Source organism: Leptodactylus fuscus, chromosome 5 (assembly GCF_031893055.1).
Source record: "Leptodactylus fuscus isolate aLepFus1 chromosome 5, aLepFus1.hap2, whole genome shotgun sequence".
NCBI lineage: Eukaryota > Metazoa > Chordata > Amphibia > Anura > Leptodactylidae > Leptodactylus > Leptodactylus fuscus.
The window spans coordinates 88,948,124-89,092,302 of NC_134269.1; the positions used below are offsets into that span (position 1 = coordinate 88,948,124).

At 44.4% G+C, this 144,179-nt stretch overlaps 2 protein-coding genes and 1 non-coding gene across 3 annotated transcripts; 2 read left to right on the plus strand and 1 right to left on the minus strand.

Annotated features, from left to right (window-relative positions):
* Nucleotides 1-14,617: 14,617 nt before the first annotated feature.
* LOC142203162 (long-chain fatty acid transport protein 2-like) lies at nucleotides 14,618-62,587 on the minus strand. The gene is made up of 11 exons (XM_075273691.1): nucleotides 62,552-62,587; nucleotides 45,893-46,368; nucleotides 43,144-43,353; nucleotides 42,317-42,475; nucleotides 39,514-39,638; nucleotides 39,142-39,336; nucleotides 38,431-38,521; nucleotides 34,427-34,625; nucleotides 28,420-28,517; nucleotides 16,952-17,082; nucleotides 14,618-14,794 (listed from the first exon to the last, which is right to left on the minus strand). Exons 2-11 carry the CDS (start codon nucleotides 46,365-46,367, stop codon nucleotides 14,618-14,620), a joined length of 1,860 nt encoding a protein of 619 aa, XP_075129792.1. The 5' UTR covers nucleotide 46,368; nucleotides 62,552-62,587.
* On the plus strand, nucleotides 52,325-60,912 carry HYKK (hydroxylysine kinase). The gene is made up of 5 exons (XM_075273718.1): nucleotides 52,325-52,526; nucleotides 55,240-55,585; nucleotides 57,005-57,147; nucleotides 58,421-58,604; nucleotides 60,116-60,912. The coding sequence occupies exons 2-5, from the start codon at nucleotides 55,243-55,245 to the stop codon at nucleotides 60,583-60,585; spliced, it is 1,140 nt and encodes a 379-aa protein (XP_075129819.1). The 5' UTR covers nucleotides 52,325-52,526; nucleotides 55,240-55,242; the 3' UTR covers nucleotides 60,586-60,912.
* Nucleotides 62,588-131,370: 68,783 nt separating the features above from the next.
* On the plus strand, nucleotides 131,371-131,452 carry TRNAS-CGA (transfer RNA serine (anticodon CGA)). Its single transcript has one exon. It is a non-coding gene; the product is annotated as a tRNA-Ser (tRNA).
* Nucleotides 131,453-144,179: the final 12,727 nt, after the last annotated feature.

The following is a 144,179-nucleotide window of genomic DNA, read 5'->3' on the forward strand; positions in this document are numbered from 1 at the left end:
AGGCAAAACCCATTGGCTGCCGAAAACATGTGACCTCTAATTTAAAAGAACAGCGCCGCCCAGGTTCGCGTCATTCTGAGCTTGCAATTCACCGAGGACGGAGGTTTCCGTCCAGCTAGCTAGGGCTTAGATTCTGGGTAGGCAGGGACAGGCTAGGATAGGAAGGAGAAGACAACCAACAGCTCTTGTAAGAGCTAAATTCCAGGGAGAAGCTTGTCAGTGTAACGTGGCACTGACGGGCTCAATCGCCGCAACCCAGCTTTCCCAGGATCCTGAATGGAATACACTGTCAGTGTATTCCCGTATACCCGATATATACCCCGATACCCGTTCCAACGGTGTGCCCCCCCACCTTCACCCCAGAAATACCCTGCAAGTCCCCTAGCAATAGAATTGGGGCTATATACACCCACAATTTTTACTACTGGTATACAGTGCCATTGTCTGACTGGGAATTCAAAGAATATATTGGGAATACAAATACCCTCATTTCTTGCTACTGCCATATAGTGCCAGTGTCTGACTGGGAATTCAAAGAATATATTGGGGTTACGTGCACCCACAATTTTTACTACTGGTATACAGTGCCATTGTCTGACTGGGAATTCAAAGAATATATTGGGAATACAAATACCCTCATTTCTTGCTACTGCCATATAGTGCCAGTTTCTGACTGGTAATTCAAAGAATATATTGGGGTTACGTGCACCCACAATTTTTACTACTGGTATACAGTGCCATTGTCTGACTGGGAATTCAAAGAATATATTGGGAATACAAATACCCTCATTTCTTGCTACTGCCATATAGTGCCAGTGTCTGACTGGGAATTCAAAGAATATATTGGGGTTACGTGCACCCACAATTTTTACTACTGGTATACAGTGCCATTGTCTGACTGGGAATTCAAAGAATATATTGGGAATACAAATACCCTCATTTCTTGCTACTGCCATATAGTGCCAGTGTCTGACTGGGAATTCAAAGAATATATTGGGGTTACGTGCACCCACAATTTTTACTACTGGTATACAGTGCCATTGTCTGACTGGGAATTCAAAGAATATATTGGGAATACAAATACCCTCATTTCTTGCTACTGCCATATAGTGCCAGTGTCTGACTGGTAATTCAAAGAATATATTGGGGTTACGTGCACCCACAATTTTTACTACTGGTATACAGTGCCATTGTCTGACTGGGAATTCAAAGAATATATTGGGAATACAAATACCCTCATTTCTTGCTACTGCCATATAGTGCCAGTGTCTGACTGGGAATTCAAAGAATATATTGGGGTTACGTGCACCCACAATTTTTACTACTGGTATACAGTGCCATTGTCTGACTGGGAATTCAAAGAATATATTGGGGTTATAAATACCCTCATTTCTTGCTACTGCCATATAGTGCCAGTTTCTGACTGGTAATTCAAAGAATATATTGGGGTTACGTGCACCCACAATTTTTACTACTGGTATACAGTGCCATTGTCTGACTGGGAATTCAAAGAGTATATTGGGAATACAAATACCCTCATTTCTTGCTACTGCCATATAGTGCCAGTTTCTGACTGGTAATTCAAAGAATATATTGGGGTTATGTGCACCCACAATTTTTACTACTGGTATACAGTGCCATTGTCTGACTGGGAATTCAAAGAATATATTGGGGTTATAAATACCCTCATTTCTTGCTACTGCCATATAGTGCCAGTTTCTGACTGGTAATTCAAAGAATATATTGGGGTTACGTGCACCCACAATTTTTACTACTGGTATACAGTGCCATTGTTTGACTGGGAATTCAAAGAGTATATTGGGAATACAAATACCCTCATTTCTTGCTACTGCCATATAGTGCCAGTTTCTGACTGGGAATTCAAAGAATATATTGGGGTTACGTGCACCCACAATTTTTACTACTGGTATACAGTGCCATTGTCTGACTGGGAATTCAAAGAATATATTGGGGTTATAAATACCCTCATTTCTTGCTACTGCCATATAGTGCCAGTTTCTGACTGGTAATTCAAAGAATATATTGGGGTTACGTGCACCCACAATTTTTACTACTGGTATACAGTGCCATTGTCTAACTGGGAATTCAAAGAATATATTGGGAATACAAATACCCTCATTTCTTGCTACTGCCATATAGTGCCAGTGTCTGACTGGGAATTCAAAGAATATATTGGGGTTACGTGCACCCACAATTTTTACTACTGGTATACAGTGCCATTGTCTGACTGGGAATTCAAAGAATATATTGGGGTTATAAATACCCTCATTTCTTGCTACTGCCATATAGTGCCAGTTTCTGACTGGTAATTCAAAGAATATATTGGGGTTACGTGCACCCACAATTTTTACTACTGGTATACAGTGCCATTGTCTGACTGGGAATTCAAAGAGTATATTGGGAATACAAATACCCTCATTTCTTGCTACTGCCATATAGTGCCAGTTTCTGACTGGTAATTCAAAGAATATATTGGGGTTATGTGCACCCACAATTTTTACTACTGGTATACAGTGCCATTGTCTGACTGGGAATTCAAAGAATATATTGGGGTTATAAATACCCTCATTTCTTGCTACTGCCATATAGTGCCAGTTTCTGACTGGTAATTCAAAGAATATATTGGGGTTACGTGCACCCACAATTTTTACTACTGGTATACAGTGCCATTGTTTGACTGGGAATTCAAAGACTATATTGGGAATACAAATACCCTCATTTCTTGCTACTGCCATATAGTGCCAGTTTCTGACTGGGAATTCAAAGAATATATTGGGGTTACGTGCACCCACAATTTTTACTACTGGTATACAGTGCCATTGTCTGACTGGGAATTCAAAGAGTATATTGGGAATACAAATACCCTCATTTCTTGCTACTGCCATATAGTGCCAGTTTCTGACTGGTAATTCAAAGAATATATTGGGGTTACGTGCACCCACAATTTTTACTACTGGTATACAGTGCCATTGTCTGACTGGGAATTCAAAGAATATATTGGGGTTATAAATACCCTCATTTCTTGCTACTGCCATATAGTGCCAGTTTCTGACTGGTAATTCAAAGAATATATTGGGGTTACGTGCACCCACAATTTTTACTACTGGTATACAGTGCCATTGTCTGACTGGGAATTCAAAGAGTATATTGGGAATACAAATACCCTCATTTCTTGCTACTGCCATATAGTGCCAGTTTCTGACTGGTAATTCAAAGAATATATTGGGGTTACGTGCACCCACAATTTTTACTACTGGTATACAGTGCCATTGTCTGACTGGGAATTCAAAGAATATATTGGGAATACAAATACCCTCATTTCTTGCTACTGCCATATAGTGCCAGTGTCTGACTGGGAATTCAAAGAATATATTGGGGTTACGTGCACCCACAATTTTTACTACTGGTATACAGTGCCATTGTCTGACTGGGAATTCAAAGAATATATTGGGGTTATAAATACCCTCATTTCTTGCTACTGCCATATAGTGCCAGTTTCTGACTGGTAATTCAAAGAATATATTGGGGTTACGTGCACCCACAATTTTTACTACTGGTATACAGTGCCATTGTCTGACTGGGAATTCAAAGAGTATATTGGGAATACAAATACCCTCATTTCTTGCTACTGCCATATAGTGCCAGTTTCTGACTGGTAATTCAAAGAATATATTGGGGTTACGTGCACCCACAATTTTTACTACTGGTATACAGTGCCATTGTCTGACTGGGAATTCAAAGAATATATTGGGGTTATAAATACCCTCATTTCTTGCTACTGCCATATAGTGCCAGTTTCTGACTGGTAATTCAAAGAATATATTGGGGTTACGTGCACCCACAATTTTTACTACTGGTATACAGTGCCATTGTTTGACTGGGAATTCAAAGAGTATATTGGGAATACAAATACCCTCATTTCTTGCTACTGCCATATAGTGCCAGTTTCTGACTGGGAATTCAAAGAATATATTGGGGTTACGTGCACCCACAATTTTTACTACTGGTATACAGTGCCATTGTCTGACTGGGAATTCAAAGAATATATTGGGGTTATAAATACCCTCATTTCTTGCTACTGCCATATAGTGCCAGTTTCTGACTGGTAATTCAAAGAATATATTGGGGTTACGTGCACCCACAATTTTTACTACTGGTATACAGTGCCATTGTCTGACTGGGAATTCAAAGAGTATATTGGGAATACAAATACCCTCATTTCTTGCTACTGCCATATAGTGCCAGTTTCTGACTGGTAATTCAAAGAATATATTGGGGTTACGTGCACCCACAATTTTTACTACTGGTATACAGTGCCATTGTCTGACTGGGAATTCAAAGAATATATTGGGGTTATAAATACCCTCATTTCTTGCTACTGCCATATAGTGCCAGTTTCTGACTGGTAATTCAAAGAATATATTGGGGTTACGTGCACCCACAATTTTTACTACTGGTATACAGTGCCATTGTCTGACTGGGAATTCAAAGAGTATATTGGGAATACAAATACCCTCATTTCTTGCTACTGCCATATAGTGCCAGTTTCTGACTGGGAATTCAAAGAATATATTGGGGTTACGTGCACCCACAATTTTTACTACTGGTATACAGTGCCATTGTCTGACTGGGAAGTCAAAGAATATATTGGGGTTATAAATACCCTCATTTCTTGCTACTGCCATATAGTGCCAGTTTCTGACTGGTAATTCAAAGAATATATTGGGGTTACGTGCACCCACAATTTTTACTACTGGTATACAGTGCCATTGTCTGACTGGGAATTCAAAGAGTATATTGGGAATACAAATACCCTCATTTCTTGCTACTGCCATATAGTGCCAGTTTCTGACTGGGAATTCAAAGAATATATTGGGGTTACGTGCACCCACAATTTTTACTACTGGTATACAGTGCCATTGTCTGACTGGGAATTCAAAGAATATATTGGGGTTATAAATACCCTCATTTCTTGCTACTGCCATATAGTGCCAGTTTCTGACTGGTAATTCAAAGAATATATTGGGGTTACGTGCACCCACAATTTTTACTACTGGTATACAGTGCCATTGTCTGACTGGGAATTCAAAGAGTATATTGGGAATACAAATACCCTCATTTCTTGCTACTGCCATATAGTGCCAGTTTCTGACTGGTAATTCAAAGAATATATTGGGGTTACGTGCACCCACAATTTTTACTACTGGTATACAGTGCCATTGTCTGACTGGGAATTCAAAGAATATATTGGGGTTATAAATACCCTCATTTCTTGCTACTGCCATATAGTGCCAGTGTCTGACTGGGAATTCAAAGAATATATTGGGGTTACGTGCACCCACAATTTTTACTACTGGTATACAGTGCCAATTTCTAACTAGGAATTCAAAATGCGCAAGGCTCCCGGAAAGGGACGTGGACGAGGCCGTGGGCGAGGTCGGGGGAATGGTTCTGGGGAGCAAGGTAGCAGTGAAGCCACAGGGCGTCCCGTGCCTACTCCTGTGGGGCAGCAAGCATTGCGCCACTCCACAGTGCCAGGGTTGCTTGCCACATTAACTAAACTGCAGGGTACAAACCTTAGTAGGCCCGAGAACCAGGAACAGGTCTTGCAATGGCTGTCAGAGAACGCTTACAGCACATTGTCCAGCAGCCAGTCAGACTCTGCCTCCTCTCCTCCTATTACCCAACAGTCTTGTCTTCCTTCCTCCCAAAATTCCGAAGCTTTACAGAACAATAACCCAAACTGTCCCTGCTCCCCAGAGCTGTTCTCCGCTCCTTTCATTGTCCCTCAACCTGCCTCTCCACGTCACGATTCCACGAACCTAACAGAGGAGCATCTGTGTCCAGATGCTCAAACACTAGAGTCTCCTCCATCTCCGTTCGATTTGGTGGTGGATGACCAGCAACCCACCCTCATCGACGATGATGTGACGCAGTTGCCGTCAGGGCATCCAGTTGACCGGCGCATTGTGCGGGAGGAGGAGATGAGACAGGAGTTGGAAGAGGAAGTGGTGGATGATGAGGACACTGACCCGACCTGGACAGGGGGGATGTCAAGCGGGGAAAGTAGTGTGGATGTTGAGGCAGGTGCAGCACCAAAAAGGGTAGCTAGAGGCAGAGGCAGAGGTCAGCAGCTTAGGCGAAGCCAGGCCACACCCGGAATCTCCCAAGATGTTCCAGTTCGTACCCAGCCCCGAAAAACTCCCACCTCGAGGGCACGTTTCTCGAAGGTGTGGAGTTTTTTCAAGGAATGCGCCGAGGACAGATATAGTGTTGTCTGCACAATTTGCCTCTCGAAATTGATTAGGGGCTCTGAGAAGAGCAACCTGTCCACCACTTCAATGCGCCGTCATTTGGAATCCAAGCACTGGAATCAGTGGCAGGCAGCAACGGCAGGACAAAGGCCGCCTGCCGTTCACGCCACTGCCACTGCCTCTGCCACTGCCTCTGCCTCTGCCACTGCCACTGCTGACTGTGCTGGCGATGCACTCCAGAGGACGAGCCAGGACACCACTTCATCTGCCTCCGCCACTTTGTTGACTTCTACCTCATCCTCCCCTGGTCCTGTCTTATCTCCTTCTCCTGCACCATCAAAGGCACCATCAGGCGTTTCTTTACAACAACCCACCATCTCTCAGACATTGGAGCGGCGGCAGAAATACACTGCTAACCACCCACACGCGCAAGCCTTGAACGCCAACATCGCTAAACTGCTGGCCCAGGAGATGTTGGCGTTCCGGCTTGTTGAAACTCCCGCCTTCCTGGACCTGATGGCAACTGCGGCACCTCGCTATGCCGTCCCTAGCCGTCACTACTTCTCCCGGTGTGCCGTCCCCGCCTTGCACCAGCACGTGTCACTCAACATCAGGCGGGCCCTTAGTTCCGCGCTTTGCACAAAGGTCCACTTGACCACCGACGCGTGGACAAGTGCATGCGGACAGGGACGCTACATTTCACTGACGGCACACTGGGTGAATGTAGTTGAGGCTGGGACTGCTTCCCAAACTGGCCCGGTGTACCTCGTCTCCCCGCCTAACATTCCTGGCAGGGACACGAGAAGAACACCCCCCTCCTCGTCCTCCTCTACCGCCTCCTCCTCCGCCACCGCCTCCTCCTCCGCTGTTAGATTGACCCCAGCTACGAGTTGGAAACGTTGCAGCACTGGCGTTGGTAGACGTCAGCAGGCTGTGCTGAAGCTGATCAGCTTGGGGGACAGACAGCACACTGCCTCCGAGGTGAGGGATGCCCTCCTCGATGAGACGGCAATATGGTTTGAGCCGCTGCACCTGGGCCCAGGCATGGTCGTTTGTGATAACGGCCGGAACCTGGTAGCAGCTCTGGAGCTTGCCGGACTCCAACATGTTCCATGCCTGGCCCACGTCTTCAACCTAGTGGTGCAACGTTTCCTAAAGAGCTACCCCAATGTTCCAGAGCTACTGGTGAAAGTGCGGCGCATGTGCGCCCACTTTCGCAAGTCGACAGTAGCCGCTGCTAGCTTAAAATCTCTCCAGCAACGCCTGCATGTGCCACAACACCGGCTTTTGTGCGACGTCCCCACACGCTGGAACTCAACGTTTCAGATGTTGAATAGAGTGGTTGAGCAGCAGAGACCTTTGATGGAATACCAGCTACAAAACCCTAGGGTGCCACAAAGTCAGCTGCCTCAGTTTCACATCCATGAGTGGCCATGGATGAGAGACCTTTGTGACATCCTACGGGTCTTTGAGGAGTCCACAAGGAGGGTGAGCTCTGAGGATGCGATGGTGAGCCTTACAATCCCGCTCTTGTGTGTTCTGAGAGAATCCCTGATTGACATCAGGGATAACTCAGATCACACAGAGGAGTTAGGGATAGCATCCGATCCGTCACAGCTGGAGAGTAGGTCCACACATCTGTCCGCTTCACTGCGTTTAATGGAGGAGGAGGAGGAGGAGGAGGAGGAAGAAGAGTTGTCCGATGATGTGATGGTGATACAGGAGGCTTCCGGGCAACTTCGAATCGTCCCATTGTTGCAGCGCGGATGGGTAGACATGGAGGATGAGGAGGAAATGGAGATTGAACTTTCCGGTGGGGCCAGAGGAGTCATGCCAACTAACACTGTGGCAGACATGGCTGAGTTCATGTTGGGGTGCTTTACAACCGACAAGCGTATTGTCAAAATCATGGAGGACAACCAGTACTGGATCTTTGCTATCCTTGACCCCCGGTATAAAAACAACATCTCGTCTTTTATTCCGGTAGAGGGGAGGGCCAATCGCATCAATGCTTGCCACAGGCAATTGGTGCAGAATATGATGGAGATGTTTCCAGCATGTGACGTTGGCGGCAGGGAGGGCAGTTCCTCCAGTAGGCAACCAAGTTCTCACCGGTCCACACAAACGAGGGGCACACTGTCTAAGGTCTGGGACACCTTGATGGCACCCCCTCGCCAAAGTGCCGCCACGGAGGGTCCTAGTGTCACCAGGCGTGAGAAGTATAGGCGCATGTTGCGGGAATACCTTTCCGACCACAGCCCTGTCCTCTCCGACCCCTCTGCGCCCTACACGTATTGGGTGTCGAAGTTGGACCTGTGGCTTGAACTTGCCCTATATGCCTTGGAGGTGCTGTCCTGTCCTGCCGCCAGCGTCCTATCTGAGAGGGTGTTCAGTGCAGCCGGTGGCATCATCACTGACAAGCGCACCCGTCTGTCAGCTGAGAGTGCCGACCGGCTCACTTTGATAAAAATGAACCACCACTGGATAGAGCCTTCATTTTTGTGCCCACCTGTGTAAAGCACCCCAACATGAAACTCCATGTCTGTACTCAACCTCTCCAATTCCTCCGCATCCTCATACTCATCCACCATAAGCGTTGCACAATTCTGCTAATACTAGGCTCCCTCCAACATGATTTCCCCCAACTCTGCTGGTTAGAGGCTCCCTCCACCCTGATTTCCACCAACTCTGCTGGTTAGAGGCTCCCTCCACCCTGCTTTCCCACAACTCTGCTGGTTAGAGGCTCCTTCCACCATGAATTTGCCCAAACTGGGCTGTTTAGAGGCTCCCTCCACCATGAATTGGTCCAAACTGGGCTGGTTAGAGGCTCCCTCCACCATTAATTGGTCCAAACTGGGCTGGTTAGAGGCTCCCTCCACCATGAATTTGCCCAAACTGGGCTGTTTAGAGGCTCCCTCCACCATGAATTTGCCCAAACTGGGCTGTTTAGAGGCTCCCTCCACCATGAATTGGTCCAAACTGGGTTTTTTAGAGGCTCCCTCCACCATGAATTGGTCCAAACTGGGCTGGTTAGAGGCTCCCTCCACCATGAATTGGTCCAAACTGGGGTGGTTAGAGGCTCCCTCCACCATTAATTGGTCCAAACTGGGCTGGTTAGAGGCTCCCTCCACCATTAATTGGTCCAAACTGGGCTGGTTAGAGGCTCCCTCCACCATTAATTGGTGCAAACTGGGCTGGTTAGAGGCTCCCTCCACCATGAATTTGCCCAAACTGGGCTGTTTAGAGGCTCCCTCCACCATGAATTTGCCCAAACTGGGCTGGTTAGAGGCTCCCTCCACCATGAATTGGTCCAAACTGGGGTTTTTAGAGGCTCCCTCCACCATGAATTGGTCCAAACTTGGCTGTTTAGAGGCTCCCTCCACCATGAATTGGTCCAAACTGGGGTGGTTAGAGGCTCCCTCCACCATTAATTGGTCCAAACTGGGCTGGTTAGAGGCTCCCTCCACCATTAATTGGTCCAAACTGGGCTGGTTAGAGGCTCCCTCCACCATGAATTTGCCCAAACTGGGCTGTTTAGAGGCTCCCTCCACCATGAATTTGCCCAAACTGGGCTGGTTAGAGGCTCCCTCCACCATGAATTGGTCCAAACGGGTTTTTAGAGGCTCCCTTCACCATGAATTGGTCCAAACTTGGCTGTTTAGAGGCTCCTTCCACCATGAATTGGTCCAAACTGGGGTGGTTAGAGGCTCCCTCCACCATTAATTGGTCCAAACTGGGCTGGTTAGAGGCTCCCTCCACCATTAATTGGTCCAAACTGGGCTGGTTAGAGGCTCCCTCCACCATGAATTGGTCCAAACTGGGGTTTTTAGAGGCTCCCTCCACCATGAATTGGTCCAAACTTGGCTGTTTAGAGGCTCCCTCCACCATTAATTGGTCCAAACTGGGCTGGTTAGAGGCTCCCTCCACCATGAATTGGTCCAAACTGGGTTTTTTAGAGGCTCCCTCCACCATGAATTTGCCCAAACTGGGCTGTTTAGAGGCTCCCTCCACCATGAATTGGTCCAAACTGGGTTTTTTAGAGGCTCCCTCCACCATGAATTGGTCCAAACTGGGCTGGTTAGAGGCTCCCTCCACCATGAATTGGTCCAAACTGGGGTGGTTAGAGGCTCCCTCCACCATTAATTGGTCCAAACTGGGCTGGTTAGAGGCTCCCTCCACCATTAATTGGTCCAAACTGGGCTGGTTAGAGGCTCCCTCCACCATGAATTTGCCCAAACTGGGCTGTTTAGAGGCTCCCTCCACCATGAATTTGCCCAAACTGGGCTGGTTAGAGGCTCCCTCCACCATGAATTGGTCCAAACGGGTTTTTAGAGGCTCCCTTCACCATGAATTGGTCCAAACTTGGCTGTTTAGAGGCTCCCTCCACCATGAATTGGTCCAAACTGGGTTTTTTAGAGGCTCCCTCCACCATGAATTTGCCCAAACTGGGCTGTTTAGAGGCTCCCTCCACCATGAATTTGCCCAAACTGGGCTGTTTAGAGGCTCCCTCCACCATGAATTGGTCCAAACTGGGGTGGTTAGAGGCTCCCTCCACCATTAATTGGTCCAAACTGGGCTGGTTAGAGGCTCCCTCCACCATTAATTGGTCCAAACTGGGCTGGTTAGAGGCTCCCTCCACCATGAATTTGCCCAAACTGGGCTGGTTAGAGGCTCCCTCCACCATGAATTGGTCCAAACTGGGTTTTTTAGAGGCTCCCTCCACCATGAATTTGCCCAAACTGGGCTGGTTAGAGGCTCCCTCCACCATGAATTGGTCCAAACTGGGGTTTTTAGAGGCTCCCTCCACCATGAATTTGCCCAAACTCTGCTGGTTAGAGGCTCAATCCACCCTGATTTTCAAAACAAATGTTGGTGCCAACCTCAACTTACTACAAGGGCCAAATTCACTGCTGGTGACAAGCTCTCCTCACTGCAAGTGCCAAATACACATGTTTCAAGGTGTTTTCCTACTGTCAGAGAGGTGGTATTGAGTGTGTAAAGTGTGTAGTTGTTAGGCTGTGATGTTGGGGTAATAGAGGGTCTTTGGTGTGTTAGATGCCCCCAGACATGCTTCCCCTGCTGTCCCAGTGTCATTCCAGAGGTGTTGGTATCATTTCCTGGGGTGTCATAGTGGACTTGGTGACCCTCCAGACACGGATTTGGGTTTCCCCCTTAACGAGTATCTGTTCCCCATAGACTATAATGGGGTTCGAAACCCGTTCGAACACACGAACATTGAGCGGCTGTTCGAATCGAATTTCGAACCTCGAACATTTTAGTGTTCGCTCATCTCTATTCATAATCCTTCATTAGCCTCTTTCCCAGTATCTAGATCTGTTAAGCCAGAAAGGTCTGTTCTATCCAGAGTTGAGCAAACTCCATCTTTCAGCATGGTTTGTGAAGACTGAAGTATACAGGGTTATCTATATTAATAAATGATGATAACGAATAATATACATTTTATTTATATAGTGCCAACATATTCCGCAGCACTTTACAAAATGTAGGATTCAAGTACACACAAAAAAGATACATTACAAAGAAATAATCAATTCAAACAATGGGACTGTGGACCCTGCTCGGAAGAGCTTACAACCTATGAGAGAGCTAATACTCGTTTCAGGACCGCAGCCCCTTCCTCATGGCGAAGGCTGCGGCCCTGAAACGCGTAGGCGGTTTACGTACATGTGTCTTATGTCCTATGTGTAATCACGTCATGCTGTAAGTGCTCTAAGATTTTTTCACTGGTTTCTTGTTTTTTGATATTTTAAATGTTCTACATTAAAGACATGTTTTTATAATAAGGACACTATATGGAGTGCTGATTTTCCAACTACAATGATTTAGAAATTCTCAGTGTTCTACAATTCTTACAAGATGGCTTTCAAAAATGCCTTAAAATTAATACTCTAAACGTACATCTGACAGCCATTAATATCATGACTGATGGTAAATTCTCTGGTCATTCTTTAGTGTCAAGATTTGTCAAAGAAATTAGGAATCTGAGACTAGAAGTAAAATCTCCTGGGCCTGTTTTGGACTTTTCTGTTATTTTCAATGCTCTAACATCCTGTCCGTTCAAAACAATCCAGGAGATAGACCTAAAATGGCTATCCTGTAAACAGGTTTATTACAGGCCTTTTTCTCAAGAAGCCCGTATTTGAGGTTCTTGCCCAATGGAGTCTTCCAGAGATCTCTGCCACGTTTCATACCTAAAGTTCCTTCTCTGTAAAATATTACCATATATACTCGAGTATAAGCCGAATTTTTCAGCCCAGTTTTTGTGCTGAAAAAGCCCCCTTGGCTTATACTCGAGTCAGCAAAAAAAAAAAAAGAATTTTTTTTTTTTAGGGGCGGGGGGGGGGGGGGGGGGGGGTCTATGACCAGCCACAATAGTAAAGTATAGAATCTCCCATAAAATAGTGCAAAAGAAAGAAAAGAAGATTTAAAAAAAAAGAAATAATTAAAGTTCCAAATCATTCCTTTCCCTACATATAAAAGTAGAAAATTACTGTGAAACACATACACATTAGGTATCCCTGTGTCTGAAAGTGCCCGGTCTACTGAATATAGGGGATCTGCAGTGCTCCTGTTCCTTCGGGAAGGGGTTAATAGGAGCATTGCAGTTTCCCTATATTCAACCAGGCTGAATTCCAAGTGAGGGGAAGAAAAAAACAGTCCTCAAGCTCAGGGAAGGGGCAGACAGAAAACTCAACCATTTTAATTTTTGAAATTTTCCAGCTGCTGCATTTTTCCCCTAGGCGTATTCAAGTCAATAAGTTTTCCCAGTTTTTTGTGCTAAAATTAGGGGGGTCGGCTTATATTCGGGTCGGCTTATACTCGAGTATATACGGTAATAAAAAATCCTTCTTACCGATTCTCTATCCTCATTCTCAGACAGAAGAACAGATACGTTTCCACAAACCTTAGTTGTTAAAAGAGCTATTCTGACCTATCTGCATAGAACCAAAGATTTAAAAAAACAGAAAAAACTTATTTGTACTTTTTTCAGGTGCTAGGTGGATCAAATCTACCATTCTGGAGGTTAATAGAATAGCAGATCTCTTTTTACCAGCCACACCAAAAGCACATTCCACATGTTCCACGGCAACTTCATGGACTGAAAATGCATTCTGGATATCTACTGTATTCTGGATATTTGTAATGCTGCTTCCTGGAGCTCTTCCTCTCCCTACAAGCATTATCATCTGGACATCCACTCTGGGGTGCAGTCTTTGGCATAGAAGTACTTAATACGGTTTCCAAGTGATGATCTCCACCCCCTTCAGGTAGCCAACTAGGTCCCTTCTGTGCTGCCACAGGATGAATAGGAAAAACAAGATTGGGTTTACCTGGAATTTTACTTTCTTTGAGTCCAAAAGAAGCACAGTATGCCCACCCAATTTAAGTTAAGTAAAAAAGAAAAATCACCCACTAAAAACACAGAGGGACAGAGGAGAGGGGGGTCTTATGGGAGGAGGCCTGCTGGGGGAGTAGCATACCAGCCAGGGACAGAAATAGACTTGACAGGCTGATTAGAAGAGTCAGATCTGTCCTGGTGGTGGGTGAAAAAAGGATACTGTCCGTGGTGAGCTCCATGCTGGAGAACAACTTCCATCCCATGTATGACACCATGATAGCACTGGGCAGTACTGTCAGTGACCGACTGCTTCACCCCAAGTGTGAGAAGGAGCGCTATCAGAGATCCTTCCTCCCAACCACAGTCAGGCTGCATAATCTACATCAGGTTAAGCGAAGATCACTCCGCACAGAGAACTAAATGATCCTGAAGTCTTTTATTTATAGTTACCATGACTTCTAGTGTCTTTTTTCTATCTGCTATTCTGAGTTTGTATGTGTTCTTTCATGTAATATATTACTGTATTATCCATGCTGCTGTAACACACTGGATTTCCCCCATGGTGGGACTATTAAAGGATTATTTTATCTTATACCAACAGTATGTTAATTAACTGTCTCATTGCTACATAGGTGGGCCAGTCTTAGGAGGAAATAAAGACCCTTCTGTGCTGCCTTTGGACTCCAGGAAAGTAAAATTCCTTATAAAGCCAATTTTGTCGATATATAGACCCATGTGATTAAAACTTGCTCTTTAGGGTTAAAGCCTCATGTTGCAGATTTTTCTGCATTTTTTGGGGCCAAAGCCAGGAGGGGATTGAGCAGAAAGTAGAAATACTGTTTATTAGAGTGAAGTTATCACACTTGTATAGCATCTTGAGGAAAGGAGAATACATATGTCAAATGTCAGAAATGAATTACTGTAATAAAAACTAATTCTTTCTTTGCAGTTGATACAATTTTTTTAAATCCCTTAAAATATTCTAAAGTTTAATTCTGTTTTCCAAAATATCTTTGTAAATTTGATGATCCAATGGCCTGTAGGTTCTACAAATATCATCCAAGAAATATAGTGGATCTTTTATGCAGAACAGATTGAAGCCATCATTCACTAAATCCACTTTATATTGCTTGTAAGTGCCAGTAACTTGTATGGAGTCCTGTAGAGTTAATCAATGATACATAGTTAGGTAACTGGCCATAGTAACACATTCATAAATAGGCAAATTCTATATAATAAATGAATGTCATTTTTTTCTCAATACAAGTTTTTTTTATCTAAACACAGGGGTTTGTGATGGATATCTATAGAAGACCTATTCCAATGCAGAATGTTTTATGTGATATTTAATGGTCTTCTATGTGAGAACAGTAATGTACCGTATATACTCGAGTATAAGCCAAGTTTTTCAGCACAGTTTTTGTGCTGATAAAGTGCGCCTCGGCTTATACTCGCATCAATACGGTAATTGAAAATGTCACATGACTGGTCCGCAGTGAAAGACATCTGTGGGAGGCCGCTGGAGCAGCGCTGCTGCCGATAGGTGAGTGGTGAGGCAGCGCTGCCTCCAGGACCGCCCCAAGATGTTTCCAGAGCATCTTCTCTGCCTTGGAAACATCTTAAGGCAGCCCTGGAGACAGCGCTGCCTCACCGACCACCTATCGGCAGCAGCGCTGCTCCAGCGGCCTCCCACAGATGTCTTTCACTGCGGACCAGTTCAATTACCACTCGAGTCAATACGGTAATTGACTTGACCATATTGACTCAGCTGCAGCGGGCCTCCGCTCCAGTCCCGGCCCCCTCCGCCGGATAAATAACACGCCGGGTGACGTGGCCACGTTAGCTCAGACCCGCATCCGGCGTGTGTCAATGATGTCTTACTGCGTCTCAGCACAGGCAGCGTCGTCACGCCCCCTGCGCTGAGACGCAGGAGCAGCCGCAGGAGAAGATGAGCAGTGGTGGGAGCAGCAGCGCGAGGTCGGTAAGTATGAGAACTTAATGTTTGTTTTATAATAGCCCGCTACCTGCTGGAGTATTCCCAGCAGGTATCGGCCTATTTACCAACTTCCCCAGGCCTGCTCACTGCCGACCCCGCGTCACCTTATACTATAGGCCATGGAGGCCGGCAGTGAGTAGGCCCGAGCCCCAACTGCGATCCCACTGCCGCTATTATTATACTCAGGGGGTCTTTTCAGACCCTCAAGTATAATAATCGTTGCCCCAGGGGAGATGAGAGAAAATAATAAACAATTTTACTCACCTCTCCAGGATCCGATGTTAATCCTAGCTGGCTTCGGGCCTATATGGTATTATCCCAGACATCACATGGTCTGGGATATTACCATATAGGCCCAAAGCCTGTGGTAGTAGTAATAGCCTGTTACTGCTAGCACAGGCTTTGGGCCTGTATGATAATGCCCCAGCACAGACTTTGGGCCTGCATGGCAACAGGCTGCTACTGCTACCATAAGGCTTTGGGCGTATATGATAATGCCCCAGATGTCTGGGGCATTATCATACAGGCCCAAAGCCTTATGATAGCAGTAGCAGACTGTTGCCATACAGGCCAAAAGCCTGTGTTAGCAGTAACAGGCTATTACTACTACCACAGGCTTTGGGTCTATATGGTAATATCCCAGACCATGTGACGTCTGGGATATTACCATATAGGCCTGAAGCTGGCTAGGATTAACATGAGCACAAACAGAATGTCATGCATTTTTCCCCCTCGGCTTATACTCAAGTCAATAAGTTTTCCCCGTTTTTTTGTGGTAAAATTAGGGGGGTCGGCTTATATTCGGGTCGACTTATACTCGAGTATATATGGTACTGTGAAAGAGGGCTCAAATTTCAAGGCGCGAGGGGCTCATAGCAAAATCAAGACATTTTCATGCAACTTTATCTGTTTTATCGTTTTACAAAATCTCTACAATTAAGAGAGTGGTTAGTGGAGTGGTTTTCATATAAAACTTTGCCTTTATTCACACCATTAAAGTTACATCAGCAAGGAACCATACAATTGTATATTTCCTAATGAGCTGATAGGGATAATATAAAAACTATAAAATCAGCCACCTTTTCCTTAACAAATTAAATATATTAAATAACATCATGTCCAGAAATGTCCAATGTAACATAAAATGATTTATCCCACACAGGGAATGGGTTGGAATGATAAGATGAAATACGAATTTTGTTCTAAAACATTAAACACTAAACATTAAGATAAATAAAAAAAGCTATCATGTGGCTAAATGGAAAAGTAAAACAATTATGGCTGACAGAAAGAAGGGGCCTGCTTCTAAGATGATCTTACCTGTATTCTAACAAACCGTGGCCTGGCATAATTTGGTAAATATTCAGTGACATGTACAAACATTTTTTTGCCATCAAAGTGTCTTCTTTCTTTGAGCTTGATGGACACCATTCCAATTTTACCTTCATGATCTAGAACAGTAAAAATGTTAACACTTAACACATAAGGCATCTCTGAGTCTTGTAAGAATCTCAAAAAAAGATTTTAATGGGGCTTCTATAATTAGAAAAACGTGATTTAATTCTTCTAAAAACAGTGCCACGTTTGTCCACAGGCAATGCCTGTTGTTGCAATGTATTGCCATTCACTTTGGTGAAGCTAAAATGTAATACACTGCACAGTTCATGGACAGGTGTGGTACTGTTTCTTTAAAAAAGAAGTTAAGTTTTCTATTCATGTATAACGCCTTTAACCCCTTAGAGACACAGCCCAAAAGTGACTTAAGGACCAGGCCTCTTTTTTCAAAACTGACATGTGTCACTTTAAATGGCAATAGCTTTGAGACGCTTTAACTTACACAAGTGATTCTGAGAATGTTTTTTTGTGACATATTGTACTTCATGTCAGTAGAAAATTTTTGTCGATATTTTTTGCCTTTGATTATGAAAAAATAGGAAATTTGATGAAAATTTGGAAAAAAGTGCAGTTTTCAAACTTTGAAATTGCAAGCCTTTCAAATGGAAAGCCATACTACCCAAATTTTTTGATAAATATAATTAACCATGTCTCTGATTTATGTAGAAGTCAAATTTTAATCACCCTTTCATTTTTTTCAGATATTATAAGGCTTACAAGTCAAGCAGTGATTTTCCAAATTTTTAAGAAAATTTCCAAAACACATTTTTCAAGGGACCAGTTCAGTTTTGAAGGGAACTTGAGAGGCCTCTCTTGTAAAAACCCCCATAAGTCACCCCATTCTCAAAACTGCACTCCTGAAAGAATCCAAAACAGCAGTTAGAAAGTTTCTTAACCCTTTCAGCATTTCACAGCAATTAAAACAAAATGGAGGTCAAATTTACATTTTTCAATTTCTATCACTAATATATTCATTTAGCCCTAGAATTTACACATTTACTAAGGGTTAAAGGAGAAATTGCACCCCACATTTTGTTACGCAATTTCTCCCGAACACGGCAATACCCCATATGTGCTGGTACCCTAATGTACGGGCACACGGTCGCTCTCAGAACGGATGGAGCGCTAATTGGATTTTGTAGGCCAGATTTTGCTAAAATAGATTGCAGGCACCATGTTCCTTTTGCAGAGCCCCCAAGGTGCCAAAACAGTGGAAACCCCCAAAATGTGACCCCATTTTGGAAACTAGACCCCTCAAGGAATTTATCAAGGGGTATAGTGAGCACTTTGACCCTACAGGAGTGTAACAGAATTGGCCCAACAAAAGGAAAAGTGACATTTTTTGCTATAAAATGTAGCTTTAACCCCAAATTATGCATTTCCACAAGGGGTTAAAAGAGAAAATGCACCCCACAAGTTGTCAAGCATTTTCTCCCAAAAACAGGAATGCCCCACATGTGGATGTAAAGTGATCTATGGGCACGCTGTAAGGTCCAGAGCGGAAGGAGCGCTATTGGGATTTTGGAGGGCAAATTTAGCTTGAGTTTGTACAAGGCACCATGTTGCATTTGGAGACCCCCTGAAGTGCCAGAACAGTAGAAACCCCCCAAAATGACCCCATTTTGGAAACTAGACCCCTCAAGGAATTTATCAAGGGGTATAGTGAGCACTTGAACCCTACAGGTGCTTCACAGATTTTTTTACCATTGAGAAGTGAAAATGAAAAATTACTTTTTTTATAATAAAATGTCACTGTAGCCCCAAATTTTTCATCTTCACGAGGGGTTAAAGGAGAAATTGCACCCCACATTTTGTTACGCAATTTCTCCCGAACACGGAAATACCCCATATGTGCTGGTACCCTAATGTACGGGCACACGGTCGCTCTCAGAACGGATGGAGCGCTAATTGGATTTTGTAGGCCAGATTTTGCTAAAATAGATTGCAGGCACCATGTTCCTTTTGCAGAGCCCCCAAGGTGCCAAAACAGTGGAAACCCCCAAAATGTGACCCCATTTTGGAAACTAGACCCCTCAAGGAATTTATCAAGGGGTATAGTGAGCACTTTGACCCTACAGGAGTGTAACAGAATTGGCCCAACAAAAGGAAAAGTGACATTTTTTGCTATAAAATGTAGCTTTAACCCCAAATTATGCATTTCCACAAGGGGTTAAAAGAGAAAATGCACCCCACAAATTGTCAAGCATTTTCTCCCAACTACAGAAATGCCCCACATGTGGACGTAAAGTGATGTATGGTCACACAGTGGGATAGAACAATAGTTGGAGGGTAGATTTGGCTGAAATTGGTTTTAGTTACCATGTCACATTTGTAGAGGCCTTGAAGTGCCAAAACAGTGGAAACCCCCAAAATGTGACCCCATTTTGGAAACTAGACCCCTCAAGGAATTTATTAAGGGGTATAGTGAGCCCTTTGACCCTACAGGAGTGTAACAGAATTGGCCTAACAAAAGGAAAAGTTACATTTTTTTGCTATAAAATGTAGCTTTAACCCCAAATTATGCATTTCCACAAGGGGTTAAAAGAGAAAATGCACCCCACAAATTGTCAAGCATTTTCTCCCAACTACAGAAATGCCCCACATGTGGACATAAAGTGATGTATGGTCACACAGTGGGATAGAACAATAGTTGGAGGGTAGATTTGGCTGAAATTGGTTTTAGTTACCATGTCACATTTGTAGAGGCCTTGAAGTGCCAAAACAGTGGAAACCCCCAAAATGTGACTCCATTTTGGAAACTAGACCCCTCAAGGAATTTATCAAGGGGTATAGTGAGCCCTTTGACCCTACAGGAGTGTAACAGAATTGGCCTAACAAAAGGAAAAGTTACATTTTTTTGCTATAAAATGTAGCTTTAACCCCAAATTATGCATTTCCACAAGGGGTTAAAAGAGAAAATGCACCCCACAAATTGTCAAGCATTTTCTCCCAACTACAGAAATGCCCCACATGTGGACGTAAAGCGATGTATAGTCACACAGTGGGATAGAACAATAGTTGGAGGGTAGATTTGGCTGAAATTGGTTTTAGTTACCATGTCACATTTGTAGAGGCCTTGAAGTGCCAAAACAGTGGAAACCCCCAAAATGTGACCCCATTTTGGAAACTAGACCCCTTGACTTCAGTGACGTTAGTGTTAAATTACACCTCTTAAAAAATTTACCAAGAAGTATAGCAAACATTTGGATGCAGCTTGTATGGCAATAATTTATTATCCAGAAATTACTGCATAACCGGATGAAAGTAATTGTGTGCAGAGTACGTGATGGTATAAGGAGGCGATATTCCATGGAAAATAAATTCTAAAATTAATATTCCATGGAAGTGTGGTACAATCTAAAGCACTCCTTCATGCACAGGCCAGGTTTATCAGGGCAGGTGTCACACTGATAAATGGTGTCTCTCCTTATTCCTCTTTTGTAATACACTCTGCATCTTTTCTGAGTTTTCCCTTTTTTAGCAGTTTGGGGGACTTCACCGGGAAAATGTTGCCCTGGTACAATACGGGAACCATGAGTTTCAGAAGTACTGGGGCCTGGCACTTCTAGGTCCCCAAATATCAGGGACTTGATAATTGCCTCCTGAAACTCAAGGAAAGTTCCTGTGTGGCCTGCACATCGTGATAGCACGTAAGAGTTATACAATGCCATCTGAACCATGTGCACGACCAGCTTTTTGTACCACACTCTTGTTTTTCGCATGGCACTGTAGGGCTTTAGGACTTGATCAGATAGATCAACCCCTCCCATGTACTTATTGTATGCCAGGATGCAGTCTGGCTTGGAGACAGTGGTACTGGTGCCACGCAGAGGGACAGAGGTGCTGCCGCTGCCATTAGCTGTGGTCAGTACAAGGACATCCCTCTTGTCCCTATACTTGACCAGCAGCATATTCTCATTGCAGACGGCACTACTCTCACCCTTTCTGAGGCGCTGCTCAATATGTGCCCTAGGGAGGCCTCTTTGATTTCTGCGCACAGTCCCACAAGCTGCAGTTCCTCTAGAACTCAGGGACCTAAAGAGTGGGATGCTGGTGTAAAAGTTATCCACATAGAGGTGATAACCCTTGTCCAGCAGTGGGTGCATCAAATCCCACACAATTTTCCCACTAACTCCTAGGATTGGGGGGCAGTCTGGGGGCTCAATCCTTGTGTCCCTTCCTTCATACACCCTAAATTTATAAGTGTATCCTGAACTGCTCTCACATAGCTTATACATTTTAATGCCATACCGTGCCCGCTTACTGGGCAAGTATTGGCGGAATTTTAGCCTCCCTTTGAAACTGATCAGAGACTCATCAATTGCAATGTTCTGATCAGGGATGTAGGACTCTGCAAATTTGGAACTAAAGTGGTCAATGACTGGCCTAACTTTGTATAAGCGGTCAAAATTTGGGGCATCTTGGGGCGGGCACTGGGAATTATCATTATAATGAATGAACTTTAGGATACTTTCAAACCGCTTCCTGGACATAGCCATTGGATAGATTGGAGTGTTGTGCAAGACGTCTGTACTCCAATACTGACGAATTTTAGGTTTTTTTCACTATGCCCATATGCAGAATAAGACCCCAGAAAATCTTCATTTCTGCTGCATTTACTGGGGTCCAGTTCTGTGGCCTGGCATAGGAAGAGGTGGCATTTTGTTCCAAAAATTGTTCAGCGTACAAATTCGTTTGGGCCACCATAAGATCTACAAACTCATCAGAGAAAAAGATTTTGAAAAAGTCATTTGCTCTGAAGCCCTCAGTCTCAATTTGTATTCCTGACCGGGCAACAAAGTCAGGAAGCTGAGGCTCATAATTTTCTGGGGGTGGGGTCCACATGGGCTCTACAGGTGGGGCAACTAACTCAGCAATTGTTCTGGGGCGCCTCCTTTGGGGTTGCTCATCACTGGAGGAGGAGGAGGAGGAAGAAGAGGAAAAATAAAGGAATGGGGCATTTTCCTCTTCTCCCTCGCTGGCGGTATCAGTGTCAGAGGCCAGTATGGCGTACGCCTCTTCTACTGAAAACCTTCTTTGGGATGATTGGGACATTTTTGTGTGTGTGTGGTGTTTTACTTGAGTATATAAAACTTTATTTCTTGAAACTTTATTTCTTGAAACTTTATTTCTTTGAAACTTTATTTCTTTGAAACTTTTTCAGTGTGGGGTGTGTGTTGTGCTTTAACACGTGTATTTTATGTAAAAAAAAACAAAAAAAACCCCTTCCCTTCTATCAAAAATGGAGCTATATATAGATTGAAAAAAAACTGAGCCAAAAATCACAAATGTGACCAATAACGTATATTTTATTACTGGTCAATTTGCGGTGGCGAGTTTTAAAAAAAAAAAAGCTTGTGCACAAACAAAATTCTCTTTTCTACCTACTAGAAAAAAAAACTGAGCCAAAAATCACAAATGTGACCAATAACGTATATTTTATTACTGGTCAATTTGCGGTGGCGAGTTTTACAAAAAAAAAGCTTGTGCACAAACAAAATTCTCTTTTCTACCTACTAGAAAAAAAAACTGCCCCCAAAATCACAAATGTGACCAGTAACGTATATTTTATTACTGGTCAATTTGCAGTGGCGAGTTTTACAAAAAAAAAAGCTTGTGCACAAACAAAATTCTCTTTTCTACCTACTAGAAAAAAAAACTGAGCCAAAAATCACAAATGTGACCAATAACGTATATTTTATTACTGGTCAATTTGCGGTGGCGAGTTTTAAAAAAAAAAAAGCTTGTGCACAAACAAAATTCTCTTTTCTACCTACTAGAAAAAAAAACTGAGCCAAAAATCACAAATGTGACCAATAACGTATATTTTATTACTGGTCAATTTGCGGTGGCGAGTTTTACAAAAAAAAAAAGCTTGTGCACAAACAAAATTCTCTTTTCTACCTACTAGAAAAAAAAACTGAGCCAAAAATCACAAATGTGACCAATAATGTATATTTTATTACTGGTCAATTTGCGGTGGCGAGTTTTACAAAAAAAAAAGCTTGTGCACAAACAAAATTCTCTTTTCTACCTACTAGAAAAAAAAAACTGAGCCAAAAATCACAAATGTGACCAATAACTTATATTTTATTACTGGTCAATTTGCGGTGGCGAGTTTTACAAAAAAAAAGCTTGTGCACAAACAAAATTCTCTTTTCTACCTACTAGAAAAAAAAACTGAGCCAAAAATCACAAATGTGACCAATAACTAGAGATGAGCGAACAGTGTTCTATCGAACACATGTTCGATCGGATATCAGGGTGTTCGCCATGTTCGAATCGAATCGAACACCGCGTGGTAAAGTGCGCCAAAATTCGATTCCCCTCCCACCTTCCCTGGCGCCTTTTTTGCACCAATAACAGCGCAGGGGAGGTGGGACAGGAACTACGACACCGGGGGCATTGAAAAAAATTGGAAAAAGTCATTGGCTGCCGAAATCAGGTGACCTCCATTTTAGACGAATAGTGGATTTCAAATCCGGGTCATATGAGAATGTGAACTTTGTGACTATGAGACAGGGATAGCTGTACAGGCAGGGATAGCTAGGGATAACCTTTATTTAGGGGGGAATGTTATTAAAAATAACTTTTTGGGGCTCTATCGGGTGTGTAATTGTGATTTTTGTGAGATAAACTTTTTCCCATAGGGATGCATTGGCCAGCGCTGATTGGCCAGAGTACGGAACTCGACCAATCAGCGCTGGCTCTGCTGGAGGAGGCGGAGACTAAGATCGCTCCACACCAGTCTCCATTCAGGTCCGACCTTAGACTCCGCCTCCTCCAGCAGAGCCAGCGCTGATTGGCCGAATTCCGTACTCTGGCCAATCAGCACTGGCTAATGCATTGTATTGGCGTGATGAAGCAGTGCTGAATGTGTGTGCTTAGCACACACATTCAGCTCTACTTCATCGGGCTAATAGAATGCATTGGCCAATCAGCGCTGGCCAATGCATTCTATTAGCTTGATGAAGCAGAGTGTGCACAAGGGTTCAAGCGCACCCTCGGCTCTGATGTAGCAGAGCCGAGGCTGCACAAGGGTTCAAGCGCACCCTCGGCTCTGATGTAGCAGAGCCGAGGGTGCACTTGAACCCTTGTGCACCCTCGGCTCTGCTACATCAGAGCCGAGCGTGCGCTTGAACCCTTGTGCAGCCTCGGCTCTGCTACATCAGAGCCGAGGGTGCGCTTGAACCCTTGTGCACACTCTGCTTCATCAAGCTAATAGAATGCATTGGCCAGCGCTGATTGGCCAATGCATTCTATTAGCCCGATGAAGTAGAGCTGAATGTGTGTGCTAAGCACACACATTCAGCACTGCTTCATCACGCCAATACAATGCATTAGCCAGTGCTGATTGGCCAGAGTACGGAATTCGGCCAATCAGCGCTGGCTCTGCTGGAGGAGGCGGAGTCTAAGGTCGGACCTGAATGGAGACTGGTGTGGAGCGATCTTAGACTCCGCCTCCTCCAGCAGAGCCAGCGCTGATTGGTCGAGTTCCGTACTCTGGCCAATCAGCGCTGGCCAATGCATTCTATTAGCCCGATGAAGTAGAGCTGAATGTGTGTGCTTAGCACACACATTCAGCTCTACTTCATCGGGCTAATAGAATGCATTGGCCAATCAGCGCTGGCCAATGCATTCTATTAGCGTGAACTGAGTTTGCACAGGGGTTCTAGTGCACCCTCGGCTCTGCTACATCAGATTGCTACATCTGATGTAGCAGTGCCGAGTGTGCATCAGATGTGTAGTTGAGCAAAACTGACTCAGCACTGCTAAGTCTCTGCATTCGCATAGGAATGCATTGGCCAGCCTTCGGCCAATCAGCGCTGGCTCTGCCGGAGGCGGAGTCTAAGGTCGGACCTGAATGGAGACTGGTGTGGAGCGATCTTAGACTCCGCCTCCTCCAGCAGAGCCAGCGCTGATTGGTCGAGTTCCGTACTCTGACCAATCAGCACTGGCCAATGCATTTCTATGGGGAAAAGTTAGCTTGCGAAAATCGCAAACTGACAGGAATTTCCATGAAATAAAGTGACTTTTATGCCCCCAGACATGCTTCCCCTGCTGTCCCAGTGTCATTCCAGGGTGTTGGTATCATTTCCTGGGGTGTCATAGTGGACTTGGTGACCCTCCAGACACGAATTTGGGTTTCCCCCTTAACGAGTTTATGTTCCCCATAGACTATAATGGGGTTCGAAACCCATTCGAACACCCGAACAGTGAGCGGCTGTTCGAATCGAATTTCGAACCTCGAACATTTTAGTGTTCGCTCATCTCTACCAATAACGTATATTTTATTACTGGTCAATTTGCGGTGGCGAGTTTTACAAAAAAAAAAAAGCTTGTGCACAAACAAAAAAAAAGAAAAGGAAAAAAAAATGCAAAAATGCAAAAAAACCTAACAAAAAAAAATAATAAAATTTGGAGAAATGCCAAAAAGGGCTTTCTCAAAAAGGGGAGGGAAGTGAGTCTCTTTTCTGCACAGAATGCAGAGTTTAGGACCCAGAAGCTGGAGGAGCCAGACAGTCTCAGATGCCTCGGTCAGGAAAGGGTGGAGAGGAGATGGGAGGGGGGACGGGAGACGGCAGAGGGGAGAGATGGGCAGTAGAGGGCTGGCTGGGAGAGGACCTAGGACGTCTGGCAGAATCTGATCGAGGTATGACGCAGCAGTAACGCAGCAATCTCACGCACAGGGCTCACAGGGCAGCACGGGTTCTGCTCTGCTCGCAATTCCCAGAGGGAGTGATGTAAGCAGAGCAGTGCCCGAAGTTTACACTGCCCTGCACGCCATTGATTGGTCAATCTGCCATGATGCTGGCAGATTGACCAATTAAAACATCTGGAGGGGGTCGCACCACTGTACGCCCCCCAAACACTCGACAGGGATTGGTGCAAGGTGTAGCTCCAATCACTGTCACTTTTGTACCGATCTGTCGGCACAGATCATTGGATCTGTGCCGGCAAGCTGCAATTGGACATTGCGAAGCAATCGTCCAATTGCAGCGATCCACGTGGCAGGGAGGGGGTTAAATCTTCCGATTCATGTAAAGAAAGTTGTCTGCTGTCATGGACAGCAGCAACCTTCTTACAGTTTCCGTGTCTTGAGACACGGAGGCTGTTTATAACCATGACGTATTATTACTTCATGGTGCGCGAAGTACCTCGCGTCCATGACGTAATAGTACGTCAAAGGTCGCTAAGGGGTTAAAGGGAGTATGTGAGCAGCTAACTTCCTATTCCACCCCCCAGTATCTTGTAGTAGACACTTTGATGAATATCCCGGGGGAATGAAAACATAAAAAACTACTGTTTCTTAACTGTCCCCCAGCTCCTAAGCTGTCGGCCTCCGCTGCCGTCCTTCTTCAATTACGTCGGACGTCACATGACCTGGGACGCAGTCCGGATTTATGCGATGTCAGAGACATTAGACAACTAGGAAGGAAGCCTGGCAGGATCGTGAAGAGGTAAGTAACAGTGTTTTTTATGTTTCTTACCTCTCCCGGTCCGCCAATCATTATACTCGGGGGTCCGAAAAGACCCTGAGTATAATGATAGCAGCGGTAGCGGCTGTCACTGGGCCCCTAATATCCTGGGCCCTGTGGCAGCTGCCTCTACTGCTATGGCAATAGTTACGCCACTGCAGAGGACCCTAATATAGTCAATGCAGTCCGCCATGTCCATGTTTGCCCACTGTTTTAACAGTCCAGCTCTTTGTTGTTCAGACTCCCTGGTGGACCTGAACAAAAGAGACCATGGCACTAATGTGAACATAGCGTAAGTTTGTTGGTCACAGAGGGCTAGGAGTCATCCTCAGAGCCTGTAAAGTGAAGGATATGTCAATAAAGAGGTGTAGCAAGTTGACCCACACGAAGACAAAAATAGATGCTGACACCAATTGCCCCATCAGAGGAAGAAATTCCTTCCCAATTCCATATATGGCAATTGGACTAAGTATCTAGATCAACATCCTATCCCAAAAATTTCTAGGTCCCATAATCCATGATATTCTTACTTTCAAGAAAGACATCCAGGCCCCTTAACTATAACTATAATGGGGTCCGCCTGGCTCCTAATGTAATTGCTATTGTAATGTACCGCCTGTCCATTGTTCTGGTCTGCCGACAGATCAACAACAAACAGACGACGCTAGTGTGAACAAAATACACTTAGGGTTAAAAAAGACATTTTACTTAACCATCTAATTGTGGCTGCTAAACTGCTGATCCCACAATACTGGCTACAAACGACACCCCCCTCTACGCAAGAATGGGAAGCTAAAGTATCCCTAATCATGCGTTTCGAGGAGCTATTGAGCTGGACATCTCGCTCACATACCCAGTTTCTGAACATCTAGTCCCCCTGGATGAACTATTTGGAACAAAAAACCCCATCCACTGGAGCTCATTGATGTGCCTCTATAGCTTCTGGTTTCAACCACTGCCCTTTCCTTTCTCATACCCTACTAGTTTTTTCTATTTCCTTACTTCCCTTCTCTTTAACTACCCTTCTTTGTCAGATGCCTCCTTCCTCTCGCCCCTGTCATTATTCATTTACACCCTCCCCCTCCCCTTATGCCCCCCATTTTTGTGTCTTAATGCTTAAGATGATGCCTTTACTATACTTTTTTGATACCTGTCTTGAACGCTGTATCATTGTTATGTTACTTTCTGTTTATGTAATTTTTTCAACTATAAAAACTAATAAAAAATTTTGAATAAAAAAAAAAAAAAAAAAGAAATACACTTAGGGTTCGTTCACACGGGGCAAGAGGGGGCGGATTTTGATGCGGAATCAGCCTCAAAATCCACCCCCTCACAATAGAGGTCTATGTAGACCGCTAGCGTTCTTTTTCCTGCTAGCGGTTTGTTCCCACTCGCGGAAAAAAGAAGCCAACTGCCCTTTCTTCAGACGAATTCCGCAGCTGATTCACCCTCGGTGTCCACCTCGCGACACCACCCTCCGGACTAGGCCCATTCTTTTGGGCCTAATCCAGAGCGGAAAGCCGCGGCAGCCGTGACGGAATGTGTTCACGCGGAACCCCGTGTGAACTAGCCCTTAGGATCCAAACATATTCAAAAACTCACACACTTGTTTTTTCAGAAAGTTTCTAAAGTTGTTCCCACTCAGTTGCAAAAAAGCAGAGGAGTTTCTGACTAAATCTGAATTACTGATGTTTTTCCCACAAATCTGTTTTACTGTTATTGTATTCTTTTAATCCCTGCTGATTCTGTACTTTGGAGACATGTTGGCAGTTCCTCTCAGTGACTGACGGCTATCTCTGTATGTGCTTCTTATATTAAACCCATAAACATCCTGAATATTTAGCATGCTACTGCCCATATGGATGCTTAAATAAAAATAGATTTAGATAAAAAGACTTTTTTTTTTCTACTCACGAGGCACTGGAACACCAAAAACATTGGCTTCTTCAATGAAATCCAACATCAACACTAAGGTTACCACTTCTGTTGTTGCCACATTTTCACCTTTCCACCTGAAAACAGCGACACAGATTCACTATTGTGGTTATGACTAAAGATGAGCGAACAGTAAAATATTCGTTATTCGTTTTGAATAGCCGCTCAATATTCGACTATTCGAATGAATATAGTCTATGGGGAAAAATGCTTTGTTTCAGGGGAACCCACCATTCGACTCAGGAGGGTCACCAAGTCCACTATGACACCTCAGGAAATGATGACACCACCTGGGACAGCAGGGGAAGCATGCCTGGGGGCATCTAACAAGCCCAAGTCACAGTTTTACCCCACCATCACAGCCTATCAACTACACACTTTCCACACTCAAAAAAACCTCTATCAAAGTGGGAAAATACCTGGAAACTTTCTTTCTTCCCCAATTGGATAGACAGAAACCCAAATTTAAGCTAAAGAAATATTAACAAGCACCCCTTTAAATCACATTGCCATGACAACCACAGATGGAATAGGCAATGGGAAATCCTTCAGTCCCCACCCTCAACTGTCATTGTGAATGTGTGTGTGTGTGTGTGTGTGTGAGTGTGTGATGTGGTAAGACCTTCCAAAATTCACATTTCTGGCCCTTAACGAGAGCCCTTCCAAATTAAGTTAGAGTCCCTTAAGCTGAGCTACCAGCAGAGATTGAGGCACTTTAGGTGACTTCAGCCTTTTACCAGCAGAGTTTTAGGCCCTTTAACTTAGTTCAGCCTTGCACCAGCAGAGTTTTTTGCACATTTGGTGAGTTGAGCCTTGCACCAGCAGAGTGTTAGCCCCTTTAAAATTGTTAGCCCCTAAAACGGTGGTTCCAGAACCATCACTCATTGTGTGGGATTGATGTAGTGGATTGGACTGACGACCCAGACATTGACCTTGATTTTGACTGTCCAATTGATAACATTTTGGCATCAAGTCCTGGGGGTAACTTTTATTTAGAGGACCACAAAGGTGGAGAATTGGCTGCAACCACTACGGTAACCTTTAATATCAGACCCTACATTACCTCTAAAGGGTTCTGATCAGGTGTTAATAGTCCAAACAACATGCTCCACTACTTTAGATGTAGATCAGAAACCACATTCCCTTCCGACACCAGATTTAACCAAGCTTCACCATCATCATCCTGCTGAGATGGAGCCACTAAAGGAAACCTTGCCTTCAAAGGCATGTTCTGGAGCTGCGACTGAGCCAAATCTAAACACAGAGTCCTTTCGAATGGAACATAATTCACCAGCAGTGTTTTTGGCCCTTAGGGTGAGTTGAGCCTTGCACCAGCACGTGTCCTGTAACATCAGGCGGGCCCTAAGTTTTGCGCTTTGCACAAAGTTCCCCTTGACCACCGACACGTGGACAAGTGCATGCGGCCAGGGACGCTACATCTCAATCACGGCACACTGGCTGAATGTAGTTGAGGCTGGGAGCGGGTCGTAAACTGTGGTGGCCTGCCTTTCTCCCCGCCCAATATTCCTGGCAGGAGTGCTGAAACACTACCCTCCTCCTCCTCCTCCTCCTCTGCCGTTAAATCGACCCCAGCTACGAGCTGCAAACGCTGCAACACTGGCATGGGGAGACGTCAGCAGGCCGTGCTGAAGCTCATCAGCTTGGGGGACAGACAGCACACTGCCTCTGAGGTCAGGGATGCCATCCTGGATGAGATGGCAATGTTTTTTGCCCCACTGTACCTGGGCCCAGGCAGGTTGGTGTATGTGATAACGACCGGAACCTGGTCGCAGATCTGGAGCTTGCCAGACTCAAACACGGTCCACACATGGCCCGCGTTTTCAAATTATAGGTGCAACGGTTTCTAAAAACGAACCCCAATTTACACGAGCTACTGGTTAAAGTGCGGCGCTTGTGCACCCACTTTGGCAAGTCTACAGTAGCTGCTGCTAGCCTCAGTACACTCCAGCAACGCCTACATCTGCCCGAAGCGTGTATAGACTGACTGAATTGCTGTGTATCCCACTTAGCTTCGGGGGGTACAGCATTAAAAGCAGGTTTGACCATACATGGCCTGACTGAATGAACGGCTGTCTCCCACTTAGCTTCGGGGGTAAACCCTTAAAAATTGGATTGAGCTGATATAGCCTGATTGAATCGCTGTGTCTCCCACTTAGCTTTGGGGGGTAGACCCTTAAAAATTGGTAACTGCTCTGTATTCCTGCTATTTTGTGGGGGACACCCCTAAGAAAAGCTGGTTTGCACGTATATAGCAAGAAATAACTGCTCTGTATTCCTGCTATTTTGTGGGGGGACACCCTTGTAAAAGTTGGTTTGCACGTACAGTCATGGCCAAAAGTTCTGAGAATGATACAAATATTAATTTTTACAAAGTCTACTGCTTCAGTTTTCCTAATGGCAATTTGCATATACTCCAGAATGTTATAGAGAGTGATCAGCTTAACAGCAATTACTTGCAAAGTCAATATTTGCCTAGAAAATGAACTTTATCCCCCAAAACACATTTCAACATCATTGCAGCCCTGCCTTAAAAGGACCAGCTAACATCGTTTCAGTGATTGCTCCATTAACAGAGGTGTGGGTGTTGATGAGGACAGGGCTGGAGATCAATCTGTCATGATTGACACCACTGGACACTTTAAAAGGAGGCTGGTTCTTGGCATCATTGTTTCTTTTTTGTTAACCATAGTTATCTCTAAAGAAACACATGCAGTCATCATTGCACTGCACAAAAATGGCCTAACAGGGAAGAGTATCGCAGCTAGAAAGATTGCACCTCAGTCAACAATCTATTGCATCATCAAGAACTTCAAGGAGAGAGGTTCCATTGTTGGCAAAGAGGCTCCAGGGCGCCCAAGAAAGACCAGCAAATGCCAGGACCGTCTCTTAAAAGTGTTTCAGCTGTGGGATCGGGCTACCAGCAGTGCAGAGCTTGCTGAGGAATGGCAGCAGGCAGGTGTGAGTGCATCTGCACGCACTGTGAGGCGGAGACTCTTGGAGCAAGGCCTGGTCTCAAGGAAGGCAGCAAAGAAGCCACTTCTCTCCAGAAAAAACATCAGGGACAGACTGATATTCTGCAAAAGGTACAGGGAGTGGACTGCTAAGGACTGGGGTAAAGTCATTTTCTCTGATGAATCCCCTTTTCGATTGTTTGGGACATCTGAAAAACAGCTTATTCAGAGAAGACGAAGTGAGCGCTACCATCAGTCTTGTCTCATGCCAACTGTAAAGCATCCTGAAACCATTCATGTGTGGGGTTGCTTCTCAGCCAAGGGAATCGGCTCTCTCACAGTCTTGCCTAAAATCACAGCCATAAATAAAGAATGGTACCAGAATGTCCTCCAAGATCAACTTCTCCCAACCGTCCAAGAGCAGTTTGGCGATCAACAATGCCTTTTCCAGCATGATGGAGCACCTTGCCATAAAGCAAAGGTGATAACTAAATGGCTCAGGGAACAAAACATAGAAATTTTGGGTCCATGGCCTGGAAACTCCCGAGATCTAAATCCCATTGAGAACTTGGGGTCAATCATCAAGAGATGGGTGGACAAACAAAAACCTACAAATTCTGACAAAATGCAAGCATTGATTGTGCAAGAATGGACTGCTATCAGTCAGGATTTGGTCCAGAAATTGATTGAGAGCATGCCAGGGAGAACTGCAGAGGTCCTGAAGAAGAAGGGTCAACACTGCAAATATTGACTTGCTGCATTAACTCATTCTGTCAATATAAGCTTTTGTTACTCATAATATGATTGCAATTATATTTCTGTATGTGATAAAAACATCTGACAAACACACATAAAAACCAGAGGGCAGCAGATCATGTGAAAATATAAGATTTGTGTCATTCTCAAAACTTTTGGCCATGACTGTATATAGCTGGAACTAATAGCTCTGTACCCCTGTTTTGGGGGACACACCGCCCGTGGAAAGCTCGAATCCTCTCCCTGCGGTATATAGCTCTGAGAAGAGCTGTTGTTGTTCTTCCGTTTTTCCCTGCCTATCTGAAGCTAATCCCTATCTAGCCCTCAGCAGCACGTCTGTCCCTATGCCTGAAATCCGGAAAATGAAACGAATATGGCGGCCGCTGTTCTTATGAATGGGAGGTCACATGTTTCTGGCAGCCAATGGCATTTTCCAATTTTTTTTCAATGCCTACGTTGTCGTAGTTCCTGTCCCACCTCCCCTGCACAGTTGCTGGTGCAAAAAACGCGCCAGGGAAGGTGGGAGGGGATATGAATTTTTACTGCGTATGCCGCGTAGTATTCGATTGGAAACGAATACCTCGAACGGCCTGATATTCGGTTTGGTGAGGTATTCAACGAATACTATTCGCTCAACATTAGTGTTAAACCATTACCTGTAACTTCTGTTTTTCTGAAGATTTATAAGAATGTGGTCTGAAGTTTAGGTTGCCACCTCTTTGGTCTGGATCATGTTCTTTAAGTAGAGAAAGGGCTGATCTAGGCTGTGCCAGTTAAAGATTATATTCTATTATTCTAATATGATATGATTCCTTAATAGGGAACCATAATGCTATCACATTAAAGGAATCCTATCATTCAAACGCTTTTTTTTCTGACTAACACGTCGGAATAGTCTTAAGAAAGGCTATTTTCCTACCTTTTGTTGTCTTCTCTGCGCCGCCGTTTGCCTGAAATCCTGTTTTTTCTTGGTATGTAAATGAGTTCTCTCGCAGCACTGGGGGCGGGCTCCAGTGCTCAAACAGCACTGGGGGTGTCCCCAATGCTGCCAGAGAACCCTCTCCAGCGCCGCCTCCATCTTCGTCAGCATGGGTCTGTTCACCTTCTTCTTCCAGTGCGTGGTGGGTTAAAATTAAACGCATGCGCAAGTCGGCTCTGCCAGCGGGCCTCAGACAGAGCTGACTTCACATGCGGGCCATCTAGAATGCGGGTTTATCTAGAATACAGTTTATGTGCACTGAAATTGGTGATGTTTTTTGATTGTCTTAAATGTTTATTATAATTTGTATTAAAAGTTAAGTTGTATAGTTCTTTGGCTCCTCTGCTTGTGACAATAGATTGTTGGAACATGACGTTTATTTAATAACATTGTAATTGCATGCTTTGGAGATCTGTTACTACAGGAAACTGTACTGATTTTGCACATGGCTACTTTAATATAACTTGTATCCGGTGATTATTTGTGGTATAAAGATTTATGTTCTTGAGCAGAGTCATACCATGAAGCTCCTGGGTCCCAAAATCTGCAGAGAAAAGCTCTGCAAACACACAGTGCAAAAGGCTGCAGATAAAAACACAGGTGCATTTTTTCCAAAGCATTTTTTAGCTGCATTTCACTATGTGGAGCCTTAGCCTTAAAGTGTAAAAGTGAGTATAAAAAAATTATAATAATAATAATCATAAAAAAGCAAAAAAAAAAATTGATTATAAAAAATGCAGGGATAAATTACTGCAATTCTTTACCTGCTTTAAGCTGGCAGTCTCAGGAGTTTATTCCTGCCAGATTGTCTAAGAGTTTATATATTGGGCAAACTCATTTCTGTCCCTAAGGGCCATTCACACGGAAGAAAATGGTGAGTAATTTGGTGTGGAATTTCAGCGCTGAAATGGGTTCCTTTTTCTGCTAGCAGAACCCATTGAAGTCAATGGGAGACTTTTTTTAAGCACTGAAATTCCTCACCATTTTTCTCCGTGTGAATGGACCCTTAATCCTTACAGATCTAAACTGTGATCACATGAACAGTAGCTATTACATCATTTTGTAGCATTTTGGGCATCTCTAGTGTATTTTATCAAAACATAGCAAGTACTAGGTATGCTGCTTTTTCTGTGAATTCTCTGATAGGCTTCTCTAAGGGACTTCCAAAACACTAGGAAATTCTAATGTAAAAATGGTTCAAAATAATAATAAAAAAACACTATTAAATAAGCTTAAACTGTAGGTTTTGTGTTTGAGTATAATTTCTAAAAGTATTTACCGGAATGTGTCTCCTACACGATCCTGAAAGAAAATAAAGCCTTCTTTGTCAACCATGACCAAATCGCCAGTATTAAAATAGATATCTCCTTTTTTAAGTACATTGCGAAGTCTCTTCTTTTCTGTTTGGCTCTCATTGTCTGCATATCCAATAAATGGATTCCTGTCAGTATCTTTTGAAATCAGCAGCCCGGTCTCACCTAAGATAGTGAAAATAATTATTTAGAATACTTTTACTGTATTAAAAGGGCTTTTCCAGCTTCCCAAAAATATCTGCAGATACATCCACAGTACTAAATCCTCACTGTTCCCTTGTGCAGCCTTTTCTTGGCTTCATTTTACTTGAGAGTCCTTGTATCACTGTTATTTATACACAGTGAATCTGTGAACAAACATCACTCTCTGTGTTTTTGCTGCTGACTTGGGGGAGGGGGGATTGGGCAACCAAGGAAACATTGCAACATCATATGACTTCAGATGTGGAAGTGATTTATTACCTGTGATTTAATTGGATGGGAGAGCATGCACATAGAGCAGACAGTGTACACCAGGCATGTCAAACTCAGGGTACCCCGAGGGCCACATGAGTAACAAGAGGTTGTTGCGAGGGCCGCACACAGCAGCTAATGGCTAGAGCCTAGGGGACTGATCACTAATACCATGCATCAAAAAAATCCGGCATTTCTATTGCAGGCTACATAGAGTAGCCTACAATAGAAAGTATAGAATGACAGGCTGGAGCCTCACAAGGCTCCCGGCTGCCATAAAAATGCACGCAGGCCCCGATTCTTGCTCCGGGTGCCTGCGATTGCCGGTAAAATGGCACCTCAGTTAAAGCTGGCAGACACCATTATTTTGTTGGAGTGCTGGGGAAGGGTTGGAGTGCTGGGGGGGAGGTGCTGGAGAAGGGGGGGAATGGGGGCTTCTGGATGTCTGGCCCTTCCTTGGGCCTGAGGACTGTTTTTGCCCACCCACTTGCAATTCTTGCGCTTGGGGATTAATAGGAGCACTAAAGACTGTAATGCTCCAATTAACCCCCAAGTGAAAGAATTACAAGGTGGGTGGGAAAAAAAACCCAGTCCTCAAGCCCAAGGAAGGCCCAGACAGACATCAAAAAGCCCCCAGCACCCCAACCCTTCCCCAGCACTCCAACCCCCCATCATCATAAATCTAGTATTTATCCCCTATCCTTATCTTTAAAAATCACAATTTCTTCTGCAGAAGCTTACCTGCTTCTGCTCTTCAGCCTGTGCAGCGGTCTTGTGAGACCACATAGGACGCAGGCACACGTTGGGTGCGGGCCTGATTACGTGGCCATGTCACCTGGCGTGTGGGGAGGAGGGGGCGGAGTGGAGGGGGCGGAGAGGAGGGAGGAGGGGGCGGAGCAGGCAGAGAGCAGGCTGGGAGACCTGCTCTCTGCGAAGGGTGAGGGGCGGCCGCTGGAGCAGCGCTGCATCCAGCAGGGCCGCCCCAATCCACCGCTCACTTTCCAAGTGCTGATCGTGAGTTTTGTACATCTGCGGCCCGCACAAAAGTCTCAAACTTTGTCTCTAAAGTTTAGAGACAAAGTTTGAGACTTTTGTGCGGGCCGCAGATATGCCTGTAAAGGGCCGCATGTTTGACATGCCTGGTGTACACAGACACTTCCGATGCACGGTCTAAGCTTATTAGCATATGAATAAAGCTGACTTATTCAAAATCTACTGAGGCAAATTACATACTAAAGGTAGGTGTGAAATAGCCTTTCTAAAGGCTACGCAAGTATGTGCTTATCTAAAAATGACATTTCCCAATGATAGAGCCCCTTTAACTAAGAGATATTGAACTCTATTTGTTCAGCAGGAGTAATGGTAGTTCTGATTTTCAAAAGGACGATACTGTAAGCAGCATGCCAAATGGGTGGGGTTTATGCTAATTTATATAAACGGGCTAATTTTTTAGGTCAATCCTGGGAATAACAGGATTTGGAATATAAAGCTCTTAAGTATTTAAAAAGAGATAGTTTAACTGTCTATAGGATATCTCGGTCAGGGGACAATCGTACACATCAGGGAGAGTGTTTGCCTACATAGGCAGTACGGAGACTTACAAGTAATTCCTGCTCCGCTAGGGATTCTGGGTAAAAAATATGCAAATCTATTCTCCAGGATGGAATTAGGAGAACAGTGCACTCTGTACACCACCCTATAGAGGGCAGCATCCTTAACATCATGATCGACTCAGTTATAAAGTCTTTTAATCATAATGTGGATTTAATTGCCAAATCAGTATTTCTGTCCCAAAAGGAACAGATTCCCAGCTATGGACAGCGCTGTTTCGGCCTATTGGGCCATCCTCAGCATAGCGTAGGTATACTGATTTGGCAGAGTGAGAGACTATAGACCAGGATATCTCTGCAGGCAACAGACTGACCATTTGAGTATTAGGGCATGTCCATGACTATCACTGTTTCATAGTCTTTACAACAAAATACAAGGAATACGTCCTCCTTAAATGTAATTTAATAAGAGCAATGGGGTTCAGCAATGGGCGCATGTCCTTTACTGCCTAGAGGCCTAGATTACCTTTAGTCCACCACTAGTCTTTGTACTTTCAGTGTCACAAGCTGCCCAATTTAGGCAGAGATGGGAACCAAATATCTATTCATCACTCTCCACAATCTACACAGGCCCTAACTGTGCATATAAACCAGTGTATCTATAGACAATAACAGGACGTTGCTTTAGGAGGTGCAGTCATCTTGCACCCTGAGGGGGCCCAAAGGTCTCTGCATTACATCAAATATTCCACTATTCTAAATGGCAAGTAGGTAAGGTTCCCATTACAGGTTCTGCATTAGGGCCCTGGAGCTTTAAGTTACATCTGTTCCTAACAATCCTATCCTACTAATATTATAAATGTGAAAGTTTGGATGTTTGTGTGTTTGTTAGTCAATCACGCAAAAACCGCTGAACAGATTTGAAAGAAATTTGGCACATAGATAGATTGTAACCTCAATTAAAATATAGGCTACTTTTTATCCTGGTAAATGACATGGCTTCACAACTGTTATGAATTTATTTTCACATACTATATTACACTGTTCTTGCAGCAGCTTATCTCAGCCAGGTCTGTTATCTCTCTATGTAAAGACATGCTAACCCTCAGTCCATTGTGTACATACTTTTGCATATTATCTGATCTGCTCCAGGCAGTGCTTACTCGCTGGGTGGGAAAACACCTTTAATCCAAATAGGCAGTTTGCTACTTTTAAACATACCAGGAAAAAGAAAATCTAATATGTTGCTAAATAGAGATGAGCGAGTACTATTCGAAATTCCCGTTTCAAATAGCACGCACCCATAGGAATGAATGGATGCAGCCGGCACGCAGGGGGTTAAGCAGCCGGCCGCTGGCAAGGTCTGCATGCCAGCCGCTTCCATTCATTCCTATGGGTGCGTGCTATTCGAAACAGCCGTTTCGAATAGTACTCGCTCATCTCTATTGCTAAATTCTAAAACGACAGCTATGAATGTAGCCAGAAGTCGCAGAGTTCTCAAGCAGAGCTGCTGAGACGCCGCAACAATCACGGGCACAGTGTGAGGAATAAGTTTAGCGGCAGGCCAGCTTGACAGCTGCCGAAACACCCGAGCAGGTGAATCATCAACACCAACAACACGCTCATTATATGTTGTCCCAGCGAGCAACTGAGATGCTGGAACAATCATGGGCACAGTGTGAGGAACAAGTTCAGCAACAGGACAGCTTAAGAGCTGCCAAAAAGCAGGCAAACCATCGACGGCAGCAATTTGCTGAACATAGATGGATCATCGACGCCAATAATACGCAGACGAAGTCGCGGGCAGAAATTAGTCTAAATTAAATTATATGTCATAGATGCTCAGTCAATTGTAAAGCATGAAATCCTGCTTCATGAGCCCTGTAATAATTAAATATTAATATATTTAAAGTAAATGCATAATTTCATACCTCCAATAGGACCTTAGGTAATACAAATGTCCATACCTCTTGATACTCTGATACAGTGACCTGCAGAATCTCGAACTGGTTCATTTATTTTTACATCAAATTTTATAATCTCAAAAGGTTGAAAAAGCTGAAAAAAAATCACTGTGTTTTAATAACTTTACTAGATCTCACATACTCCTTACAATTATTGTATTTATTATGTATACTATTATAAGTCACACAATCCTTCATATTTCTACAAATTACTATTGTCGCCTTAGAAATAAAAAAACGAAAACTTGGTAATCTTCAGTAGTTGATACCTTTTTAATGGCTAACTCATAATGATGACAAATGGCTGACGTTTCGGAACGCTAGGCTCCTTTCTCAAAAAGGAGCCTAGCGTTCCGAAACGTCAGCCATTTGTCATCATTATGAGTTAGCCATTAAAAAGGTATCAACTACTGAAGATTACCAAGTTTTCGTTTTTTTATTTCCAACCCACTGGCTAACACGGTACAACAACGAACATTTTCCTATTGTCGCCTTGTTTTAGATTGTGCCCCAAATGTGAAATTTCAATGTCTTCTTCTATTCATACTGCTATCTACCCATTCCTATTTGCAAAGGGTCAACAATGCTTCTTTTATTATCTGATGGCATTTTCAGATTTGTTTATAGAAACTGGACAACCCCTTTAACTAAATATTATCCTATGCTTGTTTTGCCATTTTAAACCTGAAAAGATATGTGACTTTCTTGCCTTACCTTTAGAAAGTAGTTGTATCTGCCGATTGCACCTTCCTTCTGTGTATAGTTGAAAAAGAATGCATTTCCTTCTGTTGCACCATATAATTCATATAATTTGATTTTCCCAAAGCGATGAATGAACTCCCTCCAGACCTCAGATCTCACACCATTGCCTATGGCAAGTCGCACACAGTGATCAGTGTCATTGTCTTTCTATATACAGGAGAATGATAATGTAAAGTTAAAATCGTAAAGTTTTTCATTCACAGAAAACACAAAACCGGATATTATCAAATGGGTGTATGAGGTAAGAAATGAAGAATGTTGCAAAAATTGCATGTAATACAATAGTGAATACTGAGAAAATGTGATTAGTGATGTTTTACAAACCGTGCAAGTGTTACATAGGTAGCGAAGTATCTCCCCAATATACTGGAATGCTGTTACATTGTATTTTCTGCAGTCATCCCAGAATTGGCTAGCTGAGAATTTGTTCCGTAGGACACATGTAGCTCCTAGATCAAAAACAAGCATCAATATTATTTGTACATCAACAATTTTTCATCAGATACATTGTATCAACACTCGTATACCGAGTGTTGGACTGGCAAACCTAGGGACCACCAGTAAAATTCATTATGGGTGTTCACTACACAGATATATACAAATATTACCTGACACTCATTCACAAATCTCTAAAATGTTACAAACGGAAATGTATTTTTCAGTAGTAGCTGCTGCCTGGCCCTTACATCTGATTATTTCTGTACAGTGCTCCTGTCTGTAGACTGTTGCCTGTCTCTTGTCTTGAATTGGGGCCATTTCAGCTCTGTGAAATGGAGATATGTGTACACACAGCAGCAGACCTCAGGCAGCAGCAAGATGCTGTAGAATGACTGTTTGTAGGTGTGATTGAGAAGATGGAGCCCATGAAGGAAAAGATACTGGTTGACCTTTCTCAAATACTTTATTTGGTATATTATTTTGATACAGTCTGGTTGAGAAGCTGTATGATGAGTATCAATAGAAAGTACAGCGAGTACTCTGTGCCATGCCAGGGTGAGCTGGGGACATGCCTTGGTCAAGGGACCACCAGGACAGTTATGTGTTCACCAGTCCAAGCCTGCCTATACCAGTAAACTTTATATAGAAGACATGAGAAAGCTTTCTATTCACTGAGGGTATTTAGTGGCACTATTTGTCATTGGATTCCATCTGGTTGCTACGTAGATACTGTATATCTGGAACTTTCAGTTCTCTTGTACCTGAAGAAGAAGGCGAAAGCTGCAAAACGTAATCTGTCATCATTATGAGTTAGCCATTAAAAAAGGTATCAACTACTGAAGACTCGCAAGTTTTTTGTTTTTATATTCTCTTGTTTCAGTAAGCCATTTTCATTTTTACATTCAATGATCTTTCCTGTATTAATAATTTATAAGGAGACCTCACATCTGATCCAAATTATATTAACTTTATTAGAATTAGGCCTCATCTTTGTCACATTGTTGGTATATGGCTCATAGTGCATCTATTTTTGACTTTGATTTTTGATGTGTCAATGTATTCTGGCAATCCCATTGAAGTGATTGGGAGCAGGGGTATGCATTTACAACTGGGGTAAAACAAATTCAACATGAGCCAACAGTGCGGTGCTGCTGCAAAAAAGGCTAATAAAATTCTGGGCTGTATTAAGACAAGCATTGAATCTAGATCAAGAGAGGTCATTATTCCGCTGTACTCTTCCCTGGTCAGACCACACCTGGAATACTGTGTACAGTTCTGGGCGCCTCAATTCAAGAAAGACATCGATATATTGGAGCAAGTCCAGAGAAGAGCAACCAAAATGGTGGAAGGTCTGCAAACCATGTCCTATGAGGAGCGGCTAAAAGAACTGGGATTGTTTAGTTTGCAGAAGAGAAGGCTGAGGGGAGATTTAATAGCAGTCTACAAATATCTGCAAGGTAGTCATAGTGCAGAGGGATCTACCCTATTCTCATTAGCACAAGGAAGTACAAGAAGCAATGGGATGAAACCAGTGCCGCACCTCCCATGAGGCGACCTGAAGCGAGCGCTTCAGGCGGCACTATGCCAGGGCCTCAGGGAGGGCGGCATTTTTGCTAACCTAAGCCAGTCCAGGACAAGCTGTCCTGGACTGGCTTATCACCGAGCGGTGGTTTGGGGAGGCCACTGGAGCAGCGCTGCTCCGGCAGCCTCCCCTCACGCTCAGGCAGAGAGCAGGCAGTCTCCGGGCCTACTCTCTGCCGGCGAACGGGGCTAAGCCCCGCCCCTTCACTCGACCACGCCCTCGATCCACCTGGCCACGCCCCGATCCAACCGGTCACGGCCCCGATCCACCGGCCACGCCCCCGATCCGCCCCCTCCTCCCGGCGGGGGGGGGGGCGGCTTTCTGCAGTTAGCTCGGGCAGCGAAAGGGGAAGGTTCACCCCTGGATGAAACTAAAGGGAAAGAGATACAGATTAGACATTAGGTAAAACTTTCTGACAGTGAGGGTAGTGAGAGAGTGGAATAGGCTGCCACGGGAGGTGGTGGGCGCTCCATCAATGGAAATCTTCAAGCGGAATCTGGATAAACATATAGCTGGGATGATTTAGGAAAACCTGCACTCGCAGGGGGTTGGACCTGATGGCCCTTGAGGTCCCTTCCAACTCTACCATAAGAAAAAAAACAAAACACTCCCCTGTACTCAGGATTAGTGGGGGGGCCTCAGTGGTCAGATCATTGATGATTCGATCCTATAGATAGAGACTAAATATTGTCTGTAGCATAACCTCTTTAATTTGATCTGTGGGGGTCATAACTGACTGTGTCCATAGCCAGACCTCTGATGGCTGTCTGTAGGAAGACTACAGTTTTACGATGCCTTCACTAAAATGCAGTTATATTATTAAGTGTCATTGGTATTAGAACCATCATAAAATGAGTATGTATAGAATTAGCACTTTTTTTTCTCCTATCAGTATGTCTTTGGAATATGGGAGGAAATCCACACAAACACGGGGAGAACATACAAACTCCTTGCAGATGTTGTTCCTGGCAGGATTCAAACCCAGGGCTCCAGTGCTGCAGTGCTAACCACTGAGCCACCGTGTTGCCCCTAGAATTAACATATTACTTGACGCTGTAGAACTGATTGACAAAAGGAAGCCATAAGATATTCAATGAGTTTTTGTACCTATATGTATACACCCCTGTAGTCCGATGAGCAGTCCAGCACTGTGGTAAAGAGGCAATGGAATGTATAATACATCTTCACTTGTGAGTCCACATAGAATGGCCATTATACCGCTTCCGAAAACACGATTTTGTGTTACTACAGCAGCCTTTGGAAGTCCTGGAAGAAACAAACAGGATTGGACATTTATCTCATGAAACTGTCTATACTAAGAAACGAATGGGGGTTTGCTGCAGTTCCCTTCATTTCATTATTCCATAGTACTTCATACTGCCTCAATACAAAGATTTTATTGGGGAATGAATTTAAAGATGTTTATTTTTTTTTAATACAAATTGATATTTAATTCATATGCAAATTAGGGCACATGTGGTGAGAAATGAGGAGTTTTACAGTTTTGTATGTAATTACACATCAGTAATATCCAAGTCAGATCTTCAACAGAATACAAAACACTAGAAGCCTTGTCATCAGTGAAATTCAACATAGTGCAACCATTTTTTAGCTCTTTGGTGGACCGAGAGATGAGAGCCCAGGTGGACGCTTCGGCTAGAAGAGAATTGATCCCTGACTGTTTGGGGCCTTCTGTCTTGGAGGGTAGAGTAAATTTTGGGGGGAGGGGCTTCTCTCTTTTACGACATGACTTTTTGGACCGTACATTTTTCATTTTTTTTATACACCTGGGGTAGAGAATATGATCTCAGACTTTTTTTTTTTTTTTTTTAAAGTCTGATATGTAGTATAAAACTACTGAAATAGCAAAGTTGTGAAATTCCAGGTTTATCTCTGCATAGAAGAAATGTTCAAGTTTCAAAAAAATGAGTTACCTGTAGTTCCAGATGTGTAAATATATAGAGCTGGAGATTTTGGTGTAATGCCTGATCTATAGGATTCAGGAATAGGATCTTCTGAGGCAGCTTCTATTTTGTCAAGTAAACTTTGAACACCTTCTGTGGATGAGTCTCTGCTCAAATAAAAGACCAGCACCCCATCTCCTTTAAGAGCAGGCAACACTTGTTCCACAGCTTCCTTCAACTCTACATACAAAAACAAAAAAATTCATATTATGTTCCATGTTATGGCTATTTCCATTCTGAAGTAAGTTTTTTGGGTTAATGATTGTAAGTGCATGGATATTTATGTAATACAGCCAATATACAACAATAGTGCTCAAAGAAGCAGCAGTCTAGGATATATTATAACACCATCACAATTTAATTAATGAATAATAAACAATTAAACTTTACTATAGTTAGTCATCATTGTTTTAGTGCAATAAGTGCTCCGGGTTACAGATGTGTCCTGCACATTTGCACTTGAGAAAGGGCCTGTGGTGGCCTGAAACGCGTTGTGCTGTTGTATCTTCTTCAATAGATATATTCCACATTCAGGGGTGAACCTACCCCTTTCACCGCCCGAGGCAAACTACAGAAAGCTGCCCCCCCCCCCCCCGGAGGAGGGGGCGGAGCCTGGACTGGCTTAGATAATCAAAAATGCCGCCCTCCCTGGGGTCCTGACATAGCGCCGCCTGAAGCGCTCGCTTCAGGTCGCCTCATGGGAGGTGCGGCACTGTCCACATTGGATATTCCAGTTCCTACATCATTCTCCCACCAGTGAGCACAGATCTTCATTCCGTCACGAGCCTCTGGTTTGTAATCGCCACGCATTTTTCCTCCGGTCCTCCAGTGTATTACTAGATCTACTGCCGCTCTCACCCGGACTCTCCAATCCAAAAAGCCATCAAAGGAGTTGTGACTTCTCACAACCCTTTCATGTGAGAAGCCAACTGGTCATTTTACAAACTCATTACTATTTTTCTCACCATCTGTGACTTACATACTGCACTCAGAGCGCTCAGTGCTCTCTCTCTGTTTTTTCACTATACTGTGAGGGGTCGTTCCTCACCGCCCAGCCATGGTGCTGAGAGGTGAGGAATGCCCCCCTCCTGACAATACTAGTCTATAGACGAGCAGCTTTTCCACAATGTGGATCCTTAGTTTTTCATAGCCTGGCATGGTGGCATGGTTAGATCATTTGTCCAAACAATCTTGGCCTCATTCCAATGGATAATAATGCGTATGATTACCTTAAAGTTGACCATTCAAATTAGTCAAAAGTTGATCAAAATGCAAAATTTCTAATAAATTTGTGTCTGAATTAGTGCCAACTTCTTGTGGCCACTCACACGAGCATACTGTGTATGCAGTACCCTCTTGTAAGTTGCACAAGAAAATGGCAGTCGGCTCTGCCCAAAGCCCGATAGCAGAGCTGACTGCGCATGCCTAGGATTTAGAAGACTAGCGCTGGAAGAGGACACAGCGGAGAGGTGTTCCAGAAGAAGATGGGGATTTTTCAAGCAGCACAGGGGATGCCCCTAGTACTGTTTGCGTGCAGGGGACTGCCCCCAGTGTTGCGAGAAAAATCATTTGCATACCGAAGAAACCCAGGTATATCTAACGAATGGTGGCGAGAGAAGACTTCTAAAGGTAGGAGAAGAATAGCCTTTCTTAAGGCTATTCCTACAGGTTAGCATTAAAATACAGGATTCTAATGGTAGAATCCCTTTAAAGGGATCCTATCATTCAAACACTTTTTTTTCTGACTACCACGTCAGAATAGCCTCAAGAAAGGCTATTCTTCTCCTACCTTTCGTTGCCTTCTCCATTGCCATTGAACTACAGGAGCGTACTGCGCATTCTCACGTAAACGGCCACAAAACAATGGCCGCCAGCATCTGCAGTCGGCTCTGCCTGAGGCCCGATGGCAGAGCTGACTGCGCAGGCATGTGACCCCAGCTGGAAGAAGACGTGAAGAGGCAGTTGCTGAAGAAGATGGAGGCGTCGCTGGAGAGCGGTCTCTTGCAGCATTGGGGATGCTCCCAGTGCTGTTTGAGTGCTGGGGCCCGCCCCCAGTACTGCGAGATAACTCATTTGCATACCGACAAAAACCGGGATTACAGGAGAACGGCGGCGTGGAGAAGACAATGAAAGGTAGGAGAAGAATAGCTTTTCTTAAGGCTATTCCGACGTGGTAGTCAGAAAAAAAAGTGTTTGAATGATAGGATCCCTTTAATAATTATTCTAATGTGTATGGGCAGCTAGAATCCCTCTTGTGGACAACTTTTGAACTACATCACTCATTATTGCTGAGTAGTTACATAGCTAAAGAACTGAATATCACATAGATATATGCAAGCATATTCACAAAAACCTTGTCTTGTAGATGGTAAGAGTGTCATAGATATTCGAAAATGGAAAACCCCTTCAAAGGCAAACCTAGCTCAACAACAATTCTATTTGAGAGCCTGTGTTCAACCCCCCCCCCCAAAAAAAAACAAAAAAAAACAGTCAGATGGAAAATATGGAGCCATATGGAAGTACATTGAAAGGCTTATGCTCCTCTATATCGTAGCAATACATGCATATGCTTTTAGAAGCTAAAAGTATAAAATAATTTTTATATTAAAACTAAATGAATAAAAAATTCAGCAAAAACCTAGCTACCAAAGATAATAATTGTTCATCTGCACTGCTCAGTAGTGAGTAAAGGAAAGTATATGCAATATGTATTTCGTACCTGGAGCTACAATCAGAACTTTTGCCCCACTGCACTTAAAGCAATGAAGAAAAGATTGTGCACGTATGTTGTAGTTCAGACAAGCCATTGGACACCCAAGTTTGGCTAGTGCCAACCAAAGCCAGATATACGCAGGTTCATTACCCATGAAGACAGCAACACAACTGCCATTTTTTACATTTCCATAGTGGCTTAAAGCCCAGGCTGCTTGGTTGCTTTTTAGATCCATGTCCTTGTAAGAATAGGCCTGATCCTGATAAATAACAAATGTCTTGTGAGGTCTTGTAGACGCATTCTGTGAAAACACATCCAACGCGCCAGGGGAAGAACAACGTTGAATTGATTTTTCAATCTTCTGGGAATAAAGAACCATTTTTAAGAAAAACTTGAAGTCTTCCCACAGGTAGGATGAACATATCTTCTGAATTATCCATAGTATAGGGAGTATGCATAATATCACCGAGACAAAAGACATCCTGCAAAATAAGAAGACCAAGGATTATTGTTTCAGAAACCTGTGATTAAAATTTTAGGTAGGGAGTGTTTTAAGATCTTTGTACTTTGAACCAAAAATACGTCTTTGCCCTGTTGTTAAACCATTACCCAAATAATGCCAGTGTTTGAAAACATTTAAAGATTAACCAAGTATAAAGCCAAGCCAAAGACCAACATAAGAGTTCTAAAACATATAAGGCTAAGTTCACATGGAGTATTTTGGTCAGGCTTTTGAGGCCCTATCCACCTCAAAATCCTGACCAAAAAGACGACTCCCATTGAAAGCCATGGCAGACGCTAAGGAGTTTTTTCCGGGAGCCGGAACAAGCCGAGGTGCTCATTCTTCAGGCCGTTTTGCCTCGTGATTCGGCCTGAAGACACTCCCTCCTCCCGACTAGGCCAATTCATTGAGCCTAATCCAGAGTGGACTGCGTGGCTGGATGATGGTACACTGCACCGGGTTTCAGTCGCAGCTACCGGCTTTTGGTCTGGAACCTGAGGCGGACTTCTCTGTCTGAACTTATCCTAAAACACTGATGCTTATAGGCGTATATGTGCAAATGAACATCTCCACCATACATGACCCAACTCATAGTGTTTCTGCTTTCAATCAGACAACAGTAATAAAGCTTAAAGGGAGTATGTCAGGAGTAATAAATCTAATCTCAGTATATTGTAGAGGCGATTCTGTGGTTTTCAAACTAGTCTTTGTTCTTTAGTTTTGGGCCACCATTTTTATGTAAATCACAATTTACATAGACCTGAGCCCAAAGCCCAGACAAGCTAAAGTATGCGCCTCAAAGCACTTTTCATCTCAATTGCATATAAATAAAATGGTGACTTGCATGAAAATGAAGCTCCAAAGCTAAACGATAGTGGCATATTTGGAAAGTGTAGAATTACCTCTAAAAGGTATTGAGAAGTGCTTTAAGGGTGTTTCTTCTCTTATTGGAGTCACAACTTTAGATAACTGCTCCAGCCCTCCATTGTTTGAGTGACATATTCCCCGTTTGATCATTTGTGGCAAGTGCAGAACTGGAAGAGCAGGAGGCCGGTTTCAGATGGAGGCAACTGCAGACAAAGTATGACAAAGTGGGAGATGTCTCTCAAACAGTGGGGGCAGAGATGAACAACAGTTAGGGCCAGTCATCTACGGTGGAGCGCAAGCCCTAGTAGGAGAAAAAAAACGTTAAAGGGATTCTACCACTAAAACAACATTTTTTCTATTTACCATGTCGGAATAGCCTTAAGAAAGGATATTCATCTCCTACCTTGCTCAGTCGCCTCCGGCCCACCGTTCCGTAGAAATATCGGTTTTTACTGGTATGCAAAATGAGCTCTCTCGCAGCAATGGGGGCATCCCCACTGCTGTCAGAGAACTCTCTCCAACGACGCTTCCATCTTCAGCTGCATCCTCCCCTTCTCTTGTCGTCTTCCGTATGGGTCAACTCCGACGCCTGCGCAGTTGGCTCTACTTGTGTCTCACTGGCAGAGCTCTTTGGAAACCGGTAAAAAACGGTATTTCTATGGATCGGCAGCCCGGAGGCGACTGAGGAAGGTAGGAGATGAATAGCCTTTCTTAAGGTTATTCCGACGTGGTAAATAGAAAAAATGTTGTTTTAGTGGTAGAATCCCTTAAAAGCACTTTTCAACACTTATACAAGTAAAATGCTATTTTTTTAAAATGAAACTAGGGCTGTAATAGAGAATAAGAAAGACTTCTTTGGATAGTGTAGGAGCAGCCCTATAGGGTGCTGTCATTAGTTTGATACTGATTTTCCTGCTGACAGATTCCCTTTAAGGCTGAGTTCACATGGAGTTTTTTGGTCCAGATTTTGACATGGAACCTGCCTCAAAATCCGCCTCCCAATTGATTTCTATAGGATCTGCTAGCTTTTTTTTTCCGCTAGCGTTTTTTTTCCCCAAGCAGAAAAAAAGAAGCGAGCTGACCTTTTTTCAGGTGAATTCTGCCAGAAAAAAACAACGGAAGTAAATGGGAGGCGGAGAAACCACTAGCTGTTTTTTCAAGGTCCATACACTATGCTGGAGAAAAAAAAAAAACAAAACTAAAAACGCCTCAAAAAATGCTACAAAAATGCTATAAAAAACGCCTTGTAAAAAAAACCGCATCAAAAAACCAATTCCTAATTCCCGAAGTGGATTTTTTCCTCTCCATAATCCTTGCCAAAAAACTCTGTCTGAACTTACCCTGAGCATGGTGTAAGGGTCAGTGCACACAGAGTTTTTTGGTGCTGATTTTGACGCTGAATCCGCCTCAAAATCAGCCTCCATTAAAAGCCTCTCAATAGAGTTCTATTGGGAGGCTTGAGCACACAGGCTTGAGCTTGGGAGACCATATACCATGATGCTGCAACAGCTGTATCCAGTCCTTAGGCTACAAATAATTTCTATTTTTTATTGATCTATATGTCTATTTAGTATTTTATGTCCTACTCTTAGCCATTTTTTTACATTAGGACATGTAGGTTTTTGCTGTCCGCTTGAAAAGTCGGACATCTTTGGGAACGGACACTTAAGGACACCCACAGACAGTAAAAGAACGCACCCAATGTCCATTTAAATCAATGCAAAATGTCACGGACACAGCTACTGTCTGCTGCTAGTGTCCGCAAAATATTTTGCACGGACATTAGCAGCGGATACTAGCCGTCGGACATCGACGGTAGTGTGAACGCCCACTTAGAACCCTTACATCCATTCTTAAACATCTGTGTTACATCAGGGTGTGTGTCTGTTTTTAATGTAAAAAAAATGGCTAAGAGTAGGACATAAAGCCAAGCGGCTTTTTTTTTTTTTTTTTTTGCTGACTCGAGTATAAGCCGAGGGGGGCTTTTTCAGCACAAAAACTGTGCTGAAAAATTCGCCTTATACTCGAGTATATACGGTAACATTCACAATCAGCCATGACCGCAGGCCCCAGAGAATACGTGGTTTACATCAGTGAATACCAGATCAACTTTTATTTTCATTAATTTCATATACTTTACAATGTCTTTGAGTCTGTGAAAAACAGCACCCAAATGGCATCTGTGTGCTGTCTGTGATTTTCATGCAGCCATAGACTTTAATGGTGCTCTGTGGTCCTCAAATCAAGATAGAGTGCGTCTCTGCTTTTTTTTTCAGATCACAATGGTTTGTGGAAAACAAACTCTTTAAAAGAAGTCTGTGCCTGCAATCTGTGATGGTCATGGACCTCACATATCCACAAAAAGACATGTGAATATGGCTTTACACCTACCTTTTTCTGTATTTGTACAGCTTCTGGACTTAGAGAATACTATAATATTTTTTAGCACTATGAGACACACAAGGAGAAACCATACTAAAAACTCCCTCCATCTCATAGTTCAAAGACGCTTCCTTTATGAACGTATAGTGCTCCATTAGTGCCCAGCACACAGTATTATGCTCTGTTAGTGCCCTGCACACAGTATAGTGCTCCATTAATGCCCGACACACAGTATTATACTCAGTTAGGGCCTCCCATACAGTAAAATGTCCCAATAGTGCCTGCCACCATTATTTCCCTCCTACAGTATAATACCCCATTAGTGCCTGCCACACAGCATAATAATCCATTAGTGCCCCACACACAGAATAATGCTTCATTAGATAGTTACATAGTAGACGAGGTTGGATCAAGACATCAGTCCATCTGGTCCAACCTATAACCCTACAATCCCCTACAGTGTTGATATAGAGGAAGGAAAAAAAAACCATGAGGCTTATGCCAATTGCCACATTTCAGGAGGAAAAACTCCAATCTGGCAGTCAGTATAAAACCCTGGATCAACGTATCCTTAAAATCTAGAATCCATAACCTGTTATATTTTTCTCTTCTAGAAAAGCATCCAGGCCTCTTTGAACTTGTTTAATGAATCCACCATCACCACTTCCTGGGGCAGAGACTTCCATAGCCTCGCTGTTCTTACTGTAAAGAATCCCCTTCTATGTTCCTGGTGAAACTTTCTCTCCTCCAGACATAGAGGATGTCCTCTTGTCACATTAGTGCTTGCCATACAGTATAATGTGCCATAAGAGCACACCACACAGTATAATACCATTTGTTCTCCAGGGGAGGTAAATACTAAATATTTTTTCCTAATTTTTCTTGCTTAACCCCTTATAGTCTGAAACAGAAATATATTATTGAAGATGATGTTCATATGACAAGATTCTGCCATTCCCTTTAAATATAACCATGTCCCTTGACCTAACCTGCTCTCCTCTATTTGTGACCTGCCCACTCTAAAGAACATGTGTGAATTGTTACAGCTGCCATAACATCATCAATGACATGAAAATCTTGATCTTAAAAGGGAACTTTAAATCAAGGAAACAGCGACTGATTTATGAGTACAAGGCCACGACCCTATTCCAGACGCTGGACAATGGAATGAACATCTCACGTGGGTTTATGTCTTTTTATACAAATCATGAAGACAGCCATTAAGATAAGAACCTGGGATCTGGCAATTGATTGTTTGTTTTTATAAGTATATAGTAATAAGCCTCTTCCCCCCTCCCTCCTGTAATCCTACCCCTGTGTCCAGTTATAAATATGCAGCCTCTAGAAGGTGTTTTTAGTTATATCTGAAGAAGAAGCTCAGAGGAAGCTTCGAAACGTCATATTCTGTCATCATTATGAGTTAGCCATTAAAAAAGGTATCACCTACTGAAGACTTGCAAAGTTTTTTTGTTTTTTATATTTTACAGCTGCCATAGGCATTCTAGTCCAACAAACAGCTGCATGCCTCATTGCAGGAGCTCGTGAGACACTTGTGATTAAGGATCACTGAACTGGACCGAACTCAGGCTTTGGTGAGAATAATCGATTATCTATTATTTATTTATTCTTACAGATATGTGTAGAACTACAGAGAAACAAGAACTATCTATTAGTATTGAACTAATAGTATTCGTCGAATACCTCGCACCCATAGGAATGCGTGTAAGTGGCCGAACACTAAGGGGTTAAGTGCATCAAATATTCACTGCTCTTAACCCCTTGGTGTTCGTCCGACCGCTTACACACATTCCTATGGGAGCGAGGTATTTGATGAATACTATTTCTATCTATCTATCTATCTATCTATCTATCTATCTATCCATCTATCTATACTTATCTTCAATTTCAGATTATTATATATTATTAACTCCATTGTAGTCACAATATGTACAGCGCTCCAAATATTTGAATATAAGACGTAGACTTTTTATTCCCTGTGCAGCAGTTCGATTTCTCGATCTGGAATCTCTCTTCCAGATACAGGAATTAAAATTTCACACATGGAATAAAAGTCCACGTCTTGACATGACAAAATTTTCTCATTTTATCTAAAAGAGAATAGTAACGCAGATCAGGAGATTTGCACCATATTTTTTCCATTCCATACCCACTACTTTGGATTTTCTTCTGATTATCTGCGGTTCTTGTATCACATTAGAAATCTGTCTTTTAGAGGGGAGGTCCTCTTACAGAATAAGTCCTGATAACTTGCTGGATAATCGGCCTCTGTAATAGGGTTTTAAGGCCAGTGTGCACAATGTATGACAGAGATAAAAATCTATTAAGGAAATCTGGTTTAGATAAAGGGGTGGTCTTTTCAAAGAGGTGGTCTTTTGGAGAGGCTTCACTTTATCTATCTCATATCTATAATAACAAAACAGTCGTATTTCCTATTTTTCGAAAGATTCCTGCCACTAGTTCATTTGTTTTGCAGTACATTATATCATGCAATTGTATTGGCAGAATGCCTGAGAGCTTAGCGTGTTTATGGGAGGCAGAAGAATGTGCAGAATGGTGGAATATGTAACGGTCTCTCCCAGGAGATTGCCATAAGGTTAAAGTTGAGGAAACGTACTAGTTTATTCACTATACAAAGTTCAGTTCTGTCTAGTTGCGCATAAGGAAATCTGCAGCTGCTCTGGTTAAAGCCTTTTCTGGCCAAGAACACTCTTTTGTTACTGGATGCATGTAAGGCCCAGGCTTCTCACTTCCAGCCACAGACTCCTCCACTGCAGACCCAGCAAATATTTTCTTGAGACACTCAGAAAACTGTTTTCAATGAAAAGCTTATCTACTCGGAGCAACTGACATCAAGCACTGGAATTCCAGGTACCGTGGCTTACTAATGTTCTAGAACTTTAATATAAGAATTATCTGGTTTAATATGTTGTAATTCACTGAACCGACTGCTCTCAGACTTTGTTATTCAGTGCCGTCCTTAACACATGTGGTGGGCCCCTGCACGGCCTAGTATTTATGTTAGAGTCTAAACAGGACAGGATTCCATAGCATGCTACCTATATTTAGGATTTTAGGCAGAAATACACAAATGTATTTGCTACATTTAGTGTTAATGTTAATGTCCATGTCATGCTGGGCGCACGGCCACATGTTACTAAGTTGTTGGACTTTGACTACTTGTTACAGTATTACAGCAACGCAAGCAGTGCAGAAAGAAAGGAATACTCTGTGCCTTTCCAGTGAGGCTGGTATGATATATCAGGCAGAGAAGGCAACTAGTGGGTGGTATCCATGTAATAACCTCCTGTCTAGTTTTGCGTAGATAAATAGAGATGAGTGAGTACGATTCAAAACTCCCGTTTCGAATACCACGCACCCATAGGAATGAATGGACGCAGCCGACACGCACAAGGTTAAGCGGCCGGCTGCCGGCAAAGTTTGCATGCCGGCCGCTTCCATTCATTCCTAGGGGTGCTTGCTATTTGAAACAGCCGTTTCAAATAGTACTCGCTCATCTCTTCAGATTTTGAATTTATGGCTGAAGTAAATACTGCTGGCACCCAACTCTTATGCCTTATGTGTACTTTAACCCTTTAATGTTCTAATCCATTTTAGCCTTACAATGCAGTTGGGCAGTATTAAATTAATGAGCACTTGGGCTTTATTATAGAGGTTGTAGGGAGGGTAGCTCGGTAGCAGCAGTGGTGTTAACCCAACCAGACAGAGACAGGGACACAAAATATGCAGGAAACAGGTTTATTTAGAAAAAACAGGAAAATAATCTTTCACATCAGGCATAAAACAAGGAAGATAAAATACAGCTTTAACTTCAGCAAAACAATTAGAAACAAAATCCTGCTTGTCTGAGCAACTAACTAAACAGTGAAATAAACTAACCATACATGTGGCTTACTAACAGTCACATAATCAAACCAATAAGCACGATGCAGTCTCACTGTCACCTTCTCACAAGGTTTGCCAGCTTATTTTTATTGATGATCAGTTCTCAGAATAAATCAAAAGGGTTAACACTTGGGACCCCCACTGATTAGTCTTTTAAAGGAGACATGGTGCACATGCAGGCATGGTGACCCCTTCACTTCACTTTTATTGCACACTATCTGTTTTATAGTGACTATGTAATGTTATTACAGCATTGTCCTGTAGAAGTGTATAATACAAAGCTTTAGTTAATTTACATGGCCACACTAAAATGAACAATACAATGTAAATAGAGAAGGGGACATGTCACTTGCAGAAGTGCTGTGGTCCCCTTCAAACAGCTGATTGGGGGGTCCTGGATATTGGACTGCCCATTTTTTATTGGAAAACCCTTTAGTTAGGAGGCACACAGGGGACATTATTAATAAAGGGCACTCAGGGGTATTATTCATCGCCAGGAGTAGTTGTATGATATATTTTATAATTGGGGTAGCAGCAGGATGGAGACTTTTGTGTAGGTGAGGACAATGTTGGTCAGGTGTCTGGAAAAGTGAGGAGCCAAAGATGCCTGCAAACTTTTTACAGAGACAAGTAGTTCAATGTTTCTAAATGCAAGATAGTGCACTTGGAAAGAATGAGATCTGTGTACCATATTGGCAGTTCTGTGATAGCTAGATCTGGAATATTGCGCCCGGTTTTGGAGACTCCATCTATGAAAAGACATAGATAAAATAGAATAGGAGCCAAGGCAGGCTACAAAAATGCTGGAGAGTCTAAAGAATAAAATGTATCAGGAGAGGCTGAAATGACTTTTTCTATATAGCCGTGAGAAAAGAAGAGAAAGGAGGGACATGATGGAAACCTTTAAATATTTTAGAGGAATAAATATGTTTCATAATGGAAGTTGTTTTCAAAAACTAAACACAAGAATAAAGAGACACAATCTGAAACTACTTAGGGGAGATTATAAGCAATGTCATGATATTAATATGTCAATATATATATATATATATATATATATATATATATATATATATGTGTTAAATATTATTACACTGAGAATGTAGTTGAGGCTTGAAACAAGTTTCCAGTAGATGTACGGTAGAGGGAAAATTCTCAGTAAGTGAATGTAAACATATCTGGGATAAACACATTTATCGTAAGATAACATGGTAATAATATAAAGGGCAGACAACATGGACCATGTGGTCTTTTTCTGTCATCAATTTTCTCTGTTTCTAAAAGTGAATGTTAAATACTTATGTTACACAAGTTACAGTCTGAAGGTTCGAATCAGATCATAAGAAAAAACCCAGAGCTCATAATGCAGACCCTTACAATCCTCATACTCTTCATCATGGCACTTCTTGTCTGTAAATCATGCAGAAATGCCAAGTCTCTTAAAATGTGTACAAAATGTGTACAATGTCATGACACTATCTTTTATCACTAGTATCCCTTTATACTGTATATGCCACCTAGAGAGTGAAAGGAGGCGGCACAACAAAGGTACTCACAAATTCTAGTAGGGTTTGAATGTAATGCTGGTTAAACAAGATTTTGATGCCTTGATATCTTACTTACGGAGTATACCTTTAGTCACACATTCCCTATAATACTCTATATTTTGTTTCTCCAGAAAATGACTTCTGAAAATGAGAAAGAGAACTCACAAATCACCATCAAACCAGCCATAAATGAAGCACAAGCTACAAAATTGGCAAAGACACTTTATGGCTTGCAAGTATTAAAAGTAAAGTCTCTGCCAAGCTATGATGATCAAAATTTCTACATCCAGATCTGGGATGATGAGGATAATGCACATAGAGAGTATGTTATGAAGATCACAAATTCTAAAGACAGTAATAACACTGAGCTAATTGAAGTGCAGACACATGCTATGAAGTTCTTGTATGATGAAGGTCTTCCGACACCAAATGTTCTGCTCACAAAAACTGGTGAAATCATGTCTCTAGAGGATATTGGTAAGAACGTCCATCATTAAGTGGTCAATGTACTAAAGATGTGGGAACAATAGTCAGGCAATTTTACTTAAAGGGATTCTGTCATCAGAACAGTCTTGATTGAACAATATGCATAGTTCATGTGAAACACTTTTTTCTGCCTCCAAATCACTGCCTAAATTATTGAGATATTAGCTTTTTTTCCCTTATATGCTAACAAGCTTTTGGAAGGGTGTCACCAATGCTCTAAACACACCAAAGAGCTACCATTGTGAAATTGAGAGGACCAGGTAGTGTAAAAATCAATCATAGCAAGGAGGGATGGAGGGGATGGGCACTGGATAATGTAGCTCTTCTAGTGATAACTCTAAGTCGTCTTGGCCTAATACATGATTGACTATGAAGAATACCACCCAACACTGCTCCAATATCTATTTCTCACAATGGAACTATAGCTAATGACCGATTAAAGTTTTTTTTTTTACTAAAGCATTGCAATACATTTGTACAGTGATTACTGACAATGTGCACCAATGACTTTATACAGTAATACAAATTCAAAAGCTGTCCTACTCTCTTCTACATGGATCACACAGAACTACTGTCCCGTACTGAAATCATGTTTTTAATATAGGACAGTGGTATTATGGGGAGGCAGGGACTCCCAGTATCATAGTCATCTATGATGCTGTGTAAGTGGCCATTTTCTTGTGGCCACTTACACAGCAAACTGGTGTAAGCGGCCATTTTCTTGTAGCCTGTGGGCATGCGCAGTCTGCTCTGCCCGAGGCCTAGAAGTTTGAACCCAGCTCCAGAAGATGACGTGCAGAGAGGCCGTTCCTGAAGAAGATGGAGGCGGTGCTGGAGATTTCTCTCGCAGGATTGGGGGCACCCAGTACTGTTTGAGGACTGCCCCCAGTGCTGCGAGAGAACTCATTTGCATACAGACGAAAATCAGGATTTCTACCAAACGGCGGCGCGGAGAAGACATCTAAAGGTAGGAAAAGAATAGCCTTTCTTAAGGCTATTCCTGTGTGTGATTGAGAAAAAATGTCATTTTAATGATAGAATCTCTTTAATATTAACATGAATTACAATGTGAATTAGAAAAGTTAAATTCAAAGTTGTTACTACATAAAGTGGCACGTCAGTTTTGAAAAATGGGGCAGTGTCAAAGGTGTTTAAGGGGTTAATAAATACAAGACATAACTGGAAGCTAATTTAAATTTTTCTTGCAAATGTGAATTTACGTTTATATAATATAAAACATAAGGTACTGAATAGCTATGACAAAGCAAGGTTGTGCCTTCAAGAGGATGATAAAATATGAAATCATAATCCACTTGTCTTTATTGCTTTCTATAAAGTTTAAACATTATAATATGGTAACATAGAATATATAATAAGACATTTATCTATAAAATGATACTTCTTTTTTAGATTATGGAGATGTCAAACAGAAGCATATTGTGAGACTTCTGACCTACCTTCCAGGGACACTGGTAGCTGAAATTAAAGCCACTCCTGAAATCTTATTTGACATTGGAAAAATGGCAGCTATTCTTGATAAAACTTTAACAAAGGTATTTTATGCATGAAATATTGTGACCTGAAATCTAATCCTTTAGGACTTTTCTTTACCCCCACCAAAGAATGTATCACTGTTAGGGTGAGTTCACACGGAGTAAAGTGCCGCGTGATGTGACACGTATACGCCACGTGAGATTTTGCGGGCTGTATACGCTCCCATTGATTTCAATGGGAGCCGGGATCGTATACGCGGCGCTATTTTGCGGCCGTGAGTTTGCGGCCGCAAAATCACGGCTGCAAAATAGCGCCGCATATACGATCCCGACTCCAGTTTAAAATCAATGGGAGCGTATACAGCCCGCAAAATCTCACGCGGCATATACGTGCCACATCATGCGGCACTTTACTCCGTGTGAACTCACCCTTAGCCTGCAAAATAAAAAGTCTTTCATTTTAACGTGTGTTTGGTTGTTTAGCCTATTCTGATGATCATTAGAGGTTCTTGGTTCATTTCCCAAATATTGGTTGCATTTTTATACGGACTATTCTAGTAACCATTGACAAGAACATTTTCAGGTCTGAATTGTCAGTGTTTTTTCTCCAATCTTTCCCTTGTACACATGCAAGCATGATCAATAGGGTTGAGTGTACATATATTCCGAAAAGGAAAATGGGGAAAAAGACAGACACATCTGGTAGAAACTTTTCTCCCCTGAGAACAAAAGCATCAGGCATTGAAATCCAGTCACCAGATTTTTTTTTCCTCAGCATCTGCCATCAATGGAGACTTTGGAGCCTCATATACACATTCAATGATTGGCTGGTCTTGCAAAATCAGCAAGTGCAACTGACCTACATTTAATGTGAATGACCTGCTTAAGGTCAGATTCACATGACCGCCTTTTGATCAGCAGTTTGTGTTAATGTTTGTACATCAAACTAGGAGTGAAACGTATAGAAAAAAATATACAAGAAAAGGTTTACACCTCCATATCTTGGACACATTCCTGTTTTTGGAATGGAATTCCTAAATGCAAATATAAAAACAAAGTATTAACTAAAATTACTGCCATGCAGGACTGCCACAAGAATTTCATTGGACTAGTGCGAGCTAACTATGTGAGTGGATGGGTGGAAGGACTTGGAGTGGACTCAATCATCATGTAGGTTTTCCCGCCCCTTACAGACTCAGGTGCCACTGTAAAAAAAAAAAAAATTTGTAAAGATCCCCCTACCTAATTATATAGACTAATATTTCATTACAATTATTTTGTTATCTTGTGGTCAGAATAGTCACTGATGCTACTTTATTTTTTTACATTACAGAAATTTCAGCATTCATATAAAAAAAGCTTTGATCGTGGAGAGTTTATCTGGAACTTATCCAACACCCCATTGCTGAGAAAGTATACATATGTTATTAAAGATGAGAATTTACGCCAGAAAATAGAAGGTGTCATCAATGAATTTGAGAGCTCTGTCAAGCAAAATTTAAAAAAGTTTTGCCAATGTAAGTAAAATCCAACTATTGCGAAAACTGAAATCCACTTTCATTTTTTTTTTAAATAGGGATTCTATACAGCTCATGCACCACAATACTGACCAAAAGCTGCAAATGACAAGCAAAGCCTAAATCTGTGACTGTAAAGGAGTTCCCCACTTTGAGCAATGACATTCTTTTTTTTTTTTTTTTTTTGGTTATTACGTGCTCCATAGTGGCCTCCACACAGTGTCATATGCTCACAGTGGCCTCCACATAGTATTATATGCTCACAGTGGCTCCCACACAGTATTATATGCTCACAATGTCCCCCACACAGTACTATACGCTCACATTGACCCTCACACAATATTATATACTCACAGTAGCCCCCACACAGTACTATATACTCAACAGTGGCCCTCACACAGTATTGTAAGCTCCCAAGAGCCCCCCCAGAGCCAGTGCTATTATTATACTCGGGGGGGGGGGTCTCCTCAGAACCCCTGATTATAATAAGTAGAGCCCTAGAAGAAGTGATTCAAAATAGCAAACACTTAGGGTGCAATGACATCATTATGCTGGCACGCCCCATATAACCACTCTTGTCACCTCAATTACCTGAAGGAAGAGCACTGGAACGGAAGCTCAGCCCAGCACAGGTAAGAATAAGTTTTTAAAAAATTTTTCTTATACACCTCCCCTGGGCTGGCATTTAATGTAAGGGTGCCCAGCCGTCCCCTTTCCATTAACAATATGAGTAGCAGTTGGGGAACAAGGCTTTCCCAAACCACTAGTGATCCGGGGTCCCAACCATTTCTAGCTGGCCAGGGGCCCCATACCCCTCTGGGCCCGGTCACGGTCGCACCCCTTGTGACCACAATCGTTACACCACTGTATGTGATGTCCTCCACTGACCCAGACAGGAGTAACACCTGTCCTGATTTTTCTCCTATGGGCTTACTGCACCCTACACGGATCTGTGATAAATACTCGGTCGTGTGTATGAGGCCTTAAAAATGGATCAATGTGCTAGCTGTTAGGGGGAGTTCACGCGGAGTAACATGGCGCGTGATGTGGCACGTATACGGCGTGTGAGACTTTGCGGGCCGTATACGCTCCCATTCATTTCAATGGGAGCCTGGATCGTATACGCCGCGTTATTTTGTGGTCGTGATTTTGCGGCCGCAAAATAACGCGGAGCATGCAAGACTAACTCCCATTGAAATGAATGGGAGCGTATACGGCCCGCAAAGTCTCACACGCCGTATACGTGCCACATCACGCGGCACGTTACTCCGTGTGAACTCCCCCTTAAAGGTATAGCCCACTGACAAAGCACAATTCCCTGCATGGTGCCCAACCAACAGTTGAATAATGACTGTAGGTGTTCGACTTTTTGTTGCCTTTTACCAAATGTTCACCTTGTTACTTCAGTAATATTTTATTACTGATTCAAGAAGATGAAATGATAAAATGTACCTTGGCCTATTAAATCTAGATTTACACTGAGCTATATTATTTCTTCTTCCTCTTGATAGGCATAAACCATGGAGACTTGAATGACCATAATTTACTTTTGGAAGAGGTCAACCTTTCTGATGAGAATGGCAGAAACCAGTACAGACTCTCTGGAATTCTGGATTTTGGAGACATGAGCTATGGTTATAATGTTTTTGAAGTAGCAATCACAATCATGTACATGATGATTGAAAGTACTGACCCTATCCCTGTAGGTGGATATGTTCTAGCAGGGTATGAGAGTGTAGTTCCCCTGATGAAAGAGGAAAAGGAGGTCCTGTATACTCTAGTGTGCTGTAGGTTTGCCCAGTCTCTGGTAATGGCAAGATACAATGTCCTACTTTACCCAGAAAATGAAGAATATCTCATGATCACTGCAAAAAATGGATGGAAGCATCTGATGACTCTGCTTGATATGGGAAAAGAGAGGGTTGAAAAGATTTGGGAAGACACTGCAAGATCCTACTCTAATACACTATATGATAAGTAATGTGTTACTACAGGGATCAGGAGGTGAATGGAGGGAAAATGAGAGATCTAAAGCAGATGTGTCATCATACTATGCTTCACGGTGAAATATGGACATATAGGAAAGAGGTGAGGATAGCATACCTCCCAACTTTTGAAGAACCGAAAGAGGGACAAAATGTGTGGCGCGCTACGCGCGCCGCGGCAAATTTAGCCCCGCCCACTTTGTGTTGACTCCGCCCACTCGTTAATTTTTCATGTGCTCGCACACAGTATAATCCTCCTACAGTCACCCGCAAATTATATGTCCCCCCTCTATCTCTCCCCCAGTTTCATATACACCCTTCATCTGCCCCCAGTTTCATGTCCCCCTTCCATCTCTGCCCCCAGATTCATGTCCCCACATCTCTGCCCCCAGTTTCATGTCCCCCTTCCATCTCTGCCCCCAGATTCATGTCCCCACATCTCTGCCCCCAGTTTCATGTCCCCTCCATCTCTGCCCCCAGATTCATGTCCCTCCATCTCTGCCCCCAGATTCAGGTCCCCCCTCCATCTCTGCCCCCAGATTCATGTCCCCCATCTCTGCCCCCAGATTCATGTCCCCCATCTCTGCCCCCAGATTCATGTCCCCCCATCTCTGCCCCCAGATTCATGTCCCCCCTCCATCTCTGCCCCCAGATTCATGTCCCCCATCTCTGCCCCCAGATTCATGGCCCCCCTCCATCTCTGCCCTCAGATTCATGTCCCCCCATCTCTGCCCCCAGATTCATGTCCCCCCATCTCTGCCCCCAGATTCATGTCCCCCCTCCATCTCTGCCCCCAGATTCATGTCCCCCATCTCTGCCCCCAGATTCATGGCCCCCCTCCATCTCTGCCCTCAGATTCATGTCCCCCATCTCTGCCCCCAGATTCATGTCCCCCCTCCATCTCTGCCCTCAGATTCATGTCCCCCCATCTCTGCCCCCTCTGCTTCTCTTGCTGACACATGCGGCTGAAGGAAGGAGCTGACACAGGTCAGCTCCTCGCTTCGCCGCTGCGTGTCTCTCTCGCTGACACATGCGGCTGAAGGAAGGAGCTGACACAGGTCAGCTCCTCGCTTCAGCCGCATATGTGTCAGCGAGAGAGACACGCAGCGGCGAAGCGAGGAGCTGACCTGTGTCAGCTCCTTGCTTCAGCCGCATATGTGTTCAACTCAGATCTGCGTCCTCTGGACGCAGATCTGAGTTGAAATCGGGACATACCTCCCTCCAACCGGGACCACGGGACATGTCACCCAAATCGTGACTGTCCCACGGAAATCGGGACGGTTGGGAGGTATGGGATAGTTCAGTCAAAAGAGAATTTGAAAGAAAGAAAGGAAAGAGGTGAGGAAAGTGGTCCCTTCAAGAATAACGGAGTCTGCTGTATTCTTTAAAGAGGACCTTTCATCAGATTGGGCACAGGCAATTCTAGATACTGCTGGAAAGGGAGGGGCTGTTCCTCCCTGCTCACACTGTACAGCACGATAGGCGCTGCTGTGGAGAAGGACGTACCTGACAGACTGTCAGAAACGCCCTTCTGACTGTAAAGCGCTACGGTACCGGGACCGATAGCGCTTTACCCGAGGCACAGATAGGGAAAGCCGATGAATTCAGCACACTGTCGGCTTTCCAGCAGTATATAGAACTGCCTGTGTCCAATCTGATGAAAGGTCCTCTTTAAGCTGAATATATATATATAATAATGGTCAAAATCTGACTCTCCCAATCTTCCCATATACACAAATGCACAGCAAGGCATGCAGGTGTTCTGAATGGAGAGAGAGGAAGAAGTCACTTCAGGACAAATCTTTTTCATCTACCATTAGGGAAAAGTCAGATGGTCCCATTATACATTACAGCCAGTACTGCAAAACTTAGTAAGTTAAAGGGGTTTTCCAGGCAAAAAAAATAATTTATCAAAAAAGATCTGTTAGAGCTATTAATAGGTTAATAAGTGCACCCAAATACCTTTACTCTTCTTTATTATTCTATGGCTTCTTCTGCATTTCTTTACATGCTCCACTTCCTGTTTTCCTACCATGATTCCTTGGGCTTCACTCAGAGCTGACTCACACTACCTCCCTCTCTCAAGCCCTCCCCGCCTTGCTCACACATTCATCCTCCCTGTCAGCAGAAAGTCAAAAAATGTAACATATGTAGGTCACATTACCTACACATAGTATAGTAAAACTAATTAGTTAGGGAGTGTTCACACTACCGTCGGTGTCCGACAGGTAGTGTCCGCTCCTAGTGTCCGCTCAAAATCTGTCACGGACATTAGGAGCTACACTAGCTGTGTCCGTGACACCTGTCATTCATTTCAATGGGCATCGGGTGCGTTGTTTTGCACTCCGTGCCCGTCCTTACCTGTCCGCAAGTGAAGATGTCCGACTTCTCAAGCGGACAGAAAAACCCTGCATGCACCTAATGTCCGTGACAGATTTTGAGCGGACATGAGGGGGGCGGAGCCTAACCGTCAACACAGATGGACGTCTGAGCCTGCAGCTCCGTCTGTGAATCGGCTTTAACCACTCCAAACACAGCGAACAGCAGCGCAAATGGGGAAGAACGGGCGAGACAAGAGCCAGGAGATTTTGAGCGGACACTAGGAGCGGACACTACCTGTCGGACACCGACGGTAGTGTGAACACTCCCTTAGACATTAGTTGAAGGGAGGTACATGGGGCCTTATAGTTAAAATATAAATTTATCCTGGACAACCCCTTTAAGTAGGCTGTCATTTAATGGATATGGAAAGATTTAGGCTGTATTAGCCACATTACTGTATGTGTCTCATTTGGATTAATAATAAGAGAAGATCTGTCCTAGTATTTAGTTCCATTATTAGTTCCATTTTAAGAAACAGACATTTTTTTGGAAATTGAGTTACTGTCACTGGAATTTGATTCTATGTCCTTCTGGGAAAAGAAAAATAGTTTAGTGTTGATCCATATTACACTAACTATAATAGTGGTTAATAAACATCAGGCTGTGCAAGGTTGCATTATGCGTGCTACAATACTAAATGCTGAAAATAAGTTGTTTCTATGCATGTATATATCACTATATCTATGACTATCATTTATACCACCTTTAAAGACTAGCTCGCCAGCTGGCTCTTACACTTGCTTTCAATTGACATCCCCACCATCATCATGGGTGACCTCAACATCCCCACTGACACACACTGACACACACTATCCAGCGGCCTCCAAGCTCCTATCACTTACCTGCTAATTTGGCCTCCCATGGTGTGCCTTCACTTCCACTCACAGCGAGACACACAGTTGACGTGATCTTCATCAGCCTCTGTTCCTTATCCAACCTCACCAGCCTATCCAACCAACTCAAATTCTCATCACTTTCCCCTTCAACTTTTCTTTTTCGGTACCAGCAGTTTGAATAGAAGATATATGGTAGGTATAGAATCTATAGATTTCTTGAATATAATTAAAATAATATTACTTTTGAATGTTCTGTGAGTGGAATGAATTAATATTTTACACCAGTGGGGGATTTTGCGTGTGCGTGTAAAATAGCTTCAAATTTGCTCTCTTTTATTTATTTTTTTTACTGAAGCTCTGCTGTTTTTGTACAGGCTTTGCCACTTTTAAGAAGATAGGCAAGGCCATTGTTCACATCAGATACATAATTTAAATTAAGCTAAAAATCTATGCCAACAAGGAGCCTTGGTGCAAAGACTCCTGGAGGTTTTGGCTAACTTCTCACGAGACGCAACCTCATCTTGAATTAATTGCATCCTGTGCTGGCATACAGTACACCAGTTTTTATGAATCCCCCTTGTATGTACAAAGATTAAAACATTGGGGGAATTCATTACTCTTTTACACCAGTTTCTTGGAGTAAAACCATTGCAAATTGGTGATTTGCAAGTGGTGTTGCAAGCTGACCTTGTTACTTTTCAGAAAGTGGGTGTGGTCAGGGTGTGGATCCTCCTACTTAAGTTTATAATGGCTAATTATTAGTAAATCTAGGCCTTAGTGTTGTCTTGCCTTCTCTTTGTTGCTTTCTCTCAAGGCTTTGTCCTGGGCAGAGTCTGAAGAGTACGATGGACCACAGCCTGTTCAGAACGCGCACCATCCCCATGCAAAGATTCTTGTGAAGGCTTAATCATATTAAGTTATTAGGATTACAAAAAAGCCAAAACTATTTTATCCAGTGATGTTTCCTTAGATTGTAGATACTCTCTTTCATCATCTTCTCGGCAGGCTACCATGACATTTCTTGTGTGCACCCACAACAGAATCCAGGAGAGGTAAGTAAAACTATTTGCTATGTGTACTCACCTCCCCTGAGCCACTACATATTATGCTCTGGGGTCCGAAGAGACCCCAGAGTATAATAAACAGTTATCGATTGGAAAAACCTCACAATTCTTTGCAAGATTCATCATGTGAGGTTCGCCCAACAAACACCTCATTTTGGTTCCTCACCTTCAGCAGACTCCCGTGCAATGGCAATACATTTGATTATTTATTTGATTATAAGGTCAGGTTGTAATGGGGAAAATAGGCAATTACTAGCCTTTGGGCCCTCTTGCAGCCTCTGACTGTAGCCTATTTTACTCTCATTATAATCTGCTCCTGAAACCTGTACTGTTCTCCATCTATAATTTTGGACTGGAAGAGCATATTGAGTCCTAATGGTTCAGCACCACTTTTATGTTGATTTACCACTTTGGTTCAGATGCCACGTCTGTTCTATAGCGGCATCCTGTTATCTCTATCCTCTATCTCCTCCTGCTTTTGTAAAACTGAGTTTAGAGAAAATATAATTCATCGACTTTCTCCAACCTTGCTGAGCCCCTGACCTGACCTATCAATTACAGATAATGGCTCCAGATTTTCCTCTATCTCACAAGCCTGCTGCCTTAGTGTAACCATGGTTTTCATCCTATATTTTTCAAAGACTTTTTTTTTCACCACCTGAGAAACAACAAAAACAGTAGACCATTCCATCATTACCTCAGGCAACATCATTCTCTGTAGCTTTCCATGTAACACTCTTGCTTCCTTCCAATCCACCATAATCTATGCTGTCTGATTAAGCCATCATTCATCTCCTTTCTCACCTAGCTCTCCCTTCTAATAGTCCCTTCAACTACTACTGATGACCAAGCATATCCAGTGTAAGGACGAAGCTCTATGTGGCACAAACGCTCCGGTTTGGCCGCGGCAGAAACACTGCGGCAAAAATCACTATGTTCCAGACATTGCAGGAAAATGACCATAGTGGAAATGCTGCGATTTCCAAAACCATTGCGTTTTTCACAATTGCAGCATGTCAATTATGGAGATGCCAGCGGTTTCCCTATAGGTATAATTGAAGCAGAATATCTGCAGAGGAAAACTCTGCGGACTTTCTGTTAAAAGTGCTACTGGAAAAAACTCAATGAGTTTTTGCCACGTTTTTTCCTGCAGCACTTTTTGGCTGCGGTGGGCTACGTGGGACCTTAGCCTAAACGTTTAAGGAGTAAATTCCTTATAAACCTAATTGCAGTACTTTGTAGAGATGATTCTAAAGTTTCCAAATATACCTCTGTAATTCAACTTTGGAGCTCAGTTTTCATATACAATTATGTGTTATCTATATGCAAAATACGGGAAAGTGCTTTGGAGGCGTGCCATAATTTGTCTGGGCCTCAAGCTCACATCTTGATACCTAGACAAAGCAATTTTCCCTAATTTGCTTAAAATAGTGTTCACATGAAACTGAGGCTCCAAGGTTGAATAAAAGAGGCATAATTGTAAATTGTAAAATAACCTCTATAAGGCACTGTGATTAGATAGATAACAAATTTACTGCTGACAGACTCCTTTTAACATTCACATACCAGGTTATCCACAATCTGTCCCCTCCATACCTCTTTCACTTATAGTCTTTCCACATGTCATCTCCTATCCTCACAAATCCCTTTCTTCGCTCTCCTCTTATCTACTTATCACACAAGGGTCTCCAAAATTTCTCCTATGCAATCTCCATACTCCCGGAACTCGCTACTCTGATATATACTACTCTAATATATAAATACTATTCGCCATACCTGGAAAACTTCTTTCTTTAAGAGCAACTTGAAAATCCACTTCAGAAAAGCCTATAACCTGCAATAACCCTGCTGCCACCATACTACCATTTGCAAATTCTAACCCCTGTGGGCTCAGTCTCCCCCCTCTGTATTAGTCAGTCACTAAGTAAGTCTGCTTACTGTACTTGTTTTTGCTTACGTAATAAATAATAATGATAATACAGTATGTTACGTTTTTTCCAGTTTTATGCAAAGGTATTTAAGTCATTGTATACTGTAGTTTAGACTACATGAATATTAGAGTCCATACAATTACAATGCACATAACAGTACAAATAAAACAGACTGTTAACGTATACTCAATCCCGAGAAAACTATCTTAACGCTGACATACAGAAATAAAACAAAGAAGGGGGAAAAGAACACAAAATACAAATGCACAGTCCTAAAACCATACGAAAGGATTTAGGCAGAGGGAAGGGAGTTTAAGGGTAAGTTCACACAGGGTTTTTATACGGGTAGCCCAAATGAATTAGGCCAAAATGAATGGGCCTAGTCGGAAAGGAGTGTTTTCAGGCGGATGTCACGACACGAATCCACCTGAAAGAAAGAGCATCTCGCTTCTATTTCTGGGAGTCGGAACAAACCGGCTCCCGGAAAAAAGAACTGACCGGCTCCCTTTGATTTCAATGGGAGCCATCTTTTTGGTCAGGATTTTGAGGCGGATACAGTCTCAAAATCCTGACCAAAAAACCCTGTGTGAACTTACCCTAAGAAGCGAGATGCTCATTCTTTCAGGTGGATTCGCCTCGCGGCATCCGCCTGAAGACACTCACTCCTGACTAGGCCCATTCATCACGGCGCGATCGAAAGGGATCCGCCGCAGATTGAAGCTGATCGGCACCCCCCGCGGCGAGATCAGGGGGTGCCGATGTCAGTAGAAGGTAGTCTGGGGTCTGGCCAGTGACCCCAGACTACCGGAGCCCCCACATACCTGGTTGATCCTGCTGACCGATGGAGGAAGTGAGCGATGTGTCTCACTTCCTCTGCTGCTTGCAGGACACGAGCAGGCTCATGTCCTGCTCGTGTCTTGCAAGCTACTATACAGAATCAGTTGGTGCTTTCATCAAAGCATCAACTGATTCAAGTGTCCTAAATGGACACATGAAAAAGTTAAAAAAAAAAAAAGTTAAAAAAAAATAAAGTGTATGAAAAAAGTAATAAAGTTATAAAGCCCAAAAATCCCTTTTTCTCTATACAAAATGAATTATATAAAAAAAGGTACTAAAAATTAATAAAAACAATGCATATTTGGTATCGCCGCGTCCGTAACAACCTGTACAATAAAACTGAAATAATATTTAATGTATACGGTGTACATCTGAAAAAAAAACGGAAAAAACCCGCCGGAAGTAATGATTTTTCACCGTATCACCTTACAAAATATGCTATAAAAAGTGATCAAAAAATCATATGCACCCCACAACAGTACCAATAAAAAGCGCAGGTTGTCCCGCAAAAAATAAGCCCTCAACCAACACTGTCAACAGAAAAATAAAAATGTTACGCCTCTCAGAAGATGGCGATGCAAAAATCACTGATTTATGTCCCCAAATGTGTTTTTGTTCTGCAGAATTAGTATCGCATAAAAAAATACTATAAATGAGGTATCGCCGTAACCGTACTGACCCGCAGAATAAAGGCTACATGTTACTTATACTGTACGCTACATGGCGCAAAATTTAAAGGGTACAACTCAATGCCAGGATTTTTTTTTTTTTTTTTAAATCCAGCAAGAAAGAGTTAATAAAATGTATTCAGTATGTTGTAGGCACCCAAAAATGGTGTCATTACAAAATACATCACATCCCGCAAACAACAAGCCCTTATATGGCCACGTCACCAAAAGAATAAAGAAAATATATCATCTACCAATGTGAAGACAAAAAACCCCAAAATCGCCAAATTATAGAATTTAGAATACAACTGGCGGCGTCAGGAAGGGAATGTATAAGCTGTGCAAGCGAATATCAGGGGACACCCCGGATTTACAGCTTATGAGGGAACAGACACCAGAAGTGACCCCCAGAGTGACTCCCCCAATCATAGGAGCTACTGGGACATAGTAGGGAATTTGGTGTCTGCAATGTTTTCCGCACAGCTTATATATTCCCTCTTCACCATCCACTGTGCAGTCACGTCTGGGATACTAATACTCACTACACCCCCTGAGAAATTCTTTGAGGGGTGCAGTTTTCAAAATGGGGTCACTCCTTTGGGGAATCCAATTTTCTGGTACCTTACAGGCTCTACAAACATGACATGGCGTCCAGATACCAAACATCTGAATCTGTACTCCAAAAGCCTCATCGCGCTCCTTCCCTTCTGCGCCCTGCTGTGCGCCCAAACTGCAGTTTATGCCACATGTATGCCACTGGTGTACCCCGGATAACGGACGTAATGTTATATGTGGTAATAAACTGATATTAGGGCACAGCCAGACACAGAAGGGTTATTGGGTTTTTGGAGAGCAGACGGTTTGGTTTTTGGATGCCATGACACTTTTGCACAGCTGAAACGCCAGTAAAGTGGAATCCCCTGATATGAGACCCTATTTTGGAAACTACACCCCTGAAGGATTTATCCAGGGGTACAGACAGCATTTTTAACCCCCAAGTTTTGCTATAACTTATTATCCATAAATGAATACGAAGCTGATTGTGAGAGGTGAAAATGACCATTTTTCCAGGAACCCGTCATTTCAGTGCGTAATATGTTGTGTCCGACTTGTATCAGAGATGAACGCTCTGAAAGCTGTTGTGCCCGGGATACCCGCTTACCAGTTTTTGGAGTGTCTCTGCTGACATAAGTTGGGCACAACATATCGGGTACTGAAATGGCGAATCTCTGGAAATTTTTCATTTTTAACTTCTCATTATCAGTTGCGATTTCATTTCTGGAAACTAAATAAATGCAACACTCAAGGGTTAAAAATTCTCGCTACTCCATTTGATAAATCCCATCAGTGGGCTAGTGTCCAAAATAGGGTGACATGTCTGCGGATTCCACTTTATTGACAATTCAGGGGCTTTGCAAAAGTGACGTCCAAAAACCAAACTGTGCTCCAGAAACCAAAATAGCGCTCCTTCCCTTCTGCGCCCTGCTGTGTGCCCAAACTACAGTTTATGACACATGTATGACACTGGTGTACCCGGGATAACGGACGTAATGTCATATGTGGGTATAAACTGATATTAGGGCTGTTATGTCAGTCCAGATAGCTGCAACGGGGCTAAGGAATACCAGTAGGAAATCTCGCCCTGCACTACTCCCACTAGCTAACCCGGTCCCTGCCTCACGGGTGTAGGTCGGCTGTACTTAGGCTAAGCCTGACCCCGACAGCTCCTCTCTCACTGACACCATAGGCCTAGAGGGAAGTGGGAGAAGGAATGCCCTATAAGATCTCTAGGGACTGGAGACTAAAGGGGGTCACCCCTAACGAACAAGTGAAGCTGCTACTGACAGGGACTGACAAGGGTGTGCGCTGACTAACACAAGCAGCACACAGGAAACATGTAGGAAAGAATTCCCCAAACCAATATGGGAAGGAACCTTACACTAGGAAACAAACACAGGGAAACTGAGTAGAAATCAAAGGATAAGGCAATTCACTCACACAGTCAATTATACACAGAGGGAGGATTGGTGAACACAGAAGGGAAAACACAAACCAACTCGTTCACCCAAAACCTCCCAAAAACCAACCACGGAACTTCCTCTATCCAAGATAACCACCTACTCCTCCTGCTAAGGCCTAGCTCTGTAAAAGCGACACTCAGCACAGAACCATGGGAGGCATGGGTTTAAATACAGAGTAGAGACCACTCCTCCCAGGTGCAAATGGGAGGACAGACTAATCAACCAGGAAAGAAAGCAATGAACCTAAATACTCCTAACAGGATCCTCCCCTCAAGGAGAAGACTCCGGATTCTCTAGGAGCATCCTTCTTCGGGAACTCCTTGTGGAATTTCTCCACAAGTCTGGGGGCTGACATATCCGACTCCAGAACCCAAGAATTATCCTCAGGACCGTATCCCTTCCATGCCACCAGATACCATAGCTTCCCCCGAACATATTTGCTATCCAGAACTCGGGATATCTCATACTCCCCGGACTCAGAAACTGGTGGAACCTTAACAGGAGACGTTCCCTTCTTGGCTTTCTTTAACAAGGAGACATGGAACACCCGGTTTATCTTCCACCTTTTAGGTAGTTGCAGCTGCGCCGCCACTTCATTTACCATCTTGATGATCTTAAAAGGACCCACAAACCTGGGACCCAGCTTCTTGCAAGGAACCTTCAACCTGATATTCTTGGTGGACAACCAAACCATCTCACCAGGGAAGAACTGCAACTCTCCTCTCTTCCGATCCGCCTGGACCTTAGCCTGGTGCGACGCCCGCACCAGATTCTCTCGGATACGGGACCATACCCCTTGCAGCTTTTTAGAAAATAGCTCCTCCTCCGGAACTGGGGAAGAAATGGAAGAAAATACTCCGAAAACAGGATGTCTACCACCGGAGCAAAAAAAAGGTGTGGTACCTGTGGCATTGGAATCATGGTTGTTTAGGGAAAATTCTGCCAGGGGGAGAAAGGCAGCCCAATTATTCTGGTTCTCTCAAACAAAACACCTCAAAAACTGTTCCACATCCTGATTCTTCCTCTCTGTTTGTCCGTTAGACTCTGGGTGAAACCCGGAGGAAAACGACAGTGTAACTCCCAACCTGCTGCAAAAAGCCCGCCAGAATTTAGCCACAAATTGCGGTCCCCTGTCCGAAACGATATCCTCAGGAAGACCATGCAACCTTACAATTTCTTTAATAAACGCCTCAGATAGTGTCTTGGCACATGGCAGCCTGGAAAACGGGATCAAATGGCACATTTTCGTGAAGCGGTCAACGACTACCCAAATGACCGTGAAACCCTTAGACACCGGAAGGCCCGTGATGAAATCCATAGACAGATGAGTCCAAGGTGCCTTAGGAGGTTCCAATGGATGTAGAAGACCGTGGGGACGGGTATGCGACGCCTTGGCTCTTGCACAGACCGAACAATTTTGAACAAACTGCAAGACATCCTTACTCCACCCTGGCCACCAAAAATTCCTAGACACCAATCTCATGGTCTCTGAAACCCCCGGGTGACCAGCAAGAACCGACTCGTGACACTCCCTCAGGAGACTTTGTCGGAGAGTAGCTGGGACAAAAAGCTTGTTTCTAGGTATCTTGGAAGGTGCAGCGTGTTGCGCTTCGATCAAGGCCTTCTCCAATTTCGCGCCCAATACTGCTACCACCACTCCATCCCCAAGAATAGTGGCAGGCGCCTCTCGTTCCTCCTCAGTCGACATATACCGGGATAAAGCATCAGCCTTGACATTCTTTGAACCCGGCACATAAGTCACGGTAAAATGGAACCGCGCAAAAAATAGAGCCCATCTGGCCTGCCGTGCATTTAATCTCTTCGCCGACCCAAGATAAACCAAATTCTTGTGGTCAGTAAATACCTGGACTGGCCTTCTGGCCCCCTCCAGGAAATGACGCCAATGTTCGAACGCTAGTTTTATTGCTAGTAGTTCCCTATCTCCGATGTCATAATTCCGTTCAGAGGCAGAGAATTTCTTAGAAAAGAAGGCACAGGGATGCGTACCCTCCTCGAACTCCTGAGAAAGTACTGCTCCCACCCCCACCGAGGAGGCATCCACCTCCACTCGGAAGGCCAACCTCTCATCCGGCTGTCTCAAAATGGGAGCGGACGAGAATCGCTTCTTCAGTTCTTCAAACGCAGCTAGCGCCTCTGGCGACCACTTAGCACAGTCAGCCCCCTTCTTAGTCAAGTCCGAGATAGGTTTCACAACCTCAGAAAATCCCTTGATAAACTGGCGATAATAGTTGGAGAACCCCAAGAACCGTTGGACCGCCTTTAGGTTCTCGGGTCGCGGCCACTCCAAGACTGCCCTGACCTTCTCAGGGTCCATCTCAAACCCCTTGTCCGATAGGATATAGCCAAGGAAACATAACTTATTGACCGCGAACACACATTTCTCCAGCTTAGCACTTAATTGGTTAACCCTCAGGAGATCTAAAACCTCTCTCACTCTCTCCCAATGAGTCTCCAAATCCGGGGTGTAAATGAGTATATCGTCCAGATAGACCACAACCCCCCTCCCTATGACGGCACTTAGTACATCATTAATAAAATTCTGAAAAAACGCAGGCGCATTGGTTAGACCGAAAGGCATCACAAGATTCTCAAAGTGTCCTAGGGGTGTGTTAAACGCTGTTTTCCACTCATCCCCCTTCTTGATTCTCAGCAAGTTATATGCCCCACGTAAATCTATTTTACTAAACCAGCGGGCTCCCGTAATCTGGCTGAATAGATCCGAGATCAACGGAATGGGATAGGGATTCCGCACCGTGATTTTGTTAATCTCCCTAAAATCCAAACAAGGGCGCAACCCTCCATCTTTCTTCTTTACAAAGAAAAACCCCACTGCTACTGGGGACTTAGATGGGCGAATATGCCCCACCTCTAGACTCCCCTCAATATACTCTTTGAGCGCCTCCCTCTCCGGAATAGTGAGATTGTACAATCGTGTCTTGGGTAGCACTGCATTTGGTATAAATTCAATCGAGCAATCATAGGTGCGATGTGGTGGTAATGTCTTGGCTGCCCTTTCCTCAAAGACCTCCCTGAACTCACATATTTCTTGAGGCAAATTGTCTATAGACAAAGACATAACGGATATGGGCAGACATCGACCATTACACCCCTGCCCCCAAGAAACTACTGACTCGGTCTCCCAGTTGATAATAGGGTTATGCTGCTTCAGCCAGGGCCACCCCAACACTACTTGTGCTGGTAATTTAGACAACAAGAACAAGTCAATCTCTTCCCGGTGGCCACCCACAACAAACTCCAGACCCTCCACCTGTTTGGAGATGACAGCTTGCTGTAGAGGGGTCTTATCAATAGCCCACACCGGTATCTGAGACTTCAAGACCAAAGGACTCACCCTTAATTGCTCACAAAACTCTGAGTCAATAAGGTTGACTGCCGAACCACAATCAACCAAAATCCGGCACTTCTGCCCATTTACCCATCCTTCAAGGGTCAACCCAGCAGTCTGAGTACAGGAAATATGCACACCTCCCTCCTTAGTAGGTTTTCTCCCTTTACCCTCAATAGACCTGGGGTTATTACTCTCCTTGGCGAACCATTCTCTGGAGGGGCATACCCTTGCTACATGTCCCATCCCTCCACACACAAAACAGCGTACTGTGCGGGACCCTTCACTCTTGGGTCTTGCACTTCGCACAGTGGCCCCAATCTGCATGGGTTGGTCCCCCGGGTCCTCTCTAAAAACGGAGAATTGAGGAGGGTTAAGCCCCCCAGGACTCTTGTCTCCACGCTCCCGGAGGCGCCGTCCAACTCTAATTGCCAGCTGCATGGCCTCATCTAGATCTCCCGGAACAGGGTGAGAAACTAGATGGTCTTTAACCTGGTCCGAGAGCCCTGTCTCAAACTGACTAAGTAGAGCGGGGTCATTCCAATGTACTTCTGCTGCCCACCTACGAAACTCTGTGCAATATTTCTCTATAGCGTGATCCCCTTGCACCACACGTCGTAGGTTATACTCAGCCGTGCGTACCCTGTCTGGGTCGTCATACAGTAACCCCATTGTGGAGAAAAACGCCTCTACAGTTAGTAAGCAAGCTGAGTCGGCTGGTAACGAATGTGCCCAGATGAGGGGATCATCTCTCAATAAAGTAATAATAATTCCAACTCTCTGTACCTCAGAACCGGAGGAAAACGGCCGTAGCCGGAAATACAAAAGACAGTCCTTTTGAAATCGGAAAAAATCTGACCTCTTACCTCGGAAGGGTTCAGGTAAGCTGACTTTTGGCTCCAGAGGCCGACCCACAGGGGCGCTACTCACCTGCCTCTGTATGCCCTCCACCTGAGAGGCTGTGTGTTGAGCCAACTGCTGTACTTGAGATACGCCAGAAGCTTGGATGGCATCCATTCGTAGCTTGATCCCCTCCATCTCAGTGGAGATCTGCTGCACCGCCTGGTACAACTGTTTCAGGTCCGTCATAATACAAACAAACCTTTTTTTTTTTTTTTTTTTTTACCGGCTGAGTGTACTGTTATGTCAGTCCAGATAGCTGCAACGGGGCTAAGGAATACCAGTAGGAAATCTCGCCCTGCACTACTCCCACTAGCTATCCCGGTCCCTGCCTCACGGGTGTGGGTCGGCTGTACTCAGGCTAAGCCTGACCCCGACAGCTCCTCTCTCACTGACACCGTAGGCCTAGAGGGAAGTGGGAGAAGGAATGCCCTATAAGATCTCTAGGGACTGGAGACTAAAGGGGGTCACCCCTAACGAACAAGTGAAGCTGCTACTGACAGGGACTGACAAGGGTGTGCGCTGACTAACAACACAAGCAGCACACAGGAAACATGTAGGAAAGAATTCCCCAAACCAATATGGGAAGGAACCATACACTAGGAAACAAACACAGGGAAACTGAGTAGAAATCAAAGGATAAGGCAATTCACTCACACAGTCAATTATACACAGAGGGAGGATTGGTGAACACAGAAGGGAAAACACAAACCAACTCGTTCACCCAAAACCTCCCAAAAACCAACCACGGAACTTCCTCTATCCAAGATAACCACCTACTCCTCCTGCTAAGGCCTAGCTCTGTAAAAGCGACACTCAGCACAGAACCATGGGAGGCATGGGTTTAAATACAGAGTAGAGACCACTCCTCCCAGGTGCAAATGGGAGGACAGACTAATCAACCAGGAAAGAAAGCAATGAACCTAAATACTCCTAACAAGGGCACATGTATGACACTGGTGTACCCAGGATAACGTACGTAATGTCATAAGTGGTTATAAACTGATATTAGGGCACAGACGGACACAGAAGGGTTATTGGGTTTTTGGAGCACAGATGGTTTGGTTTTTGGATGCCATGACACTTTTGCAGAGACGCTAAACTTACCCTTACAAAATGGGGTTTACAGTTACCTCCAGGTCTCTCCAAAAGGAACATGGCCCCCAGAAAGTCCCTCTAAATCTGTACCCCAAAAGCTAAAAAGCGCAGTGCTCCTTCCCTTCTGAGCCCTGCTGTGTACCCAAGCAGCAGTTTACACCCACATATATATTTTTTTGCCCCTCGGGATCGCCCACTTAATAGTTTTAGGAGTGCAGGTCTCTGACAACACAAAGTAGGTGCAACGTATTGGGCACCGAAATGGCATATTTCTTTCAAAATTTCAATTTTCATTTTGGACATTCATTTTTTGGAAGCATTTTAGGCACAAAATGATAATACCCCTTGATTCATTCCATGACAGGTGTAGTTTATAAAATGGGGTCACTTTTGAGGGGTTTCCATTGTATTGGTACTTTAGGGGCTCAGCAAATGTGACATGGCCCCTCAAAACTATTCCAGCCACATCTGCCCTCCAAAATCCAAATACCTCTCTTTCCATTCTGAGCCTCACCATGTACCCATACAGCAGATTATGGCCACATATGGGGTATTGCCGTGTTCAGGAGAAAATTTGTAACAAACTGTGGGGGGCTTTTAATTCTTTAACTACTTGCAAAATTAAAAATATGGCGCTAAATGGACGATACATTGTGAAAAAAAAGTAATTTTTCATTTTTACGTCCCAATGTTAATAAAATCTGTGAAACAGCTGTGAGGCCAAAATGCTCACCAAACCCCTAGATAAATTCTATGAGGGGTGTAGTTTCCAAAATGGGGTCACTTTTAGGGGGTTTCCACTATATTGATATTTTAGGGGCTCTGCAAATGCGACATGGGACTTGAAAAATATTCCAGCAAAATCTGTCCTTCAAAAGCCAAATAGCGCTCTTTCCATTCTGAGCCCCGCCATGTTCCCATACAGCAGATTATTACCACATATGGGGCATTTCCGTGTTCAGGAGAAATTGTTTAACAAACTTTATGGAGCTTTTTCCCCTTTATCCTCTTGTGAAAATGAAAAATTTGGGGCTAAATTGACAGTTTATTGGAAAAAAAGTAATTTTTCATTTTCATGCCCCAATGTTAATAAAATCTGTGAAACAGCTGTAGGGTCAAAATGCTCACTATACCCTTTCATATGTTCTGTGGGGGGGTGTAGTTTCCAAAATGGGGTCACTTTTAGGGGGTTTCCACTGTATTGGTACTCTAGGGGCTCTGCTAATGCGACATGGCACCTAAAATTATTCCAGCAAAATCTGCCATCCAAAAGCCAAATAGCGCTCCTTCCATTCTGAGCCCCGCCATGTTCCCATACAGCAGAATATGGCCACATATGGGGTATTGCCGTGTTCAGGAGAAATTGTTTAACAAACTGTGGGGGGCTTTTACTCCTTTATCCCCTTGTGAAAATTAAAACTTTGGGGATAAAGTGACATTTTAGTAATTTTTCATTTACACATCCCAATGTTAGTAAAATCTGTGGAACAACTGTAGGGTCAAAATGCTGACTATACCCCTTGATGAATTCTGTGAGGGGTGTAGATTCTAAAATGGGGTCACTTTTGGAGGGTTTCCATTGTTTTGGTACTCTAGGGGCTCTGCAAATGAGGCATGGTGCCTGAAAATTATTCCAGCAAAATCTGCTGTTCACACACCAGTGTCGCTCCTTCCCTTCCATGCACTGCTGTGTACCCAAAAATCAGTTTACGCCCACATGTGGGGTATTTCTGTGTACGGGAGAAATTGCATAACAAAATGTGAGATGCATTTTCTCCTTTAACCCTTTGTGAATGTGTTAATTTTAGGTCTAAATGAATGTATTAATGAAAAAAAATGAAATGTCTAAATTTCACTTCCATATTATGTTTATTCTTATGAAAAACTTAAAGGGTTAACAAACATCCCAAATGCTGTTTTGAATAATTTGAGGGGTGTAGTTTTGAAAATGGGGTGATTTATGGGGGTTTCTATTATATAGGCCTTTATAATTCCTTACAGAACTGAAGCGGTCCCTAAAAAATTGGTTTGGAGAATTTTCTTGCAAATCTAGAAAATCGCTGTTACACTTGTAAGCCTTGTAACGTCCAAAATAAATTAAAAGACAATCAAAAGATGATGCCGATATAAAGCAGAGATATGGGAGATAATATTTATTCATGTATTTGGGTTGTATGACTATCTGCCTGAAAAGCAGAGAATTTCACATTTTGAAAATTGCAATTTTTTCCAAATTTCCATCAAATTTCCTAGTTTTTTTATAAATAAATACAAAAATATTGATTAATATTTACCACTAACATGAAGTATAATGTGTTACGAAAAAAACAATCTCAAAATCATTTGTGTAAGTTAAACCGTCTCAAAGTTATTGCCATTTAAAGTGACACATGTCAGTTTTGAAAAAAAAGGCCTGGTCTTTAACATACTTTTGGGCCTGGTCCTTAACCGGTTAATTCAAGCAAACTCTCCAAATGGAATACTGAGTGTAGATGTGAACCAGGCCTAAATCTTATGTTCTGGTATTTATTCCAAGTTATGGTTGTTAGCAGTCTATAAGAGTGGCTGCTTGTGATACCATGTCATTATATGAGGTGTTACTTAAAACTGGAGGTAACATCTATTATATTATCTCTACTATGTAATACCACAGATAACACCATAACTCATAGAGCTGACAATGTAACATGTTACAGCTATATCTCGGGCAAAATAAATCATAGAAACATCATCTTTCTAATATGACACCAAAAGTAAACTTCTACGTTTTCTTTTGCCCTTGAAACAGCCATTTGAAGTTATCCTCCACTACCCTTTTTTAGTCCTGTACCGAAGGAGGAGTAGGGAACAACTCTCAATAGAGAAGAAAGGGAAAGGGTGAAAAAAATGCAGGATTTCACAGAAAGCAGCCAAAATTTGCTAATATAGTATTTTATAAAATTTATTAATAACACAAATACTGACAAATAAAAGGTTGCCTGAAAGTTTAGATATTGGTATTGTGTTATCTGAGTGGGTACATAGGACTGCAAGTAACATTTACTACATTGTGTCCTATGTAACAACATAATAATACCTGTGAGTACAGATAATGTAGCTGATGTTACTTGTAGTCCTATGTAACCCCTAATAACTGTCTCCAGACGCAGATCTGAGTTGAATACATACATGACTAAAGCAAAGAGCTGTCACAGCTCAGCTCGTTGCTTTGCCATGGTGCTCCGGCTAGTGGACGTGTAGTCGCGATGTGATGACGTCACATCGCACCAACAACTCTGTTAGTGAGATTATGGAGAGAGCATTGGAAGGTGAGTATAAGTGGTTTTTTGTATTAAACATTGAGGTGGAACATAATGAAGGGGGGCGGCATGAAACTGGGGGCAGATGAAGGGGGGGAGAACGGCATGAGACTGTGCAGAGATGGGGACATGAATCTGGGGGCAGAGATGTGGGGACATGATTCTGGGGGCAGAGATGGGGGAACATAATTCTGAGGGCAGAGATGGGGGGACATGATTCTGGGGGCAGAGATGGGGGACATGAAACTAGGGGCAGAGATGGAGGAAGGACATGAAACTGGGGGCAGATGAAGGGTGTATATGAAACTGTAGTAGAGATGGAGGGGACATATAACTTACGGGTGACTGTAGGAGGATTATACTGTGTGGGGCACATGAAAAATGAATGAGAATGGGCGGAGTCAACATAAAAGTGGGTGGGGCAAAACTTGCCACGGCACGCTACGCACACCGCACATTTTGTCCCTCTTCCGGTTCTTCAAAAGTTGGGAGGTATGCTCTCTGGTTATCACTTCTTATTATGTGGTATAAGATAGGATTGCACGTAACATCAACTATGGTATAAGTACTCAGAAATATGAGGAAAGAGGCAAAATGTGGGAATACAATGGACACAAGGCGAGGAAAAAGTAATGTATTGTGGGTGGTCCCTACAAGTTCTGCTCAATCACTAAATAATAATGGTGCCGTCCACTCTGCCAGTGAGTCTGTGGAATTTCAACTCCTTAAAGGGAACAGTAGAGAGATACCAATAAGTAGCAGTTTCCTCTCCCAGCAGCTTCCCCATTAGCTCAGATTGACAGAACATAAAATAATGTATTACCCTCAATAGTTAAATGTTCACTACCTCTCACCTCCACTGTGTTAGCCACACTCTTCAACAGAAAAATATGTTCTTGTATAGTGCTGCGCCTCTGTGTCTCCTCTGTCTTGTCTCCTCCGAGATCTGGTCTGTCGTGTTGCTTGCCTAAGACTTTCACTCCCTGATTGCTTCAATAATAAAATGTTCTTTGTGTCTCCTCACCTTTCCATGTGTTAACCCATACGTCTACGTCCAGCCTGTGTGTTTATTCTGTTTTGTTTGTCCTATGCAGAAGGAGAGGTAAGGGTTAAATCTATGAACCTGTTCCTCTGTAGCCCCTTAAAATATAAGTAGAATAAGCACACTAAAAATTATTTTTTATTAATATGCAATAGAATAAATAAATACACTCTTGAAACTAATCACCTCCAAGGGTCATTCTAGGTATGAGTTAAAAACAGGGGGAGTGGGATACTGCACTGTTTCTTGGGCTCTATTCACACTTGGGAAGCAATATAGCATCTGTCAGTAACTCTGAAACAATGATTCCGTTAAGGAGGTTTCCGGCATATGGTACGCTCTGACATGGGAAAATATGTCACCCCTACTGGCAAAGAGCTAGGGTGTCAAGCTGAGTATAAAAACAACAATGATATTGGTAAAACCTCATATGAGCTTCCCACCTGGATATGAATCTGATAGCCAGGTATGGTGGATTAGCACACAGCCCCAAAGCTGTCCACTGAGCACAACCAGACCCATAACTGCACTGTTGCTTGGGCTCTATTCACACTTAGAAACCAAGGGAGAATCTATCAGTAACACTGGAACAAGTATCCCAGAGCAACCTACAATATTATCTGGATGATTGCATTGGCAAAGACTCCAGTACAATAGATAGACTTGGTACAATAGAGGTCTCATGAGCAATCAGCAGCCAAAACGTCCATGGTTTCATGTACAATGGATATTCTGATAGAGAGGTTCCAGAATATTATTCGCTCTGGCATGGGAAAAATGTCATCCCTACTTTCAAAGAGCTAGGGTGTCAAACTGAGACCCCCGTCAGTATAGGAACACCAGTTCTGCTGGTAAAACATGGTAGCCAGGTGGGGTGGATAAGCACACAACCGCAACCTCTAAGCTGTCCACTGAGCACAATCAGATCCACAACTGCAGTGTTGCCAGTACACAAATACCCCCAGAGGCCCAGGAAGAGCTCTACACTCTGCCCCTCCAATAAAATATAAAGTGACCCCTCCACCTGACGCTTTTCTACTGCTAAAATAAAAACCAGCTCATCTGAGGCTTTTTAATGCCATGATATCTGTAGCCCCTTGACCACTTTTATCTACTCTGCAGTGGCCGGGATCGGTAAGTGACACTGCGGGACCCACAAACAGTATTATTATACTCAAGGATCTGAAAAGACCCCCTCATATAATGACCGGAGGCCCAGGAAAGTTAAGGGAACATAAAAAACTGTGTTACTTACCTCTCCGGGCAGGCTTCGGGCCTACTTGTGTGACGTCCCTGATTTCACATGACCGGGGCCTGCGTCCGATATACGCGCGCTACCCATTGAAATCATGGTATCATAGGCCCCAATTTTTCTTGCTCAAACCAATACCATCATAATAAAATTAATTTAAATTGTTACTTAAATCAAATATAAATAAATAAATAAATACACAACACAACCAATTTCTTTAGTGGATAATGATTGGCCACGGTGTTTATTAAGGTAACTTTATAACAAGAATTCAACCATAAATCAATCAATCAATCAATAAATTAATTAAATAAATAAATAATTAAAAACCAATATAAATAATTTTAATAAATAACCAAATAAATAATCATATTAATCAATAAAATCAAAGTCTAATCAGCATAAACTGATCGACTAACCACCTTCAATAAACACCATGACGATGAGTTTCCAAATATATTTTCCTATAGGGTGGGAGGGCGGGGGCTTGATTGAAGATCTTGACGCGAATGGCCCGAACAGCTGATTTGCCGGCTTTTTATTTTCAAAATTCGCACCACAACTCCACAGACATCCAATCAGCTGACAGGATTTCCGAACAGCTGATTGCAGGCCACGCCCACTTCAAAAATTCTCGAAGACCCCATCAGCTGAGGTGGATGACCTGAACTTGAACCCTGATACTTTGTGGTGAGTGAGACCAGGCGGAATGTGGTGTAATTACCCAAGGACCACCTCCTCCCACGGCTGTTAGACCTCAACATAGAAGAAAACACTGACACACTCTTGGATGGTAAAAATTGTGGGGGTCGGCCACAGCTTTATTAAAACTATACACATATCGGCAGAACCCTGCTATCCCCCTCCCCTTTTCTTAGACCAAGCGCGTCACCGGAATGCCCCGCCACCGCCTGCGGTGTGCATGTGTATGATGTTCAACGGGTGACGCGCTCCATCTTCTACAACCGATGACCAGGAGGGGGATGGGAAGGGGAAGGCGCAAGGTCCCGCCACCGCAACCCGACGTAAACCTACAAAGGGGTCCGACCCCCCTCCAAGAGCATAAAAAGCGCACGCTCGATACCATCCTGAAGCCCAGACAAGAAAATGTCTAGACCGATGTCAGACAGATGGACACCATCCCTCCAGAGCAGCGCCCTATTATCACCCTCAAGCTGCCTGTGCTGAACCACGACTCCCGATCGGGAGCGTACGTGGCGTGACACACGCAAATTGAGCAGGTGCCTTGCACGCTCCAAAGCTGCTGGGTCTCGAGCATCTCGCCACCTCGCCCGAGGAACAATTTCGGACCATACAATAACGACATCCTGACAAAAGGCAGGAAAGCGATCCACATCAGATCTGATCAGGGAAATCAATTCGGACAAGCGTATCACACCCAAATCGTTACCACCGGCATGAAACACCAGCACCACTGGGGCCTGGGAGGTTCTTCCAATTTCGACAACTTGTGGCAACATCTGCGACCAGCTCATCCCTCTGACTCCGTGCCATCTCAGCTCCGCTTCCTGAAAACCAAGCTGCAAGCCACCAGGCCGGATAGCGGCATGCCGCACTGCCCAATAAATATACGAGTGGCCTAGAATCCAAACCACTGGATAATGACCTAGAAAATAGAGAACAATGTTAATGAAAATCTTTTTTTTTTTTTTTTTTATAACAAAAGGGAAATGAACCACAAAACAAAAAGCGCAAGAAAGAAAATAAAAAACTAAGCCGTGAGAAGACCTGGGCGGACATAACGTCTGTAACAACTAGACCGCCAGCGGCTAGTACGCTTAATCTCTTCCTCAGTAAGGCCCGCCGCATCGGCCGCAGTAGCTGCCCCGATGCGGAAAGATTGAGTACCAAAATCATCCGACGGGACTCCTAAAGCGGCAAGACAACGCTTAAACAACGATTCAAACTGGAATCTAGTAAAAAATGAGCCATCAGCATGAACTAAAAACTGGCTATCCAAGGGGCGGACCGCCACAAAACGACGCACTCGATCAACGGGGCATAAGGGGCCTTCTAAACGCGAGATATTCAACCAAGTACCCTGACCGTAGGGATCCGTCTTAGACCGTTTAACCCGGACACGGATGGAATCCTGCAAAAGCACCACATCGTCCGCAGCCAACCCACCCGCTGCCCGCCGAGACGGGGCGACTAATTCACCCACGCGCAAAGCCCCGAAAAATGCCAAAACAAACGCACAACTCAATAATTCTGCCTCAAACGGGGAAGAACAGACCGACTCAGTTATCCCTACCAAGCGATGCAAAAGAAAAAACGAAACCGGGCAACGCTTATCAACTGGGCGTGCAGACTTCTTCCAACCCTGCAAAATCAACTGAAAAGCAAAGTCCTTCGTTACATCTGGAACGCCCAACAATTTAAGCCCAAAAGCTACACCCGACAACCTCCTGGCCGCGGTAGCAGCCGACACGCCCTCTGACTTCAAACGGGCTAGATAAGCAAACGTCAAATCCCTACAACAGTCGGGATCCAACAGTCTCTCCGGTGAACCAAAGGACAGCCACTCATTCCACGCCTTACCATGTGCTGACCATGTCGCCGCCGTGACGGAATCTTGCAACAGCGGGCTCAAGACTGCAGAACCAGGTCCCACAGCAAAGGAGGGCACGGGCAGCCCACCAAATCCGCTCTCGGGTGCATGTCTCTGAAGCGCTCCCACTGAAAACGAGAAAGAGCATCAGCAACAATGTTATCAACACCCGGGACATGGCGAGCCCTGAAAACCAAATTAAACTGTAAACATTTCAAAACCAAACACCGTAACAAAGATAAAACAGGTAAAGAGCTGGACGAGAGACTATTAATTACAGAAACCACGCTCTCATTGTCACACCAAAACAAAACACGCTGGTTTGCCATGTCCGAGCCCCACAACTCCAAGGCAACAACAATTGGAAACAATTCCAATAAAGTAAGGTTACGAGTAAAACCAGCAGACAACCAGCTTTGGGGCCATGGAGCAGCGGACCAGCGGGGACCGAAAACGGCCCCATAACCAGACGAACCAGCAGCGTCAGTGAAAAGCTGGAGGTCGGAATTGCACAACTCCTTCTCAGGGAAACACGAAACACCGGAATAATCTAACAAAAAGGACTTCCAAACCTTCAGATCCTCCCGCAGAACACTCGTTATCCGCACATAATGATGCGGCATGCGGACTCCAGCCGTGGCCATAGACAGGCGGCGAGAAAAAACACGCCCCATAGGAAAAATCCTACACGCAAAGGCCAGCTGACCCAGCAATGACTGCAAACGGGACAGCTGGACCTTGCGGGCCGACAGGCAAAAATCCACATCTGCCCTGAGGCGAGACAACTTGTCCTGCGGGAGCTGAAGGATCATATGGTCCGAATCTATGAGTATACCCAAGAAGGAGAGTGACGAAACCGGACCTTCCGTCTTGTCACGAGCAAGGGGAACCCCAAAGTAACCTGCAAAGAAACGAAAAGTGTTAAGTAAATATTCACACAAACAAGAAGAAGCAGGACCAACAAAAAGAAAGTCATCTAAGTAGTGAATTACCGACTGGGACCCCGTCTCTTGCCGAACAACCCACTCTAAAAACGTGCTAAACAACTCAAAGTAACGGCAAGAGATGGAGCACCCCATGGGCAAACACATGTCATAGTAAAAAGAACCCCCAAACTGGCAACCCAATAAGTAATAACAATCGGGATGTACTGGCAACAGACGAAACGCCGATTCGATATCAGATTTCGCCATGAGGGCACCCCTGCCGGCATTGACCACCAAGGAGACCGCTCTATCAAAAGAGACATACGACACCATCGTCTCTTCCTTCGGGATACCATCATTCACGGATTCACCCGGAGGGAAAGACAAATGATGGATCAATCTGAATTTACCGGCCTCTTTCTTCGGGACCAAACCCAGTGGGGACACCCTGAAATTTGGAAAAGGGGGTTGTGCAAACGGGCCAGCCAAACGGCCCAACTCAACTTCTTTATCAATCTTAGCCTGAGCCACAACTAAATCTTTCTGAACAGAACGTAAATTATCCGAAAACGTAACGGAAAAACTGTGAACATGAGGTATATAAAAACCAGACATAAAACCGTTAAGAAGCAGGTCTGCTTCCTGGGGTACCTGTCGAGCCAGGGGCGCATCCTTACTGCGCTCACTGGTGTCCTTGGGTTTACCCGTACCGGACTTAGTGGCTCTACCGCGCTTGGCACAGCGCAAGGCGGAATGAGCTCCTCCGCAAATTGAACATTCATGCTTGAAACGGCATGACGTGAAGAAACGACAGTGTCCCTCATTAAACATCCAGCAGGCGCCTGGCCTGCGAACGGCCGCGGAGGGAGAACCGGCTCCCCCAGCGGCCGCGGATGGAAAGGGAGAAGAAATCGGCTTTGGCGAGAGCATCAGCTGGATCCAAATGTCGGTAGCCTTAGAGGCCCAACCAACTTCCGGCTGAAGCGCCAACCTACGCCGGAACTCCTCGTCGTACCTCCAGCATGCCGTTCCACCATAAAGCTTGTGAGCTGTAAAAATAGTCTCCAAATAAACAAAAAGATCAGCCGCCAAAGAGGGTGCTGACTGACACAGTATACAGGAATAAATAGCAAAGGCTTGTAACCAATTTGAAAACGTCTTAGCTACTTTGGGCTTCTTATCGTCACCCCGACCGAACCCTCTCTCTTTATCTACTGTCATCTGATCAGGGGAGAACAAGAGCCAAATGTCAACATACTCATTAGATGTGATCTTATGAGGAAGCTCCGCCGAGACATGAGTACCCAACGGAGCCACAGCACAGAAATAAGAATCACGAAATCTTAAACCAGAAGGAGGGGGAACCGGCTCAGGCTGCGTACCAGCCGCCCCTGGAGAAGCAAGTGACTGCCCCCTACCTTCCAACTGACTAACCATAGCTTTTAAAACGTTCAACACATCACCACCAGCAGGTGGCGTTGGAGAAGACCAAACCTGTGAACATGACAACTCACCAGCCAGAATCACTGGAATCTACGACGAAGCGACCAGGGGTGGAGGCAACGGAGCCACTACGGGAGGAGGTTCAGGAACCACAACAGCAGGCACGACTGGGACGCCCTGGGCGGAACCATATTCACTCCTCCCACTCCGCCTTCTGGAACTCCTGCTATAATGCGAGCGCCGCTACCTACATGAATCACGTGACGAAGAAGATGAACGGGACTGACCTGCGCCTACTATAACGAGACCCACGACGCCTGCGGCGACTCCGCGACCTAGAGCGACTACGGTAACGCCGAGACCGACCTGAACGCAGAGACACATCATCATCAGGCCCAAAGCTCCTGTAGGAGCGAGCCCCAGACCCCGGCGCGTGGCTAGAAAAGGAACGGGAGTGAGTACGTGGCAAAACATGAGGAGTTCCAGGCACGTAATCTACATCAAAGAACTCCTCCTCACTTTCCTGGAACAAAACTGGGGAAGCTGCAGCCGGTATGGAGCCAGAGCAGAAGCCTGGGCAGACACGCCGGCCGCCATATTCTGGGCTGTCGCGGCACTGTCTGCCCCTGCAGGGGTGGTAGGTGCCCTCCCAAACCACCGCGTCAATCTACCCGGCTGCGGTGGGGGTGCCACAGGAGCAACGGAAGCTGGGGGGTCACTAGGCCCAACAGGGGGCACAACAACTAGTGCCTGCTGGGAGGCCACCATAGGGGGAGCACTCCCTGGTATATGCTGGGGGGGGGGCGGAGGGACCGCCACAGGCAGAGCAACTACTGGGCCACTTTCAATTAGGGCCGGAGGAGGGGGGGGGCTTCACCCCCCGCACTTGAGCCGTCCACATGTACCGGGCCTGCACCACCCGACAGCAAAGTCGCGCGCTGCCCGGTACGCGCAGGAGCCCGGGCAGCACGCGACACTGAGCGCACAGCCCCCCGCGCCGGAGCCCTGCTCCGGCTACTGGGGGCCGCATCGGGAGACAGCCGCACGGGAGGCCTCGCCGTCCTGCTAGGCCGGGTAGAGGCCTCCCGCTGCGGCTCCGGTGGAGCGGGAGGCAGGCTGGACCCACCGCTCGAAGTGAGCAGCGTCTCCAGCCAAGCCGTCCCCTCGTCCCTTACCCGTCGCTGCAGCAGCTCCATGAGCTGCTGTTGCCAGGCGCTCGGATCCATCACGACGCTTCCTTGCTTCTTGCTTCTTCCTGCTCCGACGCTGGCGGGGATCCAAGAGGAAGTCCCCGCCCAGCGCCGGAGATTACATAGGGTGGGTAAGCCCCGCCTCCTCCAAAACCCCGCCCCGGCCAGCAACAGCCGCCGGGAGGGGGGAGCGGAGGAGGAAGGGAGAGGCCACACGCCAGGTCAAGACCCGGACGACTTAGGCAGCCGCCCGGGCCGCAAAATAGGCGGGAAAATACCTGACAGAAAATTAAAAGGGGAAATATTAACTGAGGGGAACTTCTAATTTAGTTAAAACTTTACTTTAATAAACTAGTTATATGGTGCCATGATACCATGTGTCCCTGCTCTGGGGGGCCCTGTCAATAGGTAAAAAAGCCTCTGATTGATTTCAATGGGTAGCGCGCGTATATTGGCAACCATTGAAATCAATGGGCTCTGTTTTGAAGCGCCGCGCTTGGACACGTGTATATGTGTCTAAAGGAGTGGCGCGCTATGCCGTGTGAAGGCACCCTAAAATTGGTTTACAGTTACACAACTATCTATTGTCGGGCTTCAGTGATGAAAGCTCCCTGTATAATAAGCAATAATGACAATCTTACTATGAGGCAGTTTTTGCCTGACCAATATTGCTGCTCAGTAAGGCTGCTTCCACACTACAGCAACACTACAGTCTCCGGGCCGTGGATTCTACATCTCCATAGACTTCTATGGAGTCTGCAAAATTCACAGCTTTGTGCACAGCCTTTCTCACTAATGAGTTTAATTGGTGGTTCTATAAGAAGAAATCAGAATGAGGCTAGAGTCAGGCTATGACTAAGGTTTTTTAACCGAAACGAGTAAGCCTGACTGTGGCTTGACCGTATGTGTTTGTTTGTAGGATTTTTTACATGAATTGCCAGAATAAAGGTTAACTTTTATTCATATCTATATGGCTGGATCTTGAACTCTTTTGGATATTTGAGCATACATGGACTGACTGAATTGCTGTTTATCCCACTTAGCTTTGGGGGGTACAGCATTAGAAAGCTGGATTTCGCGTATATAGCCTGACTGAATTGCTGTGTATCCCACTTAGCTTTGGGGGGTACAGCATTAAAAACTGGTTTGAGCATACATGGACTGACTGAATTGCTCTGTATCCCTGTTAGGTGTTTGGGGGGACACCCCGTGGAAAGCTGGGTTCAGTGTATCTAGCTGGAATGAATGGCTCTGTATCCCTATTAGTTGGAAAGCTCAACTCCTCTCCCTGCAGTATAGCTCTGAAAAGAGCTGTTGTTTTTCTTCAGTTTTTTCCTGCCTACTAGAAGCTAATTCTCTCTAGCCCTCAGCAGCACATCTGTCCCTACGTCTACAAGCCGCAAAATGACACAAAGATGGCGGGCGGTATTCTTATAAATCGGAGGTCATATGTATTCGGCAGACAATGGGTTTTTTCAATTTATTTCAATGCCTACGTTGTCGTAGTTCCTGTCCCACCTCCCCTGCACTGTTATTGGTGCAAAAAACGCGCCAGGGAAGGTGGGAGGGGATATGAATTTTTACTGCATTTGCCTTGTGGTATTCGATTGGAATCAAATACCTCGAACAGCCTGATATTTGATCGAATACCTATTCGATCGAACGGCGTTCGCTGATCTCTAGAGCAGACTACTACAGATTTTGAGTTTTATATATATAGATAGGATAGAACCCCTTGGTATGATAAAGTCAAATAAAATGTTTACAAAATCTAGCAATATTTGATACTATGTACTTGTAGGTATGATACCTTTATTGGCTAACTAGAAAAATTACATTTGAAAATCTTTCAAAGTACAGAGACTCCTTCAGGCATTTGCAAGTGTATGACTGAGAACACAGCACAACACTGGCAAGATGCTACACAAAGGTAGTTAGATCATGAGCTGATAAGTCAGTAACATAAGTGGTAAGAAGACTGAGCTTGGGGGTAGATACGTCTGGAGAAGTCTATGTACTTTGAAATGTAATTTTTCTGGTTAGTCAATAAAGGTATCATACCAACAATACTTTTACCTTTTTGACACAAAAGTATGAAATATTGCATGATTATATCTGGCTAACACAGCACTAAACTATGTTCCTCATACTTTCAAAAAAAATAAAACATAAGGAAACAAACAAAATCCTTTTCAAATTATACATTATAATATTCTGCTAATAAAAATTGAAAAAACAACTGAATTGAGACATTTCTAATAACACACTGTGTGGTGAATCTCATATATTTTTTTTCAATTGGCCTTCAGTAAAAATGAATAAAAAAGTACTCAATGTATAGATGTAGCCGAGATAATCTAAACTACTGCAATTGTTTAAAGGGAGTCTATCGTTCAAAAAAAGTTTTTAAACTAAAACCATGTAGGAATAGTCTTTAGAAAGGCTATTCATCTCTTACCTTTATTTTGCAGGTCCGTGCCGCCATTTTTTATTTTTTTTTCATTATGCTAATTCTGCTCAGAATGCAAAGGGGACTTTCCTCCTGTGCTCAGAGCACAGCGTTGTTATCCATTCCAGCCTCTGTTTTCTATTCCTGACGCGTCTTCTCTTCTTTGCTCCTCTTCTTACATGAGACCAACACAAAATGACCAACAAACAGCCGGTTGCGCATGTTCCTTCGCCATGTTGTGGTGATCTCATGATGGGATCCCTTTAAACTGCTGTAGTGCTATATCTGCTCACAGAAGGGGAAAAGAAAAACCAATGGAAAGCCCCACATAGCGTCCTGCAGCAAAAAAATTGTGATAGCAATGCATCGTGGTTTTTATGCACATCTTTTTACAGAAAGTCCGTAGAGATTTCCATGCCAGCTATGGATCATCAGGGGACAATAGGTTAAACACAATATGGGGCCACACGGTGGCTCAGTGGCTAGCACTGCAGCCTTGCAGCGCTGGAGTCCTGGTGTTCAAATCCCGCCAAGGGCATAAAACCATCTGCAAGGAGTTTGTATGTTCTCCCCGTGTTTGCGTGGATTTCCATCCCATATTCCAAAAAAGACATACTGATAGGGGAAAATGTACATTGTGAGCTCCATGTGGGGCTCACAATCTACATTTAAAAAAAAATAAAAAAAAAAATAGGTTAAACACAATATATATTGTAAATAGGCTAAACAACACCAGAATTATCTGAATTCTAAAGCCCATATATACAGAAATATTCACTGATAGGTATCGACATTTACTGGATATGTAATATGAATAGTCAGTTCAAGCCTGGAGGTTGAAGTCAGAAATAGTTTTGACCAAAGTTGATATATATATTTCATGCCCCAGAGAATAAGATACATTGTAGATGGTGTGTATATATATAGCAGCACTGCAATAGTATCAAACAAAATAGGTGACATTTCTTCCATCTGTAAGGACAATTGGAATCACTGTTCTTAACAATATTTCTAGTCTCTATGGATAAAACAATAATTTATAAGGTTTGGGTTTTTTTTGCTTTGTGTTACTATGTGTAATTATATGGTTAATGTTTTGGCCTACTTTTATAAGATAGTTAAGAACTATATTTTATTAGTGGTTAACCTTACATTTGGATCTCTTCTGTGATTTCATTTTGGATTTTTGAGATCAGTTTTCTAGGTCCTCTCTGAATTAGTTTTTAGGTTTTGTTGGAGACCTCATTTTCAGTGTGTATAGCATTTACAGGAATTAAAGGAAACCTATCAGGTGGATTTTCCACCATATATCTGTTGATATGCAGAAGCCAGCTTTGTATTTGTTTTTTGGATTGATTGCAGTTCACATTTATGACACTAGATGTAGCTGTTACCAAATGTTTATCTGTAGTCACTGTATACTCTGGTGTTATTTGCACTTCCTGTAAATGCTGCTGTACTAGATGTAATTCCCCATGTGAGGTGACCTTCACTTACTACACTCATGTTCCAGTAAAGTCTGTTCCTGTTATATCACAAATGTCTATCTGCATTTGCATCCAGCACTCTGCAACAGGTTATGGGCCCAGTGATCAAATGAAACCCCAGTAACCGGATAAAACCCAGCAACCAGTCAGAGCGAAGTCTAGAATGGAAGACAGTGCGGCTGATGTGGAGATCAGCATAGGGAAGCTTCTACAGAGACCTCTCCCATTCCTATATATAAAGGAGGGAGAATGGCCTGTAGTTCAGAACCTAAACTATCAGTGGCCAAGCTGAACAATGACAATTATCAGCTATGGAAATTTAAGGGCTACTTCACACAGAGTTTTTTGCAGGCGGGTTTTGACGCGGAATCAGCCTCAAAAACCGACTGCAAAAAAGGCTCCCATTCATTTGCATGTGAGCAGCTCACTTTTTTTTCGCACTAGCGGTTCTTTTCCGGTAGCAGGAAAAAGAAGCGAGACGCCTCTTCTTCTCGTGGATTCCGCGGCTGAGACAGCTGTGGCGTACGCGGGCCGAGACTCACTCCTGATTAGGCCCATTCATTCGGACCTAATCAGGAGCAGGATGCCACTAGCCGCACGGTAAGTTCATAAGGCAGAAAAGGTTTCCGCCACCTTTTCCGCCGTGTGAACATATCCTAAAGAGGAAATGCTAATGACTTGTGGGAGGTTATCACTACAGAGTGACCTCAGGATGATTATTAGGACTGGGACCAGAAAAACAGACGGGTTGCGGCTACCATAAGCTTACTAGTAGGAGATGATCAGCTTATTCACATACACAGTGAGAATAGGCCAGAAGAGAATAGGGGGTTACAGTACAATGGAGGTAAAGGTGAAATTGGGCTTTGCAAGCCATATTGAAAACAAATCCACAATTGCAACATGTAATCAGTTACTTTGGCATCAGCCAGAACATTGCCTGAGGCTACCGGTGTTAATTCCAATGTTACCATTAATGACATTCGGTCTCACAATAGATTGTACTAAATTAAGAAAGTCGAGCAGCAACATAATGCTTATAAAGATGAGAATACCAGTTTACTGTGTAAGCAGCCACAAGAAAATGGCCGCGGGCAACGGCAGTCGGCTCTGCCTGTGGCACAATGGCAGAACCGACTTGCCCATGCCTAGAAGGTTGAAGACCAGCGCTGGAAGAAGACACGGAGAGAGGCATTACAGACGAAGATGGAGGTGGCACTGGAGATTTTTCTCACAGCATTGGGGACGCCCCCAGTGCTGTTTGAGCACTGGGGACCGCCCCCAGTGCTACAAGAGAACTCATTTGCATACAGAAGAAAACCGCAGAGAAGACATCTAAAGGTAGGAGAATAGCCTTTCTTAAGGCTATTCCTACATGTTAGGGAGAAAAAAAATGGGATTCCAATGATTGGATGCCTTTAAAAATAACTTTTCCCAATGATAGAACCCCTTTAAAATAAAAAGCTCTTTCTGAAGGGAAGCATAGGTCCCCGGGGTTTGAAGGGTGCGTAAAAAATATAGTATACGGGGACGCTCAATGCCACACCTTCTATTCTGTACTCTACCAACTGCCCATACAGCACTTTACATGCACATGTGGGGCATTTCTGTAGTTGGGAGAAATTGCTTAACAAATTGTGAGAGCATTTTCTCATTTAACCCCTTTAAAAAATTGGGGTTAGAGCAACATTTTATAGAATTTTTTTTTTTTTCATTTATCACACCCTAATTCTTTGAAACACGTGTTAGGCCACAGTACTGACTATATCCCTTGATAATTCCTTGAGGCATGTAGTTTCTAAAATGGGGTCACTGTTTTGGGGTTTCCATTGTTCTGGTACCTCAGGGGCTCTGCAAATGGGACATGGACATGTCTGCCCTTCAAAATCCCAATGGTGCTCCTTCCCTTCTGTGTCTTGCTGTGTGCTCATGCTCAGAAGAAATTGCAGAACAAATTGTAGGGTATATTTTCTCCTTTAACCCCTTGTTAATGTGTACATTCTATGGCTAAATTAATTGACATTTTTGTAAATTTCAACTCCAATTTGTTTAAATTCATGTGAAACACTAAATTCTGTTTTGAATAAGCCCAGTTTTGGGGTGATTTATGTTTTTTTTTTTTTTTTTTAAATGTTCTTTAAAATTTGGAAAATTGCTGTTTGACTTATAAGCCTAATAATGTCTGAAAAAAATAAAGTTTGAATTGAAATTTGAACCCAACATAAAGCAGAGATATAGCAAATTATATTTATGAAGTAATTCGGGTAGTATCATTATCTAGATGTTAAGCAGATAACTTCACAGTTTGGGATTCCGCTTTTCTTGTATGGCCTATGGAGTGGGTAGGGGAAGGGGGCTACATAGTCAAGGCTCTCTTCCTCCTTCTTTTTATTAGCCCAACAGTAACCCCATCACTTCCTCCAGCACATTCCCACAATCTACCTAACTATATAATCTATTGTGTGTTTGCTGTTTGTAAGTTATAAAGATATCACTGAATTGCACTTAATTGTTCCTTTTTTTTGTATGAAATATTGAACTATGCAATATGTTCTTCATCCATTATAACTGAATAATACCAAATGCTTATATGCTTCACTTATTGACATTGGATAATCCACCCACTATTACCGTATTATAGAGTCTCAGGGTTCAAGATAAAGCTGATGTCATTACTTGGAAAACCAACAGGATAATTTAGTGGAAAATTACAGCAACTTACCCAGAGACATTACATAGATATCATCAGATTCTAGCGTCATCTGCCGAATCTACAAACTGCTGGTAATCCAGTATATACTGTATTATGGTTAAAAATTGTTTTAGTCTCTGTTCGTTGCAGTAATTCCAAATGCATGCTAGATACTTTAAAGGGGTATTCCCACGTTGCATACTCAGCAGTCTTCACTGCTGTAAAATCTTCTTTCTTCCTGGTTTCTTGCATCATTTGGTGGGCAGGGTTTCACATGCAACCTGCCGTTTAGCTCCACCCCCAAATTCACGTGTAGCTCCGCCCACCCATATTGGACTATGATGTACAGGCTGCATTCTGTGTTACATACAGACACTGCCTGTCTCTGCCATAATGAACACAAATGAGTTAGCTAGCCTGATAACTGGGAGAACAGAAGACAGTTCAGAAATGAATGCATCTCCTCTATCTGATAGCAGGGAACTAGGTCACATGGTGTAGACACAGGAATAGCTAGAAACGCAGGCTCGCTCCCCTGCACTTAGCCCCTACTCCCTCCCCCTGAGAGCAGATAAGTCAAGGGCTGTGTCAACAAAGAATTGAATAAAGTAAGATAATGGACAAACAAAGCAGCTTTGCTGAAGCAGTGTATTTAGGAAAAGTCTTAAATCCACTTTAACAAGCAGTATAGATAGGATCCTTGTGATGGGACAACCCCTTTAAGCTGATTTACACTTTTCCAAGAAAATGAAGGCATGCTATAGTACCTTCTGGCTGACCTACCAAAAGGCATATCTATCTATCTATCTATCTATCTATCTATCTATCTATCTATCTATCTATCTATCTATCTATCTATCTAGCTATCTATCTGAATTTTCTTTATTTATGCATACATTTACCTAGAACTATATTATATTTTCAGTAGTACAAGTAAAGAGCACCAAATCAAACAAATGAATCAAAAAAATATTATATGTGATCAATTACACTCCTCAATAATGAAATGTCCTCAACAGGTAAATGTCCTATTGCAGGCTCTATGCAGCCTGCAATAGAATCAGCGATAATTTGCAATGCAAACACCCAGGCTACAAATCTATAAAAAAAAATACTTTGCCTGTACAGTAAACACCGTAGCGAGGAAAAAAAAATCAAAAGTGCAAACCATTGTTTTTTCACTGTTTCGCCTCTTATAAAAATTGGAATTAAAAATGATCAAAGCAATAGCAAATCCCCAAAATGGTAAAACTAAAAAGTACACCTGGTCCCACAAAAAAAAGATGCTCTATGCATCCCCATTTACGGAAGTATAAAAAAGTTATGGGAATCAGAATATTGCAACTTTTTTTTTTTAATTATTTGCACAGTTTTAGAATTTTAATAGGTTAAAATGTAAATAAAACTATATAAATTTGGTATCCCTGGAATCGTACAGTAACGTAGAATACAGATGACATGTCATTTTGGCTGCAGAATGAATGCCGAAAAAACAAAGCCTGTAAGGAATTTGCTCAAATTTTTTTCCAGCTTCCAAGTACATTGTACAGAATAATAAATGGCAACATCATGAAGAAAAATTTGTCCTGTAAACATTAAGAGCTCATATGGGTCTGAGATTGGAAAATTAACAAAGTTATAGGGTTTGGAAGGGAGTAAAGTCAAAAATGAAAAACAAAAATAAAAAAATTCCTCTGGGGGGAAAGACATTAAAAACACTTTAAGGGTAAGCTCACACAAGGTTTTTTGGACCGGAACCTGAGGCGGCCTCCGGTCCAAAATATGGGTAGCTGTGACTGGATGCCGTTGCAGTGCACCGGCATCCAATCACACACTCTGCTCCGGATTAGGCCCAAATGAATGGGCCTAGTTGGGAGGGAGTGTCTTCAGACAGATGTTGCGAGGCCAATCAGCCTGAAAGAATGAGCATCTCGACTCCAATTGATTTCAATGGGAGCTGTCTTTTTGGTCAGGATTTTGAGGTGGATACGGCCTCAAAATCCTGACCAAAAAACTCTGTGTGAACTCAGCCTAATATTCTTCACCAGTGCGCCCTCTGAGTATTCCTTCAAAGAGCTTGAGCTTACTTTGTGTCTCAGTAGATGCGAGCGTCAGATGTATGTAATTGTCATCAACCTATCAGGTCTTTCCAGGGTCTGTAAAAGACTGACTGCTGGCTTCAGTCCTCTCCGGTTTTCTTGGTTTCCAGCTAGGATTCTTGGCCCAGTCTTAAAGGAGAGTTTAGTTGGAGTTGTATTGTTTCTTGAGCTGATTTGGAAGTGGTGTGAGTTTTGTTCTGTGTGAAAGTCTGCTTTACCCTCATACATTCCTACTCAACCCCTGTTCTGCATTTCTTGCTGCCTGTCACTGTTTGGTATGACGCTAGGTTCAGACCTGCGTTCGGCACTCTGTTCTGTGGTTTCCGTCTTCTGCATGCAAGAAGACGGAAACCACAGACCGGGTCCGGCGGTGAGCGTTTTATGCTCTCCGCCGCAAAACCAGTTTTTTTTTAATCCGGACACAGAGTACTGCATGTCCGACTCTGTGTCCGGATTAAAAAACCCAGTTTCACGTCGGAGAGCATAAAACGCTCACCGCCGCACAGCTTTCTCACCCATTCAAATGAATGGGTGAGAAAGAGTCCTGCAGGTTTCCGTCTCATGCCTGTTTTGTGCAGGAAACGGAAACCGGGCGCAGATGTGAACAAGCCCTTAATGAGTTTCTGTTTTGGGTTTCAGGTTTGTTTTGCCCCCGTCCTGTGATACTTTTCCTCACTACTCCCCTCTTCCTCTCCTCAATTCCTGTTGTGTGTGTTTAGTGGTTGTGCTGCGCCTGTTAGTTCTCCAGCACATCCCATCCTAGTTAGTACTGTTTGCAGCTGCACTTATCCTTTCGCTAGGTGTGACCGCTTCTGGCTTCCCAGTCTTTAGCCTCTTTCAGCTCTCATCCTATCTGTCTGTTAGGTCTTCCTGTTTAGAGAGCCAGTAGTTGTCGGGGCCAAGCTTAGCTTGGGAAAAGCTGACCTACACCCTCAGGCAGGGCCTAGTCAGCCGTCATAGTGCTAGGGACAGTTTACCTACCCCGTTTCCCTAGTAGTGCTAGCAGCATTCAGTACCACGGTTGGCGGTCATTGACACAACCGTGATAACACCTTAGGGCTAGTTCACACGAGGGCAATGAGGCAGATTTTGACAGCGGATTTCACCTCAAAATCTGCCTCCAAACAATGGTGGTCTATGGAGACCGCTAGCTTTCGTTTTGCTGATAGCAGTTTTTTGCTGCTAGCAGAAAAAAAGAAGTGACATGACCTTTCTTCAGGCCAATTCCGCCTGAGGAAAGCAATAGAAGTGAATAGGAGGCGAGAAATGCATCACGTTTTTTTGCAAAAAAAGCGTCACGTTTCTTTATGGTCCATTCACTTAAGGGGAGGGGAAAACCGCCTGGGTTTTCTGAAGCGGTTTTTACCAAAAACTGCTCTAGAAAACGCTCTAAAAAACGCCTCAAGGTAAAAAAAAACGCTGCCTAATTAGGAAGTGTTTTTTTTCTGGACCAAAATAAGCCAGTCGGTTTTTACATGTGAACTAGCTCTTAGTCATAGTAAATGACTATGACTATGCTGTGACGTTTCCTGATTGCATGGATTTTACTTTGTGCTGTGAATTTTTATATGAAGCATTAAAAGTTAATTATTGATTATTATTATAATTTTTTTTATGTAGATTGTGAGCCCCATATAGGAATCACAATGTACTTATTTTTTTTCCCCTATCAGTATGTCTTCGTAGAATGGGAGGAAATCCACGCAAATACAGGGAGAACATACAAACTCCTTGCAGATGTTGTTCCTAGTGGGATTCAAACCCAGGACTACAGTGCTGCAGTGCTAACCACTGAGCCAAAGTGTTGCCCCTTATTATTATTATTATAATTTGTGGAATTTTATTTTCTGTGAGGCAAAATATTTTATCCTCTGTGCAAAATGTAGAAATCATACCAATGTAATGAAAAGTATGTGCCTGGAGTTAACAATCATGTGCTGAAGTTTTATTGCACAAATACCTGCAGAAATATGTAGCTCAAGATATTCATCAAAAGATATGGAGATAATATAGGCATCATCAGAGGTTATCAAAGATTTATTATATAAGTTTATATTAGCATATTCTTTACTTACAACTGACAGAATTTGGAGCTACAATCGTACTCTGAAAAAATATTGACAAGCTCGCATTGGACAAATTGGAATTTTACAGTAAATCCCAAAAATTTTTACTGAATATGACTTATATAGTTGGTGAACCAATGCCCGGGACATAATAGTACAACAGTAACAGGTTCACTGTTTAATTATATTCTAATCTAAATCTCTCACTAAAACAGTTCACTGTATTAAAAAGGGACTAATTATAAAACTTAACCCCTAGGTGACGAGCGCCACACTATTACAGCGACAGCTGGAGTTGGTGTTAGCTTTAAATTAAGGTTTTAATCCAACGGAATAAAGGTAATCTGCTACTTATGCTCTACACTTTTTCAAAGAATTTAAAAGGTAAAATGCAATGCAATCATTTTTCATTTTTTAAAATCCACCAAATGAAGTATTAACATTTATTTAATAAGTTTTAGGCACCCCAAAATGGTGTCACTTCAATATACATCTCATAGCACAAAAAACAGCCCTCATGTAGCTATATCAAAAGGAAAGTTAAATAAATATAACTTGTACAATGTGAAGACAAAAAAACCCAAAATCGTCAAATCATTAGGATATAACTGGCTGTGACAGGTGGGGAATATATAAGATGTGCAAGCGTATATGAGGATACACCCCAGATTTAGGGAAAAGAAACCAGAAGTGACCCCAGGGTGACCCGCAATGACAGGAGCTACTGGAAAATGGTAGGGAATTTGGCATTCCTAATGTATTCCGCACAGCCTACATATTCACTTTTTACCATCCGCTGTGCATTCACGTCTAGGGTACTAATGCTCACTACACCCCTTGATAAATTCTTTGAGGGGTGCAGTTTTTAAAATGGGGTCACTCCCTAGGGGATTCCACTTTATTGCCAACTCAGGGGCTCTGCAAATATGACATGGTGTCCATATACCAAACGTCTAAATCTGCTTCACATCTGTGCCCTGCTGTGCGCCCAAACTGAACTTTATGCCCGCATGTATGACACTGGTGTACCCAGGATGATGTACTTAATGTCATATGTAAGTATAAATTGCTATTTGAGTACACAGCCGGGCACAGAAGGGAAGGAACACCAAGCGGTTTTTGGAGCACAGATTTAGACGGTTTGATTTTGGACGTCATGCCACTTTTACAGAGCACTGAAATGCCAGTTAAGTGGAATCCCCTGACGTGGCAAAATTTTGGAAACGACACTCCTGAAGGAATTTATCCAGAGGTACAGTAACACTTTTAAGTCTTGACATGTGACCCCATTTTGGAAACTACACCACTAAAGGGATTTATCAAGTAGTGTAGCAGGCATTTTTAACCCTAGAGCGTTGCATTAATTTACTTTACTTTGCATGGGTAACCACTTGGCGCTCACTGACCAAACCGACTGATCTGTTCTTAACAGACATAAAATGGAAGTCTATCTGCTTTACATCCATTAATGGATAACAAGGAATCAAAGCTGGGTTTCTGACAAATGCTAGAACATAGAAAGATCCTGAAGTTGTGGTCATATTTGTAAACTATCAAGATAAAAGACTGGCACAACTGCAATAGTTAATGAAAATCTTTAGAACTCTGAACTCATTTTGTTTATATTTGCATATGTTCATGGGAAAACCTCTGATAATTGCGTATACAGTATACTATGCTGGATATTGTGGTAAAAGTAGTATACACTATTTCAATTGCTTATCTTGTACACTGCAAAGAATTTTAGACTAAATATAGTCCTGTGTAATCTCACAAATCTAGTTTCTAAATAAAGCAGCAGGTTTTTCCACTGTAAATACGTCTTTCCCTGCATAAAAACTGTAATTCTTTTCTGCAATTTTCTTTTAAAGTTTACTTTACAGAGTGCCTTTTTAGAATGCATTACTTAGTTCACTCATGTTGTAGGTTCAACATCTGACGTTATTGAGGTGACTAAGGCTAGGTTCACATTAGCGTTTGTTATTTCAATTACTCTGTAATGTAACAACTATGCAATGGCTCCCTCGGTGCCGCCACACTTAGTAGAATGTCTCGCTCAGTGCCTCCACATGTAGCATAATGTTCCTTATATTCAGTGGAATGGCCCAGTCATTACACCCACATGCAGTATAATGGCCCTCACACGCAATGGCCCCTTCAGTGACTCACATGCAATGGAATGGCCCCCTCAGCATCAATACATGTAATAAAATGAACCACACAGTTCCTCAGCGTGTAATGTAACAGCCCCCAAAGTGCTCCACATGTAATTAAATGGACCTCACAGTGTCGCCACATGTAATATAATACATCCCACAGTGCCCCACATTTGATATAATAGCCACCACTGTGCCGCTACACATCTTAAAATGGCCACCACAGTTCCCCCACATATAATATAGTGCCATACTCAGTAATGTTTAAGGAGCAAGTGGTAAACTGCATTCATTGCTTAACAATAGGGGGGGTTAGGGGTACCATGGGCCTCTGGCTGTTCATAAAGTGTCTACTCCCCATTCATGCCAAAAATACCTGTGACAGAATAATGTCCCATAGTGCCCCTCCCTCAGTATAATGTCCAAAATGGCCGCTCCACACAGTATGTCCCACAGTCCCACTATCCAGGATAATGTAGTGACCCCATGGTAATAAATAAATAATTCCACATACATAGGGATGACAGATAGTTTCCAACAATTTCATATGCAAATTTATTGAGTTCAGCTGAACCCATAATTTTAGGAGCTTCAACATTACTGTTATACTTTGGGGTCTCTTCAGACCATGAGGGTATTATTAGCAGAGGGCTAAGGGTGGTGAAAAATAACAAACAATGCTACTCACTCGCTCACTTAGGCTCTGATGCAGCCCCTTGTCCTCTTTGGGCTTTTTCTGGCCTTCTGAGTGATGTCAGGCACATATAGAATAGGATGATTACATCACCCATATGACCCATTTGACTACTGAGAATCAATCACAGGATGGAGAGGTGAGTAACACAATTTAAGTTTACTCACCTTCCCTGGCGCTCCTGTTAATTAGTCCCTTTCTAAAAATTGACATGGTAATACTTTCTAAAATTCATCAAATTAATGTAGGTAAAAATTAATTAATGTAAGGTAAAAATAAATAAATGCATTGCACAGTTCGAATATTACCTCTGACTGTCTCTTACCTGGTACTAAACCAGTTCATCATGATAAGATGCTGGTACAAAACAAGAAAAGTGAACAAGTGATTTAACCCTTTCCCGTTGATGGCATTTTTTGATTTTCGTTTTTCATTTTTGACTCCCCTTCTTCTAAACCCCATAACTTTTTTATTTCTCTGCTCCCAGAGCCATATGAGGTCTTAATTTTATTTTATTTTTTTAAATGTAGATTGTGAGCCCCACATAGAGCTCACAATGTACATTTTTCCCTATCAGTATGTCTTTGGAATATGGGATGGAAATCCATGCAGACACGGGGAGAACATACAAACTCCTTGCAGATGGTTTTATGCCCTTGGCGGGATTTGAACACAGGACTCCAACGCTGCAAGGCTGCAGTGCTGACCACTGAGCCACCGTGTGGCCCCTTGAGGTCTTTATTTTTGCGGGACAAATTTTTCTTCATGATGGCACCATTAGTTATTCTGTATAATGTACTGGGAAGCTGGAAAAAAATTCAGAATGGGGTGGATTTGAAGAAAAAATGCATGTCTGCGACTTTCTTACGGGCTTTGGTTTTACGGCGTTCACTGTGCAGCCAAAATGACATGTCCACTGTATTCTGTGTTTCGGTACAATTCCAGGGATACCAAATTTATATGGTTTTATTTACATTTTGACCCCTTAAAAAAAATCCAAAACTGTGTTAAAAATCTTTTTTTCTAAAAGTCGCCATATTCCGACAGCTGTAACGTTTTTATACGTCAGTGTACGGGGATGCATAGGGCGTTTTTTTTTTGAGGGGCCAGGTGTACTTTTTAGTTCTACCATTTTTGGGAAATGTTATTGGTTTGATCACTTTTTATTCAAATTTGTATCAGAATCAAAACAGTGAAAAAAACGGCGGTTTGGCACTTTTGACTATTTTTCCCGCTACGGCGTTTACCGAAAAGGAAAAATATTTTTATAGATTTGTAGAGCGGGCAATTTTGGACATGGGGATTAGAGATGAGCGAACAGTGTTCTATTGAACTCATGTTCGATCGGATATTAGGCTGTTCGGCATGTTCGAATCGAATCGAACACCGCGTGGTAAAGTGCGCCATTACTCGATTCCCCTCCCACCTTCCCTGGCGCCTTTTTTGCTCCAATAACTGCGCAGGGTAGGTGGGACAGGAACTACGACACCGGTGACGTTGAAAAAAGTAGGCAAAACCCATTGGCTGCCGAAAACATGTGACCTCTAATTTAAAAGAACAGCGACGCCCAGCTTCGCGTCATTCTGAGCTTGCAATTCACTGGGGACGGAGGTTTCCGTCCAGTTAGCTAGGGCTTAGATTCTGGGTAGGCAGGGACAGGCTAGGATAGGAAGGAGAAGACAACCAACAGTTCTTATAAGAGCTAAATTCCAGGGAGAAGCTTGTCAGTGTAACGTGGCACTGACGGGCTCAATCGCCGCAACCCAGCTTTCCCAGCATCCTGAATGGAATACACTGACAGTGTATTCCCGTATACCCTATATATACCCCCGATACCCGTTCCAACGGTGTGCCCCCCCACCTTCACCCCAGAAATACACTGCAAGTCCCCTAGCAATAGAATTGGGGCTATATACACCCACTATTTTTGCTACTGCCATATAGTGCCATTGTCTGACTGGGAATTCAAAGAATATATTGGGGTTACATATCACTTCAATTCCAGGGAGAAGCTTGTCAGTGTAACGTGGCACTGACGGGCTCAATCGCCGCAACCCAGCTTTCCCAGGATCCTGAATGGAATACACTGACAGTGTATTCCCGTATACCCCATATATACACCCCAAATCCCCGTTCCAACGGTGTGCCCCCCCACCTTCACCCCAGAAATACCCTGCAAGTCCCCTAGCAATAGAATTGGGGCTATATACACCCACAATTTTTGCTACTGGTATATAGTGCCATTGTCTGACTGGGAATTCAAAGAATATATTGGGGTTACGTGCACCCACAATTTTTGCTACTGGTATATAGTGCCAGTTTCTGACTGGGATTTCAAAGAATATATTGGGGTTACGTGCACCCACAATTTTTGCTACTGGTATATAGTGCCAGTTTCTGACTGGGAATTCAAAGAATATATTGGGGTTATGTGCACCCACAATTTTTGCTACTGGTATATAGTGCCAGTTTCTGACTGGGAATTCAAAGAATATATTGGGGTTACGTGCACCCACAATTTTTGCTCGGGGAATATAGTGCCAGTTTCTGACTGGGAATTCAAAGAATATATTGGGGTTACGTGCACCCACAATTTTTGCTACTGGTATATAGTGCCATTGTCTGACTGGGAATTCAAAGAATATATTGGGGTTACGTGCACCCACAATTTTTGCTACTGGTATATAGTGCCATTGTCTGACTGGGAATTCAAAGAATATATTGGGGTTACGTGCACCCACAATTTTTGCTACTGGTATATAGTGCCAGTTTCTGACTGGTAATTCAAAGAATATATTTGGGTTACGTGCACCCACAATTTTTGCTACTGGTATATAGTGCCAGTTTCTGACTGGGAATTCAAAGAATATATTGGGGTTACGTGCACCCATAATTTTTGCTACTGGTATATAGTGCCAGTTTCTGACTGGGAATTCAAAGAATATATTGGCGTAATGTGCACCCACAATTTTTGCTACTGGTATATAGTGCCATTGTCTGACTGGGAATTCAAAGAATATATTGGGGTTACGTGCACCCATAATTTTTGCTACTGGTATATAGTGCCAGTTTCTGACTGGGAATTCAAAGAATATATTGGGGTTATGTGCACCCACAATTTTTGCTACTGGTATATAGTGCCAGTTTCTGACTGGGAATTCAAAGAATATATTGGGGTTACGTGCACCCACAATTTTTGCTACTGGTATATAGTGCCAGTTTCTGACTGGGAATTCAAAGAATATATTGGGGTTATGTGCACCCACAATTTTTGCTACTGGTATATAGTGCCAGTTTCTGACTGGGAATTCAAAGAATATATTGGGGTTACGTGCACCCACAATTTTTGCTACTGGTATATAGTGCCAGTTTCTGACTGGGAATTCAAAGAATATATTGGGGTTACGTGCACCCACAATTTTTGCTACTGGTATATAGTGCCATTGTCTGACTGGGAATTCAAAGAATATATTGGGGTTACGTGCACCCACAATTTTTGCTACTGGTATATAGTGCCAGTTTCTGACTGGTAATTCAAAGAATATATTTGGGTTACGTGCACCCACAATTTTTGCTACTGGTATATAGTGCCAGTTTCTGACTGGGAATTCAAAGAATATATTGGGGTTACGTGCACCCATAATTTTTGCTACTGGTATATAGTGCCAGTTTCTGACTGGGAATTCAAAGAATATATTGGGGTTATGTGCACCCACAATTTTTGCTACTGGTATATAGTGCCATTGTCTGACTGGGAATTCAAAGAATATATTGGGGTTACGTGCACCCACAATTTTTGCTACTGCTATATAGTGCCATTGTCTGACTGGGAATTCAAAGAATATATTGGGGTTACGTGCACCCACAATTTTTGCTACTGGTATATAGTGCCAGTTTCTGACTGGGAATTCAAAGAATATATTGGGGTTACGTGCACCCACAATTTTTGCTACTGGTATATAGTGCCATTGTCTGACTGGGAATTCAAAGAATATATTGGGGTTACGTGCACCGACAATTTTTGCTACTGGTATATAGTGCCAGTTTCTGACTGGGAATTCAAAGAATATATTGGGGTTACGTGCACCCACAATTTTTGCTACTGGTATATAGTGCCAGTTTCTGACTGGGAATTCAAAGAATATATTGGGGTTATGTGTACCCACAATTTTTGCTACTGGTATATAGTGCCAGTTTCTGACTGGTAATTCAAAGAATATATTGGGGTTACGTGCATCCACAATTTTTGCTACTGGTATATAGTGCCATTGTCTGACTGGGAATTCAAAGAATATATTGGGGTTACGTGCACCCACAATTTTTGCTACTGGTATATAGTGCCATTGTCTGACTGGGAATTCAAAGAATATATTGGGGTTACGTGCACCCACAATTTTTGCTACTGGTATATAGTGCCAGTTTCTGACTGGGAATTCAAAGAATATATTGGGCTTACGTGCACCCACAATTTTTGCTACTGGTATATAGTGCCAGTTTCTGACTGGGAATTCAAAGAATATATTAGGGTTATGTGCACCCACAATTTATGCTACTGGTATATAGTGCCAGTTTCTGACTGGGAATTCAAAGAATATATTGGGGTTATGTGCACCCACAATTTTTGCTACTGGTATATAGTGCCATTGTCTGACTGGGAATTCAAAGAATATATTGGGGTTACGTGCACCCACAATTTTTGCTACTGGTATATAGTGCCATTGTCTGATTGGGAATTCAAAGAATATATTGGGGTTACGTGCACCCACAATTTTTGCTACTGGTATATAGTGCCATTGTCTGACTGGGAATTCAAAGAATATATTGGGGTTACGTGCACCCACAATTTTTGCTACTGGTATATAGTGCCATTGTCTGACTGGGAATTCAAAGAATATATTGGGGTTACGTGCACCCACAATTTTTGCTACTGGTATATAGTGCCATTGTCTGACTGGGAATTCAAAGAATATATTGGGGTTACGTGCACCCACAATTTTTTCTACTGGTATATATTGCCAGTTTCTGACTGGGAATTCAAAGAATATATTGGGGTTACGTGCACCCACAATTTTTGCTACTGGTATATAGTGCCATTGTCTGACTGGGAATTCAAAGAATATATTGGGGTTACAAATACCCTCATTTCTTGCTACTGCCATATAGTGCCAGTTTCTGACTGGTAATTCAAAGAATATATTGGGGTTACGTGCACCCACAATTTTTGCTACTGGTATATAGTGCCATTGTCTGACTGGGAATTCAAAGAATATATTGGGGTTACGTGCACCCACAATTTTTGCTACTGGTATATAGTGCCATTGTCTGACTGGGAATTCAAAGAATATATTGGGGTTACGTGCACCCACAATTTTTGCTACTGGTATATAGTGCCATTGTCTGACTGGGAATTCAAAGAATATATTGGGGTTACGTGCACCCACAATTTTTGTTACTGGTATATGGTGCCAGTTTCTGAGTGGAAATTCCCCAAATAATTTGGGGATTCATTCACCCTACATCTCAGGCTCTTGACATATTCACCCAGGTTGTCAGTGCTGCACCAGCTCGTTCCCAGACAGCTCGGCCCGAAAAACACATTACCTATATAGAGGATTTGGACAATGAAGACAACATGTTCTAAATCTAATGTCTGCACCTTCTCCAGAATTAAAATAAAGGCAGCGTTTAACTTTCAAATAGCACTGCACAAAGGAAGATCTTATCAGCTTGTCTCATGACATGCTACTAAAAAGTGTCATTTGTGTATCTTAATGTAAATATAGTTGTATAAGCTTTTTGGGTTTTAGGCACTGCCAAGTTATTTATTACCACCCGCTCCCTTATAATGATGATGACACCAAAGTCACTGTGTGTGTTCAGAGCTCACAGCTTCGGTTGAGATTTGTCTTGCTCTCTGTCGGTACCAGCTGTCTTTTTGGATACCGTAAAGTTATGTTGACTTTATTAACAGCTATAGAAGCTTTAGCCAGGTTGTGACGGTGTGTAACCCTAACAACACTAAGTGGGATACACATTAATAGTCAGTCTATGTACGCTAAACGTATCACTGAAGTAATTTTTTTTCCCTCTCCCCTAATATAAGAAAGGAACAGACATTAGACCTAGACCGGGGTTCGAGGCTTGTAAAAATCCAGTATTATTTGTTCTTCATGATGTGAAATATGTGTTGAAAAGCAACCCAAGATGAAGTCAGCCATGTGTGCCAGTGTGTTACTTGGCATGCCTTTGCTGGCCCCAACTGTAAGGGTCACTCTCCATTTCCTCCATTTTCCACTCCCCTTCACACCATTTGTGGTGAAGCAATGGGATGCACTGAAGTGCACCCTCTAGCCTCGTGTGGGACAGGGACATCAGATGCCACTCCAACCCCCTCGTCTTCCTCCGCCAGCCAACGGTGCGAAGATGAGAGGAGTGTGCTCTGAATGTTTTCTGCCTAGCGGAGGCTAGTTCTCACTTACGAAAATGGCCCCACTTTGACCTGTATATCAGGCACAATGGTGTAGGTTTCAAAGAAACATGGCACCAACAAGTTGGAAAACGTGGGCCATGCATGGACCGTGTTTGAGTCTGGCAAGCTCCAGATCTGCTACCAGGTTCCAGCCATTATCACAGGCGCAAAAATGCCAGGCCCCAGGTGTAGCAGGGAAAAAAAAATGCCATCTCAGCCAGGATGGCATCCCTGACCTCGGAGGCACTGTGCTGTCTGTCCCCCAAGCTGATCAGTTTCAGCACAGCCTGCTGACATCTCCCCATGCCAGTGTTACAGTGTTTGCCGCTAGTAGCTGGGGTGGAGGTTGCAGCATTGTAGGGTTTCAGTCTACTCCTGCCATGAATTTTGGCCTGGGAGAGGAGATAGGCCACCCCAGTTTGCACCCGGGGACCAGACTCCACCACATTCACCCTGCCTGTCATTAAAGATAAGCACTGCAGCATCCCTGACCACAGGCGCTTGTCCATGTGTCGGTGGTCAAGTGGACCTTGCAGCAAAGCGCAGAGCTCTGGGCCCGACTGATGTTATGGGACACATGCAGGCGCAAGGCAGGGACAGCACACCAAGAGAAGTAGTAACGGCTAGGCCCAGCATAGGGAGGTGCCCCAGCTGCCATCTGCTGACGGAAGGCCTGGGTATCCAGAAGCATAAACAAACACCAACATCTCCAGGGCCAGCAGTTTATCGATGAGGCTGTTAAAGGCTTGGGCATGGGGGTGGGTTGTGTTGTACTTCTGCCTGCAATGAAAAGCTTGGGAAATGTGGAGTGGCTGGGAAGAGGCGCATGATGGTGTAGGCCAAAAGGGCGCATGAGGGTGAACTCCCCAATGTGTCAGAGATAGGTGTGTAGGTGTCCTTGCATCATATACTTGCACCATATTTGGCTTTGGAAGTTAATTTTGTGCCAAAAAGTGGTTAAGACAGCGATCCCTCAGCTACTCCCGTTACACTGTCTATTGAAGTTACCATCTGTGGAAGTGGACCACCACTTCTAAGATCCCAAAGGAAGCAGGCAAGAGATGTGCAGTGCAGAAAAAAAGATGAGAAAATAAGTGTAGGCTGTAGAGCACAGAGGGATCGGAGAGGACAGAGCTGGTGTCGGCCAGGTATTCCCACAACATGCGCCTATACTTGTCCCTCCTGGTGACACTAGGCCCCTGAGTGGCAGTAATTTGTCCAGGGGGGCCATTAACGTGTTCCAGACCTAGGAATAAGTCTTCCAACAGGGTAGAGTTTTGCATGCCTTTGCTTCTACCCACTGTTTTTGCTGCTTAGCTTCCCTCCACATCTACACTGCTTTCGCCCCTAAACATCACCCCAGTTTATGCATCTGCTTCTACCCTGTTTTTTTGTTGAATTAGCTTCCCTCCACATCTACACTGCTTTCACCCCTAAACATCACCCCAGTTTATGCCTTTGCTTCTACCCTGTTTTTTTGTTGAATTAGCTTCCCTCCACATCTACACTGCTTTAGCCCCTAAACACCACCCCAGTTTATGCCTTTGCTTCTACCCAGGTTTTTTGTTGATTTAGCTTCCCTCTACATCTACACTGCTTTAGCCCCTAGACATCACCCCTGTCCATGTGGGGTCGGTGGCCTCGTCATCCACCAACTCCTCTTCCAATTGCGCACTGCCCCCTTACTGCAAACCGCACATGACCACAGCTTGCCCTGATGGCAACTGTGTCTCATGATCCCCACTTAGGTCCAGACAAGTTGGTGGCGGGTCCAAAACCCCAAAATTGGAAGGAAATGGCGGATGCTGCAGTATTTCTAACACCTGTTCCTGGTGCTCGGGCCTGGTCTGTGTTGTAACCTGCACCCTGCTTAACGCAGCTGCCATATCCGGAGTTGTGATGAGCGCATGCTGATGTTTTGTGTCCAGTGCAATGGATGGGATGGGATTTCACATAAGTCTGCCACCCATGGCCACTCATGGTTGAGCAACTGAGGGAGTTGACTTTGACGAACCCGAGGGTTTTGGAGTTGGAACTACATCAAAGGTCTGTGCTGCTCACACACTCTGCTGAACACATGATATGTTTAGTGCCAGCAGTGTGGAGACGTCGCACATCAGCCGTTGTTCGGGCAGATACTGGCGTTGTAGGAGTGCATAGAGGCTAGCAGCGGCAACTATAGACTTTAAAAACTATCCGCACAAGCGCCACACTTTCACCAGTAGCTCAGGAACATTGGGGTACCTTTTTAAAATGATTAGCAGCAATGAGTTTAAAACGTGGCCCAGGCATGGAATATGTTGCAGGCTGCCAAGCTACAGAGCCGATCCCAGGTTACGGCCATTATCACACATGACAACATGCCTGGGCCCAGGTACAGTGGCAAAAACCACATTGCCGTCTCATCGAGGATGGCATGACTCACTTTGTAGGCAGTGTGCTGTCTGTCCCCCAAGCTGATGAGCTTCAGCACGGCCCGCTGACGTCTCCCCACACCAGTGTTGCAGCGTTTCCAGCTCGTAGCTGGGGTCAATTTAACAGCGGAGGAGGGTGGTGTTTCAGCCCTCCTTCCAGGAATGTTGTGTGGGGAGACAAGTCAGGCCACCACATTTTGCGACCCGGTCCACGCCTCAACTACATTCAACCACTGTGCCAAAATTGAAAGGTAGCGTCCCTGTGCGCATGCACTTGTCCATTCGTAACTGGTCACGTGGAACTTTAGGGCTAAGCGCTGAATTTAGGGACCGCCTCATGTTTGGGGGAAAGTGCTGGTGTGGACGGCACAGTGCGGTGGCGCAGTAGACACTCTGCCCAAAAAGGGCAGAGTGTCCCCCAGCCGGGATTCCAACATCTCCTGGGCCAGATTTCTTGAGATGAGGCCGTTGAAGCCTTGGTCATGTGGGTGGGTTGCACTGTACTTTAGCATGAAATGAAAGGCTTGGGAGATGGGGAGTTGCTGGGAAGAGGCGCATGATGGCGCGGGTAAAAGGAGAAATGGCAGGAAAAGGTGAGGATGAGGGTGAACTCCCCAAAGTGTCAGAGGCAGATGTGGAGGTGTCCTGGCTGCTGGTCTGGACTGCAGCGCCAGCCCTGTCAACAGTGGGAGAGGCAGTGGCCGCCAGGCCAAACGACGATTATCCTGCGCTTGCTCTCACCCACTGAGCCCAGGGCTTGCCTTCCAAATGATGGCACCCGCAAGAGGTGGTGAGATTCCTCTCTGCAGATCTCCAACCCATCTTGGACTTGCAAATTGCACTAAATTTGTCATGTAACTGACATGTATATGATGAGTCTATCCATTGTCTGTTCATTTTGGTGAAAGTCAGCCTGTCAGCTGACAGACAGCTGTGCTTGTCAGTGATGATGCCACCGGCTGCTTGTACCCCCAGTTTTTGCTGCTTAGCTTGCCTCCACATCCACACTGCTTTTGCCCCTACACATCACCCCTATCCATGCCTGTGCCTCTAGCCATAAGTCTGCCACCCATGGAAACTCATGGTGCAGAAAGTGAGGGAGCTGACTCTGAGGAACCCTTGGGTTTTGTAGCTGGTACTCCATCAAAGGTCTCTGCTGCTCACACACCCTGCTCAACATACGGTATCTAGGGTTAGAGCGTGTGGTGACCTCGCACAACAGTAGGTGCTTCAGGCAGATGTAGGCCTTGCTGGAGTGTATTGCGGCTAGCTCCAGGTACTGTAGACTTGGGAAAGTGGGTGTCCAAGTGCCGCACTTTCACCCTTAGCTCAGCTAATTTGGGGTATGTTTTTAAAAATCATTGCACCACTACATTGAACACGTGGGCCAGGCATGGAACGTGTTGGAGGCTGGCAAGCTCCAGAGCCCTCCAACAAGACAAAAAAGCCTGGCCCCAGGGGCAGCGGGGATAAACAAATTGCCATCTCATCCAGGATGGCATCCCTGACCTCAGTGGCAGTGTGCTGTCCGTCCCCCAAGCTGATGAGCTTCAGCCCAGCCTGCTGACGTCTCCCCACACCAGTGTTGCAGCATTTCCAGCTCGTAGCTGGGGTCAATCTAACAGCGGAGGAGGAGGGTGGTGTTTCAGCCCTCCTCCCAGGAATGTTGTGTGGGGAGACAAGTCAGTCCACCACATTTTGCGACCCGGTCCATGCCTCAAGTACATTCAACCACTGTGCCAAGATTGAAAGGTAGCGTCCCTGTGCGCATGCACTTGTCCATTCGTAGCTGGTCACATGGATCTTTTGGGCAAAGCGCTGAACTTAGGGACCGCCTCATGTTTGGGGAAAAGTGCTGGTGTGGACGGCACAGTGAGGTGGCGCAGTAGCCAGCAGGCCCAAAAAGGGAAGAGTGTCCACAAGCTGGGACCCCAACATCTCCTGGGCCAGAATTTTTGAGATGAGGCCGTTGAAGCCTTGGGCATGTGGGTGGGTTGTGCTGTACTTTAGCCTGGAATGAAAGGCCTGGGAGATGGGGAGTCGCATTGCAAAGTGTGTAAACCACACTCAGTTTGTCCTCGACCTATACATTTAGAAATTATCTCCCCCAGCGAGGAACGTAGCCTCGATGGGGGAATTTTTCTAAGGAAGCTAGAAAAGAGGGCATCTTGGGCCTTGCTGGCTCAGGTCTAGCTTCTGTCATGCAGCTGTCTTCTGCCTCTGGACATCCCTTTGCCTCTAGCCACCTTTTTCCCTGCTTAGCTTGCCTCCACATCCACACTGCTTTTGCCCCTAGACATCACCCCAGTCCATGCCTTAGCTTGTACCCCCAGTTTTTGCTGCTTAGCTTGCCTCCACATCCACACTGCTTTTGCCCCTAGACATCACCCCAGTCCATGCCTTAGCTTGTACCCCCAGTTTTTGCTGCTTAGCTTGCCTCCACATCCACACTGCTTTTGCCCCTAGACATCACCCCAGTCCATGCCTTAGCTTGTACCCCCAGTTTTTGCTGCTTAGCTTGCCTCCACATCCACACTGCTTTTGCCCCTAGACATCACTCCAGTCCATGCCTTAGCTTGTAGAGATGAGCGAACACTAAAATGTTCGAGGTTCGAAATTCGATTCGAACAGCCGCTCACTGTTCGAGTGTTCGAATGGGTTTCGAACCCCATTATAGTCTATGGGGAACATAAACTCGTTAAGGGGGAAACCCAAATTCGTGTCTGGAGGGTCACCAAGTCCACTATGACACCCCAGGAAATGATACCAACACCCTGGAATGACACTGGGACAGCAGGGGAAGCATGTCTGGGGGCATAAAAGTCACTTTATTTCATGGAAATCCCTGTCAGTTTGCGATTTTCGCAAGCTAACTTTTCCCCATAGAAATGCATTGGCCAGTGCTGATTGGCCAGAGTACGGAACTCGACCAATCAGCGCTGGCTCTGCTGGAGGAGGCGGAGTCTAAGATAGCTCCACACCAGTCTCCATTCAGGTCCGACCTTAGACTCCGCCTCCTCCGGCAGAGCCAGCGCTGATTGGCCGAAGGCTGGCCAATGCATTCCTATGCGAATGCAGACTTAGCAGTGCTGAGTCAGTTTTGCTCAACTACACATCTGATGCACACTCGGCACTGCTACATCAGATGTAGCAATCTGATGTAGCAGAGCCGAGGGTGCACTAGAACCCCTGTGCAAACTCAGTTCACGCTAATAGAATGCATTGGCCAGCGCTGATTGGCCAATGCATTCTATTAGCCCGATGAAGTAGAGCTGAATGTGTGTGCTAAGCACACACATTCAGCACTGCTTCATCAAGCCAATACAATGCATTAGCCAGTGCTGATTGGCCAGAGTACGGAATTCGGCCAATCAGCGCTGGCCAATGCATTCTATTAGCCCGATGAAGTAGAGCTGAATGTGTGTGCTAAGCACACACATTCAGCACTGCTTCATCAAGCCAATACAATGCATTAGCCAGTGCTGATTGGCCAGAGTACGGAATTCGGCCAATCAGCGCTGGCTCTGCTGGAGGAGGCGGAGTCTAAGGTCGCTCCACACCAGTCTCCATTCAGGTCCGACCTTAGACTCCGCCTCCTCCGGCAGAGCCAGCGCTGATTGGCCGAAGGCTGGCCAATGCATTCCTATGCGAATGCAGACTTAGCAGTGCTGAGTCAGTTTTGCTCAACTACACATCTGATGCACACTCGGCACTGCTACATCAGATGTAGCAATCTGATGTAGCAGAGCCGAGGGTGCACTAGAACCCCTGTGCAAACTCAGTTCACGCTAATAGAATGCATTGGCCAGCGCTGATTGGCCAATGCATTCTATTAGCCCGATGAAGTAGAGCTGAATGTGTGTGCTAAGCACACACATTCAGCACTGCTTCATCAAGCCAATACAATGCATTAGCCAGTGCTGATTGGCCAGAGTATGGAATTCGGCCAATCAGCGCTGGCTCTGCTGGAGGAGGCGGAGTCTAAGGTCGCTCCACACCAGTCTCCATTCAGGTCCGACCTTAGACTCCGCCTCCTCCGGCAGAGCCAGCGCTGATTGGCCGAAGGCTGGCCAATGCATTCCTATGCGAATGCAGACTTAGCAGTGCTGAGTCAGTTTTGCTCAACTACACATCTGATGCACACTCGGCACTGCTACATCAGATGTAGCAATCTGATGTAGCAGAGCCGAGGGTGCACTAGAACCCCTGTGCAAACTCAGTTCACGCTAATAGAATGCATTGGCCAGCGCTGATTGGCCAATGCATTCTATTAGCCCGATGAAGTAGAGCTGAATGTGTGTGCTAAGCACACACATTCAGCACTGCTTCATCAAGCCAATACAATGCATTAGCCAGTGCTGATTGGCCAAAGTACGGAATTCGGCCAATCAGCGCTGGCTCTGCTGGAGGAGGCGGAGTCTAAGGTCGGACCTGAATGGAGACTGGTGTGGAGCAATCTTAGACTCCGCCTCCTCCAGCAGAGCCAGCGCTGATTGGCCGAATTCCGTACTCTGGCCAATCAGCACTGGCTAATGCATTGTATTGGCGTGATGAAGCAGTGCTGAATGTGTGTGCTTAGCACACACATTCAGCTCTACTTCATCGGGCTAATAGAATGCATTGGCCAGCGCTGATTGGCCGAATTCCGTACTCTGGCCAATCAGTGCTGGCCAATGCATTCTATTAGCTTGATGAAGCAGAGTGTGCACAAGGGTTCAAGCGCACCCTCGGCTCTGATGTAGCAGAGCCGAGGCTGCACAAGGGTTCAAGCGCACCCTCGGCTCTGATGTAGGAGAGCCGAGGGTGCACTTGAACCCTTGTGCAGCCTCGGCTCTGCTACATCAGAGCCGAGGGTGCGCTTGAACCCTTGTGCACACTCTGCTTCATCAAGCTAATAGAATGCATTGGCCAGCGTTGATTGGCCAATGTATTCTATTAGCCTGATGAAGTAGAGCTGAATGTGTGTGCTAAGCACACACATTCAGCTCTACTTCATCGGGCTAATAGAATGCATTGGCCAGCGCTGATTGGCCAGAGTACGGAACTCGACCAATCAGCGCTGGCTCTGCTGGAGGAGGCGGAGTCTAAGATCGCTCCACACCAGTCTCCATTCAGGTCCGACCTTAGACTCCGCCTCCTCCAGCAGAGCCAGCGCTGATTGGCCGAATTCCGTACTCTGGCCAATCAGCACTGGCTAATGCATTGTATTGGCTTGATGAAGCAGTGCTGAATGTGTGTGCTTAGCACACACATTCAGCTCTACTTCATCGGGCTAATAGAATGCATTGGCCAATCAGCGCTGGCCAATGCATTCTATTAGCGTGAACTGAGTTTGCACAGGGGTTCTAGTGCACCCTCGGCTCTGCTACATCAGATTGCTACATCTGATGTAGCAGTGCCGAGTGTGCATCAGATGTGTAGTTGAGCAAAACTGACTCAGCACTGCTAAGTCTCTGCATTCGCATAGGAATGCATTGGCCAGCCTTCGGCCAATCAGCGCTGGCTCTGCCGGAGGAGGCGGAGTCTAAGGTCGGACCTGAATGGAGACTGGTGTGGAGCGATCTTAGACTCCGCCTCCTCCAGCAGAGCCAGCGCTGATTGGTCGAGTTCCGTACTCTGGCCAATCAGCGCTGGCCAATGCATTCTATTAGCCCGATGAAGTAGAGCTGAATGTGTGTGCTTAGCACACACATTCAGCTCTACTTCATCAGGCTAATAGAATACATTGGCCAATCAGCGCTGGCCAATGCATTCTATTAGCTTGATGAAGCAGAGTGTGCACAAGGGTTCAAGCGCACCCTCGGCTCTGATGTAGCAGAGCTGAGGGTGCACAAGGGTTCAAGTGCACCCTCGGCTCTCCTACATCAGAGCCGAGGGTGCGCTTGAACCCTTGTGCAGCCTCGGCTCTGCTACATCAGAGCCGAGGGTGCGCTTGAACCCTTGTGCACACTCTGCTTCATCAAGCTAATAGAATGCATTGGCCAGCACTGATTGGCCAGAGTACGGAATTCGGCCAATCAGCGCTGGCCAATGCATCCCTATGGGAAAAAGTTTATCTCACAAAAATCACAATTACACACCCGATAGAGCCCCAAAAAGTTATTTTTAATAACATTCCCCCCTAAATAAAGGTTATCCCTAGCTATCCCTGCCTGTACAGCTATCCCTGTCTCATAGTCACAAAGTTCACATTCTCATATGACCCGGATTTGAAATCCACTATTCGTCTAAAATGGAGGTCACCTGATTTCGGCAGCCAATGACTTTTTCCAATTTTTTTCAATGCCCCCAGTGTCGTAGTTCCTGTCCCACCTCCCCTGCGCTGTTATTGGTGCAAAAAAGGCGCCAGGGAAGGTGGGAGGGGAATCGAATTTTGGCGCACTTTACCACGTGGTGTTCGATTCGATTCGAACATTGCGAACACCCTGATATCCGATCGAACATGTGTTCGATAGAACACTGTTCGCTCATCTCTATTAGCTTGTACCCCCAGTTTTTGCTGCTTAGCTTGCCTCCACATCCACACTGCTTTTGCCCCTAGACATCATCCCTATCCATGCCTCTTCCCCTAGCCATAACTCTGCCACCCCTGGAAACTCATGATGCAGAAACTTTGGGAGCTGACTTTGAGGAACCCTTGGGTTTTGTAGATGGAACTCCATCAAAGGTCTGTGCAGCTCACACACCCTGCTCAAGATGTGGTATTGTAGGGTTTCAGCGTGTGTGAATGACGGACAACAGCCTGTGTTTGGACAGATGTAGGCCTTGCTAGAGTGTTTTTAGGCTAGCAGTGACTCCTGTATACTTGCAAAAGTGGGCGCCGCATTTTCAACAGTAGCTTCGGTACATTTGGGTATGTTTTCAAAAAACGTTGCACCACTAGGTTAGACGTGGGCCAAACATGGAACGTGTTGGAGGCTGGCAAGCTCCAGAGCCGCTACCAGGTTCCAGCCATTATCACAGACGTAAAAATGCCAGGCCCCAGGTGTAGCAGGGAAAAAAAAATGCCATCTCAGCCAGGATGGCATCCCTGACCTCGGAGGCACTGTGCTGTCTGTCCCCCAAGCTGATGAGCTTCAGCACCGCCTGCTGACGTCTCCCCACACCAGTGTTTTAGCGTTTGCCGCTAGTAGCTGGGGTGGAGGTTGCAGCGTCGTAGGGTTTCAGTCTACTCCTGCCATGAATTTTGGCCTGGGAGAGGAGATAGGGTATCTCAGTTTGCACCCCGGGACCAGACTCCACCACATTCACCCTGCCTGTCCTTAAAGATAAGCAGCATCCCTGACCACAGGCGCTTGTCCAAGTGTCGGTGGTCAAGTGGACCTTGCAGCAAAGCGCGGAACTAAGGGCCTACCTGATGTTGAGTGACACGTGCTGGTGCAAGGCGGGGACGCCACACCGGGAGAAGTTGTGACGGCTAGGGACGGCATAGTGAGGTGCCACAGTTGCCATCAGGTCCGGGAAGGCGGGAGTTTCAACAAGCCGGAACGCCAACCTCTCCTGTGAGCAGTTTAGCGATGTTGGCGTTCTAGGCGTGCGTGGGTGGGTGGTTAGCGGTGTATTTCTGCCGGCGCTCCAATGTCTGAGAGATGGTGGGTTGTTGTAAAGAAGCGCCTGATGGTGCCTTTGATGGTGCAGGAGAAGGAGATAAGACAGAAACAGGGGAGGATGAGGGAGAAGTCAACAAAGTGGCGGAGGCAGATGAAATGATGTCCTGGCTCGTCCTCTGGAGTGCATCGCCAGCACTGTGAGCAGAGGCAGTGGCATGAACGGCGGGCGACGTTTGTCCTGCCGTTGCTGCCTGCCACTGATTCCATTGCTTGGATTCTAAATGACGGTGCATTGAAGTGGTGGACAGGTTGCTCTTCTCAGGGCCCCTACTTGATTTCGAGAGGCAAATTGTGTAGACGACACTATATCTGTCCTCGGCGCATTCCTTGAAAAAACTCTACACCTTCAAGAAACGTGCCCTCGATGGGGGAGTTTTTCTGGGCTGGGTACAAAAGGGAACATCTTCGGACATTCCGGGTCTGGCCTGGCTTCGGCAAAGCAGCTGACCTCTGCCTCTGGACATGTCTCTGCCTCTAGCTACCCTTTTTGGTGCTGCACCTGCCTCAACATCCACACTACTTTCCCAGCTTGACATCCGCCTTGTCCAGGTGGGGTCGGTGTCCTCGTCGTCCACCACCTCCTCTTCCAACTCCTGTCTCGCCTCCTCCTCCTGCACAATGCGCATGTCAACTGGCTGCCCTGACAGCAACTGCGTCTCATCGTCGTCGATGAGGGTGGGTTGCTGGTCATCCGCCACCAAATCGACCGGAGATGGAATGGAGGAGACTCTAGTGTTTGAGCATCTGGACACAGATACTCGTCTGTTAGGTCCGTGGAATCGCGAAATGGAGGGGCAGGTTGCGGTACAGTCAAAGGAAGGGAGAACAGCTCTGGGGAGCAGGGACAGTTGGGGTTATTGTTCTGGGAAGATTGGGAATTTTGGGTGGAAGGAGGACAAGACTGTTGGGTAAGAGGAGGTAGAGGCTGACTGGCTGGTGGACAATGTGCTTTAAGCGTTATCTGACAGCCATTGCAAGACCTGTTCCTGGTTCTCGGGCCTACTAATCTTTGTACCATTCAGCCTAGTTAATGTGGAACTTTTGTGCAAAGCGCAGAACTTAGGGCCCGCCTGATGTTAAGGGACACACGCTGGTACAAGGCTCAACTCACCCTAAGTGCCAAAAACACTGCTGGTGCAAGGCTCTACTCATGCCACGGGCCTCAATCTCTGCTGGTAGCTCAGCTTAAGGTCCTGTAACTTTGTTTGGAAGGGCTCATGTTAAGGGCTAGAAAAATGAATTTTGGAAGGTCTTACCACATCACACACACACACACACACACACACACACACTCAAAATGACAGTTAAGGGTGAGGGCTTTTGGATTTCCCATTGTCTATTCCATCCGTGGTTGTCATGGGGAATGTGATTTAAAGGGGTGGTTGTTACTAGAGATGAGCGAACACTAAAATGTTCGAGGTTCGAAATTCGATTCGAACAGCCGCTCACTGTTCGAGTGTTCGAATGGGTTTCGAACCCCATTATAGTCTATGGGGAACATAAACTCGTTAAGGGGGAAACCCAAATTCGTGTCTGGAGGGTCACCAAGTCCACTATGACACCCCAGGAAATGATACCAACACCCTGGAATGACACTGGGACAGCAGGGGAAGCATGTCTGGGGGCATAAAAGTCACTTTATTTCATGGAAATCCCTGTCAGTTTGCGATTTTCGCAAGCTAACTTTTCCCCATAGAAATGCATTGGCCAGTGCTGATTGGCCAGAGTACGGAACTCGACCAATCAGCGCTGGCTCTGCTGGAGGAGGCGGAGTCTAAGATAGCTCCACACCAGTCTCCATTCAGGTCCTAACTTAGACTCCGCCTCCTCCGGCAGAGCCAGCGCTGATTGGCCGAAGGCTGGCCAATGCATTCCTATGCGAATGCAGACTTAGCAGTGCTGAGTCAGTTTTGCTCAACTACACATCTGATGCACACTCGGCACTGCTACATCAGATGTAGCAATCTGATGTAGCAGAGCCGAGGGTGCACTAGAACCCCTGTGCAAACTCAGTTCACGCTAATAGAATGCATTGGCCAGCGCTGATTGGCCAATGCATTCTATTAGCCCGATGAAGTAGAGCTGAATGTGTGTGCTAAGCACACACATTCAGCACTGCTTCATCAAGCCAATACAATGCATTAGCCAGTGCTGATTGGCCAGAGTACGGAATTCGGCCAATCAGCGCTGGCCAATGCATTCTATTAGCCCGATGAAGTAGAGCTGAATGTGTGTGCTAAGCACACACATTCAGCACTGCTTCATCAAGCCAATACAATGCATTAGCCAGTGCTGATTGGCCAGAGTACGGAATTCGGCCAATCAGCGCTGGCTCTGCTGGAGGAGGCGGAGTCTAAGATCGCTCCACACCAGTCTCCATTCAGGTCCGACCTTAGACTCCGCCTCCTCCGGCAGAGCCAGCGCTGATTGGCCGAAGGCTGGCCAATGCATTCCTATGCGAATGCAGACTTAGCAGTGCTGAGTCAGTTTTGCTCAACTACACATCTGATGCACACTCGGCACTGCTACATCAGATGTAGCAATCTGATGTAGCAGAGCCGAGGGTGCACTAGAACCCCTGTGCAAACTCAGTTCACGCTAATAGAATGCATTGGCCAGCGCTGATTGGCCAATGCATTCTATTAGCCCGATGAAGTAGAGCTGAATGTGTGTGCTAAGCACACACATTCAGCACTGCTTCATCAAGCCAATACAATGCATTAGCCAGTGCTGATTGGCCAGAGTACGGAATTCGGCCAATCAGCGCTGGCCAATGCATTCTATTAGCCCGATGAAGTAGAGCTGAATGTGTGTGCTAAGCACACACATTCAGCACTGCTTCATCAAGCCAATACAATGCATTAGCCAGTGCTGATTGGCCAGAGTACGGAATTCGGCCAATCAGCGCTGGCTCTGCTGGAGGAGGCGGAGTCTAAGGTCGGACCTGAATGGAGACTGGTGTGGAGCGATCTTAGACTCCGCCTCCTCCAGCAGAGCCAGCGCTGATTGGCCGAATTCCGTACTCTGGCCAATCAGCACTGGCTAATGCATTGTATTGGCGTGATGAAGCAGTGCTGAATGTGTGTGCTTAGCACACACATTCAGCTCTACTTCATCGGGCTAATAGAATGCATTGGCCAGCGCTGATTGGCCGAATTCCGTACTCTGGCCAATCAGTGCTGGCCAATGCATTCTATTAGCTTGATGAAGCAGAGTGTGCACAAGGGTTCAAGCGCACCCTCGGCTCTGATGTAGCAGAGCCGAGGCTGCACAAGGGTTCAAGCGCACCCTCGGCTCTGATGTAGGAGAGCCGAGGGTGCACTTGAACCCTTGTGCAGCCTCGGCTCTGCTACATCAGAGCCGAGGGTGCGCTTGAACCCTTGTGCACACTCTGCTTCATCAAGCTAATAGAATGCATTGGCCAGCGCTGATTGGCCAATGTATTCTATTAGCCTGATGAAGTGGAGCTGAATGTGTGTGCTAAGCACACACATTCAGCTCTACTTCATCGGGCTAATAGAATGCATTGGCCAGCGCTGATTGGCCGAATTCCGTACTCTGGCCAATCAGTGCTGGCCAATGCATTCTATTAGCTTGATGAAGCAGAGTGTGCACAAGGGTTCAAGCGCACCCTCGGCTCTGATGTAGCAGAGCCGAGGCTGCACAAGGGTTCAAGCGCACCCTCGGCTCTGATGTAGGAGAGCCGAGGGTGCACTTGAACCCTTGTGCAGCCTCGGCTCTGCTACATCAGAGCCGAGGGTGCGCTTGAACCCTTGTGCACACTCTGCTTCATCAAGCTAATAGAATGCATTGGCCAGCGCTGATTGGCCAATGTATTCTATTAGCCTGATGAAGTAGAGCTGAATGTGTGTGCTAAGCACACACATTCAGCTCTACTTCATCGGGCTAATAGAATGCATTGGCCAGCGCTGATTGGCCAGAGTACGGAACTCGACCAATCAGCGCTGGCTCTGCTGGAGGAGGCGGAGTCTAAGATCGCTCCACACCAGTCTCCATTCAGGTCCGACCTTAGACTCCGCCTCCTCCAGCAGAGCCAGCGCTGATTGGCCGAATTCCGTACTCTGGCCAATCAGCACTGGCTAATGCATTGTATTGGCGTGATGAAGCAGTGCTGAATGTGTGTGCTTAGCACACACATTCAGCTCTACTTCATCGGGCTAATAGAATGCATTGGCCAATCAGCGCTGGCCAATGCATTCTATTAGCGTGAACTGAGTTTGCACAGGGGTTCTAGTGCACCCTCGGCTCTGCTACATCAGATTGCTACATCTGATGTAGCAGTGCCGAGTGTGCATCAGATGTGTAGTTGAGCAAAACTGACTCAGCACTGCTAAGTCTCTGCATTCGCATAGGAATGCATTGGCCAGCCTTCGGCCAATCAGCGCTGGCTCTGCCGGAGGAGGCGGAGTCTAAGGTCGGACCTGAATGGAGACTGGTGTGGAGCGATCTTAGACTCCGCCTCCTCCAGCAGAGCCAGCGCTGATTGGTCGAGTTCCGTACTCTGGCCAATCAGCGCTGGCCAATGCATTCTATTAGCCCGATGAAGTAGAGCTGAATGTGTGTGCTTAGCACACACATTCAGCTCTACTTCATCAGGCTAATAGAATACATTGGCCAATCAGCGCTGGCCAATGCATTCTATTAGCTTGATGAAGCAGAGTGTGCACAAGGGTTCAAGCGCACCCTCGGCTCTGATGTAGCAGAGCTGAGGGTGCACAAGGGTTCAAGTGCACCCTCGGCTCTCCTACATCAGAGCCGAGGGTGCGCTTGAACCCTTGTGCAGCCTCGGCTCTGCTACATCAGAGCCGAGGGTGCGCTTGAACCCTTGTGCACACTCTGCTTCATCAAGCTAATAGAATGCATTGGCCAGCACTGATTGGCCAGAGTACGGAATTCGGCCAATCAGCGCTGGCCAATGCATCCCTATGGGAAAAAGTTTATCTCACAAAAATCACAATTACACACCCGATAGAGCCCCAAAAAGTTATTTTTAATAACATTCCCCCCTAAATAAAGGTTATCCCTAGCTATCCCTGCCTGTACAGCTATCCCTGTCTCATAGTCACAAAGTTCACATTCTCATATGACCCGGATTTGAAATCCACTATTCGTCTAAAATGGAGGTCACCTGATTTCGGCAGCCAATGACTTTTTCCAATTTTTTTCAATGCCCCCAGTGTCGTAGTTCCTGTCCCACCTCCCCTGCGCTGTTATTGGTGCAAAAAAGGCGCCAGGGAAGGTGGGAGGGGAATCGAATTTTGGCGCACTTTACCACGTGGTGTTCGATTCGATTCGAACATGGCGAACACCCTGATATCCGATCGAACATGTGTTCGATAGAACACTGTTCGCTCATCTCTAGTTGTTACTGTTTGTTGAGCTTAAATTGGGGTTTGTGTCCATCCATTTGGGGAGTAAAGAAGGTTTCCAGGTATTTTCCCACTTTGATAGAGGTTTTTTTGAATGTGGAAAGTGTGTAGTTGTTAGGCTGTGATGTTGGGGTAATAGAGGGTCTTTGGTGTGTTAGATGCCCCCAGACATGCTTCCCCTGCTGTCCCAGTGTCATTCCAGAGGTGTTGGCATCATTTCCTGGGGTGTCATAGTGGACTTGGTGACCCTCCAGACACGGATTTGGGTTTCCCCCTTAACGAGTATATGTTCCCCATAGACTATAATGGGGTTCGAAACCCGTTCGAACACACGAACAGTGAGCGGCTGTTCGATTCGAATTTCGAACCTTGAACATTTTAGTGTTCGCTCATCTCTAATGGGGATACCTAACATGTATGTGTTTCACAGTTTTTAACTACTTTTATATGTGTTCTAGGGAAAGGGGGGTGATTTGAATTTTTAATACTTTTTATATTTTTTTTTTTTTTTACATTTTTTTTTTTTTGCATTTATTAGACCCCCTAGGGGTGTTGAACCCCAGGGGGTCTGATCACTAATGCAATGCATTACAATGCTAATGCATTGCAATGCATTGGAAAAAATCATCCTTTCTTTTGCAGGCTGCATAGACCAGCCTGCAAAAGAGAGAATTTGCAGACAAGCCTGGGAGCTTTGTAAAGGCTCCCGGCTGTCATGCCAACGTGACGTCGGCCCTGGAGCATGCTCCAGGAGCCGGTGAGCACCGATAAAATGGCGGCGCCTATGCGCCGCCGGGAAAATGGCGCCGGAGGGGTTAGTGCCTCTGATCGGTCCGGGGACCGATCGGAGGCATTAGAGCTGGTTGTCTACTCTCCCGGGAGGTCGCCATAGTTACAGACCCGACATGTGCCGTACTATTACGGCGCATGTTGGGAAGGGGTTAAAGAGGTTTTCTGGGCAGAAAATCTTCATTTTTAGAAAGGTCTGTTAGTGCTAGTAATTGGCTAATAAGTACACCCATATACCTTTAGCAGTGTTTGGAGTGATATCTGGGTGTCTCTGGTTTCTGCTGAATCCACTGCTTTTGTTTACATGGTGTAACTTTCCTGCCATGTAGCTTCTACACTAGTTCCCTCTCACTCAGTCCCCGCCCTCCTCTCTCACTCTGTTACACTCCCCCTAGCCTATAGATCCTGCCCATTACTATCCCCTCCCACCCTCCCCTGTTTCCCTAGCTAACCTATTCCGCCCACTACTAGCAGAGAGGAAGAGGGGAAGAACCATTTCCAGACACAGGAAGGCTTGGTAAGTATTGATGACATGGGGGGGAGAGAAATTGTGACATTCTGTTTCAGAAGCGGTGAATTGGAACGTCACTGTATTATCAGAAAGTTTCCCTGGGACAGTCACCTGACTGCTCCAGGGATATGGGTAATTATAGATGTTTTAAAGAAAAAATTTAATTCAATTAGAATTTAAGCTGGGGAGGGGATTTAGTGTAGAGGTTAATTCTTATTTTATCCTGGATAACCCCTTTAATACCCATCGACAAGCAAAGAATCGAACTGAGTACGTATTCAGATTGCTGTATAAGCACTATTGACATCAATTAAACATTCAAGACTTTCACTTGGCAGTACAGTATTCTGAGTATCCACCTTCTCCTCTGGAACATGGAATTCAGTTTAGGTCAGTCTTGTACCAAATACATTTTTCCCACAAAAGAACCATTCCTCCATGAGGCCTAAATTCTAGCTATGGTCATTGTGGTCTACTGTGAGCAGAGCAGAATGACATCAGACACATATAATAATCATCATAATCACATGAATTCTTTAGGGCGGGTCTGACCAATGCATTATAGAAGTATCATTTGAAGGAACGTACAAGCCATCGCATACCTAGATAAATCAATTTCTTAAAAGAGCTAAGTTATGTACCAACTTCTATAGAAATGAGGACAGATCTGGTAGAGCAAAAAAAAGGTAATAGATCAAAAGAACCTAAATAAGCAACATATTGACAAATGAGTTTATTTAGCTTCTCCTTGGGGCAAAATTATTCAAATTAGAAAAGTATTGCGAATTTTCACCTCTAAAAGAAGCCTTCGGCCACCATCAGCGGGGGTGGGATGACATGAGACGAACACTGACTCAGTTTGTAATGATTATTTAACTTCCTCATAGCAGGTCTGACTGGAAAGTTGTACGATGAGAATTTGAGCTATATTTTCATGGGGATTTTTTAAAAAACATAAAAAAGCAGTTTTGAAAAACAGACAAAACAGGCCATTTTTCACAGCCTTGTGCAGCAGTGAAGCATTCATTTTCAAGGATCCCTCATGGACTTAAAATGAAATATGTCATATCTCTCTGGACTTGGGATATGCTATTAGCCTCCCCAGTCATTGGTGGAGGTTTCAGGAATGGGGTAGGGGTTAGTGGTCCTTGAAAAAGGGATGATGTACATGAGCTCCGGATTCAGATTTTATGAGCTAAAAATGCCTGCTGAGCTCCCAGCAGTGGTGTAACTAAACTCTATTAACCCCTTAGAGACACAGCCCAAAAGTGCGTTAAGGACCAGGCCTCTTTTTTCAAATCTGACATGTCACTTTAAGTGGCAATAACTTTGAGACGCTTTAACTTACACAAGTGATTTTTCGATTGATTTCTCATAACACATTATACTTCATATTAGTGTTAAACACTAATCAATATTTTTGTATTTATTTATAAAAAAAAATAGGAAATTTGATGGAAATTTGGAGAAAATTAAAATTTTCAAAATGTGAAATTCTCTGCTTTTCAGGTAGATAGTTATACCACCCAAATACATGAATAAATATTATCTCCCATATCTCTGCTTTATATTGGCATCATCTTTTGATTGTCTTTTAATTTATTTAGGACGTTACAAGGCTTACAAGTGTAAGGCTGCATTCACACGGAGTAAACGCTGGCGTTTTTTGTGTGTTTTTTGCACATAGCGCCGCGTTTACGCCGCGTAGCGTCGCGTTAACGCCGCGTATACGCCGCGTTAACGCCGCGCTATTTAACGGTGGCGTTGCCCGGCGTTAACGCGGCGTATACGCGGCGTTAACGCGACGCTACGCGGCGTAAACGCGGCGCTATGTGCAAAAAACACACAAAAAACGCCAGCGTTTACTCCGTGTGAATGCAGCCTAACAGCGATTTTCCAGATTTACAAGAAAATTCCCCAAACTAATTTTTTAGGGACGACTTCAGTTCTGAAAGGAATTGTAAAGGCCTATATAATAGAAACACCCCCAAATCACCCCATTTTCAAAACTGCACCCCTCAAATTATTAAAAACAGCATTTGGGATGTTTGTTAACCCTTTAAGCTTTTCATAAGAATAAAAATAATATGGAGGTGAAATTTAGACATTTAACATTTTTTCACTAAAACATTCATTTAGACCTTAAATTATCACATTCACAAAGGGTTAAAGTAGAAAATGCATCTGACAGTTTATCATGCAATTTGTCCCGTGCACAGAAATACCCCACTGAGTTTTGGGCACATGGCAGTGCACGAAAGGGAAGGAGCGACACTGGGCTTTTGAACAGCAGATTTTGCTGGAATAGCTTTAATGCGCCATGCCTCATTTGCAGAGCCCTTAGCATACCAAAACAATGGAAACCCCCCAAAAGTGACCCCATTTTATAAACTACACCCCTCACAGAATTCGTCAAGGGTGAGCATTTTGACCCTACGGCTGTTTCACAGATTTTACGAACATTGGAATGTGTAAATGAAAAATGACTAAAATGTCACTTTATCCCCAAAGTTTTCATTTTCACAAGGGGTTAAAGTAGAATAAGCCCCCCACGGTTTGTTAAACAATTTCTCCTGAACACGGAAATACCCCATAAGTGGTCATAATCTGCTGTGTGGGTACATGGTGGGGCTCAGAATGGACAGAGCGCTCTTTGGCTTTTGAAGGGCAGATTTTGCTGGAATATTTTTCATGGGCCATATCGCATTTGTAGAGCCCCTAGAGTATCAATACAGCGGAAACCCCTTAAAAGTGACCCCATTTTGGAAACTACACCCCTCATAGTATTTATTTAGGGGTAGAGTGAGCATTTTGACCTCACAGCTGTTTCACAGATTTTATTAACATTGGGATGTAAAAATTAAAAATTACTTTTTTTCCAATAAATTGTCCATTTAGCGCCATATTTTAATTTTTTGCAAGTAGTTAAAGAATTTAAAGCCCCCACAGTTTGTTACACAATTTCTCCTGAACACGGCAATACTCCATGTGTGGTCATAATCTTCTGTATGGGTAGATGGTGGGGCTCAGAATGGAAAGAGCGCTATTTGGCTTTTGGTAGGCAGATGTTGCTGGAATAGTTTTCAGGTACCATGTCGCATTTGCTGAGCCCCTAAAGTATCAATACAATGTAAACTCCTCAAAAGTGACCCCATTTTAGAAACTACACCCATCAAGGAATGTATCAAGGGGTATTATGATTTTAAGACTAAAAATGCTTCCCAAAAATAGAAAATTGAGATTTTTAAAGAAATATGCCATTTTGATGCCCAATACGTTGCACCCACTTTGTGTTGTCAGAGACCTGCACTCCTAAAGCTATTAAGGGGCAATTTTAGGGTCTCTGCAAAAGTGTCATGGCATCCAAAAACCAAACCGTCTGAGTCTGTGCTCCAAAAACCAAATAACCCTTCTTCCCTTCTGTGTCCGGCTATGCCCTAATATCCTGGGTACACCAGTGTCATACATGTGGCATAAACTGCAGTTTGGGCACATAGCAGGGCACAGAAGGGAAGGAGCGCAATGCAGCTTTTGGAGTACAGATTCAGATGTTTGTTATCTGGACACCATGTTATGTTTGTAGAGCCTGTAAGGTACCAGAAAAGTGGATTCCACAAAGTAGTGACCCCAGTTTGAAAACTGCACCCCTCAAAGAATTTATCAGGGGGTGTAGTGAGTATTAGTATCCCAGACATGACTGCACAGCAGATGGCGAAGAAGAGAACTGTGCGAAGTACATTGCAAACACCAAATTCCCTACTATGTCCCAGTAGCTCCTATGATTGGGGGAGTCACTCTGGGGGTCACTTCTGGTATATTTTCCCTCATAAGCTCTAAATCTGGGGTGTCCGCTGATATTCGCTCACACAGCTTATATATTCCCTTCCTGCCGTAGCCAGTTGTGTTCTAATAATTTGGCGATTTTGGTTTTTTTTGTCTTCACATTGTTAGATGCTATATTTTCTTTATTTTTCTGGTGACGTGGCCATATAAGGGCTTGTTGTTTGTAGTATGAGATGTATTTTGTAATGACACCATCTTGGGGTGCCTACAACTTACTGAATACATTTAATTAACTCTTTTTTGCTGGATTAAAAAAAAAAAAAAAATCAATTCTGGTATTGTGTTTTACCTTTTACATTTTTTGCCATGCAGTGTACAGTAACATGTGACCTTTATTCTGCGGGTCGGTACGATTATGGCGATACCTCATTTATATTATTTTTTTATGTGATACAAATTCTGCAGAATAAAAACACATTTGAAAGGAACAACCATTTGGATGGACCCAAGGGTACATCCGAATAATAGACAACTGCGCTGAACCTATGACAAGATAACTCAAATGTTTAATTGATGACACTTAATAATAACACACAATGCTGAAATGCCAGCGTTTCGGGGTAACCACCCCCTTTTTCAAGTGATGAAAAGTACGGAGCAAAGTTGAACCTTAAAAAAAACATATAAATAATACAAAATGAATTTTTGAAAAAAACACCACAAGCAAAATATTCACAAAAACATTAAATAATAAAACCAAGATTATAAAAGCAATGATAAAAACATAATAAAAACCAACATTAATATGTGACCATACTGTTAATAGTGGAGCCATTTAAATTATAAGATATATTTGATCTTTTTAAATTTGGCTGACTCATATATATTCCAAAGAGAAAACATCAATAGTCCAGTTTGGATTCATTCAGTGTGTTCAGTCATATTATTAGCTAAACTGTTCAGACTTTTTAGGTTTGATACTATTTGTAAGTATAGCTAAAATGAGAGGCAAATGTACCTGTAGTCCAATGATGGGCAGGCCTGCAATGCTCTGTCCTGTGTCCGTCAGTATTAGCGTCTGCGTGGTACATGGAACTATATTATATTCTAAAAGCCCGCGAACGGGAGGTGCGCATGCATGGCATGCAGGCCTGCCCATCATTGGACTAAATGATGCCATTCCATTTTTTGGTGCATGTCAATTAATGGTGTTTTCTAGGTTTTTGAGATGAATGGCCTATTATTGGGATAAGCCATTAATGTCAGTTCATGAGGATTGAACAACCACTGCCCCTTCTGATCAGTTGAAATTAGCCATTGTGCTAATGTTTGGAGTCAGTAGCAGACAGCTCCGTGCACTTTGTAGTGCCAGATCTTGTCACTTTGGGTAGCGAGAGGATCGATTCACACCGCCCATGGGGATGCACTGAATGCAGGGTGGGAGTGATAATGCAGCAGTGTTCAGTGAGAAAAGGAAACTACCCTTGTGCTCCAGGATCCTCATTTGAATAAAGAATAAAAGTGCTTTTTTTACAAATCCTTGGGGCTCTGAAACATAAGAAAGGTATAGCTTTTATTTTGCTAACAGCATCTACAGCACTATGGGAGCAGCTTAAAGTAGCTGGGGGAAGTAATAGACTCCCTTCAACGAATGTCGGTTGTCCGTCTGCATTCACTGAAATGTAGAACATCATGAGTTCATGACGGAAGTGGCAAAAATAAATAAACATAATGGAAGAAATCATCAATAGGAACAGACACAGGCAGAGGGGCCTCCTATGATACATGACTGCAATAGTCATTAATAATAGTAGTGTGAATATATTCTCACTCATAATATCCACCTGAAGTACACACACTGCACAGTTTTATATCCCAGGAATGAGCTGAGCTTCGACATCTGGACTGAGCTATTAGGAAGATCTGTTCTGGACAACAAGGGATCCATGTGCTTCGATACCAACCTGTGATTGCACTACTGAAATCCATAACATTTGTAGATAATTAGAAAGCTACTGTAGATAAATAGAAGATAGAATAGATAGGTAGAAGAATGGATGTATACATTATGTACAAGTAAGGCTGGATTCACCCTTGCATTGGAGTCTCTGCAGAATCCACAAAAAAAAAAAGTCGAAGAGATAAGTCTTGCAAGGAGGATAAAGACAGCGGAAACTGGAAACCCATTATAGTCTATGGGGTCCACACTTTTCTGTGTGTAACCATGTTTTAAGTACACAGGGTCTCCATCTTTCAGGTCCCTATGTAGACCCGAATTGCCTGTAACCCCTATGCTAGTGTGAACCTAGCGTAACTGATATATTTGCTGATATATTTATTGCAATTTCTAGTATCACCCTTAGGACATTGCTAGCTCAGGTTACAGCTGGGAGGAATTGCAGATCCCCGTGGTGCAAAACTTGTTTTATATAAGTTGTATTGTATTTGCTGTTTGTTCCACTGTGAAAATAAATTGTATACAGTTTTGTATATGTAACTGTGTGTTCCCTGTCGTCCTCAACAGCGGCACAATGTGGGGGTATTTCTGCCCCTGTGTGCTGGTAGGACAGGCGGATATTTAATTAGCCAATCAAATGCGTGGCAGGCCCTATAAGAGGGCACAAGAACCTCCCCTCTGCGTGTTTTTTTCTGTCCTGTGTGGACAGAGGACAGGTGGGAGGACTTGTGTCCTCTTTGAGAAGCTCAGCAGGATCACTCACCTCCTGAGCGGTTGTTTTCTTCTTGTCACCTTCTGTGCCCTGCGGGGAGAAGGTGCTTGTTAGCCATGTGTGGCTACCCCCCTCTATCCCCCCTGCCCCCCCTCTCCTCCGCTTCCCCTGCTCCTTGTGACTTACCTGACATTTTGGTGAGAGTCCGGGGACTCCGCATGCCGCCTCTGGTGGCCGCGCGGACTGCCGGCGGGTGGAACCACACTGTTGTGTATCCTGTTCCCCGCCGGCCGCTGTAAGTGCGCACTTCCGGTTTCGCCGGAAGTATCATAGCGCCATGGCAACGGCCTGGCGCTGGCGGCCGCTCACTCAGGGAAGATTCAGGCCTTATTAAAGGCCGGAAAAGACGGGGAGATGTGGGGGTAAGTGCCCGTGTTAAGGGCCTCTTGGTGGGGGGAATGTATATCTTTGCAGACCCCTGATTACAGGGTTAGTTGTCTGGGCAGGTTGCCTCACCTGCTTTGATTGTGGCTCCGCCCACTTCCAGCCGGCCAGAATTAAGAGGCTGGCTGGCCTGGTGTCAGAGACCTTCCTGCAGTATCTGCTGAAGGCGTGCGATTGTGGTGTTCATTGATCTTGAACTCTTTTCCAGTTTGCAAACTTTATTGGGAACCGGCTGTGATGGCCGAGTGGTTAAGGTTTTGGACTCGAAATCCAATGGGGTCTCCCCGCACAGGTTCAGATCCTGTTCACAGCGCCAGCCCGGCTAGCTCAGTCGGTAGAGCATGAGACTCTTAATCTCAAGGTCGTGGGTTCGAGTCGCACGTTGGGCGCCAAGTCACCTCGCTGTCCGGTCTACAGGACCTGGTAAGATTTACCCTTTTTTTAAAAGCTGGTATGATGTCATGGTGACAGTGTTGCATGGTCTATTATCTCTCTCTGTAGGATATGTCATCCTCTACTACCCCTCCTGGGGATGGTAGGAGGAAAACCTCTTCCAAGAGGAAACATCTTTCCTGCTTCGATTGCGACACACCGCTCCCTGATGGTAGGTAGCGGCTTGAAAGGTTGTGCCCTGTGGGGTACTACTGGTCCTATAACTTGCCTATTTTCAGGCTATGAGTGGGCCCGTTGTCGCGGGTGCAGAGGTCCTCCACCTGTGGAGCCCTCTCCCAGAGATATGATGGCATGGGTCAAGGAGATGGTGAGTTTGGGCATCGCTTGGGTAAATAGTTTTTCCCTTGCTTGTACTCTCCTTTTTGTTTTGCAGGATGATTCCCTCAAAGGGATCCATTGCACCTTGTCTCAGCTCACCAGGAGACCATGCTCTGAGCTCCGTTCCTCGTCTCTCCCCCCCCCCCTTGTAACACCTGCGGGTGGCAGAGGATGATTCCTCCGAGGACGACTCAGTTATTCCAGCAGAACTGCGTTCCATTATGAACAAACGGGCAGGCTGCTGAAGTCCATCCGGTCTACAGTGGGCCGAGATGTTGACGGGGAAGCCTCCACGTCTGCCTCTGGGGGACATATTGCCTTCCATGCGGACGCCACGCTGACCGACCTTATGGCGCAGCAGTGGAAACAGCCAGAGAAAGGACATTCGCTTTCCAGGATCTTCAAGAGTTTGTTTCCTATTAACACTACCCAGTGGGATTCCTGGGGGCCTCCCCCGAAGGTGGATTTGGCCGTAACAAAGCTGTCCCGCAGAACCCTGGTGCCCTTGGAAGATGGTTCAAATCTTCAGGACCCTCTGGATCGTAGGGCGGACTCCGTTCTGAAGAAGGTCTACTCAGCTTTCTCCGCGCAAGCCTCTGTGGCCATAGCCTCCTCTATGGTTGGTGACTTTTTGCGCAACCGCTTAGCCGCCTTGGAGCGGGATATAGACTTGGGCGTAGACAGAGATGAGATTCTGGCCTCTATGAAAAGAGTTCATAGGGCTGCAGATTATTTGGCGGAATCCTCCTGCCATCAATTAAAAATCTCCGCCAAATCTATGGCGTTGTCTACTGCGGCCCGTAGACCCCTTTGGCTAAAGCCTTGGCGGGCAGATTTTGCGTCTAAAGCAGCACTCTGTGCTCTCCCCTTTGAGCCGGGAAGGGTGTCTGGCCAAAGCTTAGACGCCATTATGGAGGGATTAGCTGAAGGTAGGGTAAGGTCCCTACCTCAAGCATCCAGGGGCAGACGTGCTCCCTCTAGAGGCAGAGGTTCTTCCTCTAATTATAGACGCCCTTCCCAACAACGGCGTTTTAGATATCGCCCTAGGGGAGCTGGTCGTGGCGCTTCCAAGGAGGACACCAAGAGGAAGCCTGAGTTTTGACGTGGGGCAGCTCCCTGTGGCCCCCCTTCCTGTGGGAGGACGTCTTTCCTCCTTTTCCAGAGCATGGTTCACCCATATCCAAGACCCATGGGTGTTGAAGATCATACAACACGGGTATCACATCGACTTTCATCTTCCACCTCCAGATCGGTTCGTTTCCACCCAAACTCTTCCACCTTCTCAGCAGGCCAGTCTAGAAGCCTTGGTTGCCGAATATGTTACCAAGGGCGCCCTGGAGAAGGTACCAGCCTCAGACCTCGGTCTGGGAGTCTACTCCCCCGTCTTTCTGGTCCCCAAGTTCACCGGGGGCTGGAGGATGATAATAGATCTGAGGTACCTCAATCGGTTTATCAGGAAGAGGTCATTTCGAATGGAAACCGTGGATTCCGTGGCTGTGTTTCTTCAGCCAGGAGAGGTGATGGTTACCCTCGATTTGAAGGACGCCTATCTACATGTCCCCATTGCTCATTTCCACAGGAAGTTCCTCAGGATTGCCGTCGCTATGGCCGGCCACAGGGAGCACTATCAATTCACAGCTCTGCCATTCGGCATCACATCCGCCCCACTGGTATTCACCAAGGTGATTTCTCCGGTCGCCGCGGCCCTCAGACTTCAGGGTGTTTTCATCGTCCCTTATCTAGACGACTGGCTACTGAAAGCTCAGTCTCCTGCTGCCCTCCTCCAGCAGCTCAACCTTGCCATCAACTTCCTACAGGAGTTAGGATTATCAATTGGGAGAAGTCCGAAATCGTTCCATCCACCTGAAGAAAATTCCTCGGATTTATAGTGGATTCAGAAGCGATGCAGATCTTCCTCTCCAGGCCAAGGAAGGAAAGAATCCAAGCCAGTGCACGATTCCTATTGCGCACTCGGCAGGTAACCATCCGGACCGCCATGAGAGTCCTGGGCCTGATGTCATCCTCGGCCAGGGCGGTGCCTTGGACTTTATGGCATTTGCGTCCCCTGCAGATGGAAGTGTTGAGAACCTGGAACAGGTCTCCACGGGGATTGCACAAGAAGATCTGCCTTTCTCCCGCTACCCGTCTTTCCCTCAGATGGTGGATACACCTGAAAGACGGAAGGTCCACGGTCCCGACAGTGTGGACCCTGTTGACAACAGATGCATCCCAGTGGGGATGGGGAGCCCATTGTCAAGACAAAACTGTACAAGGACGATGGAGATGTCCGGAGCTGGGGTCATCCAATCTCAAGGAACTCAGAGCAGTGTACCTGGCCCTAGTACACTTTGCCCCAGAATTGAAAGGCAAGTCTGTCAAAAACCGGTCAGACAATATGACGGTGGTAGTCTATATAAACAAACAAGGGGGCACCAGGTCACCAACCTTGCTGAGAGAGACGAATCTCATATTTGCCTAGGCGGAGAAGAATCTGGTCCAGTTATCCGCTGTTCACATAAAGGGCTCCCTGAACATAGTAGCGGATCAGCTGAGTCAGGGTATTACCGTATCAGGAGAATGGTCTCTCAATCCAGACGTATTTCAACAGATCGTCCAGAGATGGGGTCTCCCGGAGGTCGATCTTATGGCTACCCGACTCAACGCCAAGGTGGGGACCTTCTGCTCTCTGTACCAGGAGGACAATCCCTTGGCGGTGGATGCCCTGTCCATCCCATGGAGGTTCAGGCTGTTTTACATATTCCCTCCAATTCCAATCATACCGAAGGTATTGATAAAAATAAGACAGGACCAAGCCTCGGGAATAGCCATAATCCCGTTCTGGCCAAAAAGGGCTTGGTTTGCTCAGCTCATACAAATGAGTCAGGGCATATATTGGAGGCTTCCCCCACTCCCAGACCTGGTAACCCAAGGAGAGCTGAGATGCCAGGATCTGAGGAGACTCAACCTGACAGCCTGGAGGTTGACCAATCCCTATTGAGAAATAGAGGACTGTCACAAGCCGTCTTGAAGACCCTATCCAGCGCCAGAGCAGATTCGACTAACAGGAACTACCGTCGAATAGGTAACATCTTTAATGCCTGGTGTCTGCAGCATCAAGTGGACTCCACCGATCCCCCTACGGAGGCGATCCTGGACTTCCTTCAAGACGGACTAGACAGAGGTCTTGCTGCAGCCACACTCAAGGTACACGTAGCGGCCCTGTCTGCCTATCTGGGGAGGCGTTTGTCTCAGGATCCTTTAGTGAGCACCTTTATTAAAGGGGCAACTAGGCTGAGACCGGTGGTAAACACCCCTGTCCACCAATGGGACCTTATTCCGGTCCTGAACGCCCTATGTGGCCAGCCATTTGAACCTCTGGAAGAGGTCTCCCTCAAGTCGCTAACCGGCAAAATGGCGCTGCTATTGGCAGTCACACCTGCTAAACGCGTTAGTGAACTACAAGCTTTGTCCGCTGAGGAGCCATATACCACCTTTTTCTCTGACCATGTACAGCTTAGGTTCCTCCCTGGGTTTCGTCCCAAGGTGCCATCTGCTGTAAACAGGAACCAACTGATTTCCCTTCCAGTATTTTTTCCGTTCCCTTCTTCTGCTGAAGAAGAAAGATGGCACAAGCTGGATGTGGTTAGATGCCTGCAGATCTACTTGCAGCGCACTCGCCCCTTTAGGTGGACTGAAAACCTGTTGGTCAGCTACACGGGGAAAAACAAGGGCGCCAAAGCCGCCAAAGCTACAATATCCTATTAGAGTCGCCTATACCGCCCAAGGGCTCTCGGCTCCATCTTTCCTTCATGCCCATTCAACCAGGGCAGTGTCCACTTCACGGGCAGAAAGAAGTGCTTTGTCTGTGGACCAAATATATGCAGCTGCCTCTTGGGCATCTGAATCCACCTTCATTCGGCATTACCGCCTGAAGGACCAAGTGGCAGATTCCACTGCCTTTGCCCAGACCAGTTTAAGTTCGGTCATGGGTTTGTCCCACCCATCTTGGGGACCTGCTTGCTATATCCCCACATTGTGCCGCTGTTGAGGACGACAGGGAACGAGTGATTATGAAGATAATCTTGTTTCCCTTAGTCCTAACAGCGGCACAAGATTTCCCACCCTGGGAATCATATCTTATGTATAAAACTGTATATAAATGTAATGGAGGTACTTTTGTATTTACACGCAGAGGGGAGGTTCTTGTGCCCTCTTATAGGGCCTGCCATGCATTTGATTGGCTAATTAAATATCCGCCTGTCCTACCAGCACACAGGGGCAGAAATACCCCCACATTGTGCCGCTGTTAGGACTAAGGGAAACAAGATTATCTTCATAATCACTCGTTGTCTCTTAAATGGACTGGTCCACTGGGGATTGGAAGCTAAGAGCTGATGGTTCAGTCCAGTCAAGCGTTCTGGAAAAGACGAGGAGAGCAGGAGTCTTAACTCATCTTTCAAGATTTGAGGAAGTGTCCCAGGAAGCTCTGAGGGAGGAAAGTGTATGAGTTGGAGCTAAGCATTCTAACTGCATTCTAGTCTTATAATGAGAAGGAAGCTGCTGTCAACTGTCAGGAGAAGTTTGGAGTGTTTTATTGACATTTTATGGTGTCTTTTATGGTGTCTTATGACAGGCCTTAGAGTACAGACTCTGCTATGCCACAGGACAGCTAGGGAAATCCTGGGTAGAGATAGAGTAGAAAAACTGGTACACACATATATTTTGAGAGAGACCAAAGGAAAGAAGAATACCAACCTGACAACCTGAATGTAACCTATAGTGGTGTATTTCAATAAGGTTAGGGTACATGGTGACTTTGGCCAGAACTTCTCATCACAAAACCAACCCAACATCACTTTGCAGAGCTCTTGACCTTGCAATGTGAGTCCCTTTACTTTAACCAAGAATTTGTAGGGCTATCTTTCAAGGGCTTTGGATAACCACCCCCAACTGCAGACAAAGTGTTACAAAGTTGGAGATGTCATTCAAGTAATGGGGGAGGATCTGGGTGGCAGTTAGGGGCAATTACTTAGAGCAGAGAAACCTCAGCAGGAGAAGAAACATCCCCAAGCCCTTTTCAGATAATTTGCATAATTATGAAACCCTGATTTTTTTTCTATGAAAATGGAGTTTTAACTTTGGAAAGTGTAGAAGCAGCCCTATAAGGTACACAAGAAGAATCCTACAAAAGGAAAGTACTAAGACAAGCACAATGACATTTGCCCTGTAGTTGTTTTACTTGTATTTAGAGCGACCATATATGTACTCATTTTCTTTAGAAACCTCAGTGACCCCAGACCTTTACTGGATTCTCAAGACTGGGTAGGAGGCTGAAACTTGCCTGAGGCAAAGGAGAGGTTCTTTATTTTGACAAGAACTATGTGATTTGTGATAAGGGATTGTGTCTTGAAATTACTGAAATAACAGGAAATACCAAATATTTTTTGTATATTACCACATTCATAAAAGTCACAGGTTTAGCAGACAATCCAGACAATCTTGAAGTGGTTTGAATTTTTTCTACTATGGCTGGGTTCACACTGCAAGGAGGACTTTTCTCTCTACCGCATTCAGTATAAAATCAGCGGAAACCCAGCAGACTCTATTATAGTCTATTGAGTCCAAGGATTTCTGTTGTAATCCCTTTTTATGTGGACAGGGTTTCTGTCTTTCAGTTCTCTATGTGGACCCGAAGGACAGAAATGTGAACGCTAGTGAGAACCTAATGTACGCCTAACCAAATGTGATATTATTTATGAATACAATCAGGTATAAAATGCTGACGTCAGATGTTAAGTCTTAAAGAGGACATTTCACCTCCTGGGGCACATGCAATGTAATACACCGCTAGAAAGCCGACAGTGCTCTGTATTCAGTGCACTATCAGCTTAGCCGTTCTGTTCCCCTGGTGAAGAGCTATCGGTGCCGGTACCATAGTTCTTCACTGTCAGAAGGGTGTATCTGACAGTCAATCAGGAACGCCCTTCCTCACAGTAGCGTCTATTGCGCTGTACTGTGAGAGGGAGCTTTCCTTAAAGCCCAGCCATGACGCTGAGCGGTGAGGAATGCCACCCCAGTACTCATCTAAGGACGAGTACTATCAGGAGTAGGGGCATTCCTCACCGCTCAGCGTCATGACTGGGCAGTAAGGAACGTAAGGTAGTCTAAGGGTGCATTCACACGATGTATTTTGGCTCGTAATCTGGCACGTCTACGCCCCGGGAGCTTTTGCGGGCCGTATACGCTCCCATTGATTTCAATGGGAGCCGGGATCGTATACACGGCGCTATTTTGCGGCTGTGATTCAGAGCTGAACCATAAAAGCCCATGTCTGGCTTGGAGGACAGTTACATTCCACCTAGAGTGGTCTCAACACGGGTGTAACTGGAAATGGCTGGGGCCCTGGACTACAGTAGCTAGGGAAAACCTTGTTCCCTGACTTCTATGCATATTGTTATTGGAAAGGAACCTGACTGAGCCCCTTTCCATTAAATGGCAGCCCAGGGGAGGTATATAAAACAAAAAAAAAATACTTATATGCACCTGTCGAGGTCTGAGCATCCGCTCTGGGGCTCTTCCTGTGGTAGATGATAAATCCTAGTGGGCTAGGATATGATCACACTCTTGTGTACAGGTCAGCGTAAAAGCTGCTGGGAATGAAACTTATGGAAGGTAAGGAGGAGAGAAGAGAACATGTGTGAGCAAGAGGGGGACACGGGGGTGCAGGCTGTGTTTGATTAAAAGGGGAGAATGGGGGTGCAGGCTCTGTGTGGACAAGAGGGGTAATGGGGATGTAGGCTGTGTGTGAGTAAGAGGGGAGAATGAGGGGTTCAGGCACTGGTGGGGGGGGGGTGGATACTGTTAGCACATAATACTGTATGGGGTCCACTGTCCCAGCTATTTTCAACTGCTCCCATGGTGCTGTAGACGCTGTTAGCAGAATAAAAACAATAACTTTCTTGTGTTTCAGAGCCACATGGATGTGTAGAAAAAGCACTTTTATTCTTTATTCAAATGAGGATCTTGGAGTACAGGGGGAGTTTTCTTCTATTACTGAGCACTGCTGCATCATCACTAAACATACCATCCTGTATTCTTCTCATCCCCCCGGACGGTGTGAGTTGATCCACATGACCACTGAGGCCCTCTCACAGAACCCAGCAGTAATGTCTGAGGTGGGTCACTCCTTTGTTGCAGGCGAAAGAGTACCAAAGAAGATGCTGGACGTGAGCCAGATGAAGAAAAGATGCCGAGGAAAGATGAGGAAATGTGAGTGTGTGTTTGTTAAGTGTTTCTTATTTTAATCCCTTCCCTTGGGCCTCTACTTATTATTCTCTGGGGCCTGAGAGAGTGATGGGACAACCCCTTTATTTGCAGCTTGCAGTTTGCCATGGATTTGTCATTTGGTATTGTTCAAAATCATTACCAGATGGAAGATGACTGAACATATCTGATGCCTCCAACACTAACAGCACTGGAAATGTTTCTGCCAGAGCCACCACTTGAGTTTGCTTTACATCAAAACCAAACAGATTTTTTTTTTTATGTTGGGGCTGAGTATTGGATGTTCTTTCTACTAATGGAGCGGCAACTACTTTCATTCTCACACAGTTGCCAGGTCTTATCTGCAATAGAATCCTCATCGGGTTTGGTAATTTATCAGCTTCCCCACTTTTTCTGACTAATCATGGCAATGGGATTCCAAAATATCCTCAATAATTATCTCCTCTCCAGATCTTCCCTCCCCCTAGTGCCCCTAGCAAATCACTGTTTGGGCCAAGCGAAGCTCAAAAAATTAAAATCTAGCTTTTATTATAACTTAGGTTAAAATATGTATACATACTGTGAGAAGGTGACAAGCAGAGTATTGGAGTCACAGTATATCTCCCCCAGATTCATGACATATGTGTGGTCCAGGGTGGATCTTGAATAAGCTGCACACCAGGTGTGGGTCATAGGCCCGTTACTGGGCCATTAAAGGCTGCAGAGCTTGCAGGGCAGATCCTGGGAAGAGGAAGTGGCTGGGTCTGTCCTAACACTGAGACCCTGGTGTTACAGTACAGTGCTGTTCTGGTTGATTTGTGTGGCTGGCAATAAACCACATGTATGGTTAGTATTTTCTGTTTAGTTAGCACTCAAATGAGCAAGCTTTGTTTTGCCTAAAGATAAGGCTGTATTTTATTTAGCTTATCCTGTGCCTAACGTAAAAGTTTATTTATTTTGCTGTTTTTTAAATAAACCGGTTTTTGCTGCAAGATTTTTTTTTTTTTTTTTTTTAAATGTAGATTGTGAGCCCCACATAGAGCTCACAATGTACATTTTTCCCTATCAGTATGTATTTTTGGAATATGGGATGGAAATCCATGCAAACACGGGGAGAACATACAAACTCCTTGCAGATGGTTTTTTGCCCTTGGTGGGATTTGAACACCAGGACTCCAGCGCTGCAAGACTGCAGTGCTAACCACTGAGCCACCGTGTGGCCCCCTTGCTGCAAGATTTGTGTCCCTGTCACCACTGGTTGGGTCCACACCACTGCTACTACCGAGCTTCCTTCCTCACAATATGCATATATATTAAATATCAAAATAAAGAAACACCAGTATTACTAGGAAAGCATTGATTTAATGCTTTGAACAACCTGTAAGAGTGTATAACCCTTGTAATCCACTATGTATTTATACTGATATGTTATACATATGCTTATGGAATATGGTTCTTATATGTTCCAGATGCCTTCACAAAGGGAAAAAATGTCCAGCATGTCTAGAGACAGTGTATTAGTTGTTAGGAGCCTCCGCAACACAATTATAAATCTGACTCATGATAAATTTGCACAACTCTTGTGGATGAATCTCTTACTCATGCTGATTCCAGAGATTTCTTTACTTGGTTTATATGTAAATTCACTTAGGCTTTCTCTGAAGTACCTCAGTCTCATAAATCAAAACTTAGGAGAGTGCAGTCACCCTCTTTCTGATAGCTCTACACCCTCCTCACCACAAACCAAAGGCGGATGCCACTGAATGTTCTGGGCATCCAGATGACATTTTTTTATTCTATGAGGATAAGGCTAACAAATTAATTAAAGCAGTAAAAGAGATCCTGGAATCATCTAGCGATACAGAGGACTTGCCATAGAAGGAGGCCTTATTTTTCTTCTGTAACTCTAAAGACTTTCCCATGCATCCAGATCTTAAGAAAGTGATGCAGTCAAGTCAAAAAATTTGTACCTGACCCTGGCTCCAAGTTTAGAGCCATTTATAAATTAGATTCTAAAGTCACCAAGGAATGGGACACAATGCCTAAGGCTGACCTAGTAGTTGCCAAATTAGCTAAGAAATTGCTCTTTCCTGCTGAAGAATCTTCACTATTGAAAGATCCTCTGGAAAGGAAAGCAGATTCCTTTATAAGGAAAAGCTATGCTGGTACTTTTCATTTTTGAAAGTCTTCTCTTGCTTCTGTCCCTGTAGCCAGAGCCATTAAGGTCTGGTTAAGCCAGCTATCCAGATACATTGAAGATTGTGTGTCCAGGAATTCTCTCCTTCAAGTGCTTAATTCTTCCGATGATTTCTTATGTGACTCCTAAATAGATGATGCCCTTGAGCATTCTGCGGGCTGGTCTGGCAACCATCATATTCTTCCAGAAGGGCCCTATGGATGAAGCTGTAGTCGGATGATATACCAGCCAAGCTAAATATCTGTTCAATGCCATTCCAGCCAAATGGCTTATTTGGCTCCCAGTTAGAGTCAATCCTAATGTCCCTAAATTATGATAATGGAGTCTCCTTTCCTAAACCCAGGAGTCCTAGAACCTTTAGGACAAGATTTAGGAGATCTACTAAGTACACAGAATTTCAGAGGCAGGTTCAAGAGAAGCTCAAAACCAAGAGCTCATGTAATAAGAAAGCTTCAGGATACCAGAAATATTAATCCTAACGCCAGATGTTTTCCAGTGGGAGCAAGACTCCGTCTCTTCAGTCACATGTGGGCAGAAACGTCATCAGACATTTGGGTCTCTTCTCTTGTATGGAGGGGTTATATGATCGAGTTTAAGTCCCTACCACTGGACATCTTTTATCTAAGTGTGCCTTAAATCTTGTTGTACATGATCTCATTCAGAAATTTGCCTCCGAAGCAGCTTTAGAAAAAGTTCCAGTAGAGGAATGAAGGCAGGGGTTTATTCAAGATTTTTTGCAGTCCCGAAACCAGGGAACAAATAGTGGTGGGTGATAGACCTATCCTCTGAGTAAATTCATTCTGCATAAGAAATTCAAAATGAAAACAATAAGACCTGCCCTAACTCTGATCTGAGACTTCATGGCCACTATAGACTTATGGGATACCTATCTTCATATCTCAATTTTCAAGAATTACAGAGTAGCAGTTCTTCAGGAGAGATATGTCAATCACTTCCAATTAACCTGTTTAGCTTTTGGCATCAGCGTTGCCTTTTAACAAAGTAGTGGTAATCCTCACAGTAGCTCTTAGGCTAATTATCCATTACTTGGACAACTAGCTCCTAATTGGACCTCCTGAACAGATTCTCTTGAAACAATTGGAAATAATGCTATATTTCTTAACACAGCATGGGTTTCTAGTAAATTACGAGGAGTCTTCCCTCCAACCAGAAACTCGAACAAAATTTATAGGTGTACAGTCAAAATGTCTTTAACATTAACAAAGAAAAGAATCTAGTCACTGAAAAAGACAGTGCGTACACAAATCCGTCATCATAAAATTACAATTCGTAGAGCGATGTCCATTTTGGAGATGCTAACTTCCACAGTAGAGGCAATACCCATAGCCCTTATCAGGTCCCATTCACCGAGGTCTCTGGACAAATCCTTCTGGCTTCATCATCACTCAATTCAGGATTTAATTTTGTGGGCTAGGAATCTGCTGCAAGGGAGATCCCTCTATCACTATCCACCAGAAGTCCTCACATCAGATATCTCAAATTTGGGCTGGGGTGCCCATATACAGCATCAATGGGTTCAAGGCACCAACAATCATCATAAGAAATGGTTTTCAGCCAATTTGATAAAATTGAGTGTTGTCCTTGTAGCTCTTCTACACTTTCAGGATTTCCTTCAAGGGAAGAATATTTTTATTCAATCAGACAATGTAGCAATAGTCTAAAATGTAAATAAACAACAAGGAGTCAAGTCCTTTCCATGGAATGTGTCAGTCTGAGGAAAGGGCAGAACAGAGAGTACTCAACATCTCAGCGATTCATCTCAGAGGTGCCCTCACTCAGACAGCGGACTGACTCAGTCGCAATCAAGTAAACCCTTTGGAATGGTCTCTCAACAAAGAGATATTCAACAGGATTATTCTGAGGATGGGTCTTTCTCAGATAGACCTGATGGCCACAAAGCAGGACTCCCAACTACATCTCTTTTGTTCTCTCAACAAGGAGGATCATCTATTAGCATTGGACGCCCTGACCTCCAGTTGGGAAGGATTCATGCATAAAATACCCTCAAAATTCGCTATTGAAAAAAAAAATTTCCTCCAGTACTTTCCTCTTCAGATCATTCAGAAGCTGTTGACAGTACCCATTTGCTGGATGTGAAAAGATCAGTCTTAACTTATCTAAATAGAGTACAGAGAACCTTTTATGTCTGGTATCTCCCCACTGTCAGTGTTCCTGACAGTCTAGACTCATTGCTGGGCTGTGAGGAATGCTCCCTCCCCTTCCTGACAGTACAAGGCTATGTTAAAGTACTGTCAGAGGGGGTGTTCCTTACAGCCCAGCGATTACACTAGACTGTCAGGGATGCCCTTCTGACAGTGGGGAATCTAATACCTTTGGTGAAATTAACAGCACCAATATGTTCAGCCCTGGGCACACAAGGGAAATCCGACAGTGCACTGAATTCAACATGCTGTCGGCTTTCTACCAGTAAATAAAAGTGCATATGCACGATGACATGAAAGCTCCTCTTTAAATTGTTTCTCAAATCCTTTATGTACTGCCTGAAGGACTTACAGGAATGTGGAAATTTTCTTAACCTCACTAACTATAGAGTAGATACAATAGGATATCATGTTTCCTTCCACAATATAATTAAGAATGGAACTGCTATACATGCATATGATGGATTTAAAGATATAGCAGATAGTATCTATTTTGCTTCATTTATATAGGAGTTATGGGCCTTCTTAGCCTTATTTCTTCTGGAATTATGGACATTTTGGACTTTTTGGAACTATCCATAGTGTTTGTATAATCTTCTAATTTGTTCACCATTATCTTTTTTTTA

Coding starts and splice junctions, on each gene's coding strand:
- LOC142203162 (XM_075273691.1), bottom strand. CDS start 46,367: ATGTCTTTTGTCTCGGTGATATTATGCATACTCCCTATACTATGGATA. Junction 39,639..42,316: donor ACAGGGGTGTATACATATAG/GTACAAAAACTC, acceptor TTTTTGATCTAG/GAGCTACATGTGTCCTACGG. Junction 34,626..38,430: donor CTGTATCAGAGTATCAAGAG/GTATGGACATTT, acceptor TCACTATCTTAG/GTGAGACCGGGCTGCTGATT.
- HYKK (XM_075273718.1), top strand. CDS start 55,243: ATGACTTCTGAAAATGAGAAAGAGAACTCACAAATCACCATCAAACCA. Junction 57,148..58,420: donor TTGATAAAACTTTAACAAAG/GTATTTTATGCA, acceptor TTTACATTACAG/AAATTTCAGCATTCATATAA. Junction 58,605..60,115: donor TTTAAAAAAGTTTTGCCAAT/GTAAGTAAAATC, acceptor TCCTCTTGATAG/GCATAAACCATGGAGACTTG.